This window comes from Schistocerca cancellata, chromosome 3 (genome assembly GCF_023864275.1).
Source record: "Schistocerca cancellata isolate TAMUIC-IGC-003103 chromosome 3, iqSchCanc2.1, whole genome shotgun sequence".
Classification (NCBI taxonomy): domain Eukaryota; kingdom Metazoa; phylum Arthropoda; class Insecta; order Orthoptera; family Acrididae; genus Schistocerca; species Schistocerca cancellata.
This window is the reverse complement of record NC_064628.1, coordinates 936,248,143-936,392,321: the sequence shown is the minus strand read 5'-3', so window position 1 is coordinate 936,392,321 and position 144,179 is coordinate 936,248,143.

Sequence of the window (144,179 nt, the reverse complement as noted above, 5' to 3'; positions counted from 1 at the left end):
AATTCTGATTACAAGAACTGATTCAATAGCACAAAATACGTTTCTCGTGGCACCCATCGTACAAAACATAAACAGTATAGCGTACAAAAGCATGATTTATGATACAATCAACACAAAAACACGTTTAAATCTTACATGGTATTTTTGGAATTATGGTTTGGAGGCGAATTCATCTGACATAGATTTTACTCGGACACAAAGGAAACACTAGATGTCGGCTTCTACATGCAAAAATAAGTAAATAAATGTACGAAATTCACGGCTTTAGAACTTATCTTGTTTCATTACATACTTGACTCCAGCGTGCCAAAGAAGAAGACTGTAGCGTCAGTATATATCATCAAAACTATGAAAACATGCGGCTTGGGGCGGCTAGCAATGGCAGTTAAAGTACTGAGACTAAATATCAGTTTCTTCTATTACAGGAGTTAAAAGTTCGATGTTGTTAAGCTGTAAAAAAAGTTTAAAAGGGAGCAAGAGGTGTCGAATAATCTTATTTTTGGACAAAATTATATACCGTACTGCTACAGGCATTCATGAGAGTGGAAAACTACTCCTGCTGTGGATTATTCAGGTTAGATCCAAACTGGGGCATGAATCAGCGACCTACTTTCAATACAAGAACTATATCTTCGAAAATGTAGTCGCAGATGGATGTGCAGGTAAGCAATATGTCTTAACTCATTCGGACATCTTTCTGCCATTCTGAAGTTCCTAAATGTTTGTTTACAACATCCTTTCACAGAATAATCACTTTGCACTTACTCGCAACCCATGTGAGCTAGGCGACTTCGTTAACTGTCGTGGATAAAATTGCTAAACATCTCTTATTGCACAGTCTCCTCTTTCTCCTTATGAGTTTGCTTACGGCCATAAACAAATGGTACTCTCTCTCTCCATTAAAACTTGTAAATATTATGAAAGTATTGATGGCCTCATTTAATCATGTTGATAATAGCTGAATTAGAGATATTATTGATGTTAAACAAACGAGACTCAGAAACTCCATATTAAAACAAAAAGAAAATAATAATATGGTACTGTATATGGCCTATTTTTTTTTGTCACTCAAGTTCTTGCTGTGCTGACACGCGTGTAGAGCTAGATCGATATTTTTTGCAGTAGAAGAGGTGTATCACATTCATTTGATTAAACTTGCACGCACTAGAACGCAACAGGCAATCTGTTCAAAAGTTTTGCATGATAAAGAAAGATGCTCCATAACCATGACAGAGAATCTTGACGGCGAACAAAACCGGAGACAAGGTTTCTCCCAATGGTTCCGTTCCATTCTTCGCCTAAATGCCTTTCTTTGTGCTTAATATTATCTGCAGAAACCTTTTTGAAGCGATCAGTCGCCTGAAAGCTCTTGTGGTTCCAAAAGGAACAGTTTTTACGTCGGCAGAGCACTAGGGCACTGGCAGACTTATTTACTCAGATATGAAAAGACGGTGCAGCGCGAGAATGTGGCTTGTTTCAATTGTCCTCAACCACATTCGCTGTTTTGCTTGCCAGGCTGTGATTTGACATTGTACCCGTGCTCTACAGTGTTCGCATGTATGCTGTTTCGCACGTGGAATGCAACCATCGCTCCCTGCAAAATCCGTGCTTTACATAACGACACGTTATACTCATTACACGGGATTCGTTAGCCCCGCAGGTATAATTGGCACAGCTCCATCGTATAAGTTACTCCTGAAAGCAAGTTCTCGCAGACATCGTGCGTGGTATCTGCTCTATCCTGCAATACATTCGGCTAACATAGGTAATCACGTGTTTCTGTATGATTTCCTAAATGTGAGTAGTTTTTTTCTGAGTGGTGATTCGTCAGTCTGATTTGCTATCGCCGATGTGATTTTTTGGGTAATCATCTCTGCACTTTACTATTGCCAAAGTACTCTACATTCAATCAGTCAACGAAAATAGCTTTCGGTTTACTGCATTGTTTCCTCGACCTCTTACTAAGGCAATTAAAAATTTAGTCCACGGGAATATCAATGAGTGGCTTCTGAAGAAACCTTTACACCCTGACAGAAGACCTTAGCAGTTTGGTCCCATAGGAACTTGCCACTTTACACCCTGCTGCTCGCCGAGCTGAATGCACTATCAAGTCCCGAGGCGGTATTTCTGTGACGCAACCTGGAGACGTCAAATTTTCTGTTTAATATGTTCATGAAGATGGGAAAACAAAACACACGACCTGAATTAGCGATCACATCAAAAACAGCAAGACGTTACGTGCCAGTACAGGGGTCATGGGGTGTTTTAATATTTGCCAGTATTCCATTGTTCCAAAACCTCATTTAATAGTGAAACTTAGTAGGGATGAAAGTATTCCTTCTGACGCCATCACCAATCTCGAGAAATGAAACACGTACATAACGTCGAAGTTTCGCATTTGTTGCTGTCAGTGGAACTGCTGGTTACACTTCTCTTTTTCTACTGTGCCTGATGGGTTCATCAACGCGAAACGTTGCTATTGTATTAAAAACAAATAGAACTTACTCTGTATCACGATCAAAGTTGTTTACAGTATTTGCTTTCCTGGCTGTTTCATTTCGTTATATTACAATTTTCAACAGTAGCAATGCATAAAGACTACATCTCCCAAAAGTAATCTTTGTGTAAGCCCCATGAGGACTGATGAAAGAGAAAAAAAAGTGAAAGCGTCCTATCTGTCGGAAGCTGTAACTGCATGATGTACGGTCCAGTAACGGAGGTAACTGATCATGTTGGCTTCCACCTCCACCAACTGAAATACACTCCTGGAAATGGAAAAAAGAACACATTGACACCGGTGTGTCAGATCCACCATACTTGCTCCGGACACTACGAGAGGGCTGTACAAGCAATGATCACACGCACGGCACAGCGGACACACCAGGAACCGCGGTGTTGGCCGTCGAATGGCGCTAGCTGCGCAGCATTTGTGCACCGCTGCCGTCAGTGTCAGCCAGTTTGCCGTGGCATACGGAGCTCCATTGCAGTCTTTAACACTGGTAGCATGCCGTGACAGCGTAGACGTGAACCGTATGTGCAGTTGACGGACTTTGAGCGAGGGCATATAGTGGGCATGCGGGAGGCCGGGTGGATGTACCGCCGAATTGCTCAACACGTGGGGCGTGAGGTCTCCACAGTACATCGATGTTGTCGCCAGTGGTCGGCGGAAGGTGCACGTGCCCGTCGACCTGGGACCGGACCGCAGCGACGCACGGCCCCCCAGGGGTCCACAACTCTTTTGTGGATACGTGCGTAGCGAGCACGGGACCCCGAGCTAATGTGGCCTTCCTTCCTTTCCGGGCTGCATACCTTCCCTTTCCGCATCCTTCCCCATCCCTATCTTCGCCCCTCCTCCCCTCACCTCTGGCTCTTTCCTTCCCTTTCTCCCCATCTGGGAGTATGGTTTGTGCCTACGTCCGGAGACGGACGCTCGTAAATGTACTGCATTCTTCGCCTTCCTTGCTTTTATGTCTTCTTCCTTCCTTTGTCCTTCCTTTTTCCTTACCTCTTCTCTTTCCCTTTTCTCCGCTGCGGCGTTTGAGACCTCTCTTCTTTCCTTTCCCTTGATCTTTCTTCCTCCCTGTGCGTGTCTGAAGGCCGACCCACGCCCTTTGTGCGTAGCCGGTGACGGGGTAACGCGTAATTCCCCGCCCCGGGTAGACAGGTAGGACACGTACGTACCCCCTGGTAACGGCCAGGCCCAGGGAGGGGTGATTACCCGAGCTGATACCTTCCGAAAGTGCCGATTGGTCCCTCCGTCCGGTTGTCGGGAGGTGTGACCTGAGGTGTGAACAATCACCTAAGGCGGGAGTGCCCTCAGAGAGGGCCCCCACAAGGGAGGAGCGCGCCATCGGAGACGCCGGTAATCATGGGGGATTCTTCCGCAATGGTTTCCTCACCTTCCACTATGTCTGCTCACAAAGTATACTGAGTCTCAGCCACAGACGATTCTTCCATCGTTGCCACAGTTCCTTGTTGTTTCTCGGTCTGATGAAGGTCACGACTTCTCCACAGTCAACCCTTTCATTATTCAGAAAGGTGTCGACGCAATTGCAGGTCCTGTAAAGTCTTGTTCCAGATTACGGAATGGCACCCTGTTGTTAGAAACACACAGTGCCCTCCAGGCACAAAAATTGCTGCGTACTTCTCTGCTCCACACCTTCCCTGTACGGGTGGAACCGCACCGTACCTTAAATTCCTCGCGTGGAGTCGTTTATACACGCTCCCTCGATGGATTGTCTGACGAAGAAATTCAGCACTATCTGTCTGACCAGGGCGTCACGGCAGTTCATAGAGTTATGAAACGGGTTGACACGAACATCATTCCAACCCGCACTGTCTTCTTGACATTTGATAAAGTTCAACTCCCATCGAAAATCAAAGCAGGCTATGAGATAATTTCCGTTCGCCCTTACGTCCCAAACCCTACGCGTTGCTATCGATGTCAGCGGTTCAATCACACCAGCCAGTCCTGTTCCAATCCGGCCAAATGTGTTACGTGTGGCAAGGAGGCCCATGAGGGTGCTTGTCCACCTCCATCCCCTCGCTGCATCAACTGTATGGGTGACCACCCTGCTTCCTCTCGAGATTGCCCCGTTTTTAAGGACGAAAAGCTCATCCAGGAAATAAGAGTGAAGGAAAAGGTGTCGACCTTTGCTGCTCGAAAATTATTCGCCAGTCGCAAGCCCACCGTGCCTCAGACAGGAAAATACAGCACTGTCCTTGCTTCTCCTCGGCCAACAAAGGAGGCGGCCACGCAGACTTGCGACCTCACCTTTAGTGCCACGGTCGTCAGATCGGCCAGCGCAAAGATCGCTCGTTCAACCTCACCACTTTCGCCTGCCCACTCTATGGCTCACCCTTCGTCGGGTTCTGCTAAATCTCGAGCCCAAAAGTCGGACGCCAAGTCTTCGAAAAAAGAGCATACTCGTGAAGAGTTTTTACGTACCGCAACTTCCCAACCATCGGTTCCTCCTTCATCTAAACATCATTCTTCCAAGAAGGCTACGAAGAAACCCAGTTCCTCTCCTTCTCCGCCACGGCGTGTCCCATCTACAGCACCACCTGGCGGAAATCGCCCTCGGCCGTCTTCTGTGTCGCCGAGGCGCACTGCTGGTGGCTGGTCAACCGGCCGATCGCTGGTGGCAGGAGCTGCTCCTGACCAACCTATGGATCAGGATCTTCTGCCTTCAGCTGACTGCCATTCCATGCTGTCGGTCGCTAGCTCCGAGCAGTCTTTGACTTGACAGCAACTTTGGTCACATTCCTCCATTTTCTGTTCACCCCATGTCCATTATCCACTGGAATATCCGCGGCATTCGAGCCAATAGGGATGAATTGTCGATTCTCTTACGATCCTACTCGCCGGTCATCTTCTGTCTTCAGGAAACAAAGCTGCGTCCCCATGACCGCTTTGTTCTCCCTCATTTTCAGTCCGTCCGATATGATCTCCCCTCTGTTGAAGGCTCTCCAGCCCATGGAGGACTCATGATTCTTCTCCATGATACTCTCCATTATCACCCAATCCCCTTAACCACTTCCTTCCAAGCTGTCGCCGTCCGTCTTTCCCTTTCCGGATACACGTTCTCTCTTTGTACTGTATACATTCCATCGTCCACCCCAATGGCACGAGCTGATCTCCTTCATCTTCTTGGTCAGCTTCCACCCCCCTATTTGCTGGTTGGGGACTTCAATGCCCACCACCCGCTTTGGGGATCTCCACATTCTTGTCCACGTGGCTCCATATTGCTAGACGTCTTCCACCAAGCGGATCTAGTTTGCCTCAACACTGGGGTCCCCACATTTTTGTCTGCCTCCACGACAACTTTATCTCATTTGGACCTTGCTGTCGGTACTGTTCCGCTAGCTCGGCGCTTCGAATGGGTCGCCCTTGATGATACACACTCGAGTGACCACTTTCCATCTGTCCTCAGACTGCAGCCTCAACTGCCATATATATGCGCCCGCGACGCTGGAAGTTTGCCCAAGCCGATTGGACACTTTTTTCGTCTCTCGCGACATTCGATGACCGTCGCTTTCCCAGCGTCGACGATGAGGTCACACACATTACCGACGTTATCCTTACAGCTGCGGAACGTTCAATACCACGCACCTCCGAATTGCCCCGGCGCCCCCCAGTTCCTTGGTGGAACGAGGCATACCGTGACGCAATACGTGAGCGGCGACGTGCTCTTCGCATTTTCCGTCACCATCCTACTTTGGCCAACTGTATCCGCTATAAGCAGCTCCGTGCGCGATGCCGTCGCGTCATCCGCGATAGCAAGAAGGCAAGCTGGAAATTCTTTATTAGCTCATTTAACACCTTCACTCCCTCCTCGGAAGTTTGGAGTCGGCTTCGACGGTTCTCAGGCGCGCCTAGTTTCTCCCCGGTCTCTGGGCTCACTGTCGCGCATGATATCTTAGTGGACCCCGTCGCAATTTCTAACTCGTTGGGTCAGCACTTTGCTGAGATTTCGAGCTCTTCAAATTACCCGCCAGCGTTTCTCCCGAAGAAACGTGCAGCGGAAGTGCGACCTCTTGCTTTCTCCTCTCAAAATCACGAAAGCTACAATACTGTTTTCTCCATGCGGGAACTCCAACATGCCCTCTCATCTTCTCGCTCCTCCGCCCCAGGACCGGATGGTATCCATATCCAAATGTTGCTGCATTTATCAACCCCTAGTCTGCGTTACCTCCTTCGCCTTTATAATCGAATTTGGACCGACAGTACCTTTCCCAAACGGTGGCGGGAAGCTATTGTCGTTCCCGTTCCGAAACCTGGAAAGCTATCGCCCCATTTCTCTCACGAGTAGTGTCTGTAAGGTTTTGGATCGTATGGTGACTTACCGGTTAGCTTGGTGGCTGGAATCCCGCAGTCTTTTAACACCAGCCCAATGCGGATTTCGGAAGCATCGTTCTGCAGTTGACCATCTTGTTGCTCTCTCCACTTATATCATGAACAATTTTCTCCGGAAACGCCAAACGGTAGCAATATTTTTTGATCTGGAGAGAGCATACGATACCTGTTGGAGGACAGGCATCCTCCGCACACTGTTCTCTTGGGGCTTTCGAGGCCGGCTGCCCCCTTTTCTTCGCGAATTTATGGCAGAGCGCACTTTTAGGGTGCGGGTGAACACTACTCTCTCCCGTACTTTCTCCCAAGAAAACGGGGTACCCCAGGGATCCGTGCTGAGTGTTGTACTGTTTGCCATCGCCATAAATCCAATTATGGATTGTCTCCTTCCTGATGTCTCGGGCTCCCTCTTTGTGGACGATTTTGCGATCTACTACAGCTCTCAACGGACCAGCCTTCTTGAACGACGTCTTCAAGGATGTCTCGATCGCCTCCACTCGTGGAGCATCGAAACCGGCTTCCGTTTCTCACCCAGTAAGACCGTTTGTGTCAATTTTTGGCGACGTAAGGAGTTTCTTCCGCCCTCCTTATATCTAGGTCCTGTCAACCTTCCGTTTTCAGACGTCGCTAAATTCTTGGGTCTTATGTTTGACAGAAAACTGTGCTGGTCCTCCCACGTTTCCTATCTTTCGGCTCGCTGTCTGCGATCGCTTAGCACCCTCCGTGTCCTGAATGGTACCTCCTGGGGAGCGAACCGAGTGGTCCTTCTCCGCCTCTATCGCGCCTTAGTGCGCTCAAAATTGGATTACGGAAGCATAGTCTACTCCTCTGCTCGGCCGTCTATTCTTCGGCGTCTCGACTCTATCCACCACCGTGGATTACGTTTAGTGTCTGGAGCTTTTTACACTAGCCCTGTGGAAAGCCTTTATGCTGAGACTGCTGAACCTCCGCTGTCCAATCGGCGAGCAGTCCTCCTGAGTCGTTATGCTAGCCATCTGTCTTCCATGCCTGCTAATCCAGCCCATGATCTTTTTTTTCGACGCCTCCTTTGATGTAGGGTATGCAGGCCGCTCCTCCTCCCTACTACCCCCGGGAGTCCGCTTCCGCCAATTGCTCCATTCTTTTTCCTGCCGCTTTCCGAAAACCTTCTTGACAACTTGGGGTACAGCACCGCCTTGGCTCCGTCCCCAGATCTGCCTGCTCCGTGACCTTTGTCAATTTCCCAAGGATGGTACCCCTACACTTGTTTATCGTCGGGCATTTGCTGCTCTATGTGCACAAATGACGGACGCCACATTTATTTACACCGACTGCTCGAAAACATCGTTAGGTGTAGGGAGTGCCTATATTGTTGGCGACACCCCAAATCGCTTTCGACTTCCCGACCAATGTTCGGTTTATACTGCGGAGCTTTACGCTGTTCTCCAGGCTGTCCACTACATCCGCCGCCATCAGCGGATACAGTACGTTATCTGCTCCGATTCTCTCAGCTCTCTCCTCAGTCTCCAAGCTCTTTACCCTGTGCACCCTCTGGTCCACCGGATTCAGGACTGTCTGCGCTTGCTCCACCTGGGGGGCGTCTCGGTGGCGTTCCTCTGGCTCCCGGGACACGCTGGTATCTGTGGGAATGAGGCGGCCGATATGGCGGCCAAGGCTGCAGTCTCTCTTCCTCGGCCAGCTATTCAGTCGCTTCCCTTCACCGATCTACGGAGCGGTTTATGTCGCCAAGTTGCTCATTTATGGCATGCGCATTGGTCAACACTTCCCCGTAATAAATTGCGGGAAGTGAAAGCCCTTCCTTGCGCTTGGACCTCTTCCTCCCGAACGCGTCGTCGGGAGGAGGTAATTTTAGCTAGACTCCAGATAGGGCACTGTCTTTTTAGCCACAGACATCTTTTAAGCGGTGATCCTCCTCCACTATGTCCCCACTGCTCTCAGCCGTGGACGGTCAGACACCTTTTAATTGAATGCCCCTATTTTAATCCGTTACGCTCCCGTCTACAGCTATCGCCTGATCTATCGTCGATTTTAGCAGATGACACGCGCTCAGCCGACCGCGTTCTCCAGTTTATTAGTGACAGTGAAATGACGTCAGTCATTTGAAGTTTTTTTTTTTGGGGGGACAACCACCCCCTGTCTGTAGTGGATTTTTAAGCATTCTTTCTACTTTTAGTTTCTCCAATTTTATGAGTTTGTTCCCATTGCTGCTGGTTTTCAATTTCGGTTTTTTACTGTCTTAAGTCACGGGCTGGGCGCTAATGACCATAGCAGTTTTGCGCCCTAAAACCACAAAAAAAAAAAAAAAAAAAAGCGACGCACGGATGCACGCCAAGACCGTAGGATCCTACGCAGTGCCGTAGGGGACCACACCGCCACTTCCCAGCAAATTAGGGACACTGTTGCTCCTGGGGTATCGGCGAGGACCATTCGCAACCGTCTCCATGAAGCTGGGCTACGGTCCCGCACACCGTTAGGCCGTCTTCCGCTCACGCGCCAACATCGTGCAGCCCGCCTCCAGTGGTGTCGCGACAGGCGTGAATGGAGGGACGAATGGAGACGTGTCGTCTTCAGCGATGAGAGTCGCTTCTGCCTTGGTGCCAATGATGGTCGTATGCGTGTTTGGCGCCGTGCAGGTGAGCGCCACAATCAGGACTGCATACGACCGAGGCACACAGGGCCAACACCCGGCATCATGGTGTGTGGAGCGATCTCCTACACTGGCCGTACACCACTGGTGATCGTCGAGGGGACACTGAATAGTGCACGGAACATCCAAACCGTCATCGAACCCATCGTTCTACCATTCCTAGACCGGCAAGGGAACTTGCTGTTCCAACAGGACAATGCACGTTCGCATGTATCCCGTGCCACCCAACGTGCTCTAGAAGGTGTAAGTCAACTACCCTGGCCAGCAAGATCTCCGGATCTGTCCCCCATTGAGCATGTTTGGGACTGGATGAAGCGTCGTCTCACGCGGTCTGCACGTCCAGCACGAACGCTGGTCCAACTGAGGCGCCAGGTGGAAATGGCATGGCAAGCCGTTCCACAGGACTACATCCAGCATCTCTACGATCGTCTCCATGGGAGAATAGCAGCCTGCATTGCTGCGAAAGGTGGATATACACTGTACTAGTGCCGACATTGTGCATGCTCTGTTGCCTGTGTCTACGTGCCTGTGGTTCTGTCAGTGTGATCATGTGATGTATCTGACCCCAGGAATGTGTCAATAAAGTTTCCCCTTCCTGGGACAATGAATTCACGGTGTTCTTATTTCAATTTCCAGGAGTGTATTTGGAATTATTTTTTCACCAGAATGAGGGTAGTAAATATCTCAGGTCGGTGTTGGAAGCGGCGCAACAGAGGATGTGGACCCACTGAATATTAGAAAATGCTATCTTCACATTGTCATTTGATAATCGTGCTTTGCTTATGATTGATTTGAAAAAATTCTGATTTCTTCTCTGAGTGACTACAGGTTCCGCGCACACAATTATTAAAAACTGACACTGCAAATTAGTAATAAAATCACGCCAGTGGCGAATCGGTGGTACATCGAGTTGTTGAGTCTTCCCTTCTAGAAATTCTGAAAACCAAAACTCGTAATACAATAAGTAATGAAATAAACGTGTGAGCTGGTAGACTGATAAGAAAGCAACACCTAAGTAACTCAAAATAAGTTGATATATTATGAAATCATTTCCAGCTACAGTTCACGATGCCTTGAATGAGACAGCTGAAAGCAGAAAGATAAGTGCCAGACTTCCGCTAGTTGGTCTCTAAAAAAATTGAAGGCTGTGCCTTCTTTTACTGCCCAAACATTTACATATAAAATCGTCGACATTATATTGTTACAAATACTGATACAAACGGAGAATAATTTTTTTTAGAAAGGGGTATTACATAGAACAACAGATTGTCACCAAACTAAAAGAAGGAATACTGAAATATTTTGTGGAACCAACGGCTGGTGACGTTTGCTTTTCTAAATACATGATAAAGATTGTATTTCATTCAGGTAACGCCATTTGCCGTTCACATAATGTAAAAGAAAGGAACAGATTCGCTTAAACGTAAACAGGTGATACTATCTGGTCGAAACATTTGTACATTTTTACTCAGGCAAAATCTCTGCTTTTGTTAACTTGTTTGCTACCTAACCTCTTTCTCCATCACAAACATTTCTCTCTCACTCGCTCTCTCTGTTGCACACACACACATACACACACACACACACACACACACACACACACACACACACACACACAAGCTCACGTACTCGCAGTTATTGACACTTTGACAGTAGTTAATATAATGAATTAAATCTATAGTCAAAATACAACGTTGACTTTTTCCCTCTCTTAATGCAACAGCAGTAGGAATTATTGTAATACTATTTGCAAAGACGATGCTTGTAGCGGTATCTTCGTAATTAATATGGATGTGACAAGAAACTGTATGTCATTTTGTGAACATGCACAACAAATGAGACCCTTAAAATTAGTGATAGCCTGGAAATGTAGATATGGAGCTGCTGCACTGATTGCAAATCGTAATTTTCATAGTAGCGTTATTTTTAATGAAAATTTATGTGGTATTGAGTTAAACAGTGTTACTGCAGCGTTTGATAAGGCAATAGCAGCCAACGACTACTGCGCATATTTCAAAGAGCCGCCTTATAGACTGGAAGCAGCTTGAAAGGGAAAGCAATTACAACACTGGAACACCCATATGTACGTCGGAGTAAAGGTCGCCCGCACAGTTACTTTTAAAAATTATTTTGAGACCATGAAGTCTGCAGCCGAAATAATATTATACGCAACCTCACTAACAGCATACGAGGGGCTCAGCCAAATGTTCTACATACGTCTGCTCCAGCAGAATGTGCTACACCACTCTGGCATAACTCTGTGCACAACAGGCACGTTGACAGCGCGCTTAATGAGACAGGCCGCATTATAACTGGCTGCCTACGACCAACTTCAGTTGACAAAAACTAATCTTATAGCCTTAGCAACTCCTGATATTACCGCTGAAGTAGAGAAAGAACTTTCTTCGACCAACTAGAGCAATTAAATTATCACCTTTCACTCACTACATAGAACTGTGACGAAACAAGGCAACTAGAGGTAATATCCAAAACCTAAAGGAGGAGCCCACTGCTTGTTTCCAGCTATCGGACCAGACGAGGAAAACTTTGAACAGTCTGTGGATTGGGATGTCGCGGAGCAAACAAAATTTGAATTGGTGTGGCTAAATTGCCGGAGATGCTACCAGTGAAAGTAGCGATCTTAAATATGCTGATCACCTCTTAATCTGCCCAAAGGTGCCCGGAGCCTGCACACTGGAGGATCTGGTTTCAGCAAATGTTCCAGCAGTCAACTGCTGAATTTTCGACCTCAGAATCAATTTGGCATGTACAAAGCTTTACGTTTGTACCGTAGATAGGTTTTTAAGTTGTAAGTAACTGTGTTGTACTGTCCTGGATACGAAAATAACAATATAATAATTATAGATATGTATTAAACAACTTTCTAGCAACGCATGTAGAACTACCCACGCATATTTATGAGGTTATCAGGACTGATGCACATATCTGGATTGATTCTTCAGGTTTTCCTGTAAGTAACCGACACAACATTCCACTTATAGATATAAAGGAGCTTGATAAAATGAAATACGAATTGAATGGTCAACCTATTACTTAATTTTTCAGTCCATGAGCTAAAATGTATCAACTGGAGACTGAACTAAGAAGCATAGTACGCATAGCAAAGGGTGTGAAACAGTCTTCTGTTACAGAGGTAACCATCGATGATTACCGACAATCTGTGTTGAATTATGAAGTTAAAACAGTTCAACAGTATGTTATTCAATCAAAGAACCATGTAATTTCCACTGTTAAACAGTACGAGCTAGGTTTATCTGCAAAAGATAATAATCTTTTTATGTTCCAAGATAAAATGAATAATTTAGCTTGGGCTCATTATGCAATCGTAAGCAAATAATAACTGACGATCTACAGTCAATAATATTGATTCAAATGGTGTAGCCATTGTCAGAATAGATACACTGTATTCAGTTTCTTAACATTATTCTCCCAAGATTCATTTCACAGCTTGTTTCCTGGTCATAATATTTTTGTAATCGTTTTGTAAAAGTTTTCTGAATGGCAATTGTTATGACAGCGCTTATCACTGTTAAATTGTTAATAATTAAATATTTGCTTCTCCAGGGCTAATTTTATTTTAATTCCTAATAACGGTCGCCCTGTTCTTCGTTGATTTCTTTGTGCATCATTTCATTTGTAAAGCAGAATCGGTAACTTCTAAATAACGGAAAATCTTGCTCATGACTTTAAATGCAAAATGGTATCCACAGTGTTACATAGTTTATTGATCAGCATTGATCTATCTTGTTTATAAGTGAAAGTCCTTCAGACTTAACACAACTATTATTCTGTTCAAAATAAACTGACATTTGCTTCAGAATCATTAAATTCATTTGCTCCTTCAAAGCTAGTGGCCGAATCTTCGTAGAAATGTATCTCGATGAGAGAGGGACAGACATAAGGCAAGTTGAAATCAGTTTTTTTTCGAGTCTACAATACTGCTGCGACACTAACTGGAACCAGTCGTAAAAACTAAGACTAAGGTAGACAGTGATAAAAAGAACGAAGTGTATTTAAGTGTCTACCATGACTATAAATCGGACCCGCAATCATCTTCATGATTTGGTTAGAAGTTCAAGTTATTTTTGATTATCTTAATTAAATATAAACTTCGTTACGTCAGATGAGTCAAAAGTTATTTCAGAAATTTATTCAAAGGTGGTTAAAAGATAATTTTGGTAAACGTAAAATATTTGTACAGTGCATAATGTTACGCCAATACTCCATTGAGTGAGACGAGAAGCTGCAGTGAACAGAGCCAATATGTGTGGTTAACGGACGAGACTGTAGCCGATTTTACGTGTATGTTATGCCCCTCAGCTGTGATTTCTAGACGCTGAATCTCAATTCTATACTGTGTTCAAACGTGGTTGAAAGCAAGAGCTTAATATTTCGTAGTTAAATTGAAATTCCCAACAGCGAAATAATTAATGGCTGTTTTTTTATAAAGGAATGACGGGTTCTGTTTTATGTGATTTTCACGTGACAGTACGTCTCAGATTTGTGCGTCATCACAATATATGATTTACTTAAACTTCAGTTTCAGTTTCAGTAGAAATGTTGGAAGACGTGAGGCAACACTGACCCTACGACTTATCTTAGAAGAAAGATTAAGGAAAGGCAAACATACGTTTCTAGCATTTGTAGAATTAGAGAACGCTTTTGACAATGTTGATTGGAATACTCTCTTTCAAATTCTGAAGGTGGCAGGGCTAAAATTCAGGGAGCGAAAGGCTATTTACAATTTGTACAGAAAGCAGATGGCAGTTATAAGAGTCGAGGGACATGAGAGGGAAGCAGTGGTTGGGAAGGGAGTGAGACAGGATTGTAGTGTATCCCCGATGTTATTCAATCTGTATATTGAGCAAGCAATAAAGGAAACAAAAGAAAAGTTCGGAGTAAGTATTAAAATCCATGGAGAAGAAATCAACAAAAGCAATACGAGGATAATGGAATGTAGTCGAATTAAGTCGGGTGTTGCTGAGGGAATTAGATTAGGAAATGAGACACTTAAATTAGTAAAGGAGTTTTGCTATTTGGGGAGCAAAATAACTGATGATGGTCGAAGTAGAGAGGATATAAAATATAGACTGGCAATGGCAAGGAAAGCGTTTCTGGAGAAGAGAAATTTGTTAACATCGAATGTAGATTTAAGTGTCAGGAAGTCGTTTCTGAAAGTATTTGTATGGAGTGCAGCCATGTATGGAAGTCTAATGCCGGCCGGTGTGGCCAAGCGGTTCTAGGCGCTTCAGTCGGGAACCGCGTGACCGCTATGGTCGCAGGTTCGAATCCTGCCTCGGGCATGGATGTGTGTGATGTCCTAAGGTTAGGTTAGGTTTAATTAGTTCTAAGTTCTAGGGGACTGATGACCACCGATGTTAAGTCCCATAGTGCTCAGAGCTATTTGGACCATTTTTGAAGTGAAACATGGACGATAAGTAGTCTGGACAAGAAGAGAATAGAAGCTTTCGAAATGTGGTGCTACAGAAGAATGCTGAAGATTAGATGGGTAGATCACATAACTAATGAGGAGATATTGAATAGAATTGGAGAGAAGAGAAATTTGTGGCACAACTTGACTAGAAGAAGGGACCGGTTGGTAGGACATGTTCTGAGGCATCAAGGGATCATCAGTGTAGTACTGGAAGGCAGCGTGGAGGGTAAAAATCGTAGAGGGAGACCAAGAGATGAATACACTAAGCAGATTCAGAAGGATGTAGGTTGCAGTAGGTACAGGGAGATGAAGAAGCTTGCACAGGATAGAGTAGCATGGAGAACTGCATCAAACCAGTCTCTGGAATGAAGACCACAACAAGAACAACATGACAACAGCTTACAAAACACTAGGCAGAAAACCGGTTAGAGCTGTACAGCAATTTATATTTGACTGTATTGGAATATTAATTAGACACGAAAGGGAACAAAGGAAGATAGCTTGTAGTCAAACTGTATCGGACCAGTTGAATCCGAGATGGATGCCAACAAAGTGAGCAATAACGACACATTTGTAAGATAGCGGATACGTGAGCGGAGATAGCTCCGGCATGCTTCAGCAGGAATCAGTAACAGAGACTAGGGAAGGTGCAAACTTTTGGTCAAATCCGTTGAGTGAATCCATTCTGATTAGAGTCAAGAAAGAACCGCAATCAACGCCAGTGAAATTCAAACAAGAAGTGAATCAAACAATGGAGGCTTGACATCAGTCTTTCATTTTTTATGGAATGGATTTTTTTAAAAAACGTTGCGTTAAACGGTGGTTATGAATTTTAATATGTCTACAATGAATACAAACCCATCCACTAAGCTGGAAACGACCAACACAAATCTTAAAACTAAACTGGCATTTGTAATTCTTAATGTAGGTGCAAATCTTAATGAGAAAATAAAAGCGAATTTGGCTATTTTAAATACTCATATCCAGCGGGCTGCAGAACTTACTGAATCGATAGGTGCTGCTACAAATGAGGTAACTGTAGTTTAAACTCATTTTACAGACAGGAAAGAAAGACTCATTCTGAAATTCAAAGAATTGGTGAAAGTGTCGAACCAGTGATTGACGGAAAGTTACAGATGATAATGTTTACAATTAAAACTGCTGCTATCAAACCCGGCGGCGACGTTCGTTTGGTTTCGGATGTGAGGGACATTAACAAGATTATTGCCCCGGTATGAACTAGTGTGGAGAGTGTGGAAGAATAGTTACAGAAATATCTTGGAGTTGAATTCCTCACTATTATCAATTTATGAAGTTTGTACTGGTAAGCAAAACTTACGAAAGTATCTAAGAAATACATTGCCTTTATTTTGAGTGTAAGAAGATATCAGGTCCATGTACTACCATTTGGGTTAAATGTGAGTTCACGAATGTTTATCATCATCCTAGATACGGTCCTAGGACCTCAACTGCTTGTATGTTGATAAACATGAGGACACATAGAATCCTCTGAGGCAGGAGTGACAGTGACAACGCAAAAGTCTGAATTTCTTGGTCACAGTATCATCTCTACTGGAAAGACACCTGAGCCCAGTGATACCAGTGCCATCAAAAATCCCCAGCCTACCATTCTCCGCTACTCGACTATCAACTTCAGCAGTGATTTGAGCGATAATAAACTCCAATTATTATATCTGTGGAAAGAAAATTAAAATATATTGTGGCCATCAGATGTTGAGCTACCTCATGTTATGTTAGTTGCTGCACCCCTCACTTACTGTAATGGTTTTTGTTTCTCCAGGAGTACAATTCTGAAGTCATTCCGATATCCCAAAGAGACAACATGGTACCACGTGCACTATCATGATTACCACAAGGCTCGTTCAAATATATTGAAATAACTGAGCAAATAACTGACTAACGTGAACTGCTAATGCAATATTGCTATTAGCGTCTTTATGACTGAGACATATGTAGGAACACGGTTGATTTACAAAATGCAGGCAGTCGTTGGCAGAAGATAAAAACATTACTTACAAAAATGCGATAGACAAACTGAACCAGCACTACAAGATACAGAATGATGTCATATTCTATAGAAAAAATCGAAATCCAATATTTGGTATTTTGGAATTCCTGTTGCCTACGAAGATGCATTAACCAGGTATATGCATAAGGAACATCTAAGTGTGTACAGAAAATTTGCTTATAGTGTTACTTTCCAAACATGAAAAAACAAACACACCAACAACTACTAAAAACATGTTCTATTTGTCATAAACGAAGCCTACCAGTAACTCACACCTTGCTGCATTACATCCTGTTGTACCAATGCAACCACTTCAAATACTCTGCAGACACGTTGCTGGACTTCTCTCCTCTGCAGTGGGTGGAGTTAAAAGTGTTGTAGCCTCATATGATATATTCACCAGATATGTTACGTTATACACTACAGAGTCAACAGTAGCTGCTCCAGTCATCAAGAGAATAGTCAACCGTCACACCTCAACAGTTGGGAAACCTGCCATACTGCTATCTGACAATGGATGTAACTTAATTTGTCAAATCTGGAAAACATTTCTCTATGAACATGTCATTAAACAAGGAACATATAAACAAGGTACAAATATAAAAACATATCTTCTGGAGGTTTGGGAATGGGGGTGATGCTGTATATATATATTGACCATCTAGGCATGGTTGAAATACAGACAAAAGCAGCTGTACATGTATATAAAGAGATTTGAACAAGGTGTATGAAGAAGTTATACATAATAAATGTGAAAAATGTGACATATTGTTCTAATGTATAAAAGGAATAGGCTAATTTTCAATGTCTATAAGAGATAATATGATATGAAAATAGAGTCTGTTTTTTAATGCAATGATTTCGTGGACACTTGTTCAACAAAGATGGCGAGAATTCATACCAGTTAAATTTTGCAGAACATCTCAAAACAGACACACACACTTCCTCCTCCATCCTTGCTTAACATGGACATTTTATATATACAAGAATTTGAAATTTATAAAAATTCCCACCTAAATTAAGAGTTGATGAATGATCAACTTGGATTAAAAAGGGACACTATTTTGATTACCTATCATTTCGCATAAAAATGTATTAGAACTATGTCTCATGTTATTTTCAAAGGTATTATATATAACATTTTATATACTTTAGTTGTATTTTTTATATATGCCCTTATATATGTTCTTTGCAGTTAGCACATCAGATACATGGATGTGTTTCAGTTACTGTAGATTGTCGATCAGTTTTTAAAATAATCACATATTATATGTACATTTCTGGACATACCATGTCATTATGCTTCTATGAAGTAGATACTGACATCAGTTAAACCAGTATTAAGTATGTTTCTGTAATATACTTTTTATGCTTCACATAAACATACAGCCAAGGTCTAAAGATTTATAATATCACTTATTTTGTAGGCTTCTAAAGATGATTACTTAATTTGTCGAAACCAGTAGAACAAATAAAAGTGCATTTGCAACTGATAACTGAATTTTATAATGAAAAAGTAATACTACGTTTGCTGAAAACTACCGCTATGAATAAAATAATCTAATTTTTCTTTATTCCGATTTTGGCCATCTAGGGACCGCATTAAACAACTATTTTTCAATGTACATTTCTCCTATTGCGCTCCTCCTCTTTTCTCTTCTGCCAATATGTCTTCATCCTCTCTCTGTGCTGCTCCCTTCGGTCTTCTGTCGACACTGTTCCTCCAGTTCTTCTCTTCTTCTCTTCTTCACTTCAAATCCTTCAAAATGTTGAATTTTGTCTCTCATTAAGTCTCTGTTGGTTATATCATCTTCTCCTATACCCATCTCCTCTGAGTCTGCTTTGACTTCTTTGAACCAGGTAATTTGGGTTCTGGGGTTCTTGTCAAAAAACATGAATATTTTCTTTGTCAGCCTTTCATCATTCATTCTTTTCACATGGGCGTAAAAGCTTACTCTTCTCTTCCTCATAGTATCTCCCACTTTCTCAATTTTGTCATACACTTCTCTATTATTTCTAAGCTTCCAAGTCCCATTCTCAAACCTCGGCCCAAGTACTCTTCTAATGATTTTTCGCTCCTTTTTTGCTATAGCTTCCATTTCCTTGTTAGTGCTCATTGCTAAACATCCAGACGCTTACAGACACTCTGGCTTAATCACAGTGTTGTAGTGACTTATTTTTGCGTTAATTGATACTGACTTCTTGTTGTACACATTCTTTGTTAGCTGGAATGCCATTTCCATTTTTCTTGTTCTTGTTTTATTTCCTTCTTTATCTGAAGCATTGGGCTGGATGATTTCCCCTAAATATTTGAAATTAGAAACCTTCTTTATCTGGCCATACTTTGAAATCATATTGTTCGGTGCCTCTTTTACATTGGTTAGGTACTCTGTCTTTTCAAAGGAGATTTTCAGTCCTGCTTTTTCTGCTGTTTCATTCAGAATATTGATCTGTTTGACTGCTTCTTCCAAACTTCCTGCCAGGACCGCTAAGTCATCAGCAAAAGCGAGGCAATCTACTTCTAATCCATCCCTTATTCTTCCTAATCTGATTTTTTGTATTCCTTCTTCAGTCGTTTTCTTCCTCCACTCTCTAATAACTTTTTCTAACACACAGTTGAATAGGGTAGGTGTCAACCCATCTCCTTGTCTTAATCCTGTTCTGATTTTGAATGGTCTGGATACCTCACCACGGAACTTTACTTTTGCATAGGTATCCGTAAGTGTTTCTTTGACGATTGCGACTGTTTTCTTGTCTGCTCCAAACTCCCTAAGGATGTTAACCAAGGTTGTTCTGTCAACGGAGTCGAACGCCTTCTTGAAGTCAACAAACGTGATAAAGATGTCTTTTCCTCTTAATCGTCTATATTTAATGATTAACTTCAAGTTTAAAATTTGCTCCACACAAGATCTTCCCTTCCTAAAGCCTGCTTGGTATTCACCAATTTCTTGATCACGTTATTTCTCCAATCTGTTTTGTAGGGCCTTAGATAGAATTTTATACGTTACCGGAAGTAAAGATATCCCTCTGTAGTTATTTGCATCGGTTTTATCCCCTTTCTTGAAGATGGGGTGGATTAATGCAATTTTCCATTCTTCTGGTATACGTTCCGTTCACCAAATCTCATTGATTATTCCCAGTAGTTTTTCTTGAGTTGTATTATCCACACTTTTCCACATTTCTGCAATTATCATGTCTTCCCCTGGTGCTTTATTGTTCTTAAGGTTTTTAATGATTTCTCTGATTTCTATGAGTCATGGGGGTTCAGAATTGTCGTTTACTGTGTTTGGGGTGTTGGCTGGTAATTTTTCAATAGGTTCCTGACAGTTGAGGAGTTGTTCAAAATATTTTGCTAATATTTCACAATTTTCTTCATTATTCATTGCCAGTTTTCCAATGGTATCTTTAAAACACAGATTTGGTGCTACATATTTTTGTAGTTTCTGTCTGAATGTGCTGTAAAAGGATCTGTTATTATTTCTCTTAAAATCTTTATCCATTTGTATAAGTTGGTTCTTTTCAAATAGTCTTTTTACTGATCTAATGAGTTTTGCTGTAGAAGATCTTTGCTGTTTGAACTCCAGGTAGTCCTTATCACTTTTGGTTGAGTGCCATTTCTTCCATGCCTTCATCCTTTGTTCTATTGCTTCCTCACATATCTCATCCCACCATTCGTGTTTCTTTCTCTTTTTCATTTTTGCGACTTCTTGAGCAGATCTTATCATTCCTTCTTTTATATCTTCCCATTTATCCGAACATATAACTATGTTTTGACAGAATTCTTCTCTTTTCTCTTTCAAGATGTTTGCGTCTATCTTTTGAGTTTTCCTGTTTTGTATTTGTTTCTTTCTTTGTGGTATGAAATTTAATTTGATTGTCGATAAGTAGTGGTCAGTTACAATGTTTGCCCCTTTCCGAACTCTCACATTCATTATTTCTTTTTGATTATAGTGCGTGATGGCTATGTGATCTATCTGGAACTTTCCAATACTTGTGTTTGGTGATTTCCATGTTTTCTGTTTCTTAGGAGGTTTTTTGAAATTTGTAGACATTAATTTTAAGTTATGACCCTTGCATAGTTCTATTAATCTTTCTCCATTTCTGTTTGTCTTTTTGTGAACCGGGTAGTTTCCTACTGTTTTTTTGTATTTTTTTCTTGGCCTATTTGTGCATTAAAGTCCCCAAACAGTATTTTCACATTTGATGTTGGGATTTTAGAAAGTTCGTGGTCTAGAGATTCCCAATATGTATCAACTTTCTGAGGGTTTCCTTATTGTCATTGTTGATGGGTGTGTGGCAATTAATAAGTGTATAGGTTTTATTTAGGGCGCGGAATGTGAGAAAAGACAAGCGTTCATTAGGTGACTGGAAGTCGGTTATTGAGCTTACCCAGTTAGATTTCACGATGAAGCCTGTTCCAAGGTGGGGAAGGCCTCTTCCACATGGGTTCCAGCCTTTCTTTCCTTTAAATATCCTGTATCCTTCATAATCCATTAAATCTTCATCTGTAAATCTGGTTTCCTGCAGCGCACATATTTGGGTTTTATATACCTTCAAGACTTTGGTGAGCTGCTTCAGTTTTCCCGGCTTCAAGAGCGAGTTAATATTTAGGGTTCCAAAGAAATGTACGTTGTTTTTCTTCCGTTTAGAGGATTTTGAATTTCTTGAACGACATGGTGCTTCAGGCTCTCCAGAATCCTCAGGCCTGATTGCGCTGCTGTTAGCGGCGGAGGATTGGTTACCTTCTGGAATAGTTCTATCTAGAGAAATTGACATCATGCATAGTTGTTTGAAATTCAGGGGGGAGGTGGCTTTTTGGGCCATTCCGATGTTAAAACTGGGATTGTAAGTTCCAGAGTGTGTGTTCAGCCGCTCCTAACATGGAGAACAGACGCTGTTTGTAGCCGCTCCTCTAGGAGTTCAGACGCTACATTTCGTTAGTTTTTGGTCCGCCCTGGGTATTTGATTTCCCCAGTACCACCAAATTGTTCGAAATGTTTCATCATTATGATGCCATGTTTTACTCGGTCTTGTGTGGCTTGAGACCAATATGCTGAGAGGAAGGCATGGTAAAATTCTCCTTCACTGTGGCAATCGTGAATGACCGATCGCATTCTTACAGCTGGTTCATTCTCTAAGTAGCCACACATAAATTCTAACCTGTGCTCCAATGACCAGTTGGGAGGGAAACAATGAGAGAATTGATGGAGCCACGCTTGTGGATGAATGTCGTTGGCAGAATTCTTAAACGTTTTGAATTTACGTGTAGTAATGAACAGCTTATAATCAAAACCATCATGTTGGCGAGTCGCATGTCGGTCATTGTTACGTCGTTTCGGCGGTTCCATTTCAAAATTCGGTGTACCTTGCCAATTCTTTCATAATTTCCGAAGTGCCCTGTGTTATTAATTTGTGGCTGTTGCGTATTTCTATGTCCCTCTTCCCGTATTGGAGCGCGAGTGTCCTCTGAAATACGTAATTCTTGCATTACCTGTGTCAGCTGATCTTGTACTTCCCGGATTTCTCTTTGATGTTGCGTATCAATTTGATTCAGATTTTGTTTCAGTTTCCTAATTTGTTCGCTCTCTTCTGTGTCATTAAAGACTACTGGTTTTGCGTCATTCAGATTATCATCTACCTTCGTAGATAAATTATTTAGCTGATCCGAAAGTTCAACTACTTTCTTTGATAATGTACTTATTTCCTCCATGTGTCTTTCTGAACCAATTTTCAGGGTATCTACTGTGCCCTTTAAGTTTTCCTGAGTTTTTGCAAGTTGCATAACCGAATCGGTAGATGCAACTGAGTCAATTTTAGCTTGCAAGGTCTCATGATTTTCATGAACAATAGTTTGCAGTTCTTTTATGGCTGCTTCGTGATTCTGTAATGCATTTTCATGACGCGAAAAAATAGGTTGAAAATGCTCACAAATTTGTGTTTTTACGTCATTACAGACTTTTTGACATTTCGATTCAATGTTATGTAACTCAGTAGTTCAAGCGTGGTGTCTAACTTTTGAAGATTTTGTTCCATTGTGTCTAACTTTTTAAGATTTTGTTCCATTGTGTCTAACTTTTTAAGATTTTGTTCCACTGTGTCTAACTGTTGCTGTGTTTGTCTCTGGTATTGTTCCATTGTGTCTATCTTTTGAAGCTTTTGCTGTGTTTGTCTCTGATGTTGTTCCATTGTGTCTAACTGTTGCTGTGTTTGTTTCTGATTTTGTTCCATTGTGTCTAACTTTAGAAGATTCTGTCCCATTTGTCTCTGATTTTGTTCCATTTGTTGCATTAATTGCAATAATAATGTATTAGTGTCTGGAATCTGTTTCTCTATGCTTTTTGGCAGTGCATTTTCACCGGCAACATTCACATTTTGACAAGCAGAAAATGTGTCTTGACTCATTTGAGAAAACGGTGAGGACCCAAAACCGAAGTCTACAGTATTTGCAGTATTGTGTTCTGTCATTTCGGATTCCTGAGGCGAGCTGTTGCCGACCGATCGATCGATAATGCTTCCCTGTTCACTACCTGTTTCACTGTCTACACCATTATTTGCCGCCCGCTCCATTTCCCTATGCACAGTTACCAAATTACTACTTCGAATATCTGTTAATTCACTACCCAGTGGTGCTGATAAGCTATGCTCGTCGTCACTATTATTTCTCAGTTTACTTTGGAGCCGAGTGTTACGTTTTTCACACGCCATTATTGTCACAATATTTCACACGATAACACAGAAAAGCACAATTTGAATAGCAAAAATAAGAGAACACATTAACATAGCACTGAAAATAATATCTAGTTAATTGCAAGCGCAGCTGTGCGAAATACTTGGTGCAAATCTACATGCATGCCACAACTGTTTTACTGTGCAACAATGAGAAACTACAACTACAAAGGAAATTCTCTCTATAATTACGCGCTAGCATTAAACAAAAGCTACACTAATTACACAAACTACAAGAAAAAATCAGAAGATTCCAGGGAGGTATCCTAGGCTAAGGGTCGCCATATGAAACGTCCCCTTTGAACAATTTATACAAGACTGTGCTTATAAACCTCTTACACTATTTGCTTTTCAAACAGCTGAGCAAAACTGAATGTACTCAAACATTCACTAAAGTGACACACAATATTTTTAGCGCAACGCAATCTGATTATCAAAAATCCCTACAAAAGAATGACTCTGACAAACATTAAACTATACCTTTCACAAATCACTTACCTCACAAAAATCTTCGTTACTCAAGCTACTGCAATACAGCGAGCGCCACTACTACCAGCTAAATAGAAGATTCAAACTACTGAAGGCACTAACTACTGATAGTCTTAGCAAGTGAAAGATTCTAATAGAGAACAAACAATGTATTTACCTCAATATTCATAATATATACAGCAGTTCATGACATTTTTCAAAACTCCGCCATCTCTCTCCCCACATCCACCACTGCTGGCGGCTCACCTCCAACTGCGCAACGCTACGCGCTGTTCACATCCAGCTGCCGCTGCCCAACACTACAATGGCAGACAACAATGCAAACCAGCCACAGACTGCACACAGCACAGCCAGTGATTTTCATACAGAGCGCTACGTGGCATTACCAATATAAAAATCTAAACAGCCTACTTACACTACCCTGTGATAGTGAAATTGTTTCCCCGACGCGACGTAGCAACTCCGTTCTACGACGAAATTTTGTCTGCATTAGATGCATATTTCAAAGAATCAGTCAATGTAGTTGCCAAACGGTATACGTTCCTTCGTACAAAATGTACAGCAGGTCAGACTAATTGGGAGTGGGTTGCAACTTTGCGAGGCCTTACTAGGGATTGTACTTCTGAGTGTGAATGTGGACTCCCTTATTCAGATACTATGGTGCATGATGCAATTGCACAGAACGTTTCAGATGTTCATATATGGGAACAAATTTTGAAACTAGTCAATCCCTCCCTTCAACAAGTGATGGAAATATTGGATCGCCAGGACACACTTGACTTTACTCAGGAATCATTTGAAACTTCGCCGCCTGTGTGTCACGTTGACCAGCACGCCGGGCGAGCTGCACGGAACAGTAAACAGTCCTCGCGCCCGGCTGCGCCAATGCCGCCTGCCTCTCAGCCACGTGTCCCGCACCAGCATGCAAATGCAGTGAAATCATGCCCGCGGTCTGCTACTAGACATTCGCGTGAGAATTGCCCGTCACGCCAAGCTATTTGCTTTTTCTGTAATAAAACAGGACATGTTTAAAGTGTTTGCCAGAAAAATCTCTGATTGGACACTCACAACCACGCTCTTGTCGTCAGCAGGACAATAAACTTTTTGTGGACTTGGACATTTATGGCAAAGTGATACCGTTCCAGCTCGATACCGGAGCTCCAGTTTTACTACTCAATCACGACACGTACAAACAGCTGGGCACACCTCCAATGCGTGCCACAAATCTTAAGCTAACTAGTTATTCCGGACAAGCGATCCCTGTGTTAGGACAGTGCAGCCTTCTTGCAACATACAAGGGACAAACAAACCTTGTGTCATTTTACATACTTCGTTCTTCTTCTGCAGTGAACTTGTTTGGTTTCGATTTATTTCTGTTGTATTACTTGTCTATAATAAATCAGGTCCTATCAGTGAACCAGACTGTGCCTTCAGCCAGTGTTTATCGTCTATGTGAAGAATTTGCAGACTTTTTGCACCAGGCCTCGGTTGTGCTACGAACTATAAAGCACATTTGGAACTGAAAGTAAACACGCAACCGCAATTTTTCAGAGCGCGCAATGTTCCCCACGCATTGCGTGATGAGGTCGCAAGAACATTACACGATTTGGAATCACAGGGTGTAATTGAACGTGTGCAGGCTTCTCTCTGGGAATCACCCTTAGTAATTTTGCAAAAAACCCTTCCGGAAAATTGAGACTTTGTGTGGACTTCAAGGCAACAGTGAATCCACAACTAGTGACTGCAACTTTTCCTTTACCCCGCCCGGAAGATCTTTTTGACAAGCTGTGCCCGGGTAAATATTTTTCGAAGTTGGACCCAGCAGATGCGTATTGGTTTGTACCGATTCAAAAGATTGCCATTCAGGTGTGCATCCGCCCCTGCATTGTTTCAGCAATATCTACAAACTGTTTGTGCGTCGGTCCCTACTGCAGCAAACTATCTGGACGATATTGTGATCTCTGAAAAGACGGACGAAGAACATTTAGCCAATCTCAGAACATTATTTCAGGTCTTGCGACAAAATGGTCTTCGCTTGCGGAAGGACAAATGTGTGTTTTTTGCTCGTGATTTGCCATATCTGGGACATGTACTCAATGCCCAAGGCATACATCCCAGTCCAGAGCACCTCCGTGCCATACAAGACTTGCCTTCGCCGCAGAATTTGAAGCAGCTACAGAGTGTGCTGGGTAAAATAAATTACTACCATAAATATGTGCGCCACGCCTCTTCCATTTCAGCTCCGCTTCATCGCTTACGCCGTAAAGGTGTTCCGTTCGTCTGGACGACGGAATGCGAACGCGCCTTTCGCCAGTTGAAATCGGCGTTGCTTTCCAATACTTGCCTTACGCCATTCGATCCCCAGAAACCCCTTTTGTTGATGGTAGACGCATCGGATTTCGGGATCGGTGCTGTGCTTGCGCACAAAGATGGTTCGCACGATCGCCCTATGGCCTTTGCGTCCAAATTGCTCTCGTCTACGCAAAGAAATTATTCACAGATCGAGAAACAAGCATTGGCTCTCGTATTTGATGTTACAAAGTTTCATGATTTCTTGTATGGTCGTCACTTTACCATCATCACAGACCACAAACCTTTGACATCGCTTTTTCATCCGACCAAGCCTGTACCTCCATCATCACAGACCACAAACCTTTGACATCGCTTTTTCATCCGACCACGCCTGTACCACCACGTACAGCGCAGAAATACATTCGCTGGTCTATTTTCCTCTCGCAGTACCGCTACGATATCTTGTATCGGTCCACTGCTCAGCACGGAAACGCCGATGCGTTATCCCGTTTGCCTGTTGCTGCGGATAGAGCGTTCAATTCCTCCGAACTTGCTTGCATGTTCATTGATTCGGAAACCGATGACGTGGTCGAATCGTTTCCGATTGATTTTCGTCGTGTAGCTACAGCCACAGCTGCCGACCCTGTCCTTGCTACCGTTCTGCGTTTTGTTGCTACGCAGTGGCCCTTGTCAAAGTCACGGATCGAGGATCCGTTGGTTCGCCGATTTTTTGCTCACAAGGAGAGACTTTTTGTACGACATGGTGTTTTGCTGTTGCGTTCTGATAATGATCAGTCCAGGGTCGTGGTCCCACGTTCGTTACAGTCCTCTGTCTTACAGCTTCTCCACCAAGGACATTGGGGTATAGTGCGAACGAAACAACTTGCTCGTCAGCACTGTACTTGGTTCGGCATCGATGCCGCGATTACGAATATGTGCTCTTCTTGCATGACATGTGCCGAACAACAATCCGCACCACCGCAGAAATTCTTTGCATGGCCAAAAGCCACTTCCCCTTGGCAACGCTTACACATCGATTTTGCTGGTCCCTTCTGGAATGCTCGATGGTTGGTTCTGGTCGATTCATTCAGTAATTTTCCTTTTGTTGTCCGGATGTCTTCCACGACGTCATCTGCCACCATCCAAGCGTTATCCGCTATCTTTTGCATTGAAGGTCTACCACAGACTATTGTTTCCGACAATGGCCCACAATTCGTGTCCGCCGAATTTCAGTCATTCTGCAAGGCCAATGGTATTCAACATCTGACGTCCGCGCCGTTTTCGCCACAGTCCAACGGTGCCGCTGAACGTTTGGTCAGGACTTTCAAGTCACAGATGTTGAAGTTGAAAGAGTCGCATTCGCGGGAGGACGCGTTATTGCTCTTTTTGTCCTCGTATCGCTCTCAGCCCCGAGATGGTCGCTCGCCGGCTGAGCTGCTTCACGGTCGCCCTTATCGAACCTTGATGTCTTTGCTGCATCCGCCGCATCAGGTTCCTGTGCAGCGGCAGCCACCTGCTTTCGCTCCAGGCGCCGTTGTCTATTATCGCAACTATCGAGGTTCACGGCGTTGGCTCGCAGGCCGCATTCTTCGCTGCCTCGGCCGCGCTATGTATCTGGTGTTGGGGGCATCTGGTGAGGTGCGTCGGCATCTCAATCAGCTGTGCCTCTGTCGTCGCACGGGATCTGCCGCTCCCCGTCTGCTTTCAGCGACGGTGCCGTCCGGTCAGCGCCCTGGGGACCCATCTACTGGCTCGCCTCAGCCCCAGGTGTTACCGACGCTGCCTTCCATTTTGCCCCATGGCGACGCGCCGCCGCCACAGCCGCCGCCGCCGCAGCCGCCGCCGCCTGTTCTCCCGCCGGCGACGCCCGCAGTGGACGCGTCGCTGCAACCGCCGGGCGCCTCCCTGGGTCACGCGTCGCCGATCGCTTCCCGTGACCAGTTGTCCTCCGCCATGGAACTCTTGCCCGCTCCGGACCATCTGTCGTCTTCGCCCGTCGGGTGCTCCGGCTCGATGGAGGTCGATCGTTCGGCCCCTCCTGTTTTTCTACGGGCGCATACACCGCATGTTGGCGTGCACCCTGGACTAGGTTTTCAGGCGTTTCCTAGCTCCCCTCAGACCGAATGGCAGGGTGCGGGTGGCACAGCCTCGCCTATTGTTAGGCTCCCCACCTCGTCGCATACGTCAACATGGGGTCCTCCCCACGGCGGGCGGAAGCCTTATAACACAACCGTACGCCAATTTGCGGGGGAGGAATGTGGTGTCATCGCCAGACACCACACTTGCTAGGTGGTAGCCTTTAAATCGGCCGCGGTCCGTTAGTATATGTCGGACCCGCGTGTCGCCACTGTCAGTGATTGCAGACCGAGCGCCGCCACACGGCAGGTCTAGAGACACTTCCTAGCACTCGCCCCAGTTGTACAGCCGACTTTGCTAGAGATGGTTCACTGACAAATTACGCTCTCATTTGCCGAGACGATAGTTAACATAGCCTTCAGCTACGTCATTTGCTACGACCTAGCAAGGCGCCATTATCATTTGCTATTTATCTTGTGATGCATGTACCGTCAGACCGATGTTCACCAGTTATGGATTAAAGTTAAGTATTCCAGAAGCTACGTACTTTTCTTCCTACTATAAACTCCTATAAATGTTCCAGACCTCACGCCAGCCTGCGTGAGCTTAACGTCTGCCTTTCGGCTACCAATCGTAGTGGCTTGGCTGTCTTGCCAAGTCACAACAGTTTGATGCTTTAACTGAAAAAAAGAGAAGTTCGACGTAAATGCGACTCGAACATTGGCAAGCCTGCATATCCGTTCCCCGCGCCATTACGTCGTCTCACTGAGCTAATGGGACAGCTCGCAGACAGCCCAGAGTTCATACTGCCTGTTCTTGGCCGCACTGCACGCAGTTACGGCGTTGCCAAAGCCTTGTTTTCTAAGTGGCATTCCTATTAAAACTGTTGGTGAGACTAGGTTTTGCTAGATACACTTTTGTCTTGAATTGGAACGAGGAATCATATGCCGATTACCAAATGTGGCACTTCTTCTTCACCCTGTCTGTATATAAGCAGTAGTTACAAGGATTTTCTCTTACGAGGTGGCTATTTTAAGCATGAAATAAGAGGGGTGCACTAAGCACAAATTTATACATGGAAAATGTGACTAGTATTACTCACATCCAAACTATGCAGATTTTAGGACAAAAGAATAAGCGAGATTGAGTAGTACTGTACTTTGAGTTTCCGCAGGATGTAAGTATGAGTATACAGGGTGTTACAAAAAGGTACTTTCAGGAAACATTCCTCACACACAAATAAAGAAAACATGTTATGTGGACATGTGTCCGGAAACGCTTAATTTCCACGTTAGAGCTCATTTTAGTTTCGTCAGTATGTGGTGTACTTCCTCGATTCACCGCCAGTTGGCCCAATTGAAGGAAGGTAATGTTGACTTCGGTGCTTGTGTTGACATGAGACTCATTGCTCTACAGTACTAGCATCAAGCACATCAGTACGTAGCATCAACAGGTTAGTGTTCATCACGAACGTGGTTTTGCAGTTAGTGCAATGTTTACAAATGCGGAGTTGGCAGATGCCCATTTGATGTATGGATTAGCACGGGGCAATAGCCGTGGCGCGGTACGTTTGTATCGAGACAGATTTCCAGAGCGAAGGTGTCCCGACAGGAAGAGGTTCGAAGCAATTGATCGGCGTCTTAGGCAGCACGGAACATTCCAGCCTATTGACTCGCGACTGGGGAAGACCTAGAACGACGAGGACACCTGCAATGGACGAGGCAATTCTTCGTGCAGTTGACGATAACCCTAATGTCAGCGCCAGAGAAGTTGCTGCTGTACAAGGTAACGTTGACCACGTCACTGTATGGAGAGTGCTACGGGAGAACCAGTTGTTTCCGTACCATGTACAGCGTCTGCAGGCACTATCAGCAGCTGATTGGCCTCCACGGGTACACTTCTGCGAATCGTTCATCCAACAATGTGTCAATCCTCATTTCAGTGCAAATGTTCTCTTTACGGATGAGGCTTCATTCCAACGTGATCAGATTGTAAATTTTCACAATCAACATGTGTGGGCTGACGAGAATCCGCACGCAATTGTGCAATCACGTCATCAACACAGATTTTCTGTGAACGTTTGGGCAGGCATTGTTGGTGATGTCTTGATTGGGCCACATGTTCTTCCACCTACGCTCAATGGAGCACGTTATCATGATTTCATACGGGATACTCTACCTGTGCTGCTAGAACATGTGCCTTTACAAATACGACACAACATGTGGTTCATGCACGATTTGAGCTCCTGCACATTTCAGTCGAAGTGTTCGTACGCTTCTCAACAACAGATTCGGTGACCGATGGACTGGTAGAGGCGGACCAGTTCCATGGCCTCCACGCTCTCCTGACCTCAACCCTCTTGACTTTCATTTATGGGGGCATTTGAAAGCTCTTATCTACGCAACCCCGGTACCAAATGTAGAGACTCTTGGTACTCGTATTGTGGACGGCTGTGATACAATGCGCCATTCTCCAGAGCTGTATCAGCGCATCAGGGATTCCATACGACGGAGGGTGGATACATGTATCCTCGCTAACGGAGGACATTTTGAACATTTCCTGTAACAAAATGTTTGAAGTCACGCTGCTACGTTCTGTTGCTGTGTGTTTCCATTCCATGATTAATGTGATTTGAAGAGAAGTAATAAAATGAGCTCTAACATGGAAAGTAAGCGTTTCTGGACACATGTCCACATAGCATATTTTCTTTCTTTGTGTGTGAGGAATGTTTCCTGAAATTTTGGCCGTACCTTTTTGTAACACCCTGCATAAGCAGTAGTTCTCTTATGAGGTGGCTATTTTAAGCGCGAAATAAGAGGGGTGCAAAAAAATGGCTCTGAGCACTATGGGACTTAACATCTATGGTCATCAGTCCCCTAGAACTTAGAACCACTTAAACCTAACTAACCTAAGGACGTCACACAACATCCAGTCGTCACGAGGCAGAGAAAATCCCTGACCCCGCCGGGAATTGAACCCGGGCGCGGGAAGCGAGAACGCTACCGCACGACCACGAGCTGCGGACAGGGGTGCACTAAGCACAAATTTATACATGGAAAATGTGACTAGTATTACTCATATCCAAACTATGTAGATTTTAGGACAAGAGAATAAGCGAGATTGAATGAGTACTGTATTTTGAGTTTCCGCAGGATGTCAGTATATATTACGCTCAGCTTCGTGCGTTTGCTTCATTGTATTTCTTATTTTCTTCGAATTTTGCTTCTGGTTTGGTCCGACATTCTATATAGAAGATGAATTTTATCCAGTAATATACAATGTTGTCCTATCCTATGTAATTATGTTACCTTCCTGAAACAATAGCTGATGATTCATGCCAGGACCACGGATAGGAAGTTAATAAATGAATGTAAATATATCTATGTAATCGTTAACAAGCAAAGTTCCTAAAACGAGATGTATGTATGTATAACAAATTATGTTATGTTGAAAATCTTGGAATCAGTGTGGTAAATCGCAAGAACGTCGACTATAAATAATGATAAACAGTGTTACAGTGAAATACGGTTTCATTTGCGTAATGTGACACTAAATACGATAACAGACAGAACAATGCTGGACTCGTACCGTGTGAATATTCGACGGTAAAATTAAAGTAGTACAGAGTCTGAGCGTGTTATTACGGACAACAAAGTGATATTTTGACGTATGCTCCGCGCTGGTTATGTATTTAGCTTGAGACGTACTTAGCCAATTGCTAATTACTTGTGGTGTCGTGGAGAATAGTGGAACCTGGGCTGCGGCTCCTCTGGTACGTGTCACAAGCACTCACTTAATAACTCTGCACGGCCGTCGAGCGAGAGGCAACTGTGTACCGGGCTTGAGGCAACCGCCCTGCGAGGCGTGTCGTCAGTTCTTACTGTCGGTGGCTCTACTTGGTGCCGAGTCATTTTTGACTTGAGTTACGAATATAATGTTGTGCGTGGTGTAGTACAGACACTCGTATTGCACACGCTAAGGCATTAAAAAAAATGGTTCAAATGGCTCTGAGCATTATGGGACTCAACATCTTAGGTCATAAGTCCCCTAGAACTTAGAACTACTTAAACCTAACTAACCTAAGGACATCACACACACCCATGCCCGAGGCAGGATTCGAACCTGCGACCGTAGCAGTCCCGCGGTTCCGGACTGCAGCGCCAGAACCGCACGGCCACCGCGGCCGGCTGCTAACGCATTAAGGGAAAATATGAACTTGAGTGCTTGAACTCGGTTATTACCAGCTGTGACAATACAATATAATTGAGTGATGCTCTAACCGCAGAAATTCAAATATTTCCCACACTAACCACGGATCCATTTAATCTAATAAATTTACAGGGCTACAGTTATTGAACTACTTGAAATAAAATCCTCATAACTTCTGAACGGTTTGCGTTAGGACCTTCACACTGCACGGTTGCCCGCGAGGCATGACGGGAATTAATACGCGCCGTATGGTTTGGTGTAGTGGCGTAGCCCACTTTCTTCTGGATGGGTTCGTCAATAAGCAAAATTGGCGCATCTGGGGGACTGAGAATCCGTGTTTCGCTATCGAGAAGTCGTTTTACCCTCAATGGCTGACTGCGTGGTGTGCAATGTCCAGTCACGGAATAATCGGTGCGACATTCCTTGATGGCACGGTGACTGCCGAACACTATGTGAAGGTTTTGGAAGATGATTTCATCCCCATTATCCAAAGTGACTCTCATTCCGACAAGATATGATTCATCCAAGACGAAACTCGACCGCATCTAAGCAGTAGAGTGTGTGATATCATGTAGGAGCACTTTGGGAACAGCTTTCTGGCTCCGGGATACCCAGAGGCCACTGGCATGGGCTTCGATTGGCCGCCATATTCTCTCGATCTGAGCACATGAGTCTCCTTTTTATAGGGCTATATTAAAGACAACAATCCCAAAATCGTTGCTGAACTGAAAACAGTCATTCCGGAGATCATCGACAGCATCGATGTTCCGACACTTCAGGGGGTCGTGCACAATTTTCCTATTCGTATGTGTCACATCATCGCCAGTGATGGCAGGCATCTAGGACATGTCAAACCTAAATCTGAATATCTGTACTGACGTTTGCATGTTGAACAAAGTGTGAACACGCCGTAGTTCGTAACTACTTTACGTTTTTTTCATATAGTTCAATGATTGTCACCCTGTATATGCATATATGTGTAAAATTTTCCCGTGTATGTAATCTCATTTGTGTACCAACAATGTCTCTCTTTAGTACGTCCTGCATGGGACATACACTACGTATCGGGAATTATACTGTACGATTTTTCATGCATACTAAATCGCTGGACTGACTGAGGTAAATTTGAGGCGCCTGTCAAACTGGACGGATGTGTTCTGCCTGTTGTTCTGGCTGTTTGGCCTTATATCAAGAGGCTGAGTGCCAGTTTGGATCCTAGCGCAGGCACACAACATCCCCCATGCCATTCCTTTGGATGAAACACTCCTGGTCATCACCTGTCGCAACGTATATCAGGCCTGGAATACTGCAGCTGATAAACTCAAACCCCGCGGTCAATACAACAAGGAGACATGAATCTCCCACGCATTGTGAACCGATGGGTAGGACTTAAAACTGGCAAGTGTATTAGACCGTACTACGATGTTTAATATAAATGTTTCCAAACACCAACTCTTATTATTGACACAATATTTTATACACTTACGGTTTGCAGATATCTTGCCTGGAAGACGGTTAAACCAAATGTAATGGATTTCTTTTAGTTAACTGATTGCGGTATAAAATGACACTGTGAACTTCGATTACTTGAAGCGATAACTATCCGTCAGGAAACTATTTATGAACAATACAGTTCAATTACAACCATAAGACTGTAAATAATATGCAAAAATTCTGTGTTTAGCTAATCCCCTGATAATATGGTTGAATAGTTTGGTCTTAGTTTCTCCAGTTCTTGTCGTAGCCAGTCATAGGGGCTCTGTTATTAAATTATATCGTATATTTGAATAATTTAATGAAAGTGTATGTATATCTTCTGACTCTAAATGCTAATATTTTTGATCTACTTTTGCACAAAACAAGGGAGGCTCACTAAGAGTTCTTCTTGCACTTCACTTAATTTCTTCTGCTTCTGCTGTCTAGATGCACGTTGTTGTTATCTTCAGTCCAGAGACTGATTTGATGCAGTTATCCACGCTACCCTAGCCTGTGCAAGTCTCTTCATCTCCGAGGAACTACTGCAATCTGCATCCTTCCGAATCCGCTTAATGTATTCATCTCTTAGTCTCCCTCTACGGTTTTCACCCTCCACGCTGCCCTCCAGTACTAAATTGGTGATGTCTTGATGCCTCAGAACGTGTCCTACCGATCGACCCCCTTTTTTAGTCAGGTTATGCCACAAATTTCTCTTCTCCCTAATTCTATTCAGTGTCTCCTCATTAGTTACGTGATCTACCCACTGAATCTTCAGCAGTCTTCTGTAGCACCACATTTCGAAAGCTTCTATTCGCTTCCTGTCTAAACATTTTATTGTCCATGTTTCATTTCAATACATGGCTACATTCCACACAAATACTTTCAAAAAAGACTTCCAGACAATTAAATGTATACTCGATGTTAACATATTTATGTTTTTCAGAAACGTTTTCCCTGCCATTGCAAGCCTACATTTTATAACCTATCTTCTGCGACCATCAACAGTTATATTGCTCCGAAAATAGCAAAGCTCATCTAATACTTTAAGTGTCTCATTTCCTAATCTGATTCCCTCAACATCACCTGATTTAATTCGACTATGTTCTATTATTTTCGTTTTGATTTTGTTGATATTCATCTTATATCCTGCCACGTGGAGTAGCCGCGCGGTCCAAGGCGCTTTGGCACGGTCAGTGCGGCTCCCCTCGTCGCAAGTCCGAGACTCCCTCGGAAGTGTGTGTGTGTGTGTGTGTGTGTGTGTGTGTGTGTGTGTGTGTGTGTGTGTGTGTGTTTCCATAGCGTAAGTTAGTTTAAGTTAGATTAAGTGGTGTGTAGGCTTAGAGACCGATGATCTTAGCAGTTTAGTCCCATAAGACCTTACCACAAATTTCCAGTTCTTATATCCTCCTTTCAAGATACCGGCCATTCCGTGGTCGTATGGAAGACATATTTGTAATTTTAAGATAACTGGGAATAATGAATTTTGTGATGAGTCAAATGAGTTATAATTCATTGAATACATTCCTTAATGTCACTAATTGTCTGTTCAGACTTTTTACCTGCTTCAGCCTACAAGTTCCACTGGGAAGCGAAAGTTTGGTGATGTGAAGATTAGGCACCATCCGCGAGTTATCAGAGAAATATTTGCATCCTCTCTGTCTGAAGATGCAGTCTATGTGACGTATTTCATCACACTGTGGTACATTTTAACACGGTCAACCGTCACCAAACCTATCGCTGCTCTACAGCGACTTCTGCTCCTTGTTTTATTGGAACAGAAAAATGTAACGTAACAGAGCACATATTGCAGTTAAGTGATAAGTTTTATTATCTGTCATTAACTTTAAATTAAATATGAGCACTATTACTCCGATTGTAGCCTTTTTGACATGCCCCATGTCACGACAATTAATATTCTATTATGACTTTGGAGCGTGTTTTACGGGAAGAATTGCAGAACCCTGTCAACACCAAAGCAAAATGAATGGAGCTCCAGAAGCAAGAACTTGCAGGGCGAGCTGGGAATCCAGAACCACCCTCCGCCACACACCGTTGGGTGGCTTGCGGAGTATAAATGTAGATGTAGATGTAGATCAGTGATACAAATGCCCGTAACAGGAGAACGTGACGCCAAAGCCATGAAACCTGTTGTGTGGAGCAATAGAAAAATCTCACTGGTTGGATGAGTCGTGTTTCACACTGTTTCTATGTCCTGGCTGTGTTTATGTCCCAAGAGTGGTACTTGTTATGGTGTTGGTTGACGATTTTGGCCTATGTGTCGTCGTACTCCATGGGCCCCAACGCTATTCTGTAAGGCTGCATTACTGCCGGGTATTATGTGAGCATTTTCGCTCATCATGTCGATCCCGTGGTACAATGTTTGTTAGTCAATGGTGATGCGGTGTTCCAAGACGGCAGGGCCCCCGTTCACTCAGCTGAGGGTGAATTCTGGCACCTGCCCTGGCCACCACAGTCAACAGGCCTCACTATGATTCAGCCTTTGCGGTCTGCTTTGGAGACGGAGGTACGTTATCGCTGTCCACCTCCATCATCGTTATGCAAACTTGCCACTATTTTGCAGGAACAATGGAACGAGACTCCCTTGAAAACCACACAGGAAAAGTATTTATTCATTCCGAGAGGACTGGAAGCTGTTTTGAATGGCAGTGGTTTCCGAAGACCGCACTAGACATGTTAATGTGTTATGGTTTTGCTATTTTCAAATTTTTGTCAGTACAAAAATGGTTCAAATGGCTCTGAGCACTATGGGACTCAACTGCTGTGGTCATAAGTCCCCTAGAACTTAGAACTACTTAAACCTAACTAACCTAAGGACAGCACACAACACCCAGCCATCACGAGGCAGAGAATATCCCTGACCCCGCCGGGAATCGAACCCGGGAACCCGGCTTTGATATTATCGCTGGCGTAGGGAGAAGGATCGCTGGCGATCAATTTTCAGTGATTTCATAGGTGTAGCAGTGCAGACAATTAATCTGGTTCCGCCAATGAACGCTTCCCACGACATTCGCGGAGCAATACGTCACGCACTTTGCCTCGCGTGCTGCACATCGCTATTACGAGTGCACGAAGTATGACCGCCACCGCGAATGTAACTTCGTGCGACGCCATGGAAGCCACAGAAGTACTGATCAAAGTCACCAGAGGAAGACTCACTCACACACACACACACACACACACACACACACACACACACACACACACAAAATCACTCTCAAATTTTCCTTACAGTAAAAAATAAATCTAGCCAGGACCGCAGCTTTTATCCCAGATCACCTCCGCTAGCTAATGTCTCAACGCTCTGCTTTCGGATCTCTCTCTCTTTACTGAACGGGTGCATGTTCACTAATCCGCAATCACTCACCGAAGACAACAGGAAAATGACGAGTAGAATTCCACCCACAGCAGTGCACTTCGGATTCTCTCAGGCTTGTATTCGGTACATTTTCGTCTCTAGCCATCCGTGTAATGGAAATTTAACATATTTTCTTATTCCGTTTTTTAAACAATGGCATTCACTTTTTGTGTGCTGTACGATTTTTCTGATATTACAAAAATTACTCGGAGAAAGGTTTTTCCTACACGCCTCCATAGCCGAGTGGTCAGTGCGGCTGAACACGATGAAGAGGGTCCGGTAGTGAGAGGGAGTTTTCCATGGCGGGAAGTGTGGCACGTGGTGAACTCAGGCTCGTGATGCCATCTGAGGATCTGCTCCGCCGATTAGTAGCGGTTCCGAGGTCAAACGTCCCTGCGACGACAGCGGGCGCGACGTGCTGACCAGCTGCCGCTCCGTACCACATCCGATACGCCCTTGGCCGAGGATGACACGGCGGTCGGTCTGGCCCGACTGACCGCTCTAGGGCTAGAACGCAGAACTCTACGTTTACCTTACACACCAATAAGTGAAATCTAACTAAGCAGAAATATTATCAAAAAGCAGATACAAGTCAAATACTTTTTGAAAGTAAATTGTTGGAAACTAACACAAATTTCCATTTACAAGACAGAAATAAATGTTAAGACATTGAAAAAAATTCAGTTTATTTTCAAGTATCATAGGTTACACGGTAAGTGACCTTTTCTTGTTTCACGGTACAAGAGGAGGCACGACCGGCGAAGTACAGTTTAACTATCCACATGTTACAGAGGGTATCCGGGAAGTAGGGACGAATATTTAAGTTCTATAGAACGTAAAAAATTTACTGAAAATGGAATGCTTTGCTTGCGGACACGTTAAGTAACTTTTCCCATTTACGTATGAAAAATTATATTCTCTATAGCCGTGCGGGATTAGCCGAGCGGTCTTAGGCGCTGCAGTCATAGACTGTGCGGCTGGTCCCGGCGGAGGTTCGAGTCCTCCCTCGAGCATGCGTGTGTATGTTTGTCCTTCGGATAGTTCAGGTTACGTAGCATGTAAGCTGATGACCTTAGCAGTTGAGTCCCATAAGATTTCACACACATTTTTATCCTCTATATGACCATCCAAGATCGCGCGGCAACGCGCAATGTGTTCATTGAAGTTCTCGATGACGCGTTCACAAACATCTGGTGGGATGTCGTTAATAATCCTTTTAATTTCATCCTTCAATTGGTGTATTGTTTGTGGTTTGTTGACGTACACTTTTGATTTCACAAATCCCGACAAATCGCATCATCTGGCTGGCCATTCCTGGTTGCCACGCAAAGAGATAATTTTTTGAAGGAGCTTTTCATCGGCAGAGCAATCGTTTCACGCGATGTGTGACATGTCTCACCACCTTGTTGAAACCAAAAATCGTCATCTTCATCAATAAGAGGGAAAAGCCGATCAGTAAGCATGTTTCGGCAATGGCTGCGATTCCCAGTGACAAGTCCCTTATCACTTCCAAAAAAGTAAGGACCGATCACTCCTCCTGCCCAGAATCCACATCTCTGTATGCATCTCATCTTCCACAGTCACTCGCGGATTTTCGTTAGCCCAAATTCTGCAGTTCTGCTTATCGACGTGCACACCTCAGGGAAGTGTGTATCATCTGCGAAAATTATTCTTTTTGTGAAATTCTAGTTCTCCGCTTGTCGAACCAAAACCCACTGAGCAGATCGATGTCTCTTTCCGTGATCTGCAGGCTTCAACTCTTGTGTTCGTTGAATCTTGTACGCATGCATTTTCAGAACTTTTGAAAAGATTCCATACAGTGAAATTGGTGATAAATTCAGTTGTTCATCTCGCCAGCAAACCGATCTTCTGGGTCTTATGGTCACACAGTCATGCACGACAGCAATGTTTTCTCGTGTTCGAACAGAGCGCGGTAGTCTTATTCTCCTAACGTTTGAAACAGAACCCGTGGTCTCGAACTTCCGGATCAACTTTCGAACTGATGATTCGGTTGGAGTAGCATTACGTCCAAGTGTCGCACGCAATTTAGGAACGGTTACCGTGGAACTTTCGCTGTTTTTGTAATAATTTTTTATCGCTTGGATAGGTTGATCAGTTGTCATCTACTCCACGACGAAAATAAACATCAAACAACAATGCTCAAGACACAAAAGCTATCAGGTTAAAATGAGAAGGATCGCAGATAACAAACAGGAAAAACTGCTGCCGTCAACTGTCATATGACGAAATGACGCAAAATTCAAATTCGTCCTTACTTCCCGGACACCCTTATAAATACTTATAAAAATTATATTCACCATAAAATTCTGTATCTGAAAAATTAAAGAAATATATTCCAAATAACTTCAATATAATACAAAGCACTTAAATATGTAGAACGCGAACTATTTACAAATGCTGCACGAAAGAGAACCTAATGTCTAACAACAAAAAGGAAGAAAATTGCGAAAACGGCTTATCGAGGTCTCTAGTGAGCTTTTCCTGATAAGGTTTTGAAAACAGTCAATAGACTGAAATACCGACCAAATAACATCGTGTGTTCGTTGCTAACCTATCCTCTAGGTACAACACACTCGCCTACTGCACTAAGTAATTTAGTTGATCATAAATAATCATCTGCTCCCAAGTTCCAATACTCGGAATAAAACCTCCAGCTCTGCCCCAGAGAACTCACTTCTCCACGTCACAAGGGCTGGTGGACAACTCTCTGTTGGCTGAAAGGGGAATATCGTGAACCCCGAAAACATTCCACGAAATCATTTTGCGTGTAAGTGCTCCATCGAGTGCAGTAAGCAGCAGAATCTAGGCATTCTCGTTGGTCATTTCCTGCTCCTGTTTACATTGCTTGCGTAAGTTGCTGCCTTGTGGTAGGACTTTAAATAATTTTCTTGCAACGGTTTTTGGAAACAGCGGCTATGAAGGGAAATTACTCTCCCTGTAAACCAGCCATGTAAGTCCCATTCACAACCCATTTAGGAGGATTAGGGTAAGACCGATAATCTCCTCCAATCTGAAGAAAACCCCCTTTCCCCTGCAGCCAGAAACTCGCCCAGGTGACTAAAATTGTGAACAGGGATAGAATACATGGGCGGCAAGAAAACGATATGTTATAAGAACTGGTGGCAGGGTAAGCCAGCGTCCCCACCCCCCACCCCAGCTACGTTCCCACTGTGGTGCTCTTCCCTTGAATCTCATCGAAGAACATCTGTGGCAGTATTCGGTAGTGACAAGCGGAAACATCAGTCACAACGAAGGTTTGGACCAGGTGTGCTTAGACTAATTTTTACGGTGACTGTTCATAGTAGGCAGCAAAGCCCTGTTCGAGTCACAGTCTACGACTGATTTTTAGTTCACTGCATATTCACATCGCGGGAAAGTTACTGTCTGTCTCCAAGCGACTGCCAAATCAGATCTTTGAGCGTTTCCGTTGCGCTCTTCAACGAGGGAAATAAACCCTTGACCATTCGTGCTGGTCTTCACTCTGACTGTCCCGCAGAAAGGTGACTGAAGTGAAATACAATACAGGACGTTGTTTATTTTTAGTTTGAGTGACTTCTCATTCAAAACAGGCTCCCTGTGGGTCAATATACACGTGGAAGCGTTGGAAAACTTTTCGAAACGATTCTTGTAGTCAACCTTCGAAATGACCTCTAGTACCATGGTCGTAACCTATTGGATATCTGTAATCGAGTCAAAATGCTTTCCTTTCATATCCATTTTCAGTTTTGTAAATAACCAGAAGTCACAATAAGAGAAATTATGCGAGTGACGAGGGTACAGAAGCACCATGACACGTTTTTGAGTCCAGAACTCGGGTAGGATCTTCCTTCTGGGCACAGGTACATTGTTATGCAACACCATGTTGCTTGATTCCGCCATTCAGGTAGAACCCGAACACTCCCTACATATAAACGATTTAAAAGTAATCTAGATTGAGCATTTAACGTTCCGGATGGAAAAGAGTGTGCAGCGTCTCGACACAGCTCTTCTGCATATCCACATTTCTCGGTCTCAGAGATTCTGGACGTTTTGCTTTGGAACCTTTTAGTGGCTCGTACTGTTAACACCGTGTTTTATCACCTGTTACGATGCAAGTCCCTAGCGGCCGATCTTTTCATATCTCCTCGGTGTTACACTGTGCAATCTTTTCGCTCGTCAGTGAGTGGGCGTGACACAAAGCGGCAGTAGATATTCTTTTTGCCCAAATTTTCAGTTAGAATGCTATGAACAGTTGTTTTAGGAATTCTAGTGAGATTCTCAATTAACCTGTCAGCAGCACAACGATCATTTCGAAGAATTTTAGCCATTTTCTGAGCATTTGCTTCGACTCCAAGTGGACGTGGATCATCATCTTCTGTGTTCTTTCTTTACCGTCACGAAATCTTGCATACCACTTAATAACGTTTTCACGACTCATTGATTCGCTACTATAAACAGTCTGTACCATTTCGACAGTGTTTCTGGTAGTTTTATCCAACAAGAAACAAAACTTATTAGACCAGAGTGTGATGCCAGCGCTGTTAAATTTGAAACAGAAGATAGTCGAGATACTATGCTAGTTAATTCATGCATCCGTTCACATATGACGCTAGAAGTTAAGAGAATAGAAAACCAGCCATCTTTCCTGTGGGACAGACTGTGTATGTATACATTCAACATGCCCAGTTGCTCCCATGCAGTGCCTGTGACTCACGCGTATGCGGTATTCTAGAATGGACCTTACTAATGTTTTGTAAGCAATGTCCTATGGAGGTTGACTGTATTTTTTTCATTACGGTACCAATTTTCACAGCATGCTACCAATAAATTCAAACCTCGAACATGCTCTTCCTACGACTGTTGCTATTTCTCTTACATTATGGTAAGTGTGGTGTCACCGCCAGACACCACACTTGCTAGGTGGTAGCCTTTAAATCGGCCGCGGTCCGTTAGTATACGCCGGACCCGCGTGTCGCCACTGTCAGTGATTGCAGACAGAGCGCCGCCACACGGCAGGTCTAGAGACACTTCCTAGCACTCGCCCCAGTTGTACAGCCGACTTTGCTAGCGAAGCTACACTGACGAATACGCTCTCATTTGCCGAGACGATAGTTACCATAGCCTTCAGCTACGTCATTTGCTACGACCTAGCAAGGCGCCAGTACATTTAATATTTATCTATGGATGCCTGTACCGTCAGACCGATGTTCTCCAATTGTGGATTAAAGTTAAGTATTCCAAGAGCTTCGTACTTTATTTATTAGACTCAACTCCTTTAACTGTTCCAGACCTCACGCCAGTCTGCGTGAGCTTAACGCGTGCATTGTGCATTTCGGTCTCTAGCTACACGGTGTTGGCTCTTCTGCCAACACATCAGTAAGTACGTGCGCAGTGATTCGTTCCATGACCCCTGACTCGTACCGCGTCGATATTACAGCGTAGGAGGCAGGAAATGGCTGGTGCGCCCCCTACGAATCGTCCAAGTTCCAGCGGGGGTCACTGCCCGAGAGTGCTCTGACCGCCAGCAGGTGGCCCGGGATGTGAGGTGGAGGGAATTCCTCCAGGACGGGGACACGCGCTGCTTTCTTATGTAACCGGTCGATACACAGCGGTTGATTCCGTGCCGTAGAATGAGAAAGACGGGCAGCCGCTACGAGGCTAACCACGGTCGCTGGCCGACTCTCGCTAGAAATGTCCTTCACCCTCTGGTGGTCCGCCGTCACACTCCAGCGCAATTCAGTAAGACATTTCGCACTGAATTTCACATACGGTACAGTCTTGAAATTCTTGTTACTGAGTAAATATTGAAGAATGTAGAACACTGATGTGTCCCTGGATGGGATTGTCCCCACTGTTGTTCAAGTGCGTGCTAGAAAAGGTGATCAAGGAATGCAGGAAAAGAACAGAAGAAGAAGGAATTAGAAGAAACACAACTGGGAAAAAAGGGATAATCAGTGTTTTGATTATCTGGACTTTGCAGATGATCTTGCCATCTTTGCTGAACCTGCAACAATGCAGACAAACCTCCTACTAGGGATAGCAACAAAAATAGGCATACATATATCTTTTGAAAAAAAAAAACAGAGCACATGGAAGATGTGAAGGAGGCACAGAAATATACGGAAACTCATTATGGCAAAATAAAAAAGGTTACAAAATTTAAATATCTGGGTGAAAAAATACAAATGATTTAGACAAGATACTAACCTAGCAAGAGCAAGGAAAATGAAGTTGGTTTTCAACTAATAAAAACCTTTTATAACAAGAAATCTATTTCCATAAATGCAAAACTTAGGCACTGCAATACTGTCATTGAACCAGAATGCCTTTATGCATCAGAATGCCTTTCGTTACATACAGCCAAACAATCAGGTGAAATAGAAAAGAAGGAAAGGAAGATAATCAGGAAAATTTTTGGACCAAAACATAAGAATGGGAAATGGAAATTAAGAAGTAATAAAGAAGTTTACAAAAAAAAAGAGTGACTATCAGGCACGATGAGAAAGAGAAGTTGCATTCTATGGACACCTAAAAAGAGCGGATGAAAACAGGATAACAAAAAGACTTGGATAAAAAAAGTTAAAGCAGACCTGAGGAAAATGGAAATAATGGAGGAAGAAATAGGCGAAACAGAAAGGTTCAAATAAAAAGAGTTAAGGGCTTTCAGGAGGAAACAAAGAAAAAGACAGGTGCACTATGGACAGAAGATATAAGAGAAAATATAGGGGAAGAACGAAAAATAACTGGAAAGAAAGAAAGGAGAAAAGAAAGAATACATGCCAGACAATCATTTCATGTGGTCCTTGGGAGGCAAATCTAAATATTAAAGAAACATGTTGAACCGTGCTCACTCCCAACTATGCGTTTTCGTGAACTTCGCTGTCTATCTGTGTTTGGTTTCCCGCCCTTGCTGCGGTTACGTCGTGGTTCTTCTTCTTACTACGTGTGGCAGCAGTGATGTGTATCGATACTTGAGCCGTGTACCTTCTTTGGTTTGGTGCATATTGTTCCCGGTTAGGGGGTCTGGAGGCAGTCAGTCGGTTGTTGAGGACGAGGGAAGTTATCTCCGCGCCTGGGGCCGTGGCAGCACCTTCGCAGTGTCGGAGCGTGTGTGGAGCTGTCCGATCGCTACGAGCTTCGTGGTCCACCGACCCAGGAAGTCCAAGTTGAGTAGTGGTTTCAACTATCCAAGCCACGTCCATTCATGTTGTGGTGGTTCGCTTCGGTGGTTTACTGTTGGGCAGGTTTTCTTGTGAGCAATACCGAGTGTTTCTATTGCTGAAATATATCCGCCATGCGGCGCAATTAACTATTTTGGTCGACTGCAATTTGAGTGCACCAGTGAAATTTTCTATCTTGTGGCCGTTACTGTTCTGGTTACCTGCCCTGGGCACTGACGTAAATTCAGGCAGTGTTCTTTGGAGTGGAGTTAACTATATTACCGTGTTTCAAATTCAAGAGTACCAGAGGAATTTTCTGCCTAGTAGCCTTTAGAGTTCCGGTTACCTGCCCTGGCCACTAACGTAATTTCAGGCAGCGTCCTTTCCTCACCTGTTGTCGCTGTCCAACATGGTGTGTAATTTTTACAGCTAATACATACTCCATTGTGGATTATCACGTTTGTACCCTTTCCGGTTTGAGTTCTCATGTACTGATTGACGGGAAGCAAGTCGTTGTGTCGGTCGGTCCCTAGCTGTCCTCTGGTTGGGTTCCGACGGATCAAGTATAGTTGGGCTGTCTCGCCTAAGTGAACGAGGGCAGACTGACCTCCCTGGAGGCTTCTGAGTGCCACCGGTGTTTAATTATCTGTTGTCAGCTACTTTAAATTCAAGGCTTATGGTTATTTTTTTTAATTTTCCTCAAAGTTTTGCAAAATTAATTTTTAAATTTATGATTCAAGCTTAAACATCGCGGCCTTCTGCCTTTAAAAGATTATGGTAATATATTTTAAAATTTTTAAACTTAGTTGTGGCCGTCAGCCATTATTATTGCACCTTTCATCTGTATGTTCTATCTGCGTAGCCTTAAGACTTTCCACGTAACCGTGAAATGTTTTTTTTAAATTTATTTCATTTACCTCTTTAATTACATTTTAATCTCGTTGATTTTTAAGATTTCTTGTTAAACATTCTAGCCTTCCGGCTTTAAAAGTCTACGGTTATATATTCTAAAATTCTGAAATTTAATTATGGCCATCAGCCATTTGTATTGAACACTGCATACGTTTGCTGTTTTTCTTTTAATTATTTTATTGTTATGTTAACTGGATTTTTTATCTTCTTGATTTGTTAAGATTTCTTGTTTGGAGGCCTTCAGCCGTGAAAGAGATTCATTCGGTAAAGATCCGGCTATGTGCCGCTTTGGTTGTAAAGGTTATTAAATTACAATAAATGACAATTAAGAGAAACTGACCTCAACCTTTGGCCCTTTCCACAGTCCTATTACCTGTTCTGCCTTGCTGATTTAGCGGGCCTATCACGTGTACCTGTAATCTACATCTACATCCATCCTCCGAAAGCCACATGACGGTGTATGGCGGAGGGTACTTTGAGTACCTCTATCGGGACTTCCTTCTATTCCAGTCTCGTATTGTTCGTGGAAAGAAAGATTGTCGGTATGCCTCTGTGTGGGCTCTAATCTCTCTGATTTTTATCCTCATGGTCTCTTCGCGAGATATACGTAGGAGGGAGCAATATACTGCTTGACTCCTCGGTGAAGGTATGTTCTCGAAACTTCAACAAAAGCCCCTACCGAGCTACTAAGCGTCTCTCCTGCAGTCTTCCACTGGAGTTTATCTATCACCTCCGTAACGCTTTCGCGATTACTAAATGATCCTGTAACGAAGCGCGCTGCTCTCCGATGGATCTTCTCTATCTCCTCTATCAACCCTATCTGGTACGGATCCCACACTGGTGAGCAATATTCAAGCAGTGGGCGAACAAGTGTAATGTAACCTACTTTCTGTGTTTTCGGATTGCATTTCCTTAGGATTCTTCCAATGAATCTCAGTCTGGCATCTGCTTTACCGACGATCAACTTACATGATCGAAACTTCCTGGCAGATTAAAACTGTGTGCCCGACCGAGACTCGAACTCGGGACCTTTGCCTTTCGCGGGCAAGTGCTCTACCATCTGAGCTACCGAAGCACGACTCACGCCCGGTACTCACAGCTTAACTTCTGCCAGTACCTCGTCTCCTACCTTCCAAACTTTACAGAAGCTCTCCTGCGAACCTTGCAGAACTATATCAGCGCACACTCCGCTGCAGAGTGAAAATCTCATTCTGGAAACTTACATGATCATTCCATTTTAAATCACTCCTGATGCCTACTCCCAGATAATTTATGGAATTAACTGCTTCCAGTTGCTGACCTGCCATATTGTAGTTAAATGATAAAGGATCTTTCTTTCTGTGTATTCGCAGCACATTACACTTGTCTACATTGAGATTCAATTGCCGTTCCGTGCACCATGCGTCAATTCGCTGCAGATCCTCCTGCATTTCAGTACAATTTTCCATTGTTACAACCTCTCGATATATCACAGCATCACCCGCAAAAAGCCTCAGTGAACTTCCGATGTCATCCACCAGGTCATTTATGTATATTGTGAATAGCAGAGGTCCTACGACACTCCCCTGAAATCACTCTTACTTCGGAAGACTTCTCTCCATTGAGAATGACGTGCTGCGTTCTGTTATCTGGGAACTTTTCAGTCCAATCACACAATTGGTCTGATAGTCTATATGCTCTTACTTTGTTCAGTAAACGACTGTGGGGAACTGTATCAAACGCTTTGCGGAAGTCAAGAAACATGGCATCTACCTGGGAACCCGTGTCTATGGCCCTCTGAGTCTCGTGGACGAATAGCGCGAGCTGGGTTTCACACGATCGTCTTTTCCGGAACCCATGCTGATTCCTACAGTGTACATTTCTAGTCTCCAGAAAAGTCATTATACTCGAACATAATACGTGTTCCAAAATTCTACAACTGATCGACGTTAGAGATATAGGTCTATAGTTGTGCACATCCGTCCCTTCTTGAAAACGGTGATGACCTGTGCCCTTTTCCAATCCTTTGGAACGCTACGCTCTTCTAGAGACTTACGGTACACCACTGCAAGAAGGGGGACAAGTTCTTTCGCGTACTCTGTGTAAAATCGAACTGGTATCCCATCAGGTCCAGCGGAATTTCGTCTTTTGAGCAATTGTAATTGTTTCTCTATCCGTCTGTCGTCTATTTCGATATATACTACTTTGTCATCTGTGCGACAATCTAGAGAAGAAACTACAGTGCAGTCTTCCTCTGTGAAACAGCTTTGGAAAAAGACATTTAGTATTTCGGCCTTTAGTCTGTCATCGTCTGTTTTAGTACCATTTTGGTCACAGAGTGTCTGGACATTTTGTTTTGATCCACCTACCGCTTTGCCATAAGACCAAAATTTCTTAGGATTTTCTGCCAAGTCAGTACATAGAACTTTACTTTCGAATTCACTGAACGCCTCTCGCATAGCCCTCCTCGCACTACATTTCGCTTCGCGTAATTTTTGTTTGTCTGCAAGGCTTTGGCTATGTTTATGTTAGCTGTGAAGTTCCCTTTGCTTCCGCAGCAGTTTTCTGACTCGGTTGTTGTACCACGGTGGCTCTTTTCCATCTCTTAAGATCTTGCTTGGCACATACTCATCTAATGCATACTGTACGATGTTTTTGAACTTTGTCCACTGATCCTCAACACTATCAGTACTTGAGACAAAACTTTTGTATTGAGCCTTCAAGTACTCTGAAATCTGCTTTTTGTCACTTTTGATAAACAGAAAAATCTCCCAACCTTTTTCAATATTTCTATTTACGGCTGAAATCATCGATGCCGTAACCGATTTACGCTGATTCCCTGTTCTGCGTTAACTGTTTCAAATAGTTCGGGTCTGTTTGTCAGCAGAAGGTCTAATATGTTATCGCCACGAGTCGGTTCTCTGTTTAACTGCTCAAGGTAGTTTTCAGATAATGCACTTAAAAAAATTTCGCTGGATTCTTTGTCCCTGCCACCTGTTATAAACGTTTGAGTACCCCAGTCTATATCCGGCACATTAAAATCTCCACCCAGAACTACAACATGGTCGGGAAATCTACTCGAAATATTTTCCAGATTTTCCTTCAGGTGCTCTGCCACAACAGCTGCTGAGCCAGAGGGCCTATAGAGACATCCAATTACCATGTCTGAGCCTGCTTTAACCGTGACCGTCACCCAAATTATTTCACATTTCAGATCTCCGTCAATTTCCTTCGATACTATTGCACTTCTTATCGCTATAAACACGCCTCCCCCTTCACTGTCCAACCTGTCTTTGCGGTATACATTCCAATCTGAGTTTAGAATTTCATTACTGTTTACATCTGGTTTCAGCCAACTTTCCGTCCCTTGCACTATGTGGGCAATGTGACCGTTTATTAATGAGAGCAGTTCTGGGACCTTTGTATAGACGCTCCTGCAGTCTACTATTACCACATGAATATTGTTATTCCCTGTTACGTTTTGCCTACCACTACCTTGTCGCGTCTCAGGAGGCCAGGAGGCGTCTTGTCGGGCCTAGGGAGGGAATTCTCTAACCTAAAAAACCCACATGTGCACTCCACACGTACTCCGCAACCCTTGTAGCTGCTTCCTGCGTGTAGTGCACGCCTGACCTATTCAGGGGGACCCTACGTTTCTCCACCCGATAACGGAGGTCGAGAAATTTGCACCAGAGATCTCCACAGAATCGTCTGAGCCTCTGGTTTAAGCCTTCCACTCGGCTCCAAACCAGAGGACTGCGATCGATTCTGGGAACGATACTACAAATAGTTATCTCGGATTCCACCCCGCGAGCGAGGCTTTCCGCCTTCACCAACTCCGCCAACCACCTGTATGAACTGAGGATGACCTCTGAACCCAGACGGCAGGAGTCACTGGTGCCGAGGTGCCGACATGAGCAACAATTTGCAGTCAGGGGCACCCAGTGCTCTCTATCGCCGCCGGCAGGGCCTCGTCCACATCTCGGATGAGACCCCCCGGCAAGCAGACAGACTGAACATTGGCCTTCTTCCCCGACCTTTCCGCTATTTCCCTAAGGGGCTCCATCACCCGCCTAACGTTGGAGCTCCCAGTCACCCCCGTGTGCCTGCTCGGACCTTGCGGAAGGAACGGCCACATATCCACTCACAGGCAGAGCAGGCGATGCTACACGGCCAGCCTCCACATTGACCCTCCGCCTCGTGCGCCGCGAACGCCGCTGAACTCGCCACTCCCCTTGGGGAGAGGGTGGCCCAACCGCGCCCGGTACCCGCGAAGATGTCTCGACAGCAGGGACCGTGGGTGAAGCATGTAACACCTAGGGTGTACCGTGCGACGCACCAGACTCCCCACTGCCGCTACATTCCGAGACAGCAGCTTGAAGACGGCTGACCGCGGCCATCAACACGTTCAGCTGTTCGCGAACACTGGCCAGCTTCACCTGCGTCCGTACACAGCAGTCATATATCCTATCCATCGTAAGAAATCAATTTACTATAGAGACTTAATCAACTTTGAACTAGACTGCTAATTCACTAAGGGCGGCTGATAGCTGACTAAACTGTGGTTACTAGATACTTATTGTTGAAAACAATGAAAATAAGCACTACCTGTCTATGGACTGTAATCAAAACAAACACGACATCTATGGAACACCATTACTAATACTTGAAAATTGAAGTGTCCTAAAAGCAAAAACACACGGAAGAAGAAGTGACAAGTAAGAAAAATACAGTTAATTCTTAAATTACCGTAGCTCGCTGCACACCAGATGTGAAGCAGACGGCAGTTACGACGCTTAAATGATTCCGCTTTGTTTCTACCGAGAACGGCGGTACATTACAAGATACAGAACGGTGAACTCAAACCCTATGACAACTGATGAGGCAAAAGATAATGACCACTGCCCACCGCGAGATCAAATACACTCCGGTGGAGTTGCGGGCATGTTACACGAAAAGGAAACTACCGCAAGAAAAAGAACGACTCAACCCGAAGGAATTATCCTAATAGGATGGAAATCCGTAGATGTGATGTACATCTACCGACAAACAAATGATTACAATTTAAGAAAAAAAAGGTTCATTTATTCAAGAGGAAGATTTTCAAAAATTGAGCAAGTCAATAACCTGTTGGTCCATCTACGTCCCTTATGCAAACAGATGTTCGTCTTGGAATGGATTGACCGAGTTACTGGATGTCCTCCTGATAGATATCGCGCCATATTCTGTCCAATTGGCGCTTTATATCGTCAAATTCCCGAGGTGGCTGGAATTGGGAACATTCTGAACTGGGAACACATCTGACGATTTTTCTGTCCAAGGTAGAGTGGCGTAAGCACGGAGACGAGCAGTAGAAACTACTGCCCGTCCGGGTTGGCATTGTCTTCCTGTAATGTAAGCTCAGGATGGCTTGCCATGAAGGCCAACAAAATGGGGTACAAAATGTCGTAGACGTGCCGCTGTGCTGTAAGGGTCCTGCCAGTGAGAACTAAAGGATTGCTGCTACGGAAAGAAATGGCACTATTGACCACGATTCCTCGTTGTCGAGCTGTACTGCGAGCGACATGCAGGCTTTATTCAACCGTTGTCTGTGGTGTCTCCAGAGACGTCTTCGAGCTGTCTTCAGTGATCGGCCCTGCTTCCAACTGAGCCCCGATGGCCATCAAAGACTGGAGACGCCCCAGACAGTGGTGAGATACCAACCTGGTCATGGAAACAACGTAGCCTTCGTCCATCGATCCTGTTTACATTCCCCAAACTCACTTTCGTGTAGGCTATGCCTACCTTTTACGACCCTAACTATTGGGCTTACATGATACAGACTTCGTACAATGGAACAGTAATCTGAATTTCTTGCTCTTGCGTCTTGTATGTCATTTTCTTTGTAGATTCACTGTACCTTCCTTGTGCCCTTCCAAAAATCAAAGTCTTAATTTCGGCTTCCCTAATAGTGATTTTACATATTCGTTAGTAGTGAAACACTGCAGATATGGACATGAATTTTGATGATATCAACATCAATCCTTTCATATCTGTTGCGCCTATTACAAGTGAGACAGTTATGCATGTCATATTTTACTGATATCAGCATCAGCACTCCCTTACTTTCAAGACCATACCAGGAACTGCATCAGGCCACTTGCCAAGGCCATGAGGGGGGGGGGGAGGGAGGGGGAGGATCACCTCGCTCCCACCCCATCCCCATCCCGCCTGATTCCCGACACACCTCTGGCCTACCCCCACCCCCGGCTTGTGCCAGTTTGCTAGCTAATGGCGTGCCATTTTTTTTTTTTTAAATTGCTGGCGTGCTGTCCATCGTGAAGTGCAGCGTTGTCGTAGTTACTGCATTCACGCTTTTCGCGGGAGTGATTCTCATATGTGTAGCACACGTCTGAATGTACCGCTGCGCTTGCGCTTTTCGTGGGAACGAGAGGAGACTGTAGTTTGCATGACGCATGGATGCTTATACTGCTGAGTATTGATAATCCAGTGCCCCACGCATGTGTCTGCACATACCACATAGTATCCCGCTGCTGCATCCGTGCTCAGTAGCCAAATGTAAAGAATCTGTGACAACACAATATTATAATTAATATGAATGAACAAATTAATTTTTTCGAACGTCCGATAACATCACACACATAACACCGTCATTTTATCGCTGTCTGTGTGTCATGTGTTCAATTGATGAGATGGTTGCATTGAATGAAGAAGAATTTGACAAGCCTATTTGTTGTAAACATCTATCACAGACATGTACTCATAGCTTTCTATATCAGGAATGGAAGTATAACGGTTGGGTGAAACGTTGTAGTCAGGAGGAATATTGTTCAACAAATAACTGCTGTGGATCAGAATCGAAAGAAGATGCATTACATGACCGGATCGACCAACGCACCGTGCTTGTGATGGTATAACATTCTTGAAATGCCTATCCAGTCCCAAACTATGCAAGAAGCGTAAGATTTTTCAGTAAGTGTTCATCTATCTACAATTATTATTCTTAGTATGTGTTTGCATGATGTTATACTTAGGACGTATTTCTTGTTACTATTACATCGCTAGTGGGAATGTTCTAAACAGCAGCAAGTTGTAGGTTATATATATCAATGCAGAACGCTCTATCGCTGCATCTGCGTCTTGACAATGTTGTCGATTGTTGAAAAACTCGGGTGTAAGTATTTGAAGAAGAAAAAGGTCCACCATTCTGACATCACGCTGCTAAGCATTCAGTTTTCTGTATTTTTTTGCACAGCACGACGTGAAGGGAGTGTTGACGATGACATATAGGCGAGATCTGTTTGCAGTGCTCAGGATGTGACTGAAGCAACTTGCTGTTGTTGAAAGGGCGACGTTTGAAGAATTCATTGTGGCCCTGAGAGAATTACAAAGATTGTTTTGAGGGCACTGTCAGTATCACACCTGTTTTCGAGCTATTTTCGAGACTGTTTGGCATTTCAATTGAAAGCGCCCTTGTGCATGTGCAGATGTAATTGGTTGACCTGCAAGGTGTTCCCCTTTCAATGACAAGTTTGTTCACGTTAAAACTGCTCACGACGTCTACCGTACATTGCCTTTCTCACGTAGACTTTCAATGTCTCCATAATAAAGTTGCAAAAGGGCTACAATATTTCGATCGACGTATTTGTGTGAAAGACCGTTTTTCACTTATGAAACTAAGCAAGTGACTACGTGGCAACCTGAGTGCTAAAATCTGTAAAATTATCTGCATTTATCCGTATGCCAACAGTTTGTACTGTGTCTCCAGTGCGCCAAAAATACACTCCTTGAAACTGAAATAAGAACACCGTGAATTCATTGTCCCAGGAAGGGGAAACTTTATTGACACATTCCTGGGGTCAGATACATCACATGATCACACTGACAGAACCACAGGCACATAGACATAAGCAACAGAGCATGCACAATGTCGGCACTAGTACAGTGTGTATCCACCTTTCGCAGCAACGCAGGCTGCTATTCGCCCATGGAGACGATCGTAGAGATGCTGGATGTAGTCCTGTGGAACGGCTTGCCATGCCATTTCCACCTGGCGCCTCAGTTGGACCAGCGTTCGTGCTGGACGTGCAGACCGCGTGAGACGACGCTTCATCCAGTCCCAAACATGCTCAATGGGGGACAGATCCGGAGATCTTGCTGGCCAGGGTAGTTGACTTACACCTTCTAGAGCACGTTGGGTGGCACGGGATACATGCGGACGTGCATTGTCCTGTTGGAACAGCAAGTTACCTTGCCGGTCTAGGAATGGTAGAACGCTGGGTTCGATGACGGTTTGGATGTACCGTGCACTATTCAGTGTCCCCTCGACGATCACCAGTGGTGTACGGCCAGTGTAGGAGATCGCTCCCCACACCATGATGGCGGGTGTTGGCCCTGTGTGCCTCGGTCGTATGCAGTCCTGATTGTGGCGCTCACCTGCACGGCGCCAAACACGCATACGACCATCATTGGCACCAAGGCAGAAGCGACTCTCATCGCTGAAGACGACACGTCTCCATTCGTCCCTCCATTCACGCCTGTCGCGACACCACTGGAGGCGGGCTGCACGATGTTGGGGCGTGAGCGGAAGACGGCCTAACGGTGTGCGGGACCGTAGCCCAGCTTCATGGAGACGGTTGCGAATGGTCCTTGCCGATACCCCAGGAGCAACAGTGTCCCTAATTCGCTGGGAAGTGGCGGTGCGGTCCCCTACGGCACTGCGTAGGATCCTACGGTCTTGGCGTGCATCCGTGCGTCGCTGCGGTCCGGTCCCAGGTCGTCGGGCACGTGCACCTTCCGCCGACCACTGGCGACAACATCGATGTACTGTGGAGACCTCACGCCCCACGTGTTGAGCAATTCGGCGGTACGTCCACCCGGCCTCCCGCATGCCCACTATACGCCCTCGCTTAAAGTCCGTCAACTGCACATACGGTTCACGTCCACGCTGTCGCGGCATGCTACCAGTGTTAAAGACTGCGATGGAGCTACGTATGCCACGGCAAACTGGCTGACAGTGACGGCCGCGGTGCACAAATGCTGCGCAGCTAGCGCCATTCGACGGCCAACACCGCGGTTCCTGGTGTGTCCGCTGTGCCGTGCGTGTGATCATTGCTTGTACAGCCCTCTCGCAGTGTCCGGAGCAAGTATGGTGGGTCTGACACACCGGTGTCAATGTGTTCTTTTTTCCATTTCCAGGAGTGTAGTTAAATAATACTAAAAATTGGTTTTGTTTGTGATCTATGCTGTTGACAAAATATGTAGAATGTAAAACCAAGTCATATGCAGCGCAGCTGTGCTGCCACGTAAATGCAGTGATTTCGCAGTTTCCTCCCCTCCTCCCTCCTCCTGCTCAGACAGTATGGCGTGGAAGTCGAGGAAACGTGCAGCGTAGCTGAGCGGTATGGCACTCGCAGCAGGATGTGGCCCGCGAGCCGAAATCTTGGCCATCCCTGAGCTAGAGTGTCGACATAAGTGGCAGTCATATGTCTACCGATTCTATGAGACATTATACAGCAATCTACTGGAGTTAGCTCGCCAAACTCTCCGCCCATCGGATAAACCATATCTCACCTCCTACGATGCACGCTGTGTACCGATGGAGGTAGAAATACAGGATTCAATTTCGTTAGATGTTGACAGAGAACTATGATATTTTTTTAGTTTGTATCTATACCTAGCTATTTGTAAGAGCTTATAAAGCGTGAGAGCCAAACGTGTGTTATTTTACGTCCGTATAAAACTACCTGCATCCTGATGTAAACGAATAATTACCACCATGACTGAGTGAATGAAACAACCTCACAACAAGGGTCTTATTGTAAGAAACTGGCCGTGCAGTATGATGATGTTGGAAAGTGGAAGAAAAAGATGGATGGATCATTTACTTCCTGGAAACTGCTCTGAGTATTGGCATTTCAATTTGTGGGAAGACAATTCTTGTTCTAACACTCTTAACACCATCCTGAGGGCGTCCACTTCGAGCATGCATGTATATTTTCAAAAGCCCTTTTTCAGACAAAATATCAGCTATTCAAATGGTTCAAATGGCTCTGAGAACTATGGGACTCAACATCTTAGGTCATCACTCCCCTAAAACTTAGAACTACTTAAACCTAACTAACCTAAGGACATCACACACATCCAGGCCCGAGGCAGGATTAGAACCTGCGACCGTAGCAGTCCCGCGGTTCCTGACTCCAGCTCCTAGAACCGCACGGCCACCGCGGCCGGCTATCAGCTATTGCAGAAGATTTTGCATAGTATTGGCCACCATACGCTAAACACTATATTTTATTTGAGCTGGACATACTCAAGGATCCCAAAGCAATTGGTCTAGGATAATGTGAACAATATTATCACTTTCAAACCAGACGATTTGAATTTAAAGAATATTTACCAAGCACATGTACGAACTGGCAAGTCATTCAATGAACTCCTTACCATATGCGGTGGTTGATGGAATAACTCACAGTATGGCATTCTGGCTATAAATAAAAGTAGGAAATTGAATGATGGCTGATACAGACGAATCTTCGAAGAAATTACGTGTAAAAGGCAGCCTATCAAAACGTAACTGTATCACTATATTGTAGATTATGGACAAATCACCACATCCGCTGCACACTCGTTCAGAGGGTAAAAAGCAGGTGCATCTATACTTTGACAGAAAACTCGAGGCAGTCAATGCTAAACTGATGGAAATTGAAAGTCTTATAGAGGTAGGGGCTAGAAATGTCGAGGAGCATATCTCTTACACCACAAATAAAGATCGTCAATTGTGGACCAAATATTAACTGATTAAGCTGGACAGATATGTCGAAGAAAGAAAACGTCGATACGGGAATGTGTATCAAACTTAAATTGGGTGCTGGAATAACCTTCAAGCAAATTCTGAATGCAGCTTGTTGTACACTAAAGAAGAAGAAAACAACTACGGGATGTTTATAAAAAAATTGCGTCCAGTCATTGGTGGCAGCGGCGAAATGTGCTTTGAGGCAGAAAGGAGGAAGAAAAAGACGTGTTACAATGCCCAGGGTTCTGCCAATACCAAACAGATCTGGTAGAATAATTTCGTTTGTAACCCTCGCGTTTGTTGGACTGTCAGCCAGCCGTTGGTTCGCTGGTCAGGTGAGCTGCTGCCGTAACTCAAGCAGTAACGCATGAAACACAGAGAAGCAACTACAGGAGGCTAAAATACATAGTGTGGCAATAAAGGCCATCGCTATTACTAAGGGACTATAAAACCATGTAAGAAAGGGCTTGGGTTGTTCATGAAAAACCTCATGCCATACTCGCGGACAGACTGCTTACAACATAGAAATATTTAAACTCATCAGAAAACTCAAAATCCCAAGATTTTGCAGCATGTTTATGATGGATACATTGCCAGGGATGATGAGGAAATCTAAGGAATGTCGAATTCTCAATTTTGATGCTGTGGAGGATACGGAACTCAATGGGTTGTGTGTGTTAAAAAAACGAAATACCATCGACTACTTTCATTCATAAGGCGATTTGAAACCACAAGAAGAATTGTGTAATTACTTTACCGACAAGAACCAGGTGTTCTACAATTTTCGCTACTATCAAGTCTTGAATTCATATCTCTGTGGACATATCGGTCTAATGTTTGCCCAGAAAATTGCATAAAAATAAATATTATGCCCATCAGTGTATCATTTGAGGTCTAGATCAGATACCGTACACTCTAACATTAAAGGAATATTCTTCATTAATAGCGACTACTTTCCTCCAATAGATCTAAGCAAGGTGGAGTGCAGTAGTGCATTGATCAGGCTTGAAACATAAAATAGCATAGCTAATGTCAACGAGGCAAATAAAAAACTGCATCTAGGAAGTGGGTAAGTTATGGTAATACCTCCAGGCTATTGTGACATTGGTGTTTAAAATGTGTGTACAAAACGAACTGCAAAAGGATCTAAGTTACATAAAAACTACATGCAAACATTAGTACAAGTGAAACAGAGATAAAAACAGCAGAAGAGACCACGAGCTTTGGCCACGAAGGCTCAATAGAATCGCTACTTCCTCAAGGGGTCAATTGCTGCAGCATAATACTGATAAAATTTGCAAGTAGAATCAGCTGGAGGACACATTATCAGTCAGTACGATTCACGCTGAGTGAAATGTTGTGACAAGTTCATACCTCAACGACTGATTAGTCCATACTACAGATACAGTTTTTTCTTACAGTGGATGTAGGTTGTAAAATTGTAGAGATTTCCAGTAACCCAATATACCTCCCTGTGACTGTTTATATATTAGACCATCTCGAACCGAATACCATGTCAGGACGCGAATCTAATGGATTTACGCTGTGAGGAAATTATAGTACTTTTCCGTCTCAAGCAGCATTAGGAGTATTAAGTATAAATAAGGCATAACCACCCCTCAGAAGACCACTTTGCAGTGAAAGCAGAGCGTAGCAGAGGATTACGAGTTTGTTAATCCATAAGATTGAACCCTCACAATGACATCACTCGATGTAACAACTCCAGTTCAATATTACGTGAGTATCGTTAGTAAGAAATACTTTTCTCACAAACCGTTTGACACAGCAACGTTTAATAATACTGGTAAGATCCGAATTATTGTCCAACATCATAATGGATTAACACTTCCAAGAAAGAGCTTCCTATATTTGGAAGAAGTATTTACACCTATTAAGACTTCAGCAGCGACTGTAACATCACACCTTACACATAATCCATTCACCTCTGTGTTTTGAGGAATATGATACGAAATTAATGGCATCAAACACTCCAGAAACGTTGGTATCACATCGACTCTCACAACGTATGTCTCTGCTTCAACATCGCGTCTGAAGGCCCCCCACAACGCTGGATGATTCGTAGGTGGATGGATAGGTAACTCCTTTAGTGTGTGCATTCCACTCAAAATGTGTTAATGGGCTTCTTAGAAGACAATAATCATGTTATTTTGAATACTAAACAGGAGCTGATTCTACTTTGAAGTGCTACTGAGCTTGCACGTTCTAGGAGGCCGAGAAGAAGAGCATAAAAGTGTGCTGGATAAACTTGTACGGAAAAAAACAGTACATATCTCTATCAGATAAAGATAATCAGAAACTTTTACGTTTACTGAACTTGGGACTTCAGCTGTGCTAACTTTCCATTCATGGGAGCTGTTTGATAATCCAATCCTTCTACAGTAATCTCGCCAAGCTTGCACAATTAAGACTTCTATTCCGATAGAAACGCCTCGCTTTTTATTCTAGCGATGCAAACAGACAGAAAGGGGAACCTAAAAAACGAATCGAGTGCATTTGACAACTTTAAACTAACCATTACTAAAGTTTAGCTGAACTCTAAATTTTTTTCATCTAATAATTTACAGCTTGACTGGAACAAAAATGTGCTTGACATGTATGCAAGGTTTTGCGCTTGTTGGGAGGCTGATGATAGTTTCAGATGTGCACTTAGCATACAGAATGCGCTAATTTTATGGGCCTAGCGGAAGAGGAAAAGATAATACAGAATTCAGTGAACCTTGGTGTCAGGGCCAATGATAGACTTCAACAAATCTTTGTGAGAATTAGCGATGGCAGACACATTAACATGCAGGTGCCCATGTTACCCATATTTGGTATTTTTGGAGCATTTTCTTAAGGACTTTGTAGATGGACTAGTCTCCAATTTCACAAATAAGTGAATAATTTAACCATAATACGGTGTGACTAATAGGTTGCGGATTGTGTACGATGTGTTACTGTATTGATAGGTGGTATACACAAATTTATTGTCCATTAATGGCATGTTACAAGGGCAGTAGTTTGAATTAACACCATCTTCCATAACACAACTAGTTAACCCTTTTACAGAATTGATAAATCTACGAAACAATGTAAATTGTTATCTGGGCTTTTAGACTGGTTACTATAATTTACACTTCCAGCTGACACCTTCTGTTGTTCAAGATATACCAAGATCAAAATTATCTATCATAATAACTTTTGTTCTGTAAATGAGAAGGACAACATAGCTTGTAAAGCATACTCTGCCCATTGTGTACATATAAACATATGTTAAACATTGTTGTTACGTGGTCATAATTCATATTTGTTTTCTAAATTTTACAATAAATTGTGCTTATATTTGCCCCCTTTTAACTACCATAATTTGTAACTGATGAGGTGTTTAGAGGTGTTGTTGTTTCAGTTGTACCCATATTACATATCATGTAAGCTCAGTACATGAGATGAAGGTCTCGAACTGCGAGAACTGAATCACTGTCTGGGAGATGTTAAGGTAGTGGCACTGCTGTGGAGAACGCAAGGACATCCACACATTACTGTTCAGGCAACAGGTTGGCGTCAGTTGTCACCACCTCCTCCCCCCCCCCCCCCCTCCACCGGCGCCCACACCCGAGGTGCACACGTCCTACGGGCAGCCCAGCTCACCTTAAGGCAACCCACTCCTGAGAGTGGCCCGGCATGCTGCTATAAAGGCACTACCACGTGATGGACTCCCTTTAGGCCAACTGAGCGGTTATTCTTTAGAAGGTCCAGCTGACTCCACCCCTTTGTCATCTCATGACGAAAGCAAGAGTGCTACAGCTCAATGGACACTGGTTGTCAGTGGGACAGAATCAGTGTCTTAGAGCCCGTCTACTTGACCAGTAACAGACGTTTGGCAGCTGTAACTAATGATGATAATTGTAACTCACATAGACTGAGTTAAAAAGGTGTACAGGCTTATGTAACTTGTATCTGAATGAGCAGCTGGTGTGTCACGAGACATTACAATGCAACAATATGGATGTTAAATGGTGACAGTGATTATACCATTTCTTTGGTCAGTAGTAGACGTAATATATGAACTTTTCTAATCTTGAACTTAGTGCTTGCATACAGTGAACAATTACTTAGAACAGTGTTATGTAGAGTATCATAAACGATTTGCAACAGGAGCATTTGATTCAATTACCACCGTTAAGTGTTAAGAGCAGACTTTGTCATAAGCACAGGTGGGGTGATGTTAAAATAGACTGCATTTTCCACGAATTTAATTTACTCCCCAGTGCATGGGCGTGGGTGGTCTTCATTCCAAAGAAATTTAGGTCAAAGAACACACTTATTGATCTGAGTAAAAAAGACTGCTGCGACTGTTGCAGTTCTTTATTGGAGAACATGACTGGCTTCGCAAATTAAATTCCATGTTAATTTGCGAAACCAGTCGTTTTCTCCAATAAAGAATTCCAACAGTAGTAGCGTTTATTCATATCATGGATTATTTTGGCTGTGGTTGCCCTACATATAAAGGAGTACGTCTCATAATTTTTGAATGAACATGGTTGGAGTTATAAAATTTGCTACAGGCATAGATACTTATTAAACTTCAGTGCCAGTACGTTTATTTGTAGTCGCATGGAAAAATGGCATAGAGTCTGTAATCAAGGGACATTTTTGAATCCTTAAGTCTTGATTAACAGTTGGATTTTTGAACAATTTGCTATTGAACAGAGGTCATATGAATGACTACGTACTCCAGGATTGCCCAAAAGGACATGTCGTTCTTGGAACATTGGCATCATATGATTACCTCACCAAGGCATTGACTAATATCGTGTGGTAGGAGTCGATAGTGTAGTACTACGATAAAGGTGTCACCTGAAACAGCTCTGCGCTGTAGTGTTTTTGTCATGTGAAAGTGGTTCTTTTGCTTAGGGTATACATGTTTGATTTGCCTATGAAGCACTTGTGATATTGTCATGATTATTTTATTAGTGAGTACGTACTTTTATTTTTATTGGAGTCTTTTTGTATACTTTTCAAGTGTACTGTTCCAGTCGACTTGTCTTTAGCTGTATGTCTTTCGATATGTGTTCTTCATCACTTCGTATGTGTGTCTGTCTCTTTCTTTGTCTATTTTCCTCATGTCTTAGCAGTTAATTTAATGTAAACATATACTTGCTGTTTCATGTAACTCGTACTCTTGTGATTAAGCTCGGTTCTTGATAATAGGTGCGTTGCTACACGACATGGCGTACTGTTGTACAGTATCTTTGTTCTGACAGTCTACATACATTCATTTTAATTTTGTTTTTGCACTGTCTACACTATCTGTTACTTTTATTTATTTGACTTAATACGTAGTGTTATACATAATTAAGTGTTGTAAGTTACTCTTTTGTTTATGAATATTCATATGTGATAATTTCATCTCTGTTTACACTGTCTACACTATGATATATCCACATTTGTTTCGGTAAAGTTTAACTACACATACAGTGGAATGAATTCTTATTCAATACAATTTACAGCTTTAGTGATCATCTGATACTATTAAGTTCACTTTTTGACACACTATTTTCTCTCTTTGTTGTTAATATAATTTACAACTTAAACTTTACTAATGTCGTGTTCTGATTATATTAATAGAGAATGGCACCCAAGTTTAGATGTATCCTTCACCCTATGTAATAGTGTTAGTTGCAAAATTCACTGAAATTATTCATTGAATTGTCTCTGGAAGTTGGTTGTAAATCATGTCTTTGCCTTCAGTAATACTCTCTTATTATACCCATTATTATGTTACTGGTAGTCTATTTGGATGATATTGGAAGCCCCTTAAACGCCAGAGCATTTTTGCATTAGAGTCATTAAAATGATGTCATCCGTGTTCCTGAGCAGTCATGTGACAATTGTAACATACTTATGCTCACAACGGTTTATAGCCACTTAGCAGGGTATTTCCTAGATCGGTTGGGCTGTTAAGATTCTTTAGTTTGGAGCTAGTGTCCCATCCATTGCCATTACTTACGTGATGACATTCTGATGTCTCCTGAGCCTAAATTTCCTTGTCCCTCATCCTTTTATGAAAAATATGGGTCCCTACATACATTTGGTATGGGTAAGAGGTTTATGAAAGACGTACGGTGAATCTAGTGCCTCTCTCATTACATCTATAACTCATTAAATTGACTAGGTAGCATACAATTTTTTGTCTGTTTCTAATACAGTGGAGAATACCGATGCCCGGAGGAAGTGTCCTTGTAACCAATGTTTTACTTTATTTTTAAGTGCATTTTATGTTCAGCAGTTCCACTTTGTGCTCATTTACTGTTTTATATCTAAACGGATAATGTAAATTTAGCTGTGTGTTGGGACAAAGTTCAGGGAGAGACCGTTAGCTTCACGGGAGGATGACAGAATGGACGCGCTAAATGTCTGTCGGAACGAACACTAGCACATTCCTTTGTGGTCTGCATGACTCGTGAGGCATTTACGGTGGAGAAACGATCTTTCCCGTCGAAATTTTAGGCGAGACGCTAAACTTTTAATTTGCTATACACCTTTTTCAATTACATGGTCGACAGCCAAATGAAAGTAGTATAAATCTGAAAGGTGCAAATATTATTTAAAGGCCAAATCATTGTGTCCACAAGGTTGTACCGAGTTAGCGTTAGACTTAGTTAGAGTTAGGGTTGGACTGAGAATATTCTGTCATGATTTGAGGACTCAGATGATTCATACTTTGGTTGGAACGCGTTATACACTAAAGTGCCAAGGCAACTGGTATAGGCATGAGTATTCAAATACAGAGATGTGTAAACAGGCAGAATACGGTGCTGCAGTCGGCAGCTCCTATATAAGACAAGAAGCGCCTGGCGCATTTGTTAGATCGGTTACTGCTGCTACAATGGGAGGTTATCAAGATTTAAGTGAGTTTGAACGTGGTGTTAAAGTCGACGCACGAGTGGTGGGACACACCACCTCAAAGGTAGCGATGAAGTTGGAATCCTCCCGTACGACCATTTCACGAGTGTACCGTGAATATTAGGAATCCGGTAAAAAATCAAATTTCCGACAGCACTGCAGCCGGAAAAAGATCCTGCAAGAACGGGAACAACGACGACTGAAGAGAATCGTTCAACGTGACGGAAGTGCAACCCTTGCGCAAATCGCTGCTGATTTCAATGCTGGGCCATCAATAACTGTCAGCGTGCGAACCATGCTTTCTCCCCAGTCAGAAGAATCTTATCTCATTACGTTGGTTGAATATTAACTAAAAATTTTTGCATTCTTTTAGTTAGATATCTCATTATCCACTGGTTTGTTTTGCCACCAGTATCAGAAAACTTCAGTTTATCTAGGGGACTACAATGTTACAATCAAATGCCTTAAACAGGTCACAGAAATCACTAGCTGGTGTTATTTAGTTATTTAGTGGTTGTAAAATTTGGCGATTGAATGTGTAAACTGTATTCTGAGTTGGGCAATCCTTCTGAAATCAGAACTGTGATTTACTGAGGATATTATTATTGCTCAGGTGGTATCTTAGTTTAGATCAGATGACCTCAAAAATTTTGGAAAATTATGTTATTAATGAAATGGATCGATAGTTATTGACATCTCCCTCTTCACCTTTCTTACAGAGGTGTTTAGCAATGGCGTATTTCAATCTCTATGGAAAAATTCCCTCAGTTAGTGATGGTTACATACTACAGAAAACCCATTGCTTATTGCATGGGAACACGTCGTTAATATTTTGTTGGAAACCCCATCAAATCCTGATGTGCTTTCTTTTTTTAGACAATAAATAACTTTCTTGATTTAAGAAGGAAAATTGGGTGAGACCCTCACATGATTGGATTTTGTGCCAGTTGACTGTTCGATATACTCTTTTAATTTGTCTCTTGACCTGTTTGTCCCTATATTTTCTACTACATTTAAGAAATGATTATTAAACGTATGTACTACCTGTCATTGACCATCTATAACCGTCTGACCTGGGGGGCTGCGTCCTGCCACCATACTCTACACTTAAAATGCCCTAATCTGATCAGTTCTCAGTTATGACAACGTCGCCTAGATTTCCGCTTCATCAAAACATTGACACTTCCTCCAAATCTTCGAATGCCACGTAGCATCACTCATCTTCTATATTCGAAAACCCCATCACTACTGGAATCCTGTAAGGATTTATCAACATATTCCCTTTCTCCTACAACATTACACACGTTTGGCATTCTTACAGTTCTCCCGAACCTGACATCAACCACCCTATCGTTTCATTCCTGATCATCAACCCTCACACTCCGCCGCACTGTACCAACATGGACCCACAAATTCAGTTATACACTCAAACACCATACGCCATGTACCAACTAAACTTCAACCGCATCACCCAAACTGGCCCTGAAATCCGTCCACAGATCTACTCACCGTTCCAGTTCTAACAGAATACCCCCATTCTCTCTCTCTCCTTCCTCATTTTCCTCTCTTCGCCCCTTTCAAAAACCTTGGTTCTGGATTCTGTACAAGGATGTACTCAATACGAAGACCAGACACACTGGCCAATTTTATTATCTCACTTCCTAATCGAATTCTGTAAGTATCATCTGATTTAATTCTATTATATTTCTTTCTCCTTGTTTTATAACTGTTGCTATTCATCATACACTCTTTCCAAGACACCATCTAGTCTGTTCATCTGCTCTTGCAGTTCCTTTGCGTATCTGACAAAATATCAATACCGTCAGCAAACCTCCAATTTTTTAATTCTTATCCCTGAATTTTCATCCCCTTTGCAAGTTTTTCTTTGTTTCCATTACTACTTGCTCAGTGTAGAGGCTGAATAACACTCCCTTCTCGACTACTGTTTCATGCCCTAATAAAGAAAATTATACTTGATCTGTATGTCATACACCCCGCCCACAGCACTGGCCAGACAATACAGATTTTGTTAGGTCAGTGACACTGCTGAGGTTGGGCCATGAATGGGTAAATCAATGTGCACTTCCCAAACAAATTACGCTTCAATTCGCAGAATTATTTTGGTCGTATATTCTGTGACGGAGGATGTAGTGCCATTTCAGTGGAAATAGACCAGTACGGCCGTAGGGTGGTGGTGTGGGGAACATCGTATTCGGTGCACGTACAGAGATACGCGTTGGCATTGCTAATGCAAGGATTACTACTAGCGCTCACATTTACAGAGATGCCAGGCCTTGCCTGTATCCCAGTTAGATTTTGCATTGAATACGCTGTGGGATAATACGTATCGGAAACCTTTTGCCGAGTGAAGAGACCGGCATCAGCGGAAAATAACGTAGGTCACTCGAGGCAGCTTGAAACATTAGACATACAGAATTAGAATTACAGACCGATGTTGTTGAAGTCCATCCACTGGAGGACCCTAGAGCATTTTCTGAATTCAAACATTATGATGTCGATTGAGAAAAACAAGCTGTTCCACATGATTCAGCACATATCCGCGAAAAATCGGTGCTGAGAAAGACAGCCTACTTTATTCCTACATCTCGTGCAGACCATAAAGCAGGCAAAGGAGAGTTTTCCGTATTGTACCATCTTCCAATCTGTATTACCACTATGAAATTACCACCTGTTCTACCATCTGATATTTAATGAGGTCAGCATGAAGTACGTGCTTCTGGGAGCCATAGTGTCAGTTATAAGCTGAAGTGTTGGGGAGTAGATTGTCTGACGACACCGTTCGTTTTGTTATAGTTTTCATCTAACTTTTGTGTACAAGACGAAGACAATTACTGTTATGTCGTAAGTGGCATCATAATGTTTTGATTCACTGGCAAATATATATGAAGTAATCTTAATTTTAAGACAGTCATGAATCTGCATTCGTCGTGGTTTGCTTGTAGGAAACTGACAAAGAGAAAATGGCGTCGTCGCCTGTAATGTACCGCTATACACTATGGGATACCCCCCCCCCCCCCCCCCAAATATCGCGTCGGACCTCGTTTTGCCCGGCATAGTGCAGCAACTCGACGTGGCGTGGACTCAAAAAGTCGATGGAAGTCCTTTACAGGAATATATTGAGCCATCTATATTATCCTGTCTGATAATTGCGAAAGCCTTGTCAGTGTAGGATTATTTGATCGAATTGACCTCAAGATTATGTCTCATAAATACACTCCTGGAAATTGAAATAAGAACACCGTGAATTCATTGTCCCAGGAAGGGGAAACTTTATTGACACATTCCTGGGGTCAGATACATCACATGATCACACTGACAGAACCACAGGCACATAGACACAGGCAACAGAGCATGCACAATGTCGGCACTAGTACAGTGTATATCCACCTTTCGCAGCAATGCAGGCTGCTATTCTCCCATGGAGACGATCGTAGAGATGCTGGATGTAGTCCTGTGGAACGGCTTGCCATACCGTTTCCAGCTGGCGCCTCAGTTGGACCAGCGTTCGTGCTGGACGTGCAGACCGCGTGAGACGACGCTTCATCCAGTCCCAAACATGCTCAATGGGGGACAGATCCGGAGATCTTGCTGGCCAGGGTAGTTGACTTACACCTTCTAGAGCACGTTGGGTGGCACGGGATACATGCGGACGTGCATTGTCCTGTTGGAACAGCAAGTTCCCTTGCCGGTCTAGGAATGGTAGAACGATGGGTTCGATGACGGTTTGGATGTACCGTGCACTATTCAGTGTCCCCTCGACGATCACCAGTGGTGTACGGCCAGTGTAGGAGATCGTTCCCCACACCATGATGCCGGGTGTTGGCCCTGTGTGCCTCGGTCGTATGCAGTCCTGATTGTGGCGCTCACCTGCACGGCGCCAAACACGCATACGACCATCATTGGCACCAAGGCAGAAGCGACTCTCATCGCTGAAGACGACACGTCTCCATTCGTCCCTCCATTCACGCCTGTCGCGACACCACTGGAGGCGGGCTGCACGATGTTGGGGCGTGAGCGGAAGACGGCCTAACGGTGTGCGGGACCGTAGCCCAGCTTCATGGAGACGGTTGCGAATGGTCCTCGCCGATACCCCAGGAGCAACAGTGTCCCTAATTTGCTGGGAAGTGGCGGTGCGGTCCCCTACGGCACTGCGTAGGATCCTACTGTCTTGGCGTGCATCCGTGCGTCGCTGCGGTCCGGTCCCAGGTCGACGGGCACGTGCACCTTCCGCTGACCACTGGCGACAACATCGATGTACTGTGGAGACCTCACGCCCCACGTGTTGAGCAATTCGGCGGTACGTCCACCCGGCCTCCCGCATGCCCACTATACGCCCTCGCTCAAAGTCCGTCAACTGCACATACGGTTCACGTCCACGCTGTCGCGGCATGCTACCAGTGTTAAAGACTGCGATGGAGCTCCGTATGCCACGGCAAACTGGCTGACACTAACGCCGGCGGTGCACAAATGCTGCGCAGCTAGCGCCATTCGACGGCCAACACCGCGGTTCCTGGTGTGTCCGCTGTGCCGTGCGTGTGATCATTGCTTGTACAGCCCTCTCGCAGTGTCCGGAGCAAGGATGGTGGGTCTGACACACCGGTGTCAATGTGTTCTTTTTTCCATTTCCAGGAGTGTATTTGATCTGATATATGTCAGGCAATCTGGGTGGCCAAGTCACTCGCTGTAACAGTCGAGAACTTCTACAAACCAATCACGTTGTGACACGGTGATGTGATGCAGTGTAACTCATAAAAATTGTATACTTGTTTGCGGTCCTAATCACGTCGGAAACCTTTCACATGAGTCACTTGAGTAGAAATGACAGCTCCACCAATTAACTTTCTTTTATACCATGTGCACGCGATACTACCGCCGTCTGTGTCTTTTATCACTTCATAGTAAGTTTTCGATATTGCACCGGTGCTATTTAACACTGTTAGTGCAACATAATGTTTAGAAATTATGTGATAAACTTTGCAATGGGTCCTTTATCCTAAGTCGTATATTAAACAGTTATTTTTAATAGACTGTGGCAACAGAAAGGCGTTACGAAAAGTGAAGCACAGATGAGTTGCATTTAGTTACGAAAGCATAACTATTACATGTGGATCCTCGATTGAATGGAAGTGCGTAAGGCAACAATTTAGTGAATCGCTGAAAGTGAAACCAAAAATAGAAACTGAAATATCAGAGCTTTTAATCGCGGTAAAATGTTTTGGAAACCAAGTTGAAAACGAATTAGAAGAGCATATTCTTACATTTGGGGAAACGCTATTTGCTTTAAGAATGTCGGATGTAACAAACCTTGATTCGACTTTTCAGAACTAAACGGATTAACCCATACTTCTAATGCAGGAGAAATTATGGAAGGCAAAAAGTGGGGTGAAAATGCTTGTCCAGGATATATAGCTGAGTTCGAGGGGAATGATGAAAGCTAAGGAAAATTTCAAGACTTAGCATAGGAGCGTGTGAGGAGATGAGCAGCCCATGCAAAACAAAGCCATAGAACCAAAGGAAAACAAATATGGGACTACCGCTCCGAAGCCACGACAGATTGTCTTGCCTAAAATAGAGGAATAGTACAGCTAGTTTTGAGAGGAATATAAAATGAAAGAAATGACCAGATACATGAAATGTAAACTGTTCATTCACACAAAATGAGCAGGGGTGGGTAAAAGAGCAACAAAGTGAAAAAGCTCTGTAATGGTGTGGGGCGTATGCAGTTGGAGTGATATGAAACTCCTGATACGTCTAGATACGACTCTGACAGGTAACACGTATGTAAGCATCCTGTCTGATCAACTGCATCCATTCATGTTCATTCTGCATTCCGAAGGACTTGGGCAACTCCAGCAGGACAATGCGGCAACCATCACGTCCAGAACTGCTACGGAATGGCTCCTGGAACACTCTTCTGAGTTTAAGCACTTTAAGCACTAACATTTCCCAGACATGCTTATGATTAGGAGTACCTGGGATGCCTTGCAATGTGTAGTTCAGAACATGTGATATTATTGGATTTCAGACATTTTGCATATGAGAAAAGGACAGCCATCGAGCTGTAGTTTGTAATGATACTAAGCATGACAACGCGAGAGTAAAGAAACGAAATCTGTTTATAAAGTGCGCCTATGCCAAGACGCGCGGAGAGCGTTTAAAAGGCACTTTTAAACACTATGACTCGCTGGGCGCAGATATTTAAAATCATTGCCGCAGCGCTTGATAGCAAGAAGGTGCGAAACAGAAGAAAGAACAATTTATCATTTGTTAGAAAAACTCTAGAGTCTTTATAGTTAGTTGTACTTCTGGTCGCCGATATGTTAACATGTACTTCATTACCTTTGATGTTTGGTCGCCGACTTGTTAAGACGTGTTGTGTAGCACCGCTAGAAGTTATATTTCATTTAGTGTGAAAAACCACGTTATCACCAAGAAAAAAAAACGCTTTTGTAAACCTTGTTACGATAAAAAATACTTACGCGCAAGCCAGGACATTTAATTTTTAGAAAATATCACACATACAAAAGCAGCGATTGTTGGACTGCTCCATGTATGAGAAAAACATAAAAATGTAAGTTTTGTATTCATTGTAAATTTGTTAATGTTTATAGTTTAACGCCTTTGTTCTTTGAGAATATATTGATGCTTCACTGTACAGAAAATCTATGCTTATTCCCTTCTTTAAATTAACCACAAATAATGTTTATGTTTAAATTAACTTTGTTACAGGTTCGCTCTTTATCGCGGTGTCTCGATTGTATTTGGGAGACCATTAATGTGTTCAATTTCCGATCTGACAACATTTTACAAAATTTCACTGTTTTGCATTCATTTCCAATTTTTTATTATTATTCAAATAGGTCCCTTATGTAATTTCATTTAACGGTCTGATTGCGTGAAAGCAATCCGGGTTAAGAGGTCATTTGAGAAACTATTTTCGCGCAATCAATCTGTACGTCTCCTGAACACAATCGAGAACCGACGCATCGGCGATCATTCATTAATTTTTCTCTCTTTCCAAGCCGTACCAAAAAACGGCCAAGGAGAACTGCCGTGAGTTCGCAATCTAGTGTTAAAGGTTGCATTCTTTTTCTTGTAGGCAAACATTGCGATTAATTATCATCATCAATGTTATATTTGGTTAAATGTGAAAAGCAAAACCTTTTAACGCTAGATGTGGCGCCCGAACAGGGACCGGACTAAAAAACTAATTTGTTCTTTTTATTTTCATGCTACCACCTGGAGAAAATTGGAAGCTAAAACCAGTGATAAAAAAAAGGACGCATATGCAGAAAATCGCAGTAAGAATCCACAACAGCAATAAATAGCAGCGCGCAAGACAACTAATGTGAGTACGATTTTTCATTACGTTTGAAGCTTTGCGTACCGAGCATTCGGTCGGCTCGTGACATTCACTCTCTACGCTTTTTTCCTTTTCCTCAAGCAATTTAATTTCCAAATTTCTGTTTCCTTTTGAGTGATAACATTGAAGCTCACATGGGTAATCTTGACACTCTAATGGGACAGTTAACAAATAAAAGTGACAATATTAAAACGCAAATCAGTCAGTTAGAAAATCAAAGTGACAGCAGGTTCAACAGTTTAGAATCAAGGATAGAGGACACTCAAGTGCGAATGAACAATATAAATTCTGTTATTACCGACATCCAAGCACAAATCAAAAATTCGAATGACACCATTGAGGAAAAAATTAAAGCCATTACCACTGCTTATGCAAGCGAGCTAAACGCAAGCGTACACGCAAAAATTGATAGTGTTCTTTCGATGGTGGAATCCGCCGAGACCAATATTGGTAGCAAGTTCACAGATATGCAGTCCCAAATAGATGTGTGTAAATCAACTGCTAGTGACTCTTTGAAACATTACAGTGATGTTTCAAAGAGAGTAAGCCAATTGACAGAAGGTGTCAACCACGTTGGCGAGCGAGTTGAAGACGTTGTTCAGCAAATATCCGATGTCAATATTGACAAAAAAATCACCGATGTCAACACCGGTATAAGCAATACACTTAATAGGGAATTTGAAGAGTGGATGCAATCCAAAAAACAGTGCATTGTCAGCAAGGTACACGCTGAACTAAAGGGTACGGTTAAATCTGCTACAGCAGAATTCTTAACCGCTCCCGGTACTTCAGGTGACACTTTAACCAGTTGTTGTTGTTGTGGTCTTCAGTCCTGAGACTGGTTTGATGCAGCTCTCCATGCTACTCTATCCTGTGCAAGCTTCTTCATCTCCCAGTATCTACTGCAACCTACATTCTTCTGAATCTGCTTAGTGTATTCATCTCTTGGTCTCCTTCTACGATTTTTACCCTCCACACTGCCCTCCAATGCTAAATTTGTGATCCCTTGATGCCTCAAAACATGTCCTACCAACCGATCCCTTCTTCTAGTCAAGTTGTGCCACAAACCTCTCTTCTCCCCAATCCTATTCAATACCTCCTCATTAGTTACGCGATCTACCCACCTTGTCTTCAGCATTCTTCTGTAGCACCACATTTCGAAAGCTTCTATTCTCGTCTTGTCCAAACTAGTTATCGTCCATGTTTCACTTCCACACATGGCTAGACTCCATACAAATACTTTCAGAAATGACTTCCTGACACTTAAATCTATACTCGATGTTAACAAATTCCTCTCCTTGAGAAACGCTTTCCTTGCCATTGCCAGTCTACATTTTATATCCTCTCTACTTCGACCATCATCGGTTATTTTACTCCCTAAATAGCAAAACTCCTTTACTACTTTAAGTGTCTCATTTCCTAATCTAATTCCCTCAGCATCACCCGACTTAATTCGACTACATTCCATTATCCTCGTTTTGCTTTTGTTGATGTTCATCTTATATCCTCCTTTCAAGACACAGTCCATTCCGTTCAACTGCTCTTCCAAGTCCTTTGCTGTCTCTGACAGAATTACAATGTCATCGGCGAACCTCAAAGTTTTTACTTCTTCTCCATGAATTTTAATACCTACTCCGAATTTTTCTTTTGTTTCCTTTACTGCTTGCTCAATATACAGATTGAATAACATCGGGGAGAGGCTACAACCCTGTCTTACTCCTTTCCCAACCACTACTTCCCTTTCATGCCCCTCGACTCTTATAACTGCCATCTGGTTTCTGTACAAACTGTAAATAGCCTTTCGCTCCCTGTATTTTACCAGTGAATTAGGTGAAATCAGACGAGCATTTAGCCACGATCTTCCGGAATGGAAACGTCAGCTAAGCAATGATATAGATCAACTGAAACGACAAGTTACGGAATTGCAAGGTGACAATCAAAGTGAGTATTCGCTACCGCCAGAACACGATAATCGTCAATATCCCGCGTGTCAGGTACAATTCTCACCAACAGTAAATAATACGCGTGACGAAACTTCCACGTCACGTAGTCACGCCGACCAACTAACACTCGTTGAACTAATGCGAGGGAGTGCGCTAAAACACAGAGTTTTTCAGCCTTTTATACCTGAAAAACGAAATATACATCCCATGGTAATTCTAAAATCATTCACAGGTGCTTTTCCAGAATCATGGAACGACAGGCAGCGGATACAGTTCATCTTAGGCTATGTACATCTACATCTACATCTACATTTATACTCCGCAAGCCACCCAACGGTGTGTGGCGGAGGGCACTTTACGTGCCACTGTCATTATCTCCCTTTCCTGTTCCAGTCGCGTATGGTTCGCGGGAAGAACGACTGTCTGAAAGCCTCTGTGCGCGCTCTAATCTCTCTAATTTTACATTCGTGATCTCCTCGGGGGGTATAAGTAGGGGGAAGCAATATATTCGATACCTCATCCAGAAACGCACCCTCTCGAAACCTGGCGAGCAAGCTACACCGCGATGCAGAGCGCCTCTCTTGCAGAGTCTGCCACTTGAGTTTGTTAAACATCTCCGTAACGCTATCACGGTTACCAAATAACCCTGTGACGAAACGCGCCGCTCTTCTTTGGATCTTCTCTATCTCCTCCGTCAACCCGATCTGGTACGGATCCCACACTGATGAGCAATACTCAAGTATAGGTCGAACGAGTGTTTTGTAAGCCACCTCCTTTGTTGATGGACTACATTTTCTAAGGACTCTCCCAATGAATCTCAACCTGGTACCCGCCTTACCAACAATTAATTTTATATGATCATTCCACTTCAAATCGTTCCGCACGCATACTCCCAGATATTTTACAGAAGTAACTGCTACCAGTGTTTGTTCCGCTATCATATAATCATACAATAAAGGATCCTTCTTTCTATGTATTCGCAATACATTACATTTGTCTATGTTAAGGGTCAGTTGCCACTCCCTGCACCAAGTGCCTATCCGCTGCAGATCTTCCTGCATTTCGCTACAATTTTCTAATGCTGCAACTTCTCTGTATACTACAGCATCATCCGCGAAAAGCCGCATGGAACTTCCGACACTATCTACTAGGTCATTTATATATATTGTGAAAAGCAATGGTCCCATAACACTCCCCTATGGCACGCCAGAGGTTACTTTAACGTCTGTAGATGTCTCTCCATTGAGAACAACATGCTGTGTTCTGTTTGCTAAAAACTCTTCAATCCAGCCACACAGCTGGTCTGATATTCCGTAGGCTCTTACTTTGTTTATCAGACGACAGTGCGGAACTGTATCGAACGCCTTCCGGAAGTCAAGGAAAATGGCATCTACCTGGGAGCCTGTATCTAATATTTTCTGGGTTTCATGAACAAATAATGCGAGTTGGGTTTCACACGATCGCTGTTTCCGGAATCCATGTTGATTCCTACATAGTAGATTCTGAGTTTCCAAAAACGACATGATACTCGAGCAAAAGACATGTTCTAAAATTCTACAACAGATCGACGTCAGAGAGATAGGTCTATAGTTTTGCGCATCTGCTCGACGACCCTTCTTGAAGACTGGGACTACCTGTGCTCTTTTCCAATCATTTGGAACCTTCTGTTCCTCTAGAGACTTGCGGTACACGGCTGTTAGAAGGGGGGCAAGTTCTTTCGCGTACTCTGTGTAGAATCGAATTGGTATCCCGTCAGGTCCAGTGGACTTTCCTCTGTTGAGTGATTCCAGTTGCTTTTCTATTCCTTGGACACTTATTTCAATGTCAGCCATTTTTTCGTTGGTGCGAGGATTTAGAGAAGGAACTGCAGTGCGGTCTTCCTCTGTGAAACAGCTTTGGAAAAAGGTGTTTAGTATTTCAGCTTTACGCTTGTCATCCTCTGTTTCAATGCCATCATCATCCCAGAGTGTCTGGACATGATGTTTCGAGCCACTTACTGATTTAACTTAAGACCAGAACTTCCTAGGATTTTCTGTCAAGTCGGTACCTAGTATTTTACTTTCGAATTCACTGAACGCTTCACGCATAGCCCTCCTTACGCTAACTTTGACATCGTTTAGCTTCTGTTTGTCTGAGAGGTTTTGGCTGCGTTTAAACTTGGAGTGAAGCTCTCTTTGCTTTCGCAGTAGTTTCCTAACTTTGTTGTTGTACCACGGTGGGTTTTTCCCGTCCCTCACAGTTTTGCTCGGCACGTACCTGTCTAAAACGCATTTAACGGTTGCCTTGAACTTTTTCCATAAACACTCAACATTGTCAGTGTCGGAACAGAAATTTTCGTTTTGATCTGTTAGGTAGTCTGAAATCTGCCTTCTATTACTCTTGCTAAACAGATAAACCTTCCTCCCTTTTTTTATATTCCTATTAACTTCCATATTCAGGGATGCTGCAACGGCCTTATGATCACTGATTCCCTGTTCTGCACTTACAGAGTCGAAAAGTTCGGGTCTGTTTGTTATCAGTAGGTCCAAGATGTTATCTCCACGAGTCGGTTCTCTGTTTAATTGCTCGAGGTAATTTTCGGATAGTGCACTCAGTATAATGTCACTCGATGCTCTGTCCCTACCACCCGTCCTAAACATCTGAGTGTCCCAGTCTATATCTGGTAAATTGAAATCTCCACCTAAGACCATAACATGCTGAGAAAATTTATGTGAAATGTATTCCAAATTTGTACACGGTGAAGGATCAATTTGGGGTTCAGAAATAATAGACAAATGTCACACCTATGCAGATTTTGAAAAGCATTTTTTGAATAAATTCTGGAGTTCAGGTATACAACAAAGACTCCGAAAGGAAGTTTACAACGCCGAACCGTTCAGCAACAAAGGAGGAGGTTTGAGACGTTATTTTGAAAAATATCTACGTAAAATTTAGTATTGGGACACGCCCATTTCAACCAAATATGTAATCATGATCTTAAAGTCAAAACGTCCTGTGTCAATAAGAGAAAAACTAGTTAATGTGAGTGAAGTAGACCTAGAAACCTTTCTTTCTGTTCTTGACAATTTGGATATGATCTATGAGGATGTGCGTGCGAGCGCGCGGAATAATTATAATAATGGACCGCCCGCTCCGCAGCAGCACATAACAAACTGTGTCAATGGAATGTCGTACCAACATAACACGGGACAACCAGACGCTCAGCCTTGCGGCAATCATAACAGTTTCAACCGCCGTGATGGAAAACAATATAACAAACATCCACACCTGAGTAGATACAATCCGATTTATCAAAACACACAGCAACAATGCGGTAATTCACCGATAAATCACAACGGTAATTACCAGTACCAGAACAACAAGACGAATATAATTACCAGTACCAGAACAACAAGACGAATAATTGAAATCGTCACAAGGGAAAGAAATGGAACAATTATAACAGACCACAACAGTACAGTCAGTCGAGTCACTTCACTCCCTCTCACCAAATGAATTTTTCACAGCCGAAAAATGCGACATTTTCTCACCAACCCAACCAACAGTTCAGGAACAATAGTCAGGACAATTCGTCGCATGCTTTTCCTGACACGGCCGGTCATAATAGCCAAGGAAATCCGACTATTTTCTACACACAGGCGAACCAAGCACCAAACGCGACGTCAAATAACACGCAATCAAGAGATGCACAAGTCGTATGGGATACGAACGCAAATTTTCGACCTGGTATGTCGCAAAATACTAGTCAAGTAAGAATAACTGACATTTCAGCTCCACCCCAGTCGGAAAACCATTAGCAGTTTCTTTAGGCCTCCACGGGGAAGCTGCGGAACCAATGGGGGGGCAACTTCATTAAAAGACATATCAACGTAATTAGATACGAAGACGACAGAGACTTACTGGACGAACTATTAGACGAAAAGAACACCTACGAAAACAACGACCTTTGGGAAAACCAAGTACAAGCGTCAACTCTGATTCACATTTGTGATATACCAATCATTGCCATCATCGACACAGATGCAAATATTAATGCTATGTCTATGTGTGGATATAAAAAGGTGTGCTCTGTAACAAAAATTCCTTCACTTCCTGTACAAGGATGTACTGTATCCGGAGCAGTAGGCTCCCTAGTACAGAAGGTTAGCTTGCAAGTACAAGCAACAATACAATTTAAATCCGACTGTATACAGTGCACATTTTTAGTAGTAAAGAACCTGTCAGTGCCATGCTTGTTAGGAATGGACTTTCTACGAAGAAATCGTGCCATCATTGATTTAGCTGAAGGTAAGTGCACGTTAAGACTAGATGATAGGACACTGGTCATACATCTAATGAGAACCAAAGTCAGGATAACCAACCTGGAACGTAAAGTGAAAATACGTAGACTTTCTGACAGACAACATTACCACCGTACGGTTGACGAGTTCAGTGACGTCAACAATGACCCTGAATTATTACCAACTGCCGACGAGTTAAGCATAAAAATTGTGGAAACAGACGGATTCGACGACAGACAGAAGTATGAACTACATGACCTATTATCAACATTTGTGAACATTTTTCCAGAAAACCAGGTATCATAGCAGAGTATGAATTTAACATTAGAGTGAAACCCCATGATACTTTTTGCAAAACAACCTATTCAGTTCCGCAGTCCCGTAAAGAAGCCGTCAAACAAGAAATATGTAAAATGCTTAAGTGGAAAATCATAGAACCGTCCGACTCTCCCTAAGTAGCCCGTTGTTACCCGTTTTCAAACACGATGGAAGCGTCAGACTTGTCTTGGACGCAAGGAATATTAATAAAATCATCATTCCAGTATGCACAAAACCAGAACCACTGGAGGAACAACTACAAAAATTCCATAGTGTGAGGTTCTTATCCTCAATAGACCTCCGAAGTAGCTAGTGGCAGATGAAACTATCATCATCATCGAGGAAGTACACAGCCTTTATCTTTGCCAGCAGATCCTATCATTTTCGTGTAGTACCTTTCGGTCTCAACATTAGTTATGGTGTTTTTATTGCAGCACTTGATCATGTGATAGGACCAGAGTTACTTGACCAAGTCACCGTCTATGTTGATGATTTACTGATAGCAACGACTTCCTGGAAAGAACGTTTAACTGTCCTACAAAAGATCTTTCAAAGATTCTCTGATTTTGGTGTTACCGCAAATTTACAAAAATCCAAATTTGTCAAGAAAGAAGTCAAGTTTTTAGGACATATAATTTCTTCGGAAGGAATCTCACCTGATCCCAGCAAGTTAACAGCAAGAGAAAATTTCCCTGTGACTTGCACTAAAAGGCAACTAAAAGGTTTCATTGGATTCGCTTCATTCTTCCGTCGCTTCATTCCGAATCAATCAATGAACAATCCCGCATTGTTAAATTTGCTCAAGAAAAACGTCCACTGGATGTGGACTTCTGAATGCCAAAAAGCCTTTGACAAAATAAAAGAAGGTCTTCTAAAGAGTAACATTTTAAGTCATCCAAACATGAGTTCAAATTTCTGCATTTCTTGCGATGCATTGTTTCAAGGATCAGGTGCATGTTTATTTCAAATAGACAAAACTGATGGGCAGGAGGAAGTAAAAACAATCAGTTTTTCCAGTCGGGTCTTAACCGAATGTGAGAGATCATATTCGGTAACCGAATTAGAGGGATTAGCCGTTGTGTGGGCTTTTCGCCACTTTATATATTAATGGCCACAAAACCAGAGTATACTCAGATCATCAAGCACTGAGCTTCTTACTCTCTTGCGAAGTGTATCATCCTCGGCTTACTCGATGGTGTTTATTTCTACAAGAGTATGATTTTGAAATTATTTACGTAAAGGGCAAGAATAACATTATTGCTGATGCATTGTCACGTATGCCGGAAGGATTGCCGGAGCCTACTGAATTAATAGAACAGATTTATAATCACAAAATTCTTCTTATGAAAGATCCTCTCCATCGGAGTTACTTTTTGCGTCTTTGCCGTCAAATGAATACTCTTCAAGAGACAGATCGCAATTGACTAGAAATTAAACAGCTTCTTCAAAACAACCCTGATCACTCGTTGTCAAAATTTTATAAAGTACACAATGGAGTTTTTTTTCACCGAACTTCTCTGTTGACAGGAAGGTTGTCTGTATTCCTAAAGATTATGTTGAACATCTCATTTGGTACACTCACCTCTCCTGGGGTCATTATGGTCCAGAAAAATGCAGACGCAAGATTTCAACATACTGCTATGTACCTAATCTTCACAAGAAGGTGCACCAATTATTAAGAAATTGTTTCATTTGCCAAAAGGCGAAACCTTCCAACTTGTCAAATGCCTTACCTTTAAACCCGATACGTACAGAAAGACCAAACCAAATCGTCAGTTTGGATTATGCAGATCCACTTCCTCAGGGAAGAGGAGGTGTGAAGTATCTGGTCGTATTGTTAGATCTTTTTACCAAACACGTGAGACTCTATGCAATGAAGTCATCTAATATACTTCCACTAATTAGACGTATTGAGAAAGACTATTTTCCTCGCTTTGGCAAGCCTGAAGCCATGTTATCTGATAACGCATCAACTTTCGTGGGGAAACGATGGAGAAATTTCCTTGTAACCAACAACATCAAACAAATTTTGATATCCCGGTACCGACCGCAAAGTAATCCCACAGAAAGAGTATTCAAAGAGTTTAATCGTTTCATACGAACGTATATTCCAAACCTGCAGACACGGTGGATTGATTTCGTCATACCCTTTGAAGAGATTGTTAATAATTTACCTCACACATCAACTGGTTTCACACCGTCAGAACTAGCCTCTAAACGACTAGAAAGTAATGAATGGGTAGACCCCATCCCAAAATTACAACACCCTGAAGTAACATTAGACGACAAGTTAAGACAAGCTCTCATATCTTTAACCATCCATGCCAACCTAAGAAAAAAGGTGCATGACAAACTCATTAGCAAAGTCTTATCGTATCGTATAAATGAACGAGTGCTATCTATTAGCTGACCCAGTATCTGGACGAATAAAAGGATTGTTTCATCACGCATACTTGAAGAAATACCGAGTCAACCATTGAAAATATCTGTTAAGCTGCTAAAATAAAATATACACACACTATAAGTTGTCATACTATGTGTGAAGTACCAACGTATGTAAGAGTAATGCACAGGACTAACACCCTGTCGACCTGCCACAACAAGATAAGTAATTTATATGAGCACCAGAAGTAAAACACATTTATTGTAGGAGAGCAAGATTTGCCTTAGATGTAAGTTAGTTTTAAGTTAATTGAGGCATGAACGGCCACAGCCGAAAGAGCTGACAAATAAATATTATAGTAGGGACGTTCTAAGTGCCACCTGCTACCACTTGTTTTACGTATAGCAAAGCTCTCTCCTCTTGAATGAAATAAATTAAAATTATCATTCAGACCAGAATGATTGCTCGTAGGTGAAAAAAAATGATTAAGGTTGCTTACTCTAATGAGGCAAATGTTATGTTATGCATAAGGAGTGTATGACAACAAATTTTATGAGACCACCTACGCAGCAGGCAAAAAGCAGCAGCTTAGCATATAAGAATCAAGTAAGTCAATAACGATCCATGTAGCAGGAAAGAAGCGCGCAACTCAATTATTTTATTATAATACGGAGAAAACCGTATACGCTCATAACAATTTTACGGCACAGTGCAGCTGAAATATTTACAAAGATCATTTATAAATAAACTAATTTAGTAGAGGCAAAGGTGGAAAAATGGGCCCCTGCTGGTATTATGGGCCCCCTACATATTTGGAGGTACAGGCCACGAATTCTAGCGGAGAGCACATGAACTACTAAAACTAGTTGCCAAACTTCACTGTACAGTGCGCAGACGTAGTAGCTGTCATGGTTTGTGAGTAGTTGTGCTGTGAATTTTTTCGCTGTCATCAAAAGTTTGAAAGGTTAGTGTTTACTTGAATAAAACTCAAATTTCTAACGTGTTATTAGTAGCACTAAGGTAAGGTACGTATTTGGCTTGTTGTTGGGATACCGTTTTACGTTAATTAACGTCGGTTGCAAACCAAACTAACCGTAGGCAAGATCGTTTTTCACAAGATGGCGAGGGTGGATATATGGGCCCCTTTTGCTGCTGGTATTATGAGCCCCGTAAAATCAATCAGATATTGCTACTCTTTATGTTTCAGATGCCTAGAACACATCCTGTACCCCCAAAAAAATCGAAACGGCAATCGTGAGACAAAGCAAATATGGTAAATGCTATTGTGGCTATTAAAGAGAAAAAATGGGATTGAAAAAAGCGGTTAAAGTGTACTCTGTCCCTCGTTCTACGCTCCAAAGGCTTTCCACCGGTTTTACCACAGGGACTTGAGGACGAACTGGTTAAATATCTTCTCATTATGGAATCCAAATTCTACGGCCTTACCAGAAATGACGTCAGGCGCATGGCCTACCAGCTTTGCACAAGAAATAAAATGTTGGTGTTTCTGTCCCTGATTTTGACGACGCTGTATGTGTATTTTGTGAAGAGATTTTTTCAAAGGACACAAAAGGTGAACTTTGGGTCTAGTGTATAGCTTGTGAGATGTGGGCTCAAAACGAATGCGCTGGATGCGAAAAAGAGGCTTATGTGTGTGACTACTGTAAATAGGCTAGGCGTAGGCTGTGAAAATCATCCCACCAGCAGACTAATTACCAATGTTCAGAGTGAATCTTTCTTTCATTATACAGAAAAATCAAATAAAATTGTACACTCCTGGAAATGGAAAAAAGAACACATTGACACCGGTGTGTCAGACCCACCATACTTGCTCCGGACACTGCGAGAGGGCTGTACAAGCAATGATCACACGCACGGCACAGCGGACACACCAGGAACCGCGGTGTTGGCCGTCGAATGGCGCTAGCTGCGCAGCATTTGTGCACCGCCGCCGTCAGTGTCAGCCAGTTTGCCTTGGCATACGGAGCTCCATCGCAGTCTTTAACACTGGTAGCATGCCGCGACAGCGTGGACGTGAACCGTATGTGCAGTTGACGGACTTTGAGCGAGGGCGTATAGTGGGCATGCGGGAGGCCGGGTGGACGTACCGCCGAATTGCTCAACACGTGGGGCGTGAGGTCTCCACAGTACATCGATGTTGTCGCCAGTGGTCGGCGGAAGGTGCACGTGCCCGTCGACCTGGGACCGGACCGCAGCGACGCACGGATGCACGCCAAGACCGTAGGATCCTACGCAGTGCCGTAGGGGACCGCACCGCCACTTCCCAGCAAATTAGGGACACTGTTGCTCCTGGGGTATCGGCGAGGATCATTCGCAACCGTCTCCACGAAGCTGGGCTACGTTCCCGCACACCGTTAGGCCGTCTTCCGCTCACGCCCCAACATCGTGCAGCCCGCCTCCAGTGGTGTCGCGACAGGCGTGAATGGAGGGACGAATGGAGACGTGTCGTCTTCAGCGATGAGAGTCGCTTCTGCCTTGGTGCCAATGATGGTCGTATGCGTGTTTGGCGCCGTGCAGGTGAGCGTCACAATCAGGACTGCATACGACCGAGTCACACAGGGCCAACACCCGGCATCATGGTGTGGGGAGCGATCTCCTACACTGGCCGTACACCACTGGTGATCGTCGAGGGGACACTGAATAGTGCACGGTACATCCAAACCGTCATCGAACCCATCGTTCTACCATTCCTAGACCGGCAAGGGAACTTGCTGTTCCAACAGGACAATGCACGTCCGCATGTATCCCGTGCCACCCAACGTGCTCTAGAAGGTGTAAGTCAACTACCCTGGCCAGCAAGATCTCCGGATCTGTCCCCCATTGAGCATGTTTGGGACTGGATGAAGCGTCGTCTCACGCGGTCTGCACGTCCAGCACGAACGCTGGTCCAACTGAGGCGCCAGGTGGAAATGGCATGGCAAGCCGTTCCACAGGACTACATCCAGCATCTCTACGATCGTCTCCATGGGAGAATAGCAGCCTGCATTGCTGCGAAAGGTGGATATACACTGTACTAGTGCCGACATTGTGCATGCTCTGTTGCCTGTGTCTATGTGCCTGTGGTTCTGTCAGTGTGATCATGTGATGTATCTGACCCCAGGAATGTGTCAATAAAGTTTCCCCTTCCTGGGACAATGAATTCACGGTGTTCTTATTTCAATTTCCAGGAGTGTATTTTTCAAATTTTTGTTTCTGTTTATTTCAAACTACCTTTGGGCCCATATTACCAGCACAAATTCCTGACGCAACAAAATGCAGAGTATCAGGAAAAAAATAAAATTTTGTTTTAAATATTAAAAAGTAGGACCAAAACATGTCGTAACATTTGCAGGACATACTAGAGAAATGTCTTATGTTAATTTCAGGTGATTATACTAAAAATAAAAGGTGTTATATAAAAAAAACAGAGTGGGGGCCCATTTATTCACCTTTACCTCTACTAGAAATATCTATTTCAGGTCGTCGAGATACGACGATTTTTTTTAGAGAACCATTTTTACGATACATGGAACAGAAGATAGTTAACAGATACAGTTCACTGCAAATGCATGGTTTAAGTAATTTTAGATATGCATAGAAAATTGTTTAGAGAGCTGGATCAGACGACACTGAAACTACTGTATCGATTTAATTATACTATTTGTCATGAAAAACTAAGGTGATAATAATTTATGTTAAGCTCATCATATCATACGTCATTAACACTGTGTCTTCAAATTTCTTCACTCCATAAAAGTCTTTTGTGTTTTCCTCTAACCAGTATCCTTACCATCCTACGTTATCCAGTAGAGAAGTGAATTTTACGAGCTGGTTGCATGATTGATACATACAGGCTATACGAATGGATAGTCGTGACACATTGGCTGTCGACGGGCTATGCTTATTCTCCGCAAATTGCGAGTTCAATTAAGATTTGTTATGTGCAGTTGCACGACAGGGAACACCAAGCTTCAAGCTTCCCAATTTCCCTAACGGTAGTTTGAACACGAACTGTTCAGCACGTAAACGAAGCCACATTGACTATGTCTTCAAACTAACGACGTAATAGAGAGAAAATAAAAGAGCTGAACTTGAGAAAAGAGTAACTATTGTAAAAAGAAAAGAATAACAAGATTTCGAACAAAGTGTAAACCTAAAGTGCCTTGAAAGCACAAACTACGAACAAGAGACACGCTTTTCGTCAGGCCTTGTAGTCACAGAGACTAAATATTTCTTTGTAAATAATTTTTAGACATGATATGTATACTAAATGTTAACTGTACTTTGTGTAATAATGCAGTCAGTAATAAATGGACACGTATATGCTGTACAGGCTATAGACAAGTAATTAATGGACACGTATGAAAGTAGTGCGTGTGAACCTTAACATGACGACCAAATAAATATGAACACGAATTAAGAATAACGTGTGAACTGAAAAGGTGATAACTTCAAGGACACGTGTGAAATACCGCGTGTGAAGTAATGTTATAAGTACTTGTACCACGAAACCACGATGTAGAAAGCCGAAGAGTGAAAGTGAATAAGTGTTGTACTTACCACAAACGGTACTGTACGCCTTTCCACGGACACATTCTTCGAAACAGCTGCGGGAGTCGCCGCATCTGGCTGCTTCCGTAATCCAGAGTCGATGAAAAACTGTAAAAACTCACACCACGGCTAGTAGACACCAAACGCTCTGCTTCTCGCAGAATACTGCTGCTAGCGTTGTGGAACTGTCACGTTATTATCGCGTGATTGTGACCAACGGACGTAACACTGTGTACACTGAGCGCTCAACAATCAATTTTTCTTTGCACAACGAGCGCGGATGCCAAATGTGTTTGAAATGCATTCCAAATAAAATATGATAAAGCAATGAATTAAGCACTCATGTACCTTGTGAAATTATAAAGACACTAATCGGAAGAGTCTTAAGCTCGATTTTACAATTGCTACCGAATTTACTGACCAGGCCGAGTAATGACGAAAACGTGTTGAACCAAATAAAACCAGAAAAATAGATAAATATGAGAACTAAGCATTCTTAAGAGAATGAGACCTTATGTACATAAACAACTGTTATCCTTACCTAATCCAATTTTGTTTTAGACTAAGTTATTAGTAAGCACATTCTAATACAGATTTTTTTTGTATTTTTCATGTACGAAAACATAAATGGAAGCACGGACATGTGTCAAGTGAAATAGAGACTGCCACCATACGGCTCAACATGTTGCAGAACCAATCTTCCAGTTCCCGACCCACGGCGTATTTCCAACGCAACATCACACCCCGACAACTACTCCAACTTTCACAGTGAAAGTGATGCCCTACTTTTCTTCCACTGTGGAAGTGTAATCAATTTCCCCACTCAAGTGCAGTGCGATCATTTATACCCAAAGTTCTAACACTCCCAGTGCAACTCATACCTACCCAAGTGTAGTGAAACATTTATTTTGCAGGTCATGAAAGCCACAAATAAGTACTGCAAGAAATCTTCGACGAAACAACGACAAAAATATTCCTGTAATATGTCATTGTAAAACAAGAATGTCAATTTTTTGTAACATATTTTTCCACGAGTGCACACAGCACCCAGACGTCCTGCGAAGTCAAGCAATTTACTTCGTTGTTATTTTTTAATATTTATTATGCCATGTATAATGTATCTATGTATGTGTATCTTTATCTTAATTTCATTATCTTTTACCGAGAAATGAACATTTCTTATCCTTGTACAATACATTAGAAAGAGCACAGTTCAATTGTCATGTAGTTACCCTATGGACAAATTAGTATCAATTTCAGTCTATTATAAAGAATTTTTGCAAGTTATACTAACTTGTTCACGAAATCACGCGTGAGTCGCTATGATCCTGACGGAGTCATCGCTCCTCACACGGGAAGCAATGTGATATTATTGGATTTCACATTTTGCATATGATAAAAGGACAGCCATCGAGCTGTAGTTTGTAATGATACTAAGCATGACAACGCGAGAGTAAAGAAACGAAATCTGTTTATAAAGTGCGCCTATACCAAGCGCAGATATTTAAAATCATTGCCGCAGCGCTTGATAGCAAGAAGCTGCGAATCAGGAGAAAGAACAATTTATCATTTGTTAGGAAAATTCTAGAGTCTTTATAGTTAGTTGTACTTCTGGTCGCCGATATATTAACATGTACTTCATTACCTTTGATGTTTGGTCGCCGACTTGTTAAGACGTGTTGTGTAGCACCGCTACAAGTTATATTTCATTTAGTGTGAAAAACCACGTTATCACCAAGAAAAAAAAAACGCTTTTGTAAACCTTGTTACGATAAAAAATACTTACGCGCACGCCAGGACATTTAACTTTTACAAAATATCACACATACAAAAGCAGCGATTGTTGGACTGCTCCATGTATGAGAAAAACATAAAAATGTAAGTTTTGTATTCATTATAAATTTGTTAATGTTTATAGTTTAACGCCTTTGTTCTTTGAGAATATATTGATGCTTCACTGTACAGAAAATCTATGCTTATTCTTTTCTTTAAATTAACCACAAATAATGTTTATGTTTAAATGAACTTTGTTTCAGGTTCGCTCTTTATCGCGGTGTCTCGATTGTATTTGGGAGACCATTAATGTGTTCAGTTTCCGATCTGACAACGTTTTTTACAAAATTTCACTGTTTTGCATTCATTTCCAATTTTTTTTATTATGCAAATAGGTCCCTTAGGTAATTGCATTGATGAGTCTGATTGCGTGAAAGCAATCCGAGTTAAGAGGTCATTTGAGAAACTATTTTCGCGCAATCAATCTGTACGTCTCCTGAACACAATCGAGAACCGACGCATCGGCGATCATTCATTTATTTTTCTCTGTTTCCAAGTCGTACCAAAAAACGGCCAAGGAGAACTGCCGCGAGTACGCAGTCTAGTGTTAAAGGCTGCATTCTTTATCTTGTCGGCGAACATTGCCATAAATTATCATCATCAATGTTATATTTGGTAAATGTGAAAAGCAAAACCTTGTAACGCTTGATCTCCACCCCCTCGTACTTTTACGGACTTATGGACAGCTCTGCAGTATTCATGGTGTTTCTTCCCTCCAGCACCACGTCAGACGTTAATCAAGTCCACGACACGTTGTGTTGCGGCACTTGTGCGTGCTCGCGGGGACCCTACATGATGTTCAGCAGTCGTACCAGTTTGTTTGGCTCTTCGGTGTATATGATTGACTCGATGAGTATCTGACTAACACAATTCAGTACTTTGTAGTGGACAGCGAGTATCCTACAGAAACGAACATCAGAGGTGCCACACGAGCCGGCCGAAGTGGCCGTGCGGTTAAAGGCGCTGCAGTCTGGAACCGCGAGACCGCTACGGTCGCAGGTTCGAATCCTGCCTCGGGCATGGATGTTTGTGCCGTCCTTAGGTTAGTTAGGTTTAACTAGTTCTAAGTTCTAGGGGACTGATGACCTCAGCAGTTGAGTCCCATCGTGCTCAGAGCCATTTGAACCATTTTTGTGCCACACGAAACCGTAATAGTAGTTGTAGTGTACTCAGCATAGATAAATGACTGACCAGATATGAACAGGAGCTCTGTCGTTCGCTGATGATGACGTTGCGTACATGAAACTATCGTCGTTGGAAGATCATTAAGAACTGAGGTGGTGTACTGAATGACAGCGTTCTTTAAATTTGCATAAATGTAAGATAAAGAACCCTGTAAAGTTTGGAAGGTAGGAGACGAGGTACTGGCAGAAGTCAAGCTGTGAGGACGGGGCGCGAGTCGTGCTTGGGTAGCTCAGTTGGTAGAGCACTTGCCCGCGGAAGGCAAAGGTCCGGAGTTCGAGTCTCGGTCCGGCACACAGTTTTAATCTGCCAGGAAGTTTCATATCAGCGCACACTCCGCTGTAGAGTGAAAATTTCATTCTAGAACCCTGTAGTATACAGTTACGAGATAAGTGATGAACGTTTTGCGCACATAACATTACACCCGGTCCACTCACATAAGTGTGACATGTCCCATGTTCGATGTCAACTTGAAATAACCACTCACATGTAACAGGTGGCAGTAGTAGCAGTGGAGGGTACATGAAGCGTGTCGGGGAACGCGGGAAACAGTGCAGTTGTCGTCGTGATGCAGAAACAAAGCGACTCAGCTGACATTCAAAAGGGAATGATCATTGGCTTTCGACTAAGGGTGAAAGCATTTCTAAAACGGCCAAGTCTGCAAACTGTTCGCGTGCCATTATGGTTAAAGTATACATTGCTTGGCAAAATATCTCCATTCATAACTCACGTTGAGACAACTAGTGCACCACGGGCCATAGACAACAGGGGTGAAAGACGGCTGCGATGATGTGCACGGGCGAATAGATGTGCAACTCTTGAGCAACTGGCCACGCAGGTGAACCAAAGGGCCCACCAACAGTGTCCCCTCAACGCACGTCGAGCGAACGTTGCTGTGTAAGGGCCTCCGCACAGGAGCCTGGTTCGTGCACCTATGTTGACTGCTGTTCACTGACGACGAAGGCTGAAAGCTGCACGTCAGTAGCGCAACCTGACGTCTACCGAATTGCGACAGCTGGAGTTTCCACGTTGCGTGTTAAATCTGACAGTTGGCCGTTGGCGCGTATGGCGTGAAACATTTGAAAGAAGATACCCGCAACAGTCTTCGGAAACATGTAGCTGGAGTAGGGAACCTTATGGTCTGGGGAATTTCTTGGCATTCCCTGGGTTATTTCGTTATTCTGTATGTCACAATGGATTAACATACCAGGTGTAGAAGTATGAAACCGGAATTCCCCTATAGAGGGTGCTAGCCGTCAGTGTATGGCACGTGAGACCGTGTCTGCAGCGGCATCTGCTTCCTGTGACGGCTGACGACGAATCTCAATACACAGCAACCCAAGTTCCATACATCAGTATCTGTTTCAAACCCGTAGACATGTCGAGTTTGCCGTGCGGCATTAGCCGAGCGGTCTGAGGCGCTGCAGTCATGGACTGTGCGGCTGGTCCCGGAGGAGGTTCGAGTCCTCCCTTGGGCATGGGTGTGTGTGTTTGTCCTTAGGATGATTTAGGTTAAGTAGTGTGTAAGCTTAGGGACTGATGACCTTAACAGTTAAGTCCCATTAGATTACACACACACACATGTCGAGTTTCATGTCTACGAACTACGATTTGCGGACAGCATTGGTTTTCTGTTATTATTTGAAGAAAACTGCTGCAGAATCGCATCGGATGCTTATCGATGCTTTCGGCAAATATGCGCTTGAGGAAACAGTGCTACGAGTGGTTCAAAAAATTCAAAACTGGTGACTTTGACGTGAGAAACGACGAGCGCGGGAAACCACCGAAAAAGTTCGATGGAAACGAATTGCAGGCCTTATTGGATGAAGATGATACTCAAAATCAACAGGAACTCGCGGAAGAATTGAATGTGACGCAGAAAGCCGTTTCTCTTCGGTTGAAAACTGTGGGTAAGGTGCAGGAAGTGGGGAAATGGGTTCCACGTGAACGGAATGAAAGACAGCAAGCAGATCGAAAGACCACTTATGAAATGCTGCTCTCCAGATACAAAAGGAAGTCGTTTGTCCATCGAATAGTGACAGGTGATGAAAAACGGACATGTTTTGAGAATCCTAACGGATATGTTTTGAGAATCCTAAGTGTCGTAAATCATGGGTGAATCCAGGCAAACAATCGATATCCACTGCAAGACCAAATCGCTTTGGAGAGAAGACAATGCTCTGTGTTTGGTGGGATCGGAAGGGTGTCATCTATTATGAGCTGCTAAAACCTGGTGAACCCGTTAATACTGATCGTTACCAACAGCAAAACATCGAATTAAATTGGGAATTACGCGAAAAACGAGCGGAAAATGGAAAAAGGTAACACAAAGTCTTATTTCTCTATGATAACACCCCATTACACACATAAAAACGGGGTCAGGGAAACGATTGAGGCGTTCAGTTCGGAAATGCTAGTGTATGCGGCTTATTCTCCAGACTTGCCTTCGTCCAGTTATCATCTGTTTGCGTCGATGGGACACATTCTCCCTGAAAAACGCTTCAATTCATATGAAAACGTACGAAAATGGCTGGCTGACTGGTTCACTTCCAAAAAAGATTTGTTTTATGACGTGACATTCATAGCCTGACAGAGAGGTGCGAGGAATGTATAAATAACAGTGGAGGTAATTTTGAGTAAAATATTGTTTAACAGTTTTAAACAACAGACGTGTAATTACTGCAGCCAAATTCCGGTTTCATACTTCTGCACCCGCTATGTATGCATCTATCATTGGGGACCACATCCACCCCTACAAGCTGTTTCTCCTCGGCACGATGACGTCTACCAGCAGGACCATGCAACCAGTCACACAGCTCGCAGTGTACGTGTGTGGTTCGGAAAGTACATCGATGACGTTACCATACTCCCCTGGCTGCCGAACTCACCGGATTTACACCCAGGCGAGAAGCTGAGGGACCACCTCTACGGGCTGTTTGCGGTGTAGTTCCTAAACAGCGGGCCACGGCACGGTCTGGATTCGGCAGGGCGCCACATCCCCGTCAGTGCCTTCCAGAACGTGACTACCTTCCTCCCTGCACCTCTCGCAGTGGTCTGCGCTGTACGAGTTGATTATTCAGGCTTTTGACAGGTGGTCACAACAGTCTGACTGGACAGTGTACACTATTTTGTATCCTGCCTGGAAGGCAGCGCATGGGTCTGCTCCTGAAATGTGACAAAGAGGCCGAATGAAAGGAAGCGAGTGGGAGGAGGTGAGGTAAAGCACGTCGGTACTACAAGTGGTTTTACTATAGTATAAACATATGCAAACATATTACATAAGTTTAGGTGATGATCACATAGGTGTTCAGCCAAAGTCCAGATAAGAAAGTCTCGATATGACGCTAAGCTAAAGCGACGGTTCTCGGCCGTCTGCTCTTCATGAACCGGGGCGAAAGTGGAGCGGCTCTCGTAGAGCCGCACAGCGTTGGCTAGAGGGCCCTGTGGTCGGCGAAGATATTCCACTCTCGTAGTGCCAACCTACGCTGAGGCATTGGAACTGTCGATACCACACACTATGTGATCAAAAGTATGCGGACACCCCAAAACCATACGCTTTTCATATTAGGTGCATTGTGCTGCCACCTACTGCCAGGTACTCCATACCAGCGACCTCAGTAGTCATAAGACATCGTGAGAGAGCAGAATGGGGCGCTCCACGGAGCTCACGGACTTCGAACGTGGTCAGCTGATCGGGTGTCACTTGTGTCATATGTCAGTACGCGAGATTTCTGCACTCCTTAACATCCATAGGTCCACTGTTTCCGATGTGAGAGGTAAGTTGAAACATGAAGGGCCACGAACAGCCAAAGAGCGCACAATTCGGCCTTGTGTGTTGACTGACAGAGACAGCAAAGGTTGAAGAGGGTCGTAAAGTGTAATAGGCAGACAGCTATCCAGACCATTACACAGGAATTCCAGACTGCATCAGGATCCACTGCAAGTACCACGACATTTAGGCGGGAGGAGAGAAAATTGGATTTCATGGTCGAGTGACTGCTCATAAGCCACACATCACGCTGGTAAATGCCAAACAACGCCTCGCTTGGTGTAAGGAGCTGAAACATTGGTCGTTTGAACAGTGGAAAAACGTTGTGTGGAGTGAAGAATAACGGTACACAATGTAGCGATCCGATGTGAGGGTGTGGGTATGGCGTATGCCCGGTGAACGTCATCTGCCAGCGTATGTAGTGCCAACAGTAAAATTGGGATGTGGTGGTGTTATGGAGTCGTCGTGGTTTTCGTAGAGGGAGCTTGCACTCCTTGTTGTTTTGCGTGGCACTATCACCGCACAGGCCTACAGTGATATTTTAAGCACCTTCTTGGTTCCCACTGTTAAAGAGCACTTCGGGGATGGTGATTGCATCTTTCAACACGATTGAGCACCTATTCATAATGCACGGCCGGGGCGGAGTGGTTACACGACAATAACATCCCTGTAATGGACTGGCCTGCACAGAGTCCTGACCTGAAACCTAGTGAACACCTTTCGGATGTTTTGGAACGCCGACTTCGTGCCAGGCCTCACCGACCAGGCATCGATACCTCTCTTGAGTGCAGCGCTCCATGAAGAATGGACGGCCACTCCCCAAGAAACCTTCCAGCAGCTGATTGAGAGCCTGCAAGAGTGGAAGCTGTCATCAAGGCTAAGGGTGGGCCAACACCATATTGAATTCCAGCATTACCAATGCAGGGCGCCACGAACTTGTTATTAATTTTCAACCGGGTGTCCAGATCCTTTTGATCACATAGTGTATATGTATTTATTGGCTATATTAAGACACGATATGTAAAAGGACGATCAGGTAAAGTCATTATTGTGGAGGGGGATAGACAGCTACGGTGTATTGGAGAGGTTGTGGAGACGTACGGTGCATCTGTGAAGAAAGCCGTATACAAAACTACAATTCTAAGCGTTTGGTGTCCTTATCAAGCAGCCATCACAGCAGACAGGAAACAAATCAGAGACCAGATTGTAACAGGTTGGTATAGTCCTTGTGACAGTGTAATAGAAATGCTCAAAGAGATGAATTGGGAAGCCCTGACAACGACATACGTAGGTCTCACAAAATTCGTTTAGGTGAATTTGTAGAACCTGTAGTTGAACAAGATAGTGGTACAACAATGCGAGTAGAACTCGCGCTGAAGTTTCCATACAAACGTAAATACGTATATACACAGCTCACCCATCGAGAATCTCTCCAGTGTTTGCCTGTTATCGACACTGATAACCGTAAGGTATCGGTGTGCGGAAATTTCAAGACTTTTCAGAATGTTTTAAGTTTGAATTTGGATAACAAATCTCAAAAGAAATATTTTTCGTGTGATATAACTAAAAATTAACAGTTTCTGGTTGTTTCGTTTACTTTCACTATGAACTCAAATTTTATGATTCTAGGTCAACAGAAAGCAGCCTACAAGTTTTGATGAATGTGTTTGTATCAAAATGAGTGCTTTTGATTTCATAGGCGATGAAGCTCCAGTTTTTTACATCTCCAAGGAACCGCATACCCTAGCAAGCGAGAAATTTCAACGTGACACGTCTACGGGTTCCTGAGAAAGTGGAGTATTAACAGTGGGCCAGACAGACAGACAGACAGACAGACACAATAGAAAGTGACCCTATAAGGGTTTTGTTTTTACCGACTGAAACGCGCAAACCTAAAAAACAGTCATACTGTGTTGAAAAAGTCGCCATTCCTATAGATATACCTCACTTCCGTTTTGATGGTGCTTTGTAACGCTTGCTCATACTGAGTCTTTTCTGTTTCCTCTTTTCCCTTTTATTTTGTGATTAACTTCTGTTCACTATTATAGGTAGATAACTGTGAGAAACCTGATGCATCGAAGAAGAGATTTCCGGTGCGGTGCGAGCTGATTCCCACTGCGCAGTTGGGAAACAGACCTGGCGCCCAGATCGCTTGCGATTTTGGCTCTTGGTGACGCTATTATTCCTGTCACCGCAGATTTCTGCAGCACGTAGCAGTGTGTTTGTATCGTGTCTAAAAAAAAAAAAAAACGTTTCTCTCTGCCTGAAAATTTGATTACGTTAATTGTTTCGCAGGTATTTTTAATATGAGGGGGGACAAATAACTTTTGCAATCGCGTGTTACCAGGCAGGAATTTAATATACGATAAAGCAATATTTGCAGCAAAGTAAAGTTTATAACGACAAATTTTTCGAATATTTTTGTTACAAATAATTCCATCGTTTCATTACTTTCGTGATGAAAGTGCTGAATCTGGTATCTGGCCTCGTGTTGCTGGTACAGCAAAGAATTTGGAATTAGGCTACGAGTGTGGAGTTGCCCGGTATTATTAAACGTCATGTAACAACACTTTTCAATTCAGTTTCATTGAATCAGATTCCAAAATTTGATCATTGTGCGTAGGTTAGAGATTTTGCCGACGAACGAATGTCACATTTATTTTTCAAGTTTTTACATGAGAGTGCCATTACAATTCTCTAGCTTCTAAGCTTATGAATTTCGAATGTGAGTGTCGTCAGTATCTTCTCCCTGTTGCGTTACGGCTCACGGCGACACACTTCATGGCCCCTTCAACTTCTGTAGTCCTCTCTTCCTCAGCTGGGTGTAATATTGCGGTATGTTCATGATTTTTACTTTTAGGGACGTCTGACTACAACTGAATGAGACGCAATTTTCGTGCTGTACGCATTTCACCTTTATTCTCTGCAATGGCATCTTCAATGGCAGGTTTCGTCTATGATTTTCTACATATTATGTTTCTGTTCCATTTTTTGGTGCCGTTGCTCTTCTTATAATTGCCACATTAAACAGCACTAGGAACTGAACGGTTTGTTTTGATGCAAAATATTAGAGTTTAAATTAGTATGTAGAGCATCGTAAATAACACCTAACATATCACACAAAAACTATGAAACTGTACTTTTCAGAATGTGGTATAGGCCTAATTATTAGTTATAGAGAAATGATAAGATATCACTTATAAAAAGATATATAGAAAAGTGAAACACATACGTACATCACATTTGCAAAAAATTTCACGTAACAGAATTACCACCCTACAGCCATAAGAACAATGCCAGTAAGCAGTAACAAGAATTTGTGGACAGCTGATGTCCACTTACCACAATCCAAAAAGATACACTACAGTAGCTTTAAGCAAAAGGTACGCCATACTTGTCACTTGAACAAAATATTTTTCCACTTTATAATCCACACTTAAAATTTCTGATAAAGATTATGTCCACTTGTGGTTTCCAATAAACCTGTGGTTTCAGTTCATAGATTCCGAACTGTTTCCTAGTTGTATATTTTCTGCTAGGGATGCCACAGACTCACCTGCAAACAGCAAAACCTAAGTTTTATTTTCTGTTTATTATGCATTTACGAACGGAAATGAGTACATATCAGGTTTTTTTGTGTGCAACTTACGGCTTTGATGTTTTAGTGTTTTCTCGTATGTTTTGGCGACGTGAATACGTGATTTTGAGACTTATGGTCGTTTGACAACGCACTTTCTACGAATTTTGAAACATTGGCAGAGTTTCTCCGCCATTACTTGTTGTTGTAGCTGTTTTGTATTCATTTGTTTCGTGGCGTGTTTGTCATTTGATGTGCATTTGGCGTTATGGTGTTTGGTTTGTGTGTGTGTGTGTGTGTGTGTGCCCTTGTCGGATTTTGTGATAATGGCATTTCCTTATGTTAATATGTTCTGTAGGTTTCTTCTTTAGTAGGCCTTGTGTTTTCTTTTATGGTGGTTTTTTTCTCTTTGATTATGTTTCTTATTTCCTCAGCAACTAGTTCTCTTGTGAGATTTGCATTGAATTCAGTTGTGTTTAGTTTTTCTTGGTCCTTTATGATGGGTTCAGTTTCTGTTATGATGCGAGTATTATCTATTGTCCCGTGTGACACTATTGTGTTTATGTTATGTTTGGGACCCTTTCCAAGTAGGCTGCTTTCTTGTTCAGATAATCTTGCATTTGTTAGACTAATCATTCTTTTGTGAAAGGTATGTTTGTTGTATCGGTGATGTGATTTGTAGGTGTTTGTTTGCTTTATCGTTTTGGTGAGTTTATTTTGTTGGATTCTGTGTTTTCTGTCTATTATGGTATCTGTGTACATTCTAACCCTGTACAAAAATTCACCAAAAAATGGTGGATACTTTATGTGATTTGCTAGTTCTATATGCAATCTGAATAGTTCAGTATTCAGAGTTTGTTTTTTAGAATACGAAACCCACTGAAGATAGCACAAAAAGAGATGAAACATGTCTGGGTAAAACTAAACTGAAAAGAAGTCTTACATAAGGCGGAATTCCTCGTCCTGTAATCGATGATGTTTATTTTTCATGCCCACAGTTCTTAACAGAATTGGGAGACGCTGCGTGTTTTCTCTATCATTAAATACTGATTAATTTCAGACATTAAATTCTGTATATCGTCCGGCATGTTGCAACATAGTAGTGTTACGCTAATCCGTGAATTATACGGAGCAACGACTGACTGGTATATGTTTTTTTCTTTTTCTTTTTTTTAATTTCCTGAGAGTAGCGTTGGCGTCCCGACGCTCAGTGGTAGCTGGAGTATTGTCGACTGGCTGTCATGGCAGACGCGGATGTCGCCAAGTACTTCTCTCCTCCAGAGTTAGTAGATGCTGCATGAAAACGCTGTAGTTCTTGTCTACAACAGATTTTAACACAAACTGGGACGTGGTAAATGTCTTCATCTTATGAAAACGACTTCATCTTATCGGTCAGCAATCTTTTTCAATACATTCTCGATACTTTCTTATTTATTTGAGGAGTAAAGTAGATGTAGACGAACTGCTACATACGTCGCCTTTAATACGAAGAAGTACTATCTACACTGCTGAGTCCACTAAATAAACGCAAAGTGGTTCAGTTATAAATTATTCTTTAGAATGAGAAGATATTATAGCAATAACAGCATTTTTAAAGTATTCTAATTTTAGAATCAGATACCTGTGGGTCACAGTATTGAGTGTGTAAATGCCGTACGTTCTCAACATTATTAGCCATATACATCCCAACAAATTCTCCTTAAGCCCATAGGTGAGCGTAATTATTCTTTAAAATGTGTGTTACTATTTATGATTTTGTAATACCTTTTAGCACCATAAATTACTCTTATTAATAAATTGTAATACAATCTCAAATACTTCCTTGTGTAAAAAAAAAGTCTCTCATTTTCACTGCACTTTCATTTGCACTCTAAATAAGTAAATAAAGACATCATTCCTCATTAAAAGTCCACAATAGTGAATGCAACTTTTTCCCAACAGCTTTACTCAGGTGACTACAATATAGCTTAACAGCTGCGCCTGGTCACTGCAATATTCAGTTTGACAGCTCTACCATCATGGCTGCAATACTTATTTTAAGCAGACTTACCCAGTAACCGCCCTGTATGTTTCACACCTCCACAAAGCTAACTGAATAATGTTTTATATAAATCTGCATCCTCGCCCTAATCCTCACTTCACACACCTCTTACGTTCATTTAGATAATTATAACAATTTCAATTAATTCTTCGTCTTATATGCAAATAAAAAAAAACCACTTAACTTCTTTATATTGAGCCAAGCTACCGTCCATACCTGGGAAGTGTAGCCGGTGCAGGATTTTGTCCTCGAATTGAACTCTCGATTGCCTCACATAAATATTCGATGGGATTCATGTCGGCCGATCTGTGTGGTCAAATCATTACCTCAAATTGTTCATAATGTTTTTCAAATCGATCGCGAACCACCGTCGCCAGGTGACATGGTGCATAAAAATTCCATCGTTGTTTGGGAACATGAAGTCCATGAATCGTTGCAAGCGCCATGGAAGTAGCTGAACGTAACCATTTCTCATCAACGATTCATGTAAACACAGCCCACACTATTAGGGAGCCATCACCAGCTTGCACAGCGCCTTGTTAACAACTTGAGTCCATGGCTTGAGGGGGTCTGCGTCACCCTCTAACGCTACCATCAGCTCTTACCAACTGAACTCGCCTGACCAGGCCATGGTTTTCCAGGCGTCTGGGTTCCAACCGATATGTTCACCAACTCAGGACAGACGCTGCAGGCGACGTCGTGCCGTTCGGGAAGGCACTCGCGCTGCCACAGCCTGTTAACGCCGCATTTCGTCATACTGTCCTAATGGATACGTTCGTCGTACGTCCCACTGAGAATTCTGCAGTTATTTCGCATAGGGTTGCCTGTCTGTTAGCACTGACAACTTTAAGCAAACGCCGCTGCTCACAGTCATTAAGTGAAGGTCATTGGCCACTGCGTTGTCCGTGGTGAGAGATAATGCCTGAAATTTGGTATTCTCGGACAACTTTTGCCACTGTGGATATCGGAATAATGAATTCCCTAACGATTTCCGGAATGGAATGTCCCATGTGTCTAGCTCCAACTATCATTTCGCATTTAAAGTCTATTAATTCCAGTCGTGCGGCCATAATAACGTCGGAAACCTTTTCACATGAGTCATCTGAGTGTAAATGGCAGTTCCGCCAATGAAATGACCTTTAATACCTTGTGTACATGATACTACCGCCATCTGTATACGTGCGTACCACTGTCCTATGACTTTGTCATCCCCGTGTACAACATTTCGTAAATCGTTTTGAACTACATAAAAGCGTTTTTCCAGTTCTGTCACTAGTAGGCGTAAGGAACATGACATTTTCAATGATTTATGATGTCCTTAAGGGGGGTAGGACGTCAAACAGGCCAACTTGGAGCAGGAGAGGCACCACAGGACATTTTAATTTCCACTGTCTATACTTTTACAAATAAATTCATAAAACTTTAACAGCATGACCAGGAAGGATTCAGGATTCATACTCTTAGCAGTGGAAGCTCAAAAACGCAACAAAACACATTTTTTACATGTGAAATTTCATCATTTTTTCACTTACTACTGGCTGCATTTGTTGCTATATGTACACTTTTCTTCCTAAGTAAGAGAGATTCTTCGATAACTTTTGCACAGCTTACAAACCACTCTAGAAGTTATCTAATTTATGAAAAATAAATGAACTGTTACATTTTAAACATTTGGAAAATTCTAGAGTTTCATACACCTGTAACTACTGTTTTTATGCTATGAAAAATTCATCGAAGAATCTCTCTTACTTAGGAAGAAAAGTGTACCTATAGCAACAAATGCAGCCAGTGATAAGTGAAAATATGATGAAATTTGACATGTAAAAAAAGGTATTTTGCTACGTTTTTGAACTTCCACTGTGATGAGTATGAGTCCTTAATCCTTCCTGGTCATGGTGACAAAGTTTTATGAATTTATTGGTAAAAGTATAGACAGTAGAAATAAAAACGTCCTGTGGTGACTCTCCTGCTCCAAGTCGGTTCGTTTGACGTCCTAAACCCCTTAACACGAAATAACATAGCCCGCGTCAGGATTTGGGCAATAAATTCACCTTAAGTCTCTCTACCTTACAACTTTCCTTTAAATAACACAGCTTCTTCTAGTAAATACAGTGTACCTACGTAACGTAGCGTGCCTGATGCAAAATACTGTCTACTACTAACAGCCTTTACTCTTTCAACAGACAGTAACTGAAATAATAAATTACATAAAATGTATTCATAGCGTAATACTCCACGCAAGTAATCATTAATATTCAAACAATTATTACAATAATGTCTAAAACGAATATGCATCTTAGCATCGCCACTAGTATCTGACTTCTCTTACAAGCAAAGGTTGCAAAGTTCAAATCAGTTTGTCAGTATCCATTATAGTTTAAATATTTCCGAAAATTAGGTTTACGATCGTTATACTCGTATACTCTGCTACACAGGAGTCCTTTCTTAAATACTACTTGATATTATGCAATTTTTAAAAGTTTTCTTGGTATTCAAAACGTCATTCAGCAGATTCAACTTTTAAACCACCAGCAGTAGCACTTATTCTCTAATATCTGCCCAAAATTCAGCAAATATTGTACCAAATGTTTTTAAAAATGCAGATGGGTGTTAATTGCGCGTTTTATCATCATTATACAACGAATCAATGTAACAATAATTCATCATTTCTCAATAACGCTTTCTCAACCATTGTTTCTAAAACTTCACTTGACCTAAATTGCTAGCTAAAGTTTCAGTTGCATATTCAGGTACTACTGTTTGAGCTACAGGCACCGACTCCTTAAACTTACTTGACATTTTTCTACCGTCTCTTGTCTAGTAACCTGCATATTCTTTATCAGTAAACCAACTTCATTATTGAAACTTCTCTTTTTTGACTACATTCAGATTTCTATGTTTCTTTTCACTTGTCAAATTCATTTCTTTTATGAGTTCTTAATTCGCTATGTAACAAGACCCGTCACATAATTTATCATACAGTGATTTGAAATCTACATTTAATTCTTTATGCATAGCTGTCGTTTATGATCTTAAGTCTCTACTGTAAGAGTCTGATTTTTCATGTTGTTGTTGTTGTGGTCTTCAGTCCTGAGACTGGTTTGATACAGCTCCCCACGCTACTCTATCCTGTGCAAGCTTCTTCATCTCCCAGTACCTACTGCAACCTACATCCTTCTGAATCTGCTTAGTGTATTCATCTCTTGGTCTCCCCCTACGATTTTTACCCTCCACGCTGTCCTCCAATACTAAATTGGTGATCACTTGATGCCTCAGAACATGTCCTACCAACCGATCCCTTCTTCTGGTCAAGTTGTGCCACAAACTTCTCTTCTCACCAATCCTATTCAATACTTCCTCATTAGTTATGTGATCTACCCATCCAATCTTCAGCATTCTTCTGTAGCACCACCTTTCGAAAGCTTCTATTCTCTTCTTGTCTAAACTATTTACCGTCCATGTTTCACTTTCATACATAGCTACACTCCATACAAATACTTTCAGAAATGACTTCCTGACACTTAAATCTATACTCAATGTTAACAATTTTCTCTTCTTCAGAAACGCTTTCCTTGCCATTGCCAGTCTACATTTTATATCCTCTCTACTTCGACCATCATCAGTTATTTTGCTCCCCAAATAGCAAAACTCCTTTACTACTTTAACTGTCTCATTTCCTAATCTAATACCCTCAGCATCACCCGACTTAATTCGACTACATTCCATTATCCTCGTTTTGCTTTTGTTGATGTTCATCTTATATCCTCCCTTCAAGACACCATCCATTCCGTTCAACTGCTCTTCCAAGTCCTTTGCTGTCTCTGACAGAATTACAATGTCATCGGCGAACCTCAAAGTTTTTATTTCTTCTCCATGGATTTTAATACCTACTCCGAACATTCCTTTTTTTCCTTTACTGCTTGCTCAATATACAGATTGAATAACATCGGGGAGAGGCTACAACCCTGTCTTACTCCCTTCCCAACCACTGCTTCCCTTTCATGTCCCTCGACTCTTATAACTGCCATCTGGTTTCTGTACAAATTGTAAATAGCCTTTCGCTCCCTGTATTTTACCCCTGCCACCTTTAGAATTTGAAAGAGAGTATTCCAGTCAACATTGTCAAAAGCTTTCTCTAAGTCTACAAATGCTAGAAACGTAGGTTTGCCTTTCCTTAATCTTTCTTCTAAGATAAGTCGTAAGGTCAGTATTGCCTCACGTGTTCCTGTATTTCTACGGAATCCAAACTGATCTTCCCCGAGGTCGGCTTCTACTAGTTTTTCCATTCGTCTGTAAAGGATTCGTGTTAGTATTTTGCAGCTGTGGGTTATTAAACTGATTGTTCGGTAATTTTCACATTCCATCTGAGCTCTTGATGCTCGTACAAGTGATTCTCTTATCTCCCAAGGTCTCTTTAATTTTCCTGTAGGCAATATCTATCTTACCCCTAGTGAGATAAGCCTCTACATCCTTACATTTGTCCTCTAGCCATCCCTGCTTAGCCATTTTGCACTTCCTGTCAATCTCATTTTGAGACGTTTGTATTCCTTTTTGCCTGCTTCGTTTACTGCATTTTTATATTTTCTCCTTTCATCAATTAAATTCAATATTTCTTCTGTTACCCAAGGATTTCTTCTAGCCCTCGTCTTTTTACCTACTTGATCCTCTGCTGCTCCACTACTTCATCCCTCAAAGCTACCCATTCTTCTTCTACTGTATTTCTTTCCCCCATTCCTGTCAATTGTTCCCTTATGCTCTCCCTGAAACTCTGTACAACCTCTGGTTCTTTCGGTGTATCCAGGTCCCATCTCCTTAAATTCCCACCATTTTGCAGTTTCTTCAGTTTTAATCTACAGGTCATAACCAATAGATTGTGGTCAGAGTCAGCATCTGCCACTGGAAATGTCTTACAATTTAAAACCTGGTTCCTAAATCTATGTCTTACCATTATATAATCTATCTGATACCTTTTAGTATCTCCAGGGTTCTTCCATGTACACAACCTTCTATCATGATTCTTAAACCAAGTGTTAGCTATGATTAAGCTGTGCTCTGTGCAAAATTCTACCAGGCGGCTTCCTCTTTCATTTCTTAGCCCCAATCCATATTCACCTACTACGTTTGCTTCTCTCCCTTTTTCTACACTCGAATTCCAGTCACTCATGACTATTAAATTTTCGTCTCCCTTCACTATCTGAATAATTTCTTTTATATCATAATACATTTCTTCAATTTCTTCGTCATCTGCAGAGTTAGTTGGCATATAAACTTGTACTACTGTAGTAGGCGTGGGCTGCGTATCTATCTTAACCACAATAATGCGTTCACTATGCTGTTTGTAGTAGCTTACCCACATTCCTATTTTCCTATTCATTATCAAACCTACTCCTGCATTACCCCTATTTGACTTTGTATTTATAACCCTGTAGTCACCTGACCAGAAGTCTTGTTCCTCCTGCCACCGAACTTCACTAATTCCCACTATATCTAACTTTAACCTATCCATTTCCATTTTTTTCCCATTTTTCATACAGTTCTCTAAAAACAGTTTCCGGAGCATTGAGTAAACTTAATTCTTCCACATCCATTCTGACTAGTACTTGCTACAAAGTGAATGTCAAAAATTTATCTTAAATCTGTTCAGCAAGGGACTGTAGTGCGCTGCTGTGTAGATCAGCTGCCGACTGATGTGCGTGCATTGCCACTTAGACACCCAACTGCAGTTGAAGTTCGCGTTGTGTCGGATCTTTCTCCCACCATAACCAATCGTGACGCATTCAGCTTGAAGATGGTCTAAACTAAATTACAGACCGAAATCGGTTGCCAACCAAAATAAACTTCTGTTGCGATCTAGACAGCTTTAGTGACTATTAATAGAAATTCAGTTGCAACAGACAGTAAATACCAAGGTGTCCAAAATTAAAGCAATAAACTGTTATTTCTTAGTCCTGTGTCTAAATCACGATGCAATCATAAAAACTGTCAGAAGATGTCGTTACGATGGCATTCCGATCAACGGACAACCACGCCAGCAATGACATCAGGGCAGCTATCAAGCGAGGTGGTCTTTCCAAGGTAATCCCACATCCAAAGTCGCTGTCACAGACTGTGCAGTATGGCACAAACAAGATGCCTACAGACTCTATGTTGTGGAGGGCCATAGGAACAGTGGAAGCAGGAGAGTTGCAAACTGATGGGGCCCGATGGCCTAATGTGAATCGTTCTGTAGTTTTCCGTGTGAGGCGAGAGGTTATAGAGACCAAAGTTGTATCCCGGAGACCAGGACGGGGCCGACCACAGAAAGAGTGGACCATTATTTGGCTGTAAGGGCACGACCGTACCGCCTCACTACTGCACTGCAGCTGGCATCTGACCTCGCAGCATGCCCTGGGCGTAGTGTATAGAGGCAAACGGTGTACAGAAGGCTTCATCAGAGCGGCCTTTATTGTTGGAGACGTGCTACCTCTTTACCTCTGGCTGTCTTCACAGAAGGGAAAGTCTAGAGTGGTTCAAATGGGACTTAACTTCTGAGGTCATCAGTCCCCTAGAACTTAGAACTACTTAGATTTAACTAAGCTAAGGACATCTCATACATCCATGCCAGAGGCAGGATTCGAACCTGTGACGCAGCGATCGTGCGGTTCCAGACTGAAGCGCCTAGAACCGCTCGGCCACAGCGGCCGGCTAGATTGGAGCCACCAACATGCCACCCGGAGTATCGAACGATGGGCCAATGTTCTTTTCACAGATGAGTCCCGATTTGGTCTGGAGAATGTTTTTCGACGGATTCATATTTGGAGGGCACGTGGAATACGATTTCGGGACCCAAAAATTGTGGAAAGTGACTGATATCGAGGAGGATCCCTAACGGTGTGGACACGGATTATGTTGACCATTTGAACACCACTTCATGAAATTGTGCGGGTGGATCAGCAAGATGTAACTGCTGTCAGGTATCGTGAGAAGATCTTGAGATCTCGTGCGCTGTTGCTGCGAGGTGCTGTGGGCCCAGACTTCGAACTGATGGACGATAATGCTCGGCGTCAAAGAGCACGGGTGGTTGATGCTTTTTAGGAGACGGAAAATATTGTAGGCATGGCGTGGATTGCTCTCTCTCCAGATTTGAATCCCATAGAGAATTTCTGGGATGCCCTAGGGAGGCGGGTTACATCACGTCAGAATTCATCAATCACTCTCAGCTCTGCAGAAGAATGGGCGCTATTGCCTCAACATGAGGCTGATGACGCCATTCACTACATGTCCCGTTGCTGTCAGGCCTGTATTGGTGATAGAGGTGCTCACACCCCACACTGAATGCGTGTGCAAATCCGTTAAGTTGGAAAAGAAACGAAGAACATTTTTGTCTACCGTTACGCATGTTGCAGTTGTTTACGTTCTGTTTCCTTTACGTTGTTTCTATTTTACTGTTACCTTTTTATACTGTTTTGTGGCGAAAGAAACGCAGCCGTGCCAAATTTTCGTTTTATGCTTTAATTTTGGACACTAGTGTATTTCCTCATATGTACAAGATAACTACAGCTATAACGGAAACAGCAGCTGAGGAAAATTGCTGCAAGTGTTAACTATACACGATCTATCTCAAATAATATAAAAATTGTCACAGGTGGAAGTGTAGAATAATAAAGCAGAAACTGTCCCGCGAACATTGGTCTGCAAACGAACTGATTGTGAGGTATGTGCGAATGTGTGGTTGCGGAGCATCATTCACTTGAATATCAATTGTAACTCTACTTAGTGAAAATGTATTGTAGACGTAAACTTTTCGATGATATCTACATCTAGCTGTGCTCAGTTTTCTCCTCTGATCTACCTTAACAAGCAATACAATGATAGATGTGATGTTTAAAGGTTTCCTGGCGTACTGATTGTTCCATACGAACACGGGAGAACTGCCGGATGTCAGTAACGTCCTTCCACGATATTTCGGCGCAGAGTCTTCTGGCTATCTTCAGGTGAGTGCCACTGTAGTAGTACTAGCGAGTACGCTTTTTTTCCTTTATTGTGTTTCAATTCCCCATCGGGGCGGGCTGGCAGCAGCATAGGCGCTGCTCTTCAGCCGAAAGACAGAACAAAACAATAGAAGACATTGAAAAACAGCAAAGGAGAGAATAAGGTGAACATAGATATAAAAAAAGGGGGAACAACATGGAAGACAAAAAAAAAAAAACGGGGTGACTGTAAAATGGAGATAACAAAAAAACTGTTTAAAAGTAGCACATATAATAAGCCACACACGGCGACGGTTAAAAGAACACAAGGCACAGTATGACTGGAGCATAAAAGTAGCGACGGATGGCATAGCACATAACGTAACACTGACGGCGAACCTCAAGGCAGGACACAATTAAAATCACATCTCTTGACGCACATGAGTAACAGCACTAAACACAACACTGATGTGGCACACTGATGATGAGCAATACAGAGGATCTGCCAGGCGCTAGGAGATGAGGGAGACCTGAAGAAGGGAGGGAGTGGAAGAGATGGAGGTGAGCAGGGGGCGCACGGGAGAGGGCCAGGTAGGGTGGGAAGGAGAGAGGCAGGTATGGGGTGCGGGGTCTCAGGGGAGGGGGGACGGAGGGAAATCCGCTCTGGGAGAAGGAGGAAAGAGGAAAGGGGGCCCTGGGGAGGGGGGGGGGGGAACAAGGCCAGGTTATAGTTGGAAGGAAGGGTAGATGTCACGGCGAAGTTCGTCATCCGGGAGGGGGAGGCGTTGGAAATTGCCCTGATGAAGGTGATGGAGGGTGTGGAGGTGGAGAGAGGGAGGGATACAGCGATAGAGGCGCGGCAACGGGCGGGGGGTGGAGAGGAAGGAGGAAACCAGAGGGTGGGGGGGATCAAGTCTGCGAACAATGTAAAGGATGCGGAGATGTTGGAGGAACAGGAGGAGGTGGGGGAAGGGGATCAGTTCATACAGGAGCCGTGTGGGGGAAGGAAGGCGGATACGGAAGGCAAGGCGGAGCGCATGGCGTTCAAGGATTTGGAGGGCCTTGTAAAAGCGGGTGGGGGCAGAGATCCAGGCAACGCTGGCATAACAGAGGATAGGACGGATGAGGGATTTGTAGGTGTGGAGGATGGTAGAAGGATGCAATCCCCAGGTCCGGCCAGACAGGAGTTTCAGAAGGGGGAGGCGGGAATGGGCTTTCTGCTGGATGGTCAGGAGATGAGGGGTCCAGGTGAGGTGTCGGTCAAGGGTGAGGCCAAGGTATTTCAGGGTGCGGGTGAGTTGGATAGGACGACCATAAAGGGTGAGGTAGAAATCATGGAGGCGAAAGGAGCGAGTGGTGCGGCCTATGATGATTGCCTGGGTTTTGGAGGGGTTGAGACGGAGGAACCACTGGATACACCAAGCGGTGAACTGGTTAAGGTGGGTTTGGAGGGTATGTTGAGACCGTTGAAGGGTAGGATAGAGAGCAAGGAAGGCGGTGTCATCAGCATACTGGAGAAGGTGGACTGGTGGGGGTGGCTTGGGCATATCAGCTGTATACAAGAGATAAAGGAGAGGGGAGAGGACAGAACCCTGGGGGACGCCAGCCGTGGGATAAAAGATACGGGAATTGGTGTTGTGGAGGGTGACATAGGAAGGACGGTGCGAGAGGAAGGAAGCGACCAGACGGAGAAAATTGATAGGCAGGGCGTAGGTTTGGAGTTTAAAGAGGAGACCGGGATGCCATACACGGTCATAGGCATTTTGGAGGTCAAGGGAAACAAAAATGGCGGAGCGGCGGGAGTTGAGCTGGAGGGACAGAAGGTGAACAAGGTTGAGGAGTTGGTCGTCAGCAGAGAAGGAGGGTCGGAAGCCACACTGGGTAAGGGGGAGGTGGTGGTGTTGAGAAAGGTGCTGATGGATACGGCGGGAGAGGATGGATTCAAAGACCTTACTGAAGACGGAGGTGAGGCAGATGGGACGATAGGAAGAGGCGGCAGAAGGGGGTTTGTTGGGTTTGAGGAATAAGAGGATGCGGGAGGTCTTCCACAGGTCAGGGTAGAAGCCAGTAGAGAGGACGACATTATAGAGATGGGCGAGGACAATCAGGAAGGAATAGGGGCTTTCTCGAAGGTGACGGTAGGTGACACAGTCGTGACCAGGGGCTGTGTTGCGTTTGGACCGGAGGATAAGTTTAATGTCTTGTGCCGTGATGGGAGTGTTTATGTTGGAGGGGGGCAACTGCCCCAAGTACTGGAGACTAGGAGCAAGTGGAGCGACCGAGGTATCGGCACGTTCCATGACGGTGGGGAAAAGAGAATAATCAAAGTGGGGATCATCTGGGATGGAGAAGACCTCGGAAAGGTGGGAAGCGAAGTGGTTGGCCTTACTGAGGTTGTCAGGAAGGGGGCGATCGTTATGGAGAAGGGGGTAGTGGGGAGCTGAAAGGGAACCAGTAAGACGATGGAAGGCGGACCAGTACTTGGAGGAGTTGATAGGGAGGGTGGCGTTGAGTCGTGTGTAGGTCTGGCGCCAGTCTCGGCGTTTCGTCGCTGTATTGGCCGGTGGCGTTGGAGTGTATCCCTGTCACGAGTGCGCAGGAAGGAGCGATAGAGGCGGCGGGATTCACGGAGGAGGAGGACAGCCCGCGGAGGGAGAGTGGGACGGTGTGGTTGGATGGTCTTAGTAGGAACATGGGCCTCCACGGCGTCAGTAATTACCTTCTGAAGGAAGGAAGAGGCGTGGATGATGTCGTCAGGATGGCGATAGGTAAGAGGGTGGCTTTCGACCTGGGTGGAGATGAAATCCCGGTAGGCATCCCAGTTGGCACGGCGATAGTCATGGACGACCTTGGGAGGGGGTGCAGGGTGCGGAGCCGGAGGGGGGCGGTGAGCAGACGTTATGGTGAGAAGGACAGGGAGGTGATTGCGACCTGTGGGGTCAAGGACGGCGACAGTGATACGCCCAAGGAGGTTGGCGGAGGCAATGACAACATCGGGGGTGGTGTTACTTTCGGGTCGGGTGTGCTGGGGAAGGGGAACAAGGTCAACTTGGATCGTGGAGAGGAACTGATGCCACTGCCGAAGGGCAGCAGGAGTGCGGCTATGGATGTTGAGGTCGGCGGCAATCACATAGGTGGAGAAGGTGCGGTCAATGTGTGAGATGAAGTCATAAGGAAGAGGAGCAGTGGAGTGGACATGGATCGTGGCACAGGTAATGGTGAGGGAGGGGAAGAAGACGCTAAGGATAAGGTGTTCAGTGGGGTCATTGAGGAGAGGTTGTGGCCGGACGGGGATATGCTTAAGGTGGCCGATCGCGACTCCACCCTGCGCACGAGGACCAGGAGCGTCAGTGCGGTAGCGAGTACGCGCTGAGCTCCGCTATTTAAAGCCATACTGAGGCGACATTGCGCATGCGTTGCTCAGCCCGCGTGTTCATAACAATTCCGTGCGCTGCGCCTCGCGCCCTCCACGGTGAAAGCTGGCGTATCGGTATCAGGTCGATTTTCATCTTTATGCAGACAACTACGTCGGCTACGAAGTTTCTCTATAACAGGATTCCAAGCAGAGTTTAGCTGATAACCGCTACCTCGATTGATGAGACTCTCGTTGTCAGACAATCTTATTTCCACAGATTAATTGATAATCGAGCTCCAGAAGTTTTATGTATGGGCCAAAATTTTTGTGTCGTTGTAATTCATGGAAAGGTCTGTGGAAATACAATGTTCGGCAACTGCGGACTTGGTGGGTTGGAGAAGGCGAGGTATGGTGTTGGTGTTCCACAATGCGTTCCTGCACAGGTCGTGTTGTTTGCCCTATATATGATTTGCCGCACGGAATTTTGTAAACACCTGATTTACGCAGGCCCAGGTCATCTTTAACGGATCCCAGCAGTGATGAAATTTTGGAAGGGGGGCGAAATATGACTCTCACCTGATACTTTCTCAATATTCTGCCTATCTGTGAAGAAATATTCCCAATAAATGGTAGATAAACAGTCGACCTGAAGGCCTCTTCACCGGCTGGAGTGGCCGTGCGGTTCTAGGCGCTACAGTCTGGAGCCGAGCGACCACTACGGTCGCAGGTTCGAATCCTGCCTCGGGAATGGATGCGTGTGATGTCCTTAGGTTAGTTAGGTTTAATTAGTTCTATGTTCTAGGCGACTGATGACCTCAGAAGTTAAGTCGTATAGCTCTCAGAGCCATTTTGAAGGCCTCTTTCTCTTCCTTGTTCCGTCGTTTGTGGGTCTTCATCACTCTGTTCACTTGCCTAGGTGAAAAGCGATTCCTCAGAATTACTTTTTGCAGGTGTTTGAGTTCCGTTTGAAGACTGCCGTCGTCAGAGATGGTATGGACACGGTGGATCAAGGTTTTGAGAACGCCCATTGTATGGGTGGGCTTTCTGTACACCGAGTGACCAAGTGTGCCATCACTCTTCCGTCGCACCAAGACGTCTAAAAATGGCAGACAACCGTCTTTCTCTATCTCCGTGGTAAACTTTATGTTTTCATGTATGGAGTTCATGTGACGTAAAAATTCTTGGAGACGATCCAGACCATGAGGCCACACTATACATGTGTCGTCAACGTATCGCCAAAATATCAATCGAGATAGCGGTTATCAGCTAAACTCTGCTTGGAATCCTATTACAGAGAAACTTCGTAGCCGACGTAATTATCTGCATAAAGATGAAAATCGACCTGATATCGATACGCCAAGCTGTCATTGTGGAGGGCACGAGGCGCAGCGCACGGAGTTGTTATGAACGCTCACGCTAAGCAGCGGATGCGCAATGTCACCTCAGTACGGCTTTAAATAGCGGAGCTCAGCACTTACACGCCAGTACTACTACAGTATCACTCGCCTGAAGATGGCCAGAAGACTGCGCCGAAATATCGTGGCAAGACGTTACTGATATCCAACAGTCCTCCCGCGTTTGTATGGAACAATACAATGCTACTTACGACCGTTACATGTTATAATTTATTATACAACAGTGTGTGTTAATGGAGATGCTCCGCGCATCTTCCTATCGTTGGGTGCACATGCTGCAGTCTGGAAAATTTCTCGGGTATTCAGCCGGGTGGCGTCGTCCAACAAGCTCGATATTTCGGCAAGCGGACTTCTTGCTATCTTCAGGCGTTCCTGGAGTCTGATTGATCTCTGATCTCTGATTGATCTCCAGGAATGCCTGAAGATGGAATGAAGTCGGCTTGCCGAATTATCGAGCCTGTTGGACGACGCCACCCGGCTGAATACCCGGGACGCTTTGAAGATTTCCGTATGCCGGGAAAACCTCAGATCACACATCATGCTGCATTCTCCTTTGCAACGAGTTACGAATTCTGTCAGTCAGTTGTCACTAAAGCAGAGTTACTAAACATACTTTTTCGAAATTCCTTCACCAAAGATAACGAAATATATTGCGAGGTGCCGGGGCAAGCAGTGTATTTAACACTAAATTCTTCTAGAATCTCCATATGTAAATGATGCTCTAAGCCCCCCCTATTCTAACTCCGACTTTTGCTGTTGTAACATGGATTAAAAATATACGCGATCTGACTGTAATCAACCCTGCAAGTGGAGTAGAAAAGAGTTTGGCACCTGCAATAATTTAATTTGATAAATAAGTTAAATAAAGGAAGGTTTCATTAGCGTAGTGAGAAATGATGGGTTACTGTACCGATTAACAGAATGAAAGTTCTGTCCAAAATAACAATATGATTTATTAAGACTAAACACAAAATAATAAACAAAAACACATGAAACATTTATAATACATCAAATTGGCTCAAATTGGATACTCAAACAAACGCTATGAAGGTGAAGTTGTCCCTAAACTAGATTGTGAGGTTTAAGACGAAGTGGTATGTGGAGCCAATTCCTTGCCAGTCAAATCTTAAGAGAGACACACAGCTAACCCAACATTAATTGCTGCTACTCAAGACAGAACAAAGTTAGAAAAAGACAAACAGGCGCGCTCTGCTGAGCTCTGATTATCACCTAGGAAAATCCCTATCTGCCGGTGCTGCGGACATACATTACCAAACTGTCTTCTTAACTGCCAGAACACGATCTGGCGTACCGGAGGCGATGGCTGGTTGCTTCGACGTTCTCGACCGAAAGGCGAGAGCCGACTACCTAGAGCACCCGTACAGGCCGAACACACAACATTCCCGCCCCCACGACAGTGGCCGTGGTTAAACGTTCCAATCACCAACTCGAAAACCGGCGGAAAATTCCACTCTATTGCCGGAGCACTACCATTCCACCAATGGAGATTCTTGGCGCCAATTTCTGCGCTGATTTTGCTACGTCACGGAGCTATGCCCTGAGCAAGCCAATCACAGTTACTATTTTGCAGAAAGCGCGGGAATTTTCCCGCCACAACTGCCTGGGTACACAAGTCATTCCCACGCCTCGCTGGTAGCCCGCCAGAAAGTGTTTTCGCTAAGTTTCTGCGAAGTAACGGAACCTCTAGCCCAGCCGCTACTTCAGGCCCCTCTGGGCGTGTCTTTTGACAATGTCGGTGTCTGCAAAGCATTCACTCTACTTCCTCACACCCGTCGGCTTAACGCTTTCCAGATCAGCAGAGCCCGCCTGTCACCAGACCACCCGGGTGACGAGAGACGCTGCGTGGGAAGTTCGCGTGTGAAGGAATAGCGACTTTTCACTGCATGCAATTAGAGAGGAAAATCGTAAGATAGAAATATGAGAGGGGGCTCATGCCACCTCTCAATATATTCCAGAATTCGAATCAAGAATAGTTGCCACCATTAGTGAGGTAGAAGCAGATATTCTCAGTGTAGCGAAATAGCTTACATTACTTATTAAAGGATAGACTTCTATTTCAGATCTCATGCCAGTTAGATTCCTTGCAGAGGACGCTGATATAATAGCTCCATGAAATGAAAGGAGCATATGGTACAGTTCGCCGGGAGGCCCCATCCGGGGAAGTTCGGCCGCCAAGTGCAGGTCGTATTTCAGTCGACGCCGCACTGGGCGACTTGCGCGCCTGTGATGAGGATGAAATGATGTTGAGGACAACATCCAGTCCCCGAGTGGAGAAAATCTCCAACCCGGCCGTGAATCGAACCCGGGCTCGCTTGTATGGGAAGCGAGCACGTTACCACCCAGCTAAGGATGCTGACATAATAGCTCCCTACTTAGCATTCATATACAACCGCTCGCTCGGCGAAAGATCCGTACCTAAAGACTGAAAAGTTGTGCAGGTCACACTCAAGAAAGCAAACAGGAGTAATGCGCTGAATTACAGGCACATATCACTGACGTCTTTTTTCAGTCTACTGAAGCATAGTCCGCAGAGATTAAGAAAATATCGAAAGGGAATCTCAAGTTGATTCTATGTTCCTTAATTTTCAGAAGGCTTTTGACATCGTTCCTCACAAGCGACTTTTATCAAATTGCATGCCTATGGAGTATTGTCTCAGTTGTGTGATTGGATTCGTGATTTGCTGTCACAAAAGGTCACAGTAAGTAGCAACTGACGGAAAATCACAGAGTAAAACAGAAGTAATGTCCGGCGTGCTTCAAAGAAGTGTTTTAGGCCCTCTGCTGTTCCTAATGTATATAATCGGAGTAGGGGAGAATCTGAGCAGCCCTCTTAGATTGTTTGCAGATGATGCTGTCATTTATCATGTAGTATCGTGTAGTAAAGTCATCAGAAGATCAAAAACAATTGCAAAATGTTTGGGCACGACACCTGTATGGTGTCAAAAGTGTCAATTGAAGCTCAGTAATGAGAAGTGTGAAGTCATCCACATGTGTACTAAAAGGAATCCGTTGAATTTCCCTTACACGATAAATCACACAAATCTAAATGCTGTCGGTTCAACTAAATACCTCGGCATAACAATTTCTATCAACTTCCGTTGGAACTATCGCATGGATCATGTTGTGACGAAGGCGAATTTCGTTTTATTTTCAGAACACTCAGAAGATGCAGCAGGTGTACTAAAGAGACCGCCTGCACCTCGCTTGTCCGTCCTCTGCTAGAGCATTGCTGTGCAAAATGGGATCGTTACCGGACAAGATTGGCGGAGGACATCGTAAAACTTCAGAGAATGACAGCTTGCTTTGTATTATCTGGAAACAGGGGCGAGAGTGTCACGTATATGATACGCAAGTTGACGTAGCAGACATAAAAAGAAAGGCATTTTTCGTTGCGGCAAGACCTAATCACGAAATTTCAATCACCAGTTTTCTCCTCCGAATGCGAGAGTTGACGCCAGTTTACATAGATAGTAGAATGAGAGAAATGAAAGTTCTCACGTAAAAGATTTGTGTTCGTTTTTTTCGGACGCTGTTCGAAAGTGGATCGGACGAGAAATAATCTGGAGGTGGTTCGGTGAAACTTCCGCCAGCCACTCAAACGTGAATAGCGGTGTAGTCATGTAAGTGTGAATGTAAATGGCGTTGTGAATCTTGTAAGAGAGTAAAAGTAGTTGCTCCCTTTCTTCAACCTCAGCAACGGAAATCGCGCACACTTCAATTTTGAGATGAACCCAGACAGAAAAATCTAGAAGGTTTTGACTAACTGATCTAGGAGGGTGTGGTACAGGTCCTGTCAAACGTGGACGTGATGGCGCGTTGGTTGCCGCCTTACGTCTGCAGCAAATTTCGGCTGTTTCTCATCATCCACGTGTCACATTACCCTCGGTTGAAAATTTGAGCCCAGTTAGAGATGGACTTAATACAAAAGTTAACGTTTCAAGACCATCTGTATTAAGCAGCAGAATACTTCCTACCGAAGGTAGTGGCGGCCAGCAACCGCAACATTGGAAGTTATCTCGGAAACCGCTCGTTGGCGGAGCTATGTATACTCGAACATGTTTCTTAATAGTGTGCTCCCGGGTGTGCCGAGTTGTTGTTTCCATTTTCTGCACAATATTTCGGAGACGAACCCAACCATCGTCTACAGGTGCTGCGCGTTTCGCTGCCTAGACTCCAGTCAGACTGTGAACTGCTGTGAGACTTTCGCCGGTATTTATATAACTGAGTTCGATTCCCGACGTCCACAAAGTCATTTGACGCTCTTTTGTTTTTTGAGAGCTACCTCTGATACTACGTAAAACGCAAGTTCTCTCAGCTTGTTCCAACTCTGATGAACGTGGTGGTCGAAAGGGTTTTAATAACTTGTTCACCGGATACCAAGCGTGATTTAAATTGAAATCTCCTTCCCTGTTTGATACATTTCCTGTCTCTTTTGTTTCGACAGGTTCCTTAATTACGCCGTCGCAGAAACGTGGCGTTTGCAGCATGGTACTGCTGTCATCGCACGGTTATATTCTAGGCAGTGCTCGGCTACAGCTGATTTGCTCGGTTGTTTTAGTCTGGTCTGTTGTAGATGTTCACTTGCATCTTTCCTCGACTGTTCTGAAAGACTTGCCACGTTCACATGGAATCCGGTACAACGGCTTTGACGTTATAAACAATACTTTTTCTTATCGTAGCTGAAGGGAGCGAAATACAATGGATGCAATGTTTCCCAAGAAGTCTACAGATATTCACGGAATTTGGGCGTAATGTAGATAAGCGATTTTTGGCTTCTCTTCCTCGATCTCATTCTCAAACTCTTTTACACGGGTTCTCGAATTTGATTGCTTCTTCTGTTCAGTTTTGTGATCCCAGTACCCATTCCTTCTCAACACTATTTGAATGTGTTACCGTACTTTGGCTAGTGTATCGTCGTTCGATCTTTATAGACCAAGTATTTAAAGATCGAGTTTCTTTTTGACAGATGGCGATGGCTCGAGGCGTGGAGATGGTTATCACTGTGCGTGGTTTTTCTATTTACAATGTGAAGCAGGGGTCCGTACAGCCTTCTATTAAGTAACACTTCTGGAGTGGTGGGCGTTGGGATCGAACGGGTACAAAGCAGCGGCTTGAGACCAACGACAGAACACGTTCCGGTTGGAGTTCAGGCAGCGAGCAGACATAAAAGCAAAACTCGCAGCGCATGAAGACCACTGAGACAGTCGTCGAAATAGCGTGCAGAAAATGGAGAGAACAACTCGTCAGGACACTGGAAACACATTATTAACCGATCGCACCAATAAAACTTGAGAGATCACGTTTTTATTTAAGTTCTCGTCAGTGACAGATCGTAAGTATACATTCTACCTATACAGAAATTTTTAAATTCAGATAAATACGGAAGTGTGAAGTTAATAGCATCTGCTGTATAACAGTAATGCTTATCAACATATTTACATAAATTCAGCTAATGTCAATAATAATGATAATAATAATAATAATAATAATAAAATTCTGCCGAAATTTTTACAGAGGGCCGGCCGGAGTAGCCGAGCAGTTGTAGGCGCTACAGTCTGGAACCGCGCGACTGCTACGGTCGCAGGTTCGAATCCTGCCTCGGACATGGGTGTGTGTGACGTCCTTAGGTTGGTTAAGTTTAAGTAGTTTTAAGTTCTAGGGGACTGATGACCTCAGAAGTTAAGTCCTATAGTGCTCAGAGCCATTTGAACCATTTTCTCTTTTTACAGAGGCGCAAACCGTGTTCAGAAAGGATAGATTAAATAAAGTACGTGGTGGTGTGTTTGTGTCTGTTGGTAGTAGTTTATCTTGTAGTGAAGTTGAAATAGTTCCTGCGATTTACCATGCGTAGAGGTTATACATTATGACGGATCCGGGGATTAGTGAACACAAGGTTATTGTAGCGAGGCTCAAATAGTTTCCACAATGAAATATTGTCTCAAAATATGTTAGAAAACCCAAAGAAATTCTGGTCGTATGTAAAGTACACCAGTGGCAAAAAACAGTCAATACCGTCACTGCGCGATAGCGATGGAAATGTTACCGATGATGGTGCCACTAAAGCGGAGTTGCTGAATGCAGCTTTCCGTGATTCCTTCACGAAAGAAGACAAAGTAAATATTCCAGAATTCGAGACCAGAACAGCTGTTAGCATGAGTGACGTAAAAGTAGATATCTTAGGTGTTGCGAAACTACTCAAATCACTTAGGAAAGGCAAGTCTTGCGGTCCAGATGACATACCAATAAGGTTCCTTTCAAGGTATGTAGACACAAAGCGCCTTTCGAAGCAATCATATACAACCGCTCACTTGACGGAAGGTCTGTTCCCAAAGACTGGAAAGTAGCACAGTTCACACCAATATTCAAGATAGGAAATAGGAGTAACCCATTGAATTACAGACCCATATCACTGACCTCAATTTGCAGTGGGATTTTCGAGCATATACTGTACTCGAACATTATGAATCTCCTTGAAGAAAATGACTTATTGATACACAACCAACACGGATTCAGAAAATGTCATTCTTGTGCAACACAGCTCTTTATTTCCATGAAATAATTAGTGCTGTTGACAAGGGATCTCAGATCGATTCCATATTCCTAGATTTCCAGAAGGCTTTCAATACCGTTCCTCACAAGCGACTATGAATAAAATCGATTGCATATGGAGTGTTGTCTCAGTTATGTGACTCAATTCGTGATTTCCTTTCAGAGAGGTCACAGTTCGTAGTGATAGACGGTAAATCCTCAAGTAGAACAAGTGATATCTGGCGTTCAGCAAGGTAGTGCCGTAGGCCCTCTGCTGTTCCCGATTTACATAAATGATTTAGGTGATAATCTGAGCAGCCTCCTTTGATTGTATCCAGATGACGCTGTAATTTACCGTCCAGTAAAATCATTAGACAATCACTTCCTATTACAAAATGATCTAGAGAGCATTTCTGTATGGTGCGTAAAGTGGCAATTGGCACTAAACAAAGAAAAGTGCGAGGTCATCCACATCGGTACTAAAAGAAATCCGATAAATTTTGGTTATACGATAAATCGCACAAATCTAAGGGCTGTCAATTCGACTAAACACCTAGGAATTACAATTACGAGCAACTTAAATTGGAAAGACCACATAGATAATATAGTGGGGAAGGCGAAACAAAGACTGCACTTCGTTGGCAGAACACTTGGAAAATGCGACAAGCCCACTAAAGAGACAGCCTACATTACACTTGTGCGTCCTCTGCTGGAATATTGCTGTGCAGTGTGGCATCCTTACCAGGTAGTATTGACGGAGGACATGGAAAAAGTGCAAAGAAGCGCAGCTCGTTTCGTGTTATCGTGCAACAGGGGTGAGAGTGTCACTGTATGATACGCAAGTTGGGGTGGTGGTCACTGAAACAAAGGTGGTTTTCTTTGCGACGAGATCTATTTACGAAATTTCAGTCATCAACATTCCCTTCCGAATGCGAAAATATTTTGTTGATACTCACCTACGTAGGGAAAGATGACCATCATAATAAAATAAGAGAAATCAGAGCTCGAACGGAAAGATTTAGGTGTTCCTTTTCCCACGCGCCATTGGAGAGTGGAACGGTAGAGAAATAGTATGAAAATGGTTAGATGAACCGTCTGCCAGGCTCTTAAGCATGAATTGCAGAGTAACCATGTAGATGTAGATGTAGATGTAGAATAACAGTAATAAGCATAATAATAATATGCATAACTTATACGAAGAGGAAAAAGAATAGTTTTTGAGGCATTTTATTGTTTTGTACATAATCAAGCAGAGTTTATGGTAAGAACGAAATAATGAAGCTTTCGCTACTCTCCGTTTCGCATTTTTGTGTGAGTGGACGTTTTCGTGGTTTTTTTGTTTTGTCGGACAAATGTACAAGATCATTAATACATGTATAAGTTAACGAATTAACTTCGGGCTGAAAATCAAGCATTCTTAAGTTTCACTCACACAACAACATAGGCTTATTCTAGACTTCTTTCTTAAGTGTTCCCTTGTAGTCACGCTTATTTGATTTCGTCACTTTCTCAGACAACGGGTCTGGTTTGGCTGGCCGTAATTCCTTTGCGGCTAACTTTTCCTGGTAATTTTATTTCCTGCATACGCTTAAAATAGACCCAAAAGCGTTCAGGTTGACGCTTCACAGGAAACACGATTCCTGCACAGTAAACAACCGACTCCAAACACAAACTGCCGGTTGCGGAAATGATTAAATCCCAATAGTTCTAACTACCAACCAGGTCACTTGACTAGAATACAAATGAGGCGCTGAGAGCCATAAGAGCCAAGAGCACACCTCTTCGACCCCACACTTAAGTGAATAGCAGAGACACCAGTGAGACAGCTTTTCGTGAAAGTTCAGATATACGTAGCACGTGAGAGTACAGTAGAGATAAACTAGAGCCACTATAAGTGTGGTGTCACCGCCAGACACCACACTTGCTAGGTGGTAGCTTTAAATCGGCCGCGGTCCATTAGTACATGTCGGACCCGCGTGTCGCCACTGTCAGTGATCGCAGACCGAGTGCCACCACACGGCAGGTCTAGGGAGACGTAGTAGGACTCGCCCCAGTTGTACGGACGACTTTGCTAGCGACTACACTGACGAAGCCTTTCTCTCATTTGCCGAGAGACAGTTAGAATAGCCTTCAGCTGAGTCCATGGCTGCGACCTAGCAAGGCGCCATTAACCATTTCTAGAGAGAGTCTCACTTGTATCATCAAGAATGCTGTATACAGATGGTGGATTGAAGTTAAATATTCCAGCAGCTACGTACTTTTCTTTATAGCATTCATTACGTATCCTGTTTCAGACCTAAGCAAGCCGGCGTGATTTGACGCGTGCATTTCGGCCTCCTTCTGCCGACACTTCAATAAGATCAACAGATGTCAGAAGCGTGAAAAAATTGTACAGTCTCACAATCGACAGTGATGTGCTTTATGGTTCTCGGCCGCTCAAATGGATTACTGTATGATAAAATCCAAAACTTAATATACAGGACTTATAAAAAAGAATCACCCGATTTAAAAGATCATAACTATTATGTTATTTGAGATATGTGCGTGAACAACATACTGTCGGAAAGAGCAAGCTCTCGAGTTTTACATGGTTCCCGCTAGGTAGCAGCAGTGTGCGCCCACTTCCGTTCTATTAAAAACGATGTCGGGACAAGAGAAAGCGTTTTGTGTTCTACGTTTTGTGCAGTGTGGGGCAGTAATAGCTGTTCAGTGTTACTTTCGTACTAGGTATGGCGTTGATCCTCCTACAGCACAGAGCATTATACGATGGCATGAACAATTTCGAGAAACTTGTGTAAACGCAAATCGCCGGGTCGTCCCTGAATGTCTGACACAGACGTCGAACGCATCCGCGTAGTTTCACAAGGAGTCCAAGAAATCCGTTTGCCGTGCAGACAGACAGCTCAACACGCCCCCGATGACCCTCTGGCGTGTGTTGCGTCGACGTTTACGCATGAAACCATAAAAAATTCAACTACTGCAAAATCTTCGTGAAGGTAACAAACAATAGCGTGTGGAGTTCTGTAATTTCTTTCTCGGTAAGATGGAGGATAACAGTTTTCTTCCGTGCTTAGTGTTTAGTGATGAGTCAACATTCCATTTAAATGGAAAGGTGAACCGTCATAATGTGAGAATATGGGGTACAGAACAGCCACATGAAGTTGTATAACATGAGAGGGTCTCTCCAAAATTTAATGTGTTTTGTGCAGTTTCATGGGAAAAGATGTATGGTCCATTTTTCTTTGGCGAAAACACTGTTACAGGAAGAATGATAACCTTGTTTTACCACAGTTGGAGACTGATTCGAACCACTTCATTTACCAAATTGGAGGTAGCACTTCCACAGTCCACCTGGAAGTGCGGTAATTTTCAAAATCAAGGCGTTACTGAGCGATGGATCAGTCGTAGTGAACCAATTGATTAACTCTTACATTACTGGCCTCCTACGTCACCGGACCTGACTGATTATGTACTGTGGGAGTTTATAAAAGACTCTGTTTATGTGCCTTCGTTGCCAACAACAATGAATGAACTGAGATATCCCATAACAGCAGTTGTAGGGAGCTGTAACTCATGACGTGCTCGGTGCAGTATGGGAGCAGTCTGAATACAGCATTGAAATATGCCGTGTACAACAAGGAGGGCATATTGAGCACCTATGAAAAGGTATGAAAAAAGCTTTTTGAATTTACCGTTCATCGTAAAACAAAATTAATTGTATATGCTTATTAATTTCAGAGGTGCCAAATGGGATGATTCTTTTTGATACAGCCCGTATAGTTCCCATTCAGAACTCCACAAAATAGGTTTTTCTATCAGTATAACTATAACATAGACTGATGTCCGATCTAATTTTACTATATTATGAGTGGATTGTGCCACTGTTTTGTGGGACTTGGACCAAGCGAGCGGGGATTAAAGTCTGCTGCAGCGTGGTACCACTAACAAGGGAACCTCCCCATCGCAGCCCCCCTCAGATTTAGTTATAAGTTGGCACAGTGGATAGGCCTTGAAAAACTGAACACAGATCAATCGAGAAAACAGGAAGAAGTTGTGTGGAACTATGAAAAAAATAAACAAAATATACAAACTGAGTAGTCCATGCGCAAGATAGGCAACATAAATGATGACGTGTGCTCAGGAGCGCCGTGGTCCCGTGGTTAGCGTGAGCAGCTACAGAACGAGAGGTCCTCAGTCCAAGTCTTCCCTCGCGTTAAAAGTTTAATTTTTTATTTTCAGACAACTATCAAAGTTCAGGCACTCACACATAATCAACTTCGCTCTCCAAAATTCCAGGACATGTTCAGATTTGCTTGGACATATACAGGATTTGACGGTCTACACACGGAAAAATTTGAAAACGTTAAAAACATATGTTTTGACAGAGCACAGGGAAAACTGTGCGATTGTGAAACTGTTGCATTCATTTGTTGCAGTTTATGTGACAAACTCTGATGTCTTCATCACTTTTGGAAGTGATCATCACATCCACAAGAAAACTTAAATCGGGCAAGGTAGAATATTCTTTTTACCCATGCGCCAAGTATACAAGTTAGGTGGGTCGACAACATATTCCTGTCATGTGACGCGCATGCCGTCACCAGTGTCGTGTAGAATATATCAGTCGTGTTTTCCTGTGGAGGAATCGGTTGACCTATGACCTAGCGATCAAATGTTTTCGGTTCCCATTGGAGAGGCACGTCCCTTAGTCTACTAATCGCACGGTTTTGCGGTGCTGTCGCAAAACACATACACTAAACTAATTACAGTGAATAGAGACGTCAATGAACGAACGGACAGATCATAACTTTGCGAAAATAAATATAGTAAAATTTTCACGCGAGGGAAGACTTGAACCAAGGACCTCTCGTTCTGCAGCTGCTCACGCTAACCCCGGGACCACGGCGCTACTAAGCTCGCTTTATCCTTGATGTTGCCTATCTTGCACATGGACTACTCAGTTTGTATATTTTGCTTATTTTTTTCATAGTTCCTAACAACTTCTTCCCGTTTTCTCGATCGATCTGTGTTCAGTTTTTCAAGGCCTATCCACTGTGCCAACTTATAACTAAATCTGAGGGGGGTGCGATGGGGAGGTTCCCTTGTTAGTGGCGCTGCCGCGCGGGATTATCCGAGAGGTCTAGGGCGCTGCAGTCGTGGACTGTGCGGCTGGTCCCGGCGGAGGTTCGAGTCCTCCCACGGGCATGGGTGTGTGTGTTTGTCCTTAGGATAATTTAGGTTAAGTAGTGTGTAAGCTTAGGGACTGATGACCTTAGCAGTTAAGTCGCATAAGATTTCACACACTTTTGAACATTTTTTTCTCAGTGTCGCTGACGTAAACTCGTAGTTGAGTGGTGTGGGCCAGCTGTGCACGTGCACGTTGTTCATCAAATCCGCATGCATCTGGTCCGTCAGGCAATTACATCACGCCAGTTGTACATGAGCAAAAGCTCCAAAAACGTGCGAAACTAGAAGTGTGCTCGCGACGCTGATGCCAAGTTTCACCGAGTCTGGAGGAGCAAAGTAGCACAGCGGGGTTGATTTAGTGGTGTGTACTCCCGATTGCCGTATATACTTACGTTTAACATCATAGAAAGAAAAGTAACCAATAAATTCGCAAGGGGTCAAAAGTTAGGTTGTTCACGTGCTCTTGTGCTCTTACACAGCAGCCGCCATTGGTTCTCACATACTTGCACAGGTGTCAGTCTTCGCTGTTCATTACGACACATCCTCCGTGAAAGTTTTATTGTGGCAGCGGAAAGGTGACTTTATTGCCGCCTCAGTGGATTAATTAGCTCTGTAATATGGCTGTACTGGTGTCACATTTTGAAATCCTCTTCTGCGTCTCGGCAGATCTTGTAGGGAAGCGTCCGTGTCACTGCGGCCGGGGAGCGCCTGCGCCGGGGTGGGGGGCCACCGCACAGTGCTTTCTGGGACGTCATTCGATTAGCCCCAGCCGGCCGCGGCGACGACTCAGATCGAGTTAGGCGCGTCCACACAAGAGGCGGCCGCCTGATGCCATCTGATTTGATCTGCTAGAGACAAATGGACCCCCTGCGCCACGTCCCACCAGCTGTTGCGTCAAAGCTCAGCGACTCCGATACATCACTCGCGCTCTGACTCAAAGACACAGAACGTCTGCCCTGCCGCCGTATCAGGGCTGGCTACTAGCGTTAGCTTTGGAAGGCGCAAGCTTATTGACAATTCGAAGAGAGCTGTAACCGTCCAGAGGCCTACAGATAACGTCAATCGAAACTAAATGTTTAATATTTTGTAGGCAATGAAAAATTGGTAAATAAATTCTGTTAAATTTTACGGGAGAAGCAAAAAAGGCCTCTTAAAAACACAGTATAAAGTGATACAGATGAATTTTCTACCTATGTAACTGTCAAATAGAAGACTAGTTATTGACAGGTGAGAAAAGTCCTTGCTCTTTCAAATCTGTCTTTGGTAATGTATTTACTGATTATTGGAATTATCAAGTTTTTCATAGGGAGATGGAATACGAGGTTTTCATTAGCTGCAGTCGACATATATTTTAAAAATGGATGTCATTTGTGTAAACCAATGGATCGATGACATTGGTACACGTATCCCTTACTGTCATGCAACTATCGCTTTGGGAGCAGGAACCACCTACCTATCATAGTTCAGGAGATATGACGTCGTAACTGGCACACAAACTTGCTCCTTTTAGATGTCATTTTGCATCCTGTCTCTCACAACTCGCACAAAAAATAAGTGATTTGGAAATCTTCGTTTTGTGCACCGCAGCTGTCGACGGTCTCGTTTCGAATCAGACATTTTCTCTTCACTCACTGCACTTGGTGTTTACAAGAGAGACGTCAGCTTTACTCTGCTCCCTGAAGCTGTCACCTAGTGCTGCTCGGTTCTGTCTGTAGTCTGTTTTGGGTAGTGCTGCACATTAACAGTGATACGCAGCATTTTGGATAGGTTTCCAGATGCAAGTTGCGTATAAGGTCACTGAATGCAATCGAATAACGGAACAACGAAGTTATATTGTCCTTGTACATGCAGCGACAGCAACGACGTCACGGTACGTTTGCATCTGCACATAGGTAGGTGCCTATGAGAAACTGGATCCTTCCTTGTCAAAATGGAAGATATTGGCCATGCGAGGTATGCCAAAACAACAGGTATGGAAGAGAATGTATTACACGCTATTGGTGACAACCGTGGCTTCCAGTAGACAGCGAGTTGCACGAGCTCTGAACACGAGCCAAAGAATTGTTTTCCGATTCGTACATGAGCAATGTATGCGTCCATATCAAACGACAGAAGCTACAGTCATTGCAACTAGCGGACGTCCCACGTTAAACTGAGTTTTAAAGTTGGTTCCTCCAGCAATATGCAGAATACCACCAGTCTTCTGCTTACGTGTTGTTTATAGATGAGGCCACGTTTTTTACAAGACAGGGCTTGTTCAACAGAGAGAATAGCCGTCTATGCGATGACGAAAACCCATACTCACCCTATAAACGAAATTTCTTTGTGAATATATGGGATGGTATTGTCATTTAAAGTTACGTACTTGCCGATAAACTAAACGTTGTTGTGCACAAAACATTCCTTTGGCATGTCCTGCTACAGTTCCTAGACAGGCCCCTACCGTACGATTACATTGATCATCCTTTAATCCCCAGCAGAGTACAGAGTGCTTTTGATTAAACTTTCGCTACTTGAGCCAGTAGTGAATGGGTACCAAACTGGGTAGGAATTTGGTTCAGGCTGTGCGCTGCAGGATTTGCGTTGTCTGTACTGTTAGGTGTCACGACTTGGGAGTCAGACGCCGGTAGTGGTACGGCAACGCTGGGCTGAAACACAAACATCAGCGTGCATTGCAGTGGTAGGCAGTCAACACGGCTCTGCTGGACAGGGTGAGCAGGGCTTTACTCGTAAAGCTGTTTTATCAAAACAACAGCAACAACGCTGCTTCTCTTCGCGAATATCGACGCATTAAAGGGATACTGACAAGGGAACCTCCCCCATCGCACCCCCCTCAGATTTAGTTATAAGTTGGCACAGTGGATAGGCCTTGAAAAACTGAACACAGATCAATCGAGAAAATAGGAAGAAGTTGTGTGGAACTATGAAAAAATAAGCAAAATATACAAACTGAGTAGTCCATGCGTAAGATAGGCAATATCAAGGATATGTGTCTGCTCAGGAGCGCCGTGGTCCCGTGGTTAGCGTGAGCAGCTGCGGAGCGACAGGTCCTTGGTTCAAATCTTCCCTCGAATGAAAAGTTAACTTTCTTTATTTTCGCAAAGTAATGATCTGTCCGTTCGTTTATTGACGTCTCTGTTCACTGTAAAAAGTTTGGTGTCTGTGTTTTGTGACCGCACCGCAAAACCGTGCGATCAGTAGACGAAAGGACGTGCCTCTCCAATGGGAACCGAAAACATTTGATCGCAAGGTCATAGGTCAACCGATTCCAGATATATTCTATACGACACTGGTGACGGCATCTGCGTCACATGACAGAAATATGTTGTCGACCCACCTAACTAGTACACTTGGCGAATGGGTAAAAAGATTCTTCTACCTTGCCCGATTTAGGTCTTCTTGTAGATGTTTGTTTAGGTGTAACGTCCCCATACTACGGCGCAGTTATCTCGCATCGGACGGACGGACGGACGGACAGATAATAATTGTCTGAAAATAAAAGCAAACTTTTCACTCGAGGGAAGACTTGAACCAAGGACGTCTGGTTTCGCAACTGCTCACGCTAACCACGGGACCACGGTGCTCCTAAGCACGGACATGTCCTTGATGTTGCCTATCTTGCGCATGGACTACTCAGTTTGTATATTTTGCTTATTTTTTTCGTGTGTCCACACAACTTCTTCCTGTTTTCTCGATTGATCTGTGTTCAGTTTTTCAAGGCCTATCCACTGCGCCAACTTATAAGTAAATCTGAGGGTGGTTCGATGGGGAAGTTCCCTTGTGAGAGTCCTCTTTGAAGAATATGACTTCGTAGTTCGAATTAACGGCGATTTGAGAATCGCTGCTGGGAAAGACCGACAGCCAGTTACACCACACATTATGGAAGTAGTTATTGTTCCCATGGGTGTGAATGCTGGATGCAATGTAGATGTGGAAGACGAGCATAGCGAAGAAGGTAACCAGCATCCCAGCTGAGATCTTGACGTATGATTGTTGTCCTGGAAACGCTTCAGTCAGTTGTCTATTGATTTTAATCCTTGAAAAAACACCACAGATACATTTAGGTATGACAGCTATAAAGTGGTCGTTGAAACCCGTTTTGTGCATGATGCTGAGTAAGAAGCCTTGATTGATCCTATCAAAGGATTTATTAAAGTCTAAAAACAATAAGGAAAGATTACCGTCAATTATCCAAGTGAGGTTTATGATGTCCCTGTACTCACATAAGGTGTCTAGCATTGACCTTTTCTCTATTGTGCTCGTCTGGTAAGGACCTATGACATTTTTAAGGAATGGGTTCATCCTTGTATTCAGAATACGGGTGAGAATTTTAAAGTTAGCGTTGAGTAAAGTGAGAGTTCTTTAATCATGAAGCCTCTTGCTGCTCGGTGTTTTGGAGCTGAGTACAGTAATTCCCTCAGTAAATGTAGGAGATAACGTCTGGTTAGCTAATACCTCATACATCTCTGTGAGTTCATTCTCTATTATGTCCCACAAACATACATAAAATTCGACCTGGAGCCCATCGGGACCAGCTGTCTTCTTCCTCGTAGCGACATTACTTTTTTTTCCCTGAGTTATATTTTCCATTAGACTGACACTGTCCCTCTCTCGTATTACTGTCGTAACGTGTGCTAAAAGTTCTTCACCGTCCAATCTACCCATTTCCGATCCAGCGTAGAGATCCCTATAGTACTTCGCCACATATTATTTTATGGCGGTCTGAGTATTGTGTTCTCCTCCTTCATGATGCGCAAGCGCGTTCATTATTCTGTTTCCCCCGCGTGTCTCCCTAATTACGTGGTATAACGAAGTACGCAGCTTTCTTGTGACAGGCAAAAGGCCATTTGCTTGTTGTTAAAGGTCTCACAAACAGGAGAAGTAATATTCCGCCGTTTGTTTGCGCTAATATGCTTCAGCCTTTGCATATTGTATAATGCACTTATGAATTAAAGGTTTTTTATGTTTGATCCATCAAATTATTCGCTCCAGATACTTAGTTTGGGAGCCTAAGCATTTGTGCCAAGTTTGTCTTATCTGTTGCCTCAGTTCAGCTTCCTGTAATAGTGCGACTTTAAGTTGCCATATCCCACGCCCACGGAAAGTTTTTTGGTGGGTGTACCGGAACGAAACGTGGTATGCTTAACGGTCGTACACGTTTGTAAGCCATATCTCACAGTCATCGATATTCCACATAAATTCTTTAGTAACATAGGTTCTGTCTGTCCTGCCTCCTTACGGGCTACTGACATAAGTGTAGCCGGTAAGGTGGGGATTAAAGTAAGTCCACGTGTCTTGCTGTTGGAATTCATTAGCCAACGTTTGTAGCTCTCGACAAGAATTAAAATTAGGGGTCTGGTCTGCATGGTAAAATCTCCGGGAAGTAAGGCAACCGCCCCAACCTTCTTTAACAGTTGAATTACCCATTCCGATAAAAGTCACTCCTCTGCCGTCTCTCCTTAGCCCCAGACGACGCGTATACGTTGGTTAAAATGAGATAATGAAGTTGGATAATTATGCCACTGCCTGTCTCTAAAATATCTTCATTTCGACATGCGATGCCCTCTTTGAACAAAACTGCTGGTTCTCCTTCATTTACGGTGTTGACGATGGCTTCATAACCATTGCCGTTGTTATTATCTTGTAACATAGTGGCATCTATGTCAGCGGCATAGAGATAATCGTTCAAACATCGTAATTTTACTGCCAAACTTATCCGGGAGACATTGACTGTATCCGGCTTGTAAGTCTGCGTATAAATGTTTACTACTGCTCAGTATCTTCCGAACAAAGCACGCTCGGATCCAGAACAGACAGGGAAGATGGTAACTAGCGATGCGACGGAAGTGTGATAATAGAAGCAGAAGCGGATAAGCGGATGCGGAAGTGGAAGTGTGTATATTAAGAAAAAAGTAACAGTTCTTTATCAGACACTATTTTTATTATGTCAATACTCAGAATTTATCAATGGCAGATTATATTTAACAAAAAGTAATTTTGCCTCTTTTTCACCCTACAACCTATTTCTATGTTCTTCGTATATGGGGTCAGCTCCATCGAGTAATTGTTCACTGGATACGCTACTGGGAGGAGCTGATAGACGCTGGCGAGCTAGCGGCAAGTGGTACTTGAAATGAAATTTGTGGTAAGTTCTGTGAGACCAAGCTGCTGAGGTAATCGGTCCCTCGGCTTACGCACTGCTTAATCGAACTTAAACTAACTTGCACTAAGAACAACACACACACCCATGCCCAAGGGAGGACTCAAACCTCCGACAGGGGAAGGCGAGTGAACCGTTGCAAGCCGCCTCGGACCGCTCGGCTACCACGGGCGGCGGTGGTACTTATGTCAATTTGATTTCCACCACATCATCTTTTAGAGAATTCTGCTACTTAGCCAAACTTCTTGAAGGCTCATTTTCAAGTTCAGATCGGCACCTTTTGGAGCTATTAGGTATGCAGTCGTCTTGAGATGAGTAGGGATCTCTGGCTTTCATCACCATCAAATTAAGTTTTCGGGACTCAACTTGCTCTGTGATGATGTACTGAAAAATTTTGACTTTTATCGCGGATCTAAATACGTCGCAATTGTGTACTTATCGATTCTGGTCAGTTCTCCAAACCTCGCGCCTGAATTTATTTCATCAAGTAATTTTCTTGCTAAATTTTGGAATTGTTCTGAAGTATCTGTCTTTGTTTCTTCTTGTTGTAAAGTGGTCACAAGAACTTGATTTAGTGGTATGACTGATGAAATGCTCGCTTGAGAACAGCCAAATTTTCTAGCAATTTCTTCGAATTGTTTCATTACCCCTACAAATTTTTGGACATTTTTCCAGTCCTCAGTAGAGATCATCGTGATTGGATTTGAACGTAAGTACGAAGTTGGCGAATCCTTGAGCTTTGAAAATCGTTCCATCACATACAACGCCGTGTTCGAGCTGGAAATAAAATAAATTGCATTAAAAGATACGATTTTCATAAAACGCATACACTACTCACACTAAATAATACCATCAAATTCATATCCATTTATGTATATTTGACAATATTTATCGTGTTGGGCAATCCTGAATGACAGACAAAGCAGGTAGATTAAGACGTTCCCTTTAAATTTTTGCCATATCGGTTTGTGCGACTAAGGAATGATTGAAATAAGTGGCAATTTTTTCAATGTAGCAGTAGGTTGTAGGTGCCACTCCTGTGATTCCACAGCAACGCGAGTAGAAAGTTGTACCTGATGTATTGCACAATTTACATCATCAAAGCCAGACAATTGCAACACTTTAATCACATTAGATATACGATCACGAACAATACTACGTACAACTTGGTGATTTGTGCCCCACTCTTGAAGTATCGTTTCACATTTGGTCGGTGTTATGTCACCTGCATGACACCCAGTCATGACTTCACATTTCAGAATTATAGACATCATGTAAGAATTCTTTGAAATACCATTAGAAGTCAAACTAAGTAATGGAGTTTCACAATGTACATTAAACTTTGAATCAGTTGTGAAAGATATTTTTTCCAAATTCTTCAAGTAAGTTATTGATTTTTCTTGCTAGATTGTTGTACAATTTATCACACAAATACAAAGTAAGAAAAGTCACGACCTTTTAACTTATACTTTGGAAGAGCAGCATCCATTACTCTGCAAAAGCCGGTACCCTCGACAAAATTACATAAGTTCTGGAGGGCAATCATTCCAGCAATCACACAATCCATTTGTTGAGACTTTAGGTGTGAGGAATCCAAGTAATTATTTACTTACAGACTTTGTAGCTTGTAAGTTGTTTTTAACGTCTTTGGACCGAGTAAAAGAAGCCTATAACAATAAGAAAACAAAAATAGTGAAATACATCAAGAAATGAAATACATAAAATGTAATATAAAAATGAAATTGCAAATTGTTAAGTAGAACACGTCAATAATTCGCAGTGTGCCCAGCTGAAGCGACAGTTGGTAAAGAAAAGTTTCTGGACCAATTTATAAGTGACGCTGCAGTTTCTGCGTAGGGCGTTAATTTGTAAATATTGGATTTTATTCTTCATATTGCATACTAGGTTTGGTTAACTTGTTTACCATCTCCAGTGTTTGTTTCAGACCTGATGATGGTAAAGAATTTATTGACACCTTATATACAATATGGAGAATAAAATGCAATAAATAAATTTACGTTCTACTGAGTAAATGCAACGTGATTGGTATTGGTTCGTATTATAAACAGTTACGTGCATACCATCACTTTTCTACAGATAAATGGAAGATAAGATTCTTAGAAACGTTTTCATACAGAGTGCGATAACTTTTTAAGTGCTCAACTCAGATTGGATGAGGGGCAGGACGTAAAACCAGTTTAAATTTCGTGCAGTGCCAACACACACTCGTGTACAGTTCACGTACTACATGGTGTGTTTATTCCTTTCCACAGACTGTTATACGCTTATATCATTCAGTACTGGCAGCAACGAGAGAGGCACATTATCTATCGACTTCTACCAACACGGCCCGACCAGAACTAAGGTTGGGGTGAGCCCTTTAATATGTTATCGTATTGCAAATCACTCAGATAAAACAGCTTTGCACCTGCAGTGGACAGAGATCACCCTATAACGATCGAACTATATTATTAGTATCAACTAAATTATTATATAAATATTGACTATCCTTTTGTTTTTTCGCCTCCTCAGAAAGCTTGATAGTTTCATTTAACTTCTCAAACTCTGCAAATTTCTCGACTTGTAATGATCTGAGATGACTCTTCAATGGGATGGTCGTGCGCTCCTTTCGCGAATATATGTTGTCATAGATTTTGAATTTGGATCTCAAATCATTAATCTCAGCGAAATAATTCCAAGTAAGACTTGTTTTTGGTTTCATATCGCACTCTTAACGAACGCTATGCCACAAAACTCTTGACTAAAAAACACTATACAATGTAGTAGTATTACACAGCAACACAAAGCAGGCGACAAAACGCTACACTTTTGCGGCGATGGACAGAGATCACTGCTTAATAATCCAAGAAACGCAACAATCGCTACGGGCACGTGTCGCTTGCTGCAAGCCCCACCCAACAAACTCCCGTCTGCGCAGCAGCTGGCGCGATGGGGAAATAAGTGCGTGCATCGATAGTGTCGCCATTGTTGAAATTTCCGATATAAAAATGCGGAACCGGATGAGGAAGTGTATGTGAAAACTGTGGTGTCACCGCCAGACACCACACTTGCTAGGTGGTAGCTTTTAAATCGGCCGCGGTCCGCTAGTATACGACGGACCCGCGTGTCGCCACTGTCAGTGATGGCAGACCGAGCGCCGCCACACGGCAGGTCTAGAGAGACGTACTAGCACTCGCCCCAGTTGTACAGCCGACTTAGCCAGAGATGGATCACTGACAACTACGCTCTCATTTGCCGAGACGATAGTTAGCATAGCCTTCAGCTACGTCATTTGCTACGACCTAGCAAGGCGCCATAGCATTTGATATTGAGATTATAACATGTACCGTCAAGAGCGATGTACACCAATTGTGGATTAAAGTTAAGTATTATATCAACTACGTACTTTATTTGCTACTATTAATTCCCTTAACTGTTCCAGACCTCACGCCAGTCAGCGTGTAATTAAACGCGTGCATTTCGGCCTCCTCTAGCAACACAGTGTTGGCTCTTCTGCCAACACTTCAAAAACATTTACGGAACTTCTGTAGTTGCGGAAGCAGAGGTCTGTCGCATCACTAAATTGCAAACATGGTTGTGTTCGTGTGTTTGTCGAAGCCCACATCAACGTACTCATTCTGAATGGGACCCATTATCCTCTTTGCATCAGCCACTGCCATTTATCCTGTCTGCGATTTCCTAGGGGTTTCTCTGGTGCATATCCTTTTAATTTCTAATTCCTGAGTTTGTATTCTGGGGGGCCATTTCTTTTGTTTAGATGACTTTTTTTTTTAAATTGTCCTTACTTGATACTGGATGATGTTCGGTTGTTGTGGTTTGTGTCCTTGTCAACTAGCATGTCGCTGCCTACTGTTAACACTGGAACATCATCTTGATTGCAGCCTTGTGCTTCAGCGCAATGTTTAAGAACCATAGTATTTTTTTCAAGGTGTCTTGCTACCGCTTAAGGGGATTAGTCTTTCCTGGAGACATCTGTTTGAACATTTCGGCAGGGTAATCGTTTGTTCGTTCGTCAGCACGCTATGTGCAGTCGAATCCTGATTCCCCGACGTGATATGTCAGGGCATTGACAATGCCCCGTTTGCTGTAATGGGGCTGACAAGTGTGCACATATGCCAGTCTCTGTTGATGTCGCGCGTCGTCTGTGGAGGTGAGTGCGTAGTTTTCCCTTTGTAAGGATTTTACACCGGGAAGAGAGCCTTAAGATTATCCGCGCATCCACACAGATTCTTTGTTGCTCATCGTAAACAACAAAGGCTTTGAAGGCTTGAACCATAATATACGACGAAATATTCATATGAAGGTCAATTCAATCATTTCGCACACAACTGTCAACATTGAAATGTTTTCTACCTGTCCATTTCTCCCCAGTAACATGCAAAACCGTGCCATAAGGCGTTAACGCTTGTTCGATGAAATCGGACCTTAGATAACAAGGATGGTTGAATATGCACACAGGTCGCAACCACAAACCAGCAAAGCTGATCGCAGTTGAACTAGATTGGAATAAAGAAAGTTCGAGAAACGGCCTGTTTTTCTCATAATCTGGATACATGTTTCAACGTCTCGGACACTAACATAACTGCATTAACAAGGAAATCATATGCCAATCAGTGAACATGCGTGTGACTGGGACCTCCCGTTGGGTAGGCCGTTTGCCTGGTGCAAGTCCATTTAGTTGACGCCATTTCGGTGACTTGCGTGTCGTCGATTGAGACAACAAAACATCCTGTTCACGAAAGGAGATAATCTCCCACACGGTCGGGAATCGAACCCAGCCCCTTCTCATAGAATTCTGCAGCGCTGACAGCTATGGAGGTGGACATCCGTGAACGTTATCATCTTGTAAACCTCTCCTTTCCAAGAAACGATCGTCGAGTTCAAACAAATTCAGTCTGTCATATGCGAACGGGAACGAAAACCTTAACGTAGACTTCCTAATCAGAGCTTCCATAGTTGTATGGCTGTGTTGTACTCACAAGCTACAGCGACACACGGTCAGCGACGCGCCCCACTCTCCGCGAGCTCCACGCTCTGCAGCGTTTCGCGAGATGTGCCCACACATCTACAGGGTGTTTCAAAAATGACCGGTATATTTGAAACGGCAATAAAAACTAAACGAGCAGCCATAGAAATACACCGTTTGTTGCAATATGCTTGGGACAACAGTACATTTTCAGGCAGACAAACTTTCGAAATTACAGTAGTTACAATTTTCAACAACAGATGGCGCTGCGGTCTGGGAAACTCTATAGTACGATATTTTCCACATATCCACCATGCGTAGCAATAATATGGCGTAGTCTCTGAATGAAATTACCCGAAACCTTTGACAACGTGTCTGGCGGAATGGCTTCACATGCAGATGAGATGTACTGCTTCAGCTGTTCAATTGTTTCTGGATTCTGGCGGTACACCTGGTCTTTCAAGTGGCCCCACAGAAAGAAGTCACAGGGGTTCATGTCTGGCGAATAGGGAGGCCAATCCACGCCGCCTCCTGTATGTTTCAGATAGCCCAAAGCAATCACACGATCATCGAAATATTCATTCAGGAAATTAAAGACGTCGACCGTGCGATGTGGCCGGGCACCATCTTGCATAAACCACGAGGTGTTCGCAGTGTCGTCTAAGGCAGTTTGTACCGCCACAAATTCACGAAGAATGTCCAGATAGCGTGATGCAGTAATCGTTTGGGATCTGAAAAATGGGCCAATGATTCCTTTGGAAGAAATGGCGGCCCAGACCAGTACTTTTTGAGGATGCAGGGACGATGGGACTGCAACATGGGGCTTTTCGGTTCCCCATATGCGCCAGTTCTGTTTATTGACGAAGCCGTCCAGGTAAAAATAGGCTTCGTTAGTAAACCAAATGCTGCCCACATGCATATCGCCGTCATCAATCCTGTGCACTATATCGTTAGCGAGTGTCTCTCGTGCAGCAATGGTAGCGGCGCTGAGGGGTTGCCGCGTTTGAATTTTGTATGGATAGAGGTGTAAACTCTGGCGCATGAGACGATACGTGGACGTTGGCGTCATTTGGACCGCATCTGCAACACGGCGAACGGAAACCCGAGCCCGCTGTTGGATCACCTGCTGCACTAGCTGCACGTTGCCCTCTGTGGTTGCCGTACGCGGTCGCCCTACCTTTCCAGCACGTTCATCCGTCACGTTCCCAGTCCGTTGAAATTTTTCAAACAGATCCTTTATTGTATCGCTTTTCGGTCCTTTGGTTACATTAAACCTCCGTTGAAAACTTCGTCTTGTTGCAACAACACTGTGTTCTAGGCGGTGGAATTCCAACACCAGAAAAATCCTCTGTTCTAAGGAATAAACCATGTTGTCTACAGCACACTTGCACGTTGTGAACAGCACACGCTTACAGCAGAAAGACGACGTACAGAATGGCGCACCCACAGACTGCGTTGTCTTCTATATCTTTCACATCACTTGCAGCGCCATCTGTTGTTGAAAATTGTAACTACTGTAATTTCGAAAGTTTGTCCGCCTGAAAATGTACTGTTGTCCCCAGCATATTGCAACAAACGGTGTATTTCTATCGCTGCTCGTTTAGTTTTTATTGCCGTTTCAAATATACCGGTCATTTTTGAAACACCCTGTATGAATAACGACATTTAGCTGATACTGGACGTTTATTTACATCAGTGAGGATAGTTGAAAATTTGTGCCAGACCGGGATTTGCACCCAGGTCTCCTACTTACTATGGAGATGCTCTGACCACTGGGCCAAACGGGTACAATGCCTATCGGAGCTGCGCGGATTACCTTATCACGCCAATCGTGGAAGGAGGAGGAGGAGGAGATTAGTGTTTAACGCCCCACGACAACGAGGTCATTAGAGACGGCCGTGCCCTTTCAAAGGAACCATCCCGGCATTTGCCTGAAGCGGTTTAGGGAAATCACGGAAAACCTAAATCAGGATGGCCGGAGACGGGGTTGAATCACGCCAATCGTCACACGCAAATTCTGAAGTTATCCGCACACTACTGACGTACGGCCCCTGCCAATTATTCTCATTATTTGCGAGATTTCGCCGATTCCCGTAAGAGTTCAAGAGTGGTGTGCAACTCCACTGAATGGCTCATTGGCCAGTCTCGCTTTAATTACATATGTGGTATCTCTTCTATCGGACATGTCCGAAAGAACAGACACCACATATACACATAAAATATGGTTTTTTCAGATGCATAAATTGACAGGCTGCTTGAATTTACGTGTGTGACGGTATGATTTCCTAACTTCACTTCCAGATAACCCGGAAACGGCACACCGTATCGAATATTTTCTTAACAATTATTTGAAACACAACATCCCCTGCAACACCCTTACAAACTTTTCAGACTGTTTCTGACTAATCTGCATAATCAGTCTGGATTTCCGTGTGCCTCCTAGTCTCTTCCATGTCTGAAACCTTCTTCATGATTCTTAAACCAAATATTACGAAGATTAAATGATGATCTGTGCAAAATTCTGCCGGACAGTTTCCTCTTTCATTCCTTTCTCTCTGTCTATGTTATTCTACTATTTTTCCTTCTCTTCCTTCCTTCCTTTTCCTTCTCTTCCTAACGAATTTCAGACACCCATTTCAATTTAATTTCTATCTCCTTTAACAGTCTGTATAATTTCCTTCATTTCATCATACATTCTTTTAATCTCTGGAGAGTTGGCTTCAAGTCTGTCTTGGCTACAATAATGAACTCATCACGCTGTTCATAGTAATTTACCTGCATTCCTGTTTTCTTATTAGTTATTAGTGCTAATGCTGCGTTAGCCCAATGTAATTTCGTGTTGATAACTTTGTACTGACCTGACCATAAATCCTGTTATTATTGCCACCGCACTTAATTAAGTCTCACTATATCTAACTTTAGTCCACCAATTTTCTTTTCAAGATTCTCTAATCTACTTCCCAATTAAATAATCTAACATTCTACCCTCTTTCCCTTGGAACGCTAGTTTTCTTTTTCATTATGCCGAATTCCTCCTGAGTAGACCCCCACCCAGAGATCGAAATAGAGGTCTATTTAACCTCTGGAGTACTTTGCTCAAGAGGCTGATATCATCAGAAGTAGAGCAGCATAACCTAAGGAAAAATGAATCACAGCTCTAGTTTCCCCTTGCTTTCACCTTCCTGCCATACCAACACAGTAAGGCCATGATGGCTGTTGCTAGAAGGATAGGTCAGTGCCGTGGAGACTGTTGCTCCTGCAACTACTGAAAAGGCTGTAGCTCTCCTCAGACAGCATGTGTTTGTCTGGCATCTCCACAGGTACACGTCCCTTGTGGTTGTGCCTATGATACGGGTTCCTTTGTCACAAGTCACCCCATCTCGACAAGATCCAAGTTATGTCCCAGCTGGGGACGCCTAAGTAAAACTGAGAGACTTTCCATGGCTAATGCAAGTGGCCACGGAAGCGGGTCAGTTTGGGCTGGCCAGGCGAAATTACATCAGGGGCTACCTGTTGATACAACAGCTACTGTCCCCAAGGTGTCGAGATGCATGCTACGGCCAAGTGGAGGGACCAGACACACAACAGAACAGATTCAGCAAAAAGTCAGAGGCACTTTGGCCTGGGAGATATGATAACTTCATGCCTGAGACATGATTCTGTTGTGGCCCAAGTGGCAGAACCTGATGCTTTAGCACATCTCAGAGACAGTCCAAGTCCATTTGAATACTCCTCATTTTTAGTAAGAGGAATTGCAGTCTACCAGGCACCTGGTCTGAAGGGCTACATACTCGTATGACTGCCTACGCGTGGCGTGCAGTTCGAGTCCAGGGCCGTGAAGTAGCTGAGCTGCCTTCGGACTGTTTGGACAAGCTCTTTGCTCCCTGCATCCGCACGTGTGGAAAGACACTGCTGCTGTGAAGCTTTCAGTCCACGCTGGGAGCACTGTGTGGTACTGCACGCCTCGGCGTGTCCCGCCCTGTGCTGCTGGGCAGCCTATAGTCAGCATTGCGGGCCGCCGCCGGCTGGTGTGAGCTGCATCCTTTCCCAGTTACTGCCATCACCCGCAAGACGATGCTGACGGCTGCTCCCTTCTGCAGGCCTTCTACTGCTTACGTTTAGGGGATTTGGTTCTCTGAGTGTCATCACGGTAGCTGTAGTTAACCAACAATAAATAAATGTTCTAGCAGTCACTGCCATGTGTCCATTCACCACTCCACCGCTGTGCCGCCCAGGATGGTGGACTACTGGCCTCTTGACCTCTGCCAATCCGCCTCCCACCATAGAAGTCCAGTCTCTATAATTATAAAGCCACATAGTAGCATATGTTTCTAAAATTCCTAAAAGTATGATTTTCGGTGTTAGTATTAAAAAAGTTATATGTCTCTCCGTTTTCAGTCAGATACAAAAGAAGATCTTCAGATGAAGTACTGCATGTTCAGTAAAGTTGAAGAGCCTGTACTGGAAGCTGATAGTTAAGAGAGGGAACGCTAGGTTTCTGTAATGTCTAATAAGGATATGTGATTCTGCCTTGAGCAGACACAGTTTTACTTCTTTTACTACCCGCACATGTTGCGGAGAAGTTTCTCCATCTTCAGCGGGTTTTATTTATTATCTGTTGAACACTATACAAAGAATTTGTTAATTATGTTATTCACCAGTTTTTGATATTCAAGGATTTACATTTCCAATAAGTATTGACGGAAATACTAACATGAAGAGTAAATGTATTTCAGTCCGCCCCATTAGCTGAATGTTCAGCGCGTTGGAATGCCATGGACGAGAGCCCGGGTTAGATTCCCGGCTGGGACGGGAGATTTTCTCCCCTCAGGGACTGGATGTTGTGCTGCCGACGCGCAAGTCGCCCAATGTGGCTTAGCTCTCAGTAAGACCTGCACTTGGCGGCCGAACTTCGTGTCTGGAAACTCCCGGCCATTTCCATTTCAACGTATTTCATATTGACGTCCACAAGCCTGTTTCGTATTTGTAGCACAGCTATACTTACTGCCTCCCCGCATTTCATCTACAGTTAAAAAGCTTTTATCAGTGTTTTGTCACCGAGTGAGGTGGCGCGACGGTTAGCACACTCGACTCGCATTTGGGAAGACGACTGTTGAAACCTGCGTCCGGCCATTCGGATTTAGTTTTTCCGTGATTTCCCTAAATCTCTTCAGGCAAATACCTCGGTGTTTCCTTTGAAAGGACACGTTCTACTTACGTCCCCGTCATTCTCTCATCCGATGGTACTGATGACCTCGCTGTTTGCAGTCCGATGTGGCCGAACTGTTCTAGGCGCTTCAGTCTGGAACTGCTCAACCGCTACGGTCGCATGCCTCGGACATGGATGTGTGTGATGTTCTTAGGTTATTTAGGTTTAAGTAGTTCTAGGGAACTGATGACCTGAGATGTTAAGTGCCATAGTGGTTCAAATGGCTCTGAGCACTGTGGGACTCAACTGCTTTGGTCATAAGTCCCCTAGAACTTAGAACTACTTAAACCTAACTAACCTAAGGACATTACACACATCCATGCCCGAGGCAGAATTCGAACCTGCGACCGGAGCGGTCGTGCGGTTCTAGACTGTAGCGCCTTTAACCGCTCGGCCACTCCAGCCGGCTAAGTGCCATAGTGCTCAGAGCCATTTGAACCATTTTTGAACCTCCCCCAAATCAACCAACCAGCCAATCAATGTTTCATCATGTAATTCCTCAAATTTTAGGCCTAATATGGTATTATCGATATTTTTTCTATTGTGCTACTTTCATTATCTTATGTTGCTTTGTAATTAAGTATTCACTGTTATAGACTTTGGCTAACGGTTTCTAGGTTACACTACAATTTCTTCGAAAAATGTGTTGAAATGTATGATGATTATAATAAGGCCTTGTGGAATGTTGATTGGGGACGGGGAGCAGATAATGCATGTAGAAGTGTGTACTTACATTTTTTTTTAAATCTTGCGTTCCTGTGCTTGCACAGGATGTTTGAGCGGAGATTCCTAATGCGCACTGCTTCACTGTCTGTGCCATGTTCACATTTTCTAGACGGGGATTTTGAATATTGGAGCGACTTTAGGCTGTGGAGGTGTTTTGTTTGTGTGTGTATGTTTTTGCTTGTTTGGTTGTGTGTGACGTAGAACTGCTTAAACCTAACCTAAGGACATCACACACACCCACGCCCGAGGCAGGATTCGAACCTGCGACCGTAGCAACTACGCGGTTCCGGACTGAAGCGACTAGAACCTCTCGGCCACAGCGGCCGGCTGTGTGTGTGTGTGTGTGTGTGTGTGTGTGTGTGTGTGTGTGTGTGTGTGTGTTGATCTTTTGATACTTTCTTTAGAGTTGAGAACAGAATTAGATTGTATAGTGCTCTGTATTCAGTTATCAGGAAGAATCACACTTCCTTATTACATATTAGGAAGCAAACACGGAAAAGAGTAGAGTTTCAGCCAAAAAATGATAATTCTGTAATACCATTGTTGTAGATATAAACAAAGAGGTCTCGTGGGTTGCAACTGTGGAGATAAAGGTTTGAGTTGTTAGAGGAAAGGATCATAGGAAACAGAGAAATAATAAGGGAGTGGGATGTAACCCAGCCTGTCGTATGAAGAGAAAAGAGGTACAGAAAGGTGGAGGGGAGTCCCTCAAGTGAAGTGGAATAGAATGGCGAATGTTGCAGTTGGAAGGATGGACAAACATTGTGACGGATTTCATTTACTGGGAGAGGGAATGTGTCAAAGTGTAGAGAGGGAAAAATAAGGTCGCCGAGTCGAGTTTGTGGTTAGCATAGGACAATCAGAAATGTTCGGTGTGAATGTGAAGTAGTAGGAATTTTTTGATGAGATAGTAAAAGAGCCTTGGTGGTGAGGGGCAGGGGAGAGGGGCTTGGTAAACAGATACTAAGGACATGGGGTCAAGGAGTTTCTAGGGTTTGATGTTTGGTTTGTGGGGCACTCAGCTACGCGGTTCTCAGCCCGAGTTTCTAGGGGTTGGTAGAACTAGGGCACAGCGGGTGTCCAGATAGCAGTGGTATAGTAGACACTAGAATGGTTCAAGAGTTTTAGGCGTGAAGGATAGTGTAGTGATGAAATTTCCAAGTTCTTCTGGCTAATAATTTGGGCTTTGTTGAATAGTCAGTAGGTGGGGTTACATGTTAATTGCCAGGCAGGTGTTAGTAGAAACTAGGACACAAGGTCGTTTAGATGGAAGTCGTGGTACCATGCGCTTAGAACTGTGTGAGTTACTTGTGTGTGAAGTTTATCGATAGGCAAGCGACAAAGATTTCAGCGCTGTGTGGCGTGCCATATCTTAATCAGCTCAGGTATTTTGGCCAACAAAAATCCAATGAGAAGCAGGCAGAAAAATTTATATGTACCGGCACCCTCTGTAAGGGAGAAGTTAAACTTATGCCCTGGGTCTGCTTCGGTGTTGTTTAGACGTTCTGGCAGCAGGTGGTGGGTTTCATTGCTTCAGTACGCTGTTTGGTACAACTGGGTAAAACTGCTGCTTGTTGCAGAGAGTAACTATGCAACTCATTCGATATCCATTAACGGTTCTAGTGTTTCAAACGTATGTTGCGAACAACGTTCGTTCATAGGAATTCATCGAACCACGTGTTTGACGATTTGCTATGGGACTATATTATTTCTTTGCTAGCTATGAGCAGATCTGGCTTACGACTTGGCTGTCTCGCGAAAGGAATTGTAAACATTTTATAACTTTGTCAGTGGATTTTGTGGCACATTAATTGACTTGTGATCTGAAGCATCAGTATATGCTGGTGATCTATACTGCCTATGGTAGACAATCTTTTCTGTACTGTTTATTATCAAACATTATAACATTCATTTTCTCAGATTTTCGTACACATATTTATTGAAATAGAGATTTTTTTCTTTGTCCTCCCATGTAGCCACCGGACTTTGTACACTCAAACTGATACGAGGTGGTCTCATGGCGTCTAACTCTATTTTCCCGTGAAGTTTTTTTTTTTTTTTTTTTTTTTTTTTTTTTTTTTTTTTTACCAAAGAATCTACTCGTTTTGCAATGCACACAGCTTCTATCAGCTTCTATCTATCGTAAGATGTTTCAGCAGTAAGCTAAGGACACCGTATCACAGGCTGAAGCAAAAGTAGTTCAGGTCCATCACAACTGACTATTCAGTAATTTTGATGTAGTATGTACAACGCATGGCAAGCACATTTACCCAGCACGAGTCGTGCCTATAAGCCAAGATCCATTATTTGTGTGGTCTTTGTTTAGTGAGCGAATATGGATGAAATTCAATCTGCGCTGGTTAGAAATGGCCTACAAGAAACAACACCGATGTGCTAGCGGAGGCTTTTCGCGCCTAGGTTTTACGCATCATATTGTGTTATCCAGTGTTCCATATCCGTAAAATGATATAAAGTTCAATATGAAACTTGTTCAAAATTTATTCGAACTTGTATTACGAGACATGGTATCCTTTCACGCTTTTCCTCCCGCGTCTTGTGCTTCATGTCTAATGACATGTGACTAACATTCGATTAGCCGGCCCGGCTAGCCGTGCGGTCTAACGCACTGCATCCCGAGTGGGAAGGCGTGCCGGTCCCCGGCACGTATCCTTCCGGCGGATTGGCGTCGAGGTCCTGTGCGCCGGCCAGCCTTTGGATGGTTTTTAACGCGGTTTTCCATCTGCCTCGGCGAATGCGTGCTGGTTCCCCTCATTCTGCCTCAGCTACACTATATCGGCGATTGCTACGCAAACACTGTCTCAACGTACGTGTACACCCTATTTACTCTACCACACAGACATTTGGAGTTACGCTTATCTGGTATGAGACATTCCCGGGAGAGAGATAGGAGGAGGGGAGGGGGTGTCCACTGGTGGCCGAACTGCACAATAACCTTGGGTTCGGTGTGGGGCGGCGGTGGGGTGGGTGGGTGTACTGCTATGGCCTGTTGTGGAGTTGTGAACCACTGAGGGCTTTGGCGGGACGAAGCCTCTCCGTCGTTTCTAGGTCCGCGGTTTGTACACCACACACCACACTAACCCTCGTTTCCCTATTCCGTAGCAGTTAGCTCAGTGAGGTGGGAAAAGCAAGCAGCGCATCGATAGACTAAGCATGCAGTTTGGTGAGTACGTACTAGCAATATTGTTGGCTGATGGGGCACGTGTAATAGGTATTTATAACGACACTGAGATGGTGACTGAGTAAGAAGGTCCGATATGAAGGTAGGCGGTCGATGCTTCGACCGAATCCTGCGGCAGCCGTGCCTCCGCTCCAGTAATTGGGGAAACCTCTCTGGGCTTCGTAATCACGGGCTGCTGCCGAAAGTGCAGAGTCGGCTTAACTCTGTTGCAAACGCGTGGGAGGCTTCTCAACGGTATTTGTCCAAACTGAATGTCAAACGGTATTCGGCAGCAAGCAACTCCAGAATCTCACTGGTGTGCAGACAAATAAAAGAAACGTCTGTTGATTAAATTATGCAACGACTCAGAAGTTACATTATTTATGAACAGTGTGTCTATTACTTCAGTATTCGTTGCACTTGTACGTGAATTCCTTTTCACGTCAACGGAGAATTTATTAAAGACAAAGTAAAAAAGTAGAACCGAGACGACGAAAAAAACACGCCATTATCTGTTCGATAGAACCATTCCGGCATTTGTCTGTGGAATCCAGGGAAACCGCAAAAGAAGAGAAAACTTTTTGTTTGTACCTCCTGTGTTGCTATATGTGGTATACAGTAACCACAATGGCTCTCGAAGCGGATTGTGTGTTTAAAATGTTCGCGTCAAAATTAATGCCCTAATACAGATTCCGTACTAGAAAATCCATACTACTCGCTCCAAATCCTCGAACACTATGCACCCTGCCTCGTGTTCCGTACCTACTTGCCCTCCTCCACTACAAACTAGTATGGACCTGTTAATTCCCTCCACCCAGCCCACCCAGACCCTCTCACTTCCCACACTGATCACCTTCATGTTTTCTACATTACCTGCAGACATGACAACCTTCCGATTCACCCCTGGTTGTCGACCCAGTTACACTGCCACTCTTGTTCCAACACATCTATACCCTCTGCTCATCCTGTTTCAAAGAAACTTGACACTCCTTCCTCATCACCCAACGCACTCAGATCGACCCGTCCTTCCAGCTTTTGCAGCCTACTCCACTTCCTCTCAATGTCGAAGCTTCTTTTCCACCCAGCTTCCTTCCTTTCTTTCCAAAAGCTTAGTGCATGGCCCTTCTCTTCGTCTCTTCCATCCCACATCCTTTCCTAAACACTCTCACGAACAGCTCCCAGCAACAACTGCTCAATTCCTACAAATCAGTGCAGTGAACAGCTCAATTTATTTATAAAAGTTATTTGTTATTTTAAAATATAACACTATTTTATTTAAAATAAACAACCACCCGTTTGAAAAATTTTACAAACGTATTTATTTTATCTTCTTAAATTTTCTGTCGGTCTGTGCATGAGTGATCCAAAAAGCCGCGCGCGAAAAAGCGACTTTTCAAGCGGTCATATCTCGGGTTCTGTTGATCACAGAGATAAAGAATTAAGCGTTATGGATAGCCCTTGGCATAGCGACCATTTGTATAACCATCGGAAGAACGAGCATACTGTAGATATCCTATAGCGCTCTGTAAGAGTTTGAAGGAAGATAGGGTTTAACGTCCTGTCAACATCCAGGTCGTTAGAGGCCGGATGCCCATATCCTCATCTCGTATTCCACATTAATAACTTTTGGAGGTGAACAAATTCGTGCTTTTCTGTGCTGGAATAGATTAGGAGAGAGACATTGATGGTGGAACAGAGAGGAGACGATGATGGCGGGAGAGAGAAAGTGAAAGAGAAGCAGAGATGGATTCAGTGGCGACTCGTGCTCACTTTCGTTGGTGAGGCCCAGACAAAAGTTAGTGAACTTCACAACGGAATTGTTCTGAAGTGTTCATTATATTACCTTCATTTATCTCATACTGCTTATACATTCTATTCTAAAGATAGCAAATACATAACATACAATTGTAAACACAATCCACGAAATACAGTAATTATTAATATTATAAATACAGCTATGACCTCGCCATTTGTGTGTGTGTGATGATGTTGTTGGTCTGGTCCACTGGCTTCACTACTTTTCCCTAGGTGTGTGAAGTAATGCTGTGGCGAACACAATTTATTGAATAATTGTGGGGGTTTGGAGCTGTTTGGGTTCAAACTCATGTTCGCGAGCTCACCTTCTGCTGATGTTCACACTTGTTCTAGTTGTGTTTCTGCAGTCTGATAGTGGTGAAAGAAGAAAAATGGTGTAACTGTGGGAGAAAGCACATAACGTCTTTCCATTGGAAATGCACTAGAGAAAATATAGGAATCCTCCTGGGAAAACTGTGGGAGCAACCATGGCTAGGAGTAGTTTCACGCGTATTTTACCGATCTGCACGTTAACTAATGACGTATTTATCCTGGGAGTATCCTTACACAGTAGCAGTGGACGTCTATATTTCTGACTGGAAAACATATTAGTTACTCTGTTGTTCAAGTTTGGAATTGCACTGATTACGTGCTTATGAATGCAACAACCAGCCAGTGAGTTCAGCCTCTCCTGACCCTTACTGCTCCTGAGGAAGATATTAATTCTTTTTAAAGAGCTGAAACTACACTCTGCTTGTGCCTCTGAAACACATGTAGTTAGTGCAATCTGCAATATTTTGTGCATTTCAGTGAGTGATTCTTCAAAGAAATGTTCCACAACAGCTCATAAACCGATGTAATGTCTTTAAACGTACCAGTGCGATAAATCACTGGCAGTTCATTTTTTAACTTATCCTGACACGTAAAGGGACTGTAACTTAATGGAAAAGTATTGAATAAAGTGGCTGGGCAATGTTATTCGAAAGACGCAAGCTTTTTGGACCAATAATTTCGAAGCTACTGAATACA